This window comes from Phoxinus phoxinus, assembly GCF_949152265.1.
Source record: "Phoxinus phoxinus genome assembly, chromosome: 1".
NCBI lineage: Eukaryota > Metazoa > Chordata > Actinopteri > Cypriniformes > Leuciscidae > Phoxinus > Phoxinus phoxinus.
In genome coordinates this window covers 49,122,583-49,266,761 of record NC_136876.1, presented here as the reverse complement: position 1 = coordinate 49,266,761, position 144,179 = coordinate 49,122,583, and the positions used below count along the sequence as shown (strand labels likewise).

The 144,179-nt window shown below is 38.3% G+C and overlaps 5 protein-coding genes and 1 long non-coding RNA gene across 14 annotated transcripts in view; 1 reads left to right on the top strand and 5 right to left on the bottom strand.

Annotated features, from left to right (window-relative positions):
- LOC307003532 (NACHT, LRR and PYD domains-containing protein 3-like) overlaps positions 1–8,222 on the bottom strand; it is a 64,795-nt gene extending 56,573 nt beyond the window's left edge. For 2 of the 4 annotated variants that reach the window (XM_079622098.1, XM_079622101.1), the window contains exons 1-4: positions 8,132–8,222; positions 7,033–7,404; positions 4,362–4,451; positions 1–1,297 (exon numbers count right to left, since the gene is read on the bottom strand). The exon at positions 1–1,297 is cut by the window's left edge and continues 644 nt beyond it. In XM_079622098.1, coding sequence (XP_079478224.1) covers positions 1–1,297; positions 4,362–4,451; positions 7,033–7,301 — 1,656 coding nt within the window. In that variant the 5' untranslated portion in view covers positions 7,302–7,404; positions 8,132–8,222. The remainder of the gene's footprint in view (positions 1,298–4,361; positions 4,452–7,032; positions 7,405–8,131) is intronic. The other 2 variants (XM_079622099.1, XM_079622100.1) reach the window with 2 other exon arrangements.
- Positions 8,223–24,952: 16,730 nt separating this feature from the next.
- On the bottom strand, positions 24,953–31,796 carry LOC307003717 (uncharacterized protein). Of its 2 annotated transcripts, XM_079622457.1 has the most exons (21): positions 30,598–31,796; positions 30,377–30,517; positions 30,004–30,208; positions 29,807–29,908; positions 29,507–29,700; positions 29,284–29,425; positions 28,587–29,201; positions 28,373–28,506; positions 28,008–28,127; positions 27,876–27,923; positions 26,883–27,766; positions 26,684–26,734; positions 26,550–26,594; positions 26,417–26,476; positions 26,177–26,211; positions 26,017–26,082; positions 25,880–25,917; positions 25,754–25,801; positions 25,523–25,676; positions 25,327–25,437; positions 24,953–25,105 (listed from the first exon to the last, which is right to left on the bottom strand). In XM_079622457.1, the coding sequence occupies exons 2-7, from the start codon at positions 30,476–30,478 to the stop codon at positions 29,194–29,196; spliced, it is 753 nt and encodes a 250-aa protein (XP_079478583.1). In that variant the 5' UTR covers positions 30,479–30,517; positions 30,598–31,796; the 3' UTR covers positions 24,953–25,105; positions 25,327–25,437; positions 25,523–25,676; positions 25,754–25,801; positions 25,880–25,917; positions 26,017–26,082; positions 26,177–26,211; positions 26,417–26,476; positions 26,550–26,594; positions 26,684–26,734; positions 26,883–27,766; positions 27,876–27,923; positions 28,008–28,127; positions 28,373–28,506; positions 28,587–29,193. The 2 variants fall into 2 exon arrangements, with proteins under 2 accessions (XP_079478583.1, XP_079478582.1); XM_079622456.1 differs by lacking the exons at positions 24,953–25,105; positions 25,327–25,437; positions 25,523–25,676; ... (9 more) ...; positions 28,008–28,127; positions 28,373–28,506 and having other exon boundaries at positions 29,197–29,425.
- Positions 31,797–33,585: 1,789 nt separating this feature from the next.
- On the bottom strand, positions 33,586–40,019 carry LOC307003815. Its single transcript, XR_013798825.1, has 4 exons — positions 39,847–40,019; positions 34,352–34,378; positions 33,888–34,056; positions 33,586–33,774 (listed from the first exon to the last, which is right to left on the bottom strand). It is a non-coding gene; the product is annotated as an uncharacterized lncRNA (long non-coding RNA).
- A 7,382-nt stretch (positions 40,020–47,401) lies between these two features.
- LOC307003546 (uncharacterized protein) lies at positions 47,402–107,577 on the bottom strand. 3 transcript variants are annotated; one of them, XM_079622136.1, is made up of 10 exons: positions 107,483–107,561; positions 103,688–103,839; positions 102,952–103,383; positions 98,724–98,813; positions 95,504–97,441; positions 95,100–95,273; positions 79,567–79,740; positions 78,617–78,778; positions 48,568–48,623; positions 47,402–48,494 (listed from the first exon to the last, which is right to left on the bottom strand). In XM_079622136.1, the coding sequence occupies exons 2-10, from the start codon at positions 103,717–103,719 to the stop codon at positions 47,938–47,940; spliced, it is 3,615 nt and encodes a 1,204-aa protein (XP_079478262.1). In that variant the 5' UTR covers positions 103,720–103,839; positions 107,483–107,561; the 3' UTR covers positions 47,402–47,937. The 3 variants fall into 3 exon arrangements, with proteins under 3 accessions (XP_079478262.1, XP_079478264.1, XP_079478263.1); XM_079622138.1 differs by having other exon boundaries at positions 103,662–103,839; positions 107,483–107,539; XM_079622137.1 differs by lacking the exon at positions 103,688–103,839 and having other exon boundaries at positions 107,483–107,577.
- A 20,074-nt stretch (positions 107,578–127,651) lies between these two features.
- On the top strand, positions 127,652–136,876 carry LOC307010362 (uncharacterized protein; the record flags this gene model as incomplete). Its single annotated transcript, XM_079634977.1, has 10 exons — positions 127,652–127,943; positions 132,386–132,424; positions 132,570–132,660; positions 132,758–132,846; positions 133,260–133,385; positions 133,958–134,157; positions 134,239–134,381; positions 134,621–134,734; positions 135,371–135,415; positions 136,513–136,876. 7 exons carry the CDS (start codon positions 127,652–127,654, stop codon positions 134,317–134,319), a joined length of 918 nt encoding a protein of 305 aa, XP_079491103.1. The 3' UTR covers positions 134,320–134,381; positions 134,621–134,734; positions 135,371–135,415; positions 136,513–136,876.
- Positions 136,877–140,073: 3,197 nt separating this feature from the next.
- Positions 140,074–144,179, bottom strand: part of usp36 (ubiquitin specific peptidase 36) — a 33,955-nt gene continuing 29,849 nt past the window's right edge. For 2 of the 3 annotated variants that reach the window (XR_013798278.1, XM_079618359.1), the window contains exons 20-21: positions 142,511–142,645; positions 140,074–141,757 (exon numbers count right to left, since the gene is read on the bottom strand). Coding sequence is in view for 2 of the 3 variants with exons in the window: in XM_079618359.1 (XP_079474485.1) it covers positions 142,514–142,645 (132 nt within the window). In the remaining variant the exon portion in view is untranslated. Of the gene's footprint in view, positions 141,758–142,466; positions 142,646–144,179 lie in introns of all 3 variants that reach the window. The other variant, XM_079618360.1, reaches the window with a different exon arrangement.

Genomic DNA, 144,179 nt, shown 5'->3' with positions numbered 1-144,179 from the left:
GCAAATCCCAGAATACACTGAGGCGTCAGTGACGTCTATGCCGCTCTCAATCAGGTCCTCCTCATAGAACATCACATTGCCCTTCATCAGCTGATTGAAAGCCAGTTCCGCAAGTTTCACAATCACTTCTCTGTTGGACTGCAGGACTTTCTCTAGATCGCTCTCTTCATACTTCTTGTTTCTCATACTAGTTTGAATGAGGAGGAAGCGTATGTACATTTCAGTCAGAGTTTGAGGGATTTCTGCACTGAGGTCTTGTTTCAGGATGTTTTGAAGCACAGTGGAGGAGATCCAGCAGAAGACAGGTATGTGACACATGATGTGGAGGCTTCTTGCTTTTCTGATGTGTGAGATGATTCTGCTGGCTTGATCATCATCACTGATTCTCTTCCTGAAATATTCCTCCTTCTGAGGCTCATTGAATCCCTGAATTTGTGTCACACGGTTGATGTATTTGGAGGGGATCTGATTGGCTGCTGCTGGTCTGGTGGTGATCCAGATGAGAGCAGAGGGAAGCAGATCTCCTTTCATGAGGTTTGACATTAACACACCCACTGATGAAGTCTCAGTCACATCAGAAACTTTCTCACTGTCTGAAAACATCAGTTTAATTCTGCTTTCATCCAGACCATCAAATATTAACACAACTGTACACTCATCATAAATCTTTGAGTCCAGATCTAGAAGTTCAGGATGAAAGTCCAGAAGAAGTCTGTGAAGACTGTACTGGTGCTCTTTAATCAAGTTCAGCTCTCTAAATGGAAGCACAAATATGAAATCTACATCCTGATTGGCTTTTCCCTCGGCCCAGTCCAGAATGAACTTCTGCACAGAGACGGTTTTTCCGATTCCAGCGATGCCTTTAGTAAGAACAGTCTTTATTTTGCCCTTCTTCTCTCTTCTCTTCTCCTCATATCCAAGTTCTGCTGAAGGATCAAAGATGTCATTGCAGTTGATTGGAGTGTCTTGGAGGGTCTTGTAACTTTTCTCCATCTGTAGCACCTCATGTTCCTCATTCACTCCTTCACTCTCTCCCTCTATGATGTACAGCTGTGTGTAAATCCTGTTCAGGAGGGTCTGATTCTCTTGTAGTTTGATTCCCTCAAATAAGCTCTCATACTTGTTCTTCATGCTGGTTTTGTGCTGGTCTTTGACTCTCTGCAGATCATCATGCACTGGCTGCTGAGAATCGAGCTGCAGGGCTGCTTCTGTGTCATGATGACTGATGTGTTTCTGAAAGGAGGAGGATGTGCTGGTCTGACAGGACACATCTCTGATCTGGTCAGCTCTCACACCACTGAAAACACATTTGTGCAAATAAAGAAAATAATTAAATGTGTAGTGTTTGCTCTTCTATCTATTGTGTCCAAATTTAATTTAATCTATAAATTATTGTGTCTTTCTAAATTTCCATCTATTGTGGCCATCCTAATATCACACATGGAGTTTCTCAAGGTTTTGTTCTAGCAATGATATTTTCAACCCATCAGTGTTTCCCATTCATTAACTAGATTGTGGCGGCCCACCATAGTCTAATCCAGTGTTTCCCAACCCTGCTCCTGAAGGATTTTTTTTTAAAGTTATTCTATATATGCTTTCATTGTCTTGTTTGAGCAGTCATACATTTGTGTCATCAACATAAGATTGGCAAGTTTAGAGACAATCAGTCGATTCATAGTGTGACACTGTCACACATGACATGTTTTAACCACTCTATATATTATATTGATTTTATGTATATTAGAGTTTTAATAGGTTTACATGTTGTCTTAGTAATTTTATTCCTCTTATCTTTTGTATTTAATAAATGATTATTGGTCTGCCTGTCATGTGAGCAATCACATGACAGGAAAAAGGAAAAAGACAGTATAAAGCAGGCAGCATGTCAAACAATTGAGGTCGTTGCTCACCATACGACCACCAGCAAACTGGACTGTGGAGTGATCTTTGTGGACTTTCCTTTCCAGCACTTTGGATTATCACTTCAGTGGACTTCTTGTATATACACCGGTGGACATTACTCACATTCACTTTGGGACAAGCAATACAGCAGGATTCTTTGGACTGTTTTATGGTATGGTGCAACGGACTCCACGCTTTTAAAGGAGAACTCCGGTCAATTTTAACATTGAGCTCAATTTTTAGTAAATTTGGAGTGCTGTCAATACAGAGAACAACGACAAAAGTCGGTGTTGCCTACACCGTGTTATCCTATTTTTAAAATTTGCACCCTATTGACTTGAATGGGGTCTAATTTTAAACCTGCTTTTATTTCTCTTATCATCCTTGATGTGTCATACAAGTGCCCAGCCATGTTGAGTGATTCCTTCAGAGTGAACACGAGTGAATCTGACTGCAGTAGTCGATTGTCGAGTTCACGCGTATAGGTTTAGTTACCTATGATCACGCGCGTGAACTCGACAATCGACTACTTTGGACTTTGACCGAAAACAGGAACTAAATGCAGGTATGTGCGCTGGCTGATATAACATCATTTTTATTAATATCTTTCACATCTACTGTAGTCAGATTCACTCGTGTTCACTCTGAAGGAATCACTCAACATGGCTGGGCACTTGTATGACACATCAAGGATGATAAGAGAAATAAAAGCAGGTTTAAAATTAGACCCCTTCAAGTCAACAGGGTGCAAATTTTAAAAAGAGGATAACACGGTGTAGGCAACACCGATTTTTGTCGTTGTACTTTGTATTGACAGCACTCCAAATTTACTAAAAATTGAGCTCAATGTTAAAATTGACCGGAGTTCTCCTTTAACAGACTTAGTTTTCTTGTGTTTATTGTGTTGTTCCTTGTGAATATTGTTTAATACACTTTTATTCCGGTTATATCTGTTGTTGTCTCATCTTTTAAAACGCTTAAACTTTCAGAGTTAAATCTGACCACAATTTTAGTTAATGTAATTCAACCGAGAAGGCTGAACGTTACAATAGGAAGTTATTATTGGCTGATTTATGGCAGATCGATCAGAGTATCCTTACAAAACACTTACATTTATATATTTAAAATACTGGAATGAGCAAAGATTTTGTGTCTCCTCCAGCAATTTGTCATGACAACCAGATTGGGAACCACTTATTTATTCCTAACCAGAATTATCTTGTTTCAGTTTTTATCAAAATGAATTAGGGCTGCACGATATTGGGAAAATATGCGATATTGTTGTTGAATATTGCGATAACGATATTTCTTGCGATCTCCCGAGAGAAATGTTATTTTTATTAGCTATTTTTTTTAAAAAAACGTGTATATAGCCATATGTAATGATGATCATACTAAAATAATTGTGTGTCCAGCAACTGTTTGGTTACACATTCTTCAAAATCTCTTAGGAATAACAAGAAATAAATGAATACAGGCTTGAAACAACATTAGAGTAAATAATTACAGAATTTTCATTTTCTGGTGAACTATCCCTTTAAGGACAAGCGGCAGCATGTTTACTATTAGGCTACTGTCGCTTTAAGACCAGCATGCGACACATTTAATATACATGCATATAACACAAGCACTAGATTTTCTCTCAAATCTTTGCTTTCACTTTAGACATAACCAACTCTGTATATGTAAACCGTGTGTGTTTTTGACAGTATTAGCGCAATGACTATAAAGATAACATAGTCCAGTATTCAGGCGCTGTAGACTGTAGAGATTAGTTTTATGTCCCCTCGACGTGGACACATCTTCTCTCTTGAAGCCAAAATATTGCCATATTTCAGACGTACAGTTCTTTTAAGGCAAAAGTTCTTCGCTGTTGTCATTTTCCTTGCTTGTCTCTACTCCCACGATCAGTTTTTATTTTCCCCTCTCTGCTCTGAGCCTCTAGGTTTCCCTTTTGGGCCCGGTTTAGCCAATGGCATAATAGCACCTACTGGGGAGGCGGGTATAAAGATAGTAAGGCCACATGTGATTGGTCAAATTTGGATAAACAGCCTATGCATGCACACATGATTGGCACATAAAATAAATTTCATTTATCGCACCACTCTCGCTCTCTGCGATACAGATATCGCATATACTATTATCGCGATGGCGATAATTTTTCTATATATTGTGCAGCCCTAAAATTAATCATCTCAGTGCATCATTAATTTAAAGGATAATTGTCAATATAACACTGATGCAACACATGTAACAAAAATCATTCCTGTGTAAATGGATATCTAACAGAGAAATGTCAGAGAGAAGCATAAGAAAGCACCATTTAACAATTCCATTCTTTGCATCTTTACTTCCACTTGTAACTTGTTATATTTGTTTAAGAACTTTAGCCATAATAAATGTAAAATGTTCATGCATTCTGTGTTCATGTGTCTCTCACCCTACATAATGATACTCACACAGGGTCAAAGGTCACTGCTCCATCACTGAATTTTGTGGCCTTCATGGTCAAACAGTTGGATACGGGAGAAGATGCTCTCTTTCTTTTCCTGTTGTTGATAATGAGAAATAAACAGAAATATTTCAAATCATTTCTATGCAGATTATTTGCCTGCTCCATTAAATTAACCCAGTCAATACTTCTGTAATTTATAGAGTAGTATTTGTATAGCTTTGGAGAGAAAACATGTAGGGTACAACAGGGCAGGTAAAAGCAGCATTTGATTTTATTATCCTTTAAAGTTTAAAGTAACCTTTAAGCACAAAACCTTTCCTAAACATCCACGTTTCACATGGAAATTTGGCGTTATCACGGCCAGCACCGCAAAGTTGATTCTGTACTAAATGAATAGAATATTTAATGCTTTTAAAATGTTATTGATTTAATTGGCTGTTGAGAATCGCTAAAATAATTAAATATATTTTGAGATAAAGGTCTTAACGATTTGTGCTTTTGTTCAAAGTAATTTAAGCAACAGTTTTTCTGAATATTATGTGAAGTTTGGTAATTGGCCGTACTGTTGAGGCTACAGGCATAATAATTAACAAAACAATTAATAGCTGGCTGACTTTTCCATTTGTTCCCCCATATTTATAAGGAAACCATCATATTAATAATTTAATTTAATAAATGATACAAAATATTTTTTTATGGTATCTCAAGTGGTGAAGTGCAGTACTGGAGTCCCTCAAGGAAAGGTTTTAGCTCCTTTTTTTGTTTACTTTTTTTCTAACCCTAACTGATGGTTGTTTAAGAAATGAAAAGCTACACACTCCATGTCAGAAGACACATCATGGCCATATTCCTGGATGACAATGTCAAGATTTATCAGGCTCAGATTGTGAAAGAATGGTTTGGGAGGAGCATGAAGAATCATTTTCACACATGAACTGATGCTCCTGAGTCCAGATCTAAAATAAAAAAATGATGGAGCGTGTAGCTTTTCATTTCTTAAATAAATGTTGTGATGATATTTTCATCAAGAGGTGCATACATTTTTGGTAATTATAATAATTGATAAACTGTAAACTTATTAACAGTGAATCAGTTGATTCATTGTTATAAGTAGATTAATCAGTTGACTTTTAATGTTGATGCTTTAGACAGTTTATTTATGTCAACTTTTTTAAATTAGTCAAACTCACAGACCACTGGTGAAGTGAAGCAAAGAAGAGGAGCATAAAAAAAACAATATAGAAGAATCACAACTAATATTTGTGTCAGTCATTGATGTTCATTTAATATTTTGAGGAGCTACATTACAATATCTTAACTGGACGGACCACTAGTGGAATTTTTTTTATTTGATTTACATTTAGTGCAAGTTCAGTGTAGGACCTTTTCTTCACAAAAAACTATCTTAAATTAAGCTACTATATTTGTGTTTTTTTTACTTTTAATTGTTGCTTTCTTTCACTTCAGAAATAAAATCATATGTGTCTTCTATTAAAAGAGGCCAGTGGTCAAAAGCGTTCATGAGTTTTTAAATCACCAAATGGAGTTTGAATGTCACCTAGCGGCCATATTGACTACTGCGCCTAAAACTCCCAGAGCATTTTGATAGTTTGGGACGAATTTGAAAGTCAACTTGGTTGGATTAACCGCTTTTTCAGTTTTAGGGTGCCCAGGCACAGGCTTTATATTAATAGAATAAATAATTAAATAAAATGTAGTACATTAAGTGCAGCAACCATTTACGTTTAGATATGTGATTTTCCAGTCTATGCTTAAGAATAGGATTCCAAGACTATCATGTAGCACGGTTGGCCAACGTCAGTCCTGCAGAGTTTTGCTCCAACCCTGATAAAAAGTCACCAGTCTGTAGCTTTATAGTAACCTTAAGACCTTGATTAGCTTGTTCATGTGTGTTTGATTATGTTGGAGCAAAACGCTGCAGGACTGTGGCTCTCCAGGACCGACGTTGGCTACCCCTGTATATGTTCAATTTGGATACATATTTTATTTAGCCTTTTTACCCTTTATTTTTAATAACTATTTGTGCAACCATACGCACACATGTGTTTGTGTGTGCGCATGTTAATTAATTAATTAGTTAATTAATTAATTAATTAATTAAATTAATTACATTTATATAGCGCTTTATCTGAGACCTCAAAGTGCTTTACATAGAAGGGGGGGGGGAATCTCCTCAACCACCACCAATGTGCAGCATCCACTTGGATGATGCGACGGCAGCCATATTGCGCCAGAACGCCCACCACACACCAGCTTACTGGTGGAGAGGAGACAGTGATGAAGCCAATTAGTATATATAGGAGGATGATTAGGAGGCCATGATGGACAGAGGCCAAGGGGCACATTTGGCCAGGATGCCGGGGTTACACCCCTACTCTTTTTCGAAGGACATCCTGGGATTTTTAATGACCACAGAGAGTCAGGACCTCGGTTTAACGTCTCATCCGAAGGACGGTGCTCTTTGACAGTATAGTGTCCCCGTCACTACACTGGGGCATTAGGACCCACACAGACCACAGGGTGAGCGCCCCCTGCTGGCCTCACTAACACCTCTACCATTGCTAGTGTTGTAGTTCTGGGGGCGATGAAAAAAATAATATCTCGTCCAGGGCGCGAACAGAGTCCATACTGTCCCTGAACTTTATGATACTCACACAGGGTCAAAGGTCACAGCAGGTCCATCACTGAATTTAGGGGGATTCATTATGGAGTTGTTACTCTTCATGGACACACAGCTGGATACTGAAGATTGTCCATCGCTGAGTTTAGGGGGATTATGCATGGAGTTGTTACTCTTCATGGACACACAGCTGGATACTGGAGATGCTGCTCTCTGAGTGTGAACAGACGCCTCATCCTCTCTCTCCTCACACACACTCATTTTACAGGTTCGGTTATCCTCTCTCTCTTCACACACACTCATTTTACAGGTTCGGTTCTCCTCATCTCTTCACACACACTCATTTTACATACAGTTTGCTCCTTCTCTTCCTCCTTGATGAGAAACTTGATTTCAGACCTGTAGCCTATGTGGACACAGCAAACATGTACTAAACAACTCAATTTCGACACATTTGAATTAAATGGCATTTAAATTATTCACTTTAACGCAGCATTAACAGTTTTTCTCCAGTTAGGAGAAAAGGGTTTTTATTAAAATATTTATATTATTTTTTTAAATAAAAAACTTTATTTTCTCCAGTGTTTACAGCAACATGTCCGACATGTAGGCCAACCCGATCACACCAAATGCGTCTCTATAGCACGCAGTGTGTTTATAGTGCAATGTATACGCTAAAATTAGTTGTTTCTGCGTATCATATAAAAAACTCATTTTCGCATAAATTGCACGATAAACACAATGCGTGCTACAGAGACGCATTTTTATGAGATCAGGCACACTATCAAACACAGCAGCCTCATTTAAACTGGATCCATCTTCACTTTGATGACACTGCTGATGAACTCTTGCAGGTGTTTCACAATCCGTTTTTTCGTCTCGCATTAAAAATATGATGTTATTAATGTCTTGTTGATTATCCTGCGACTATACACTTCCTTTCATCAGTCGTAAGCGTCACTGAACAGCCTACTATTTTCAACCAATAAATGAGTGTTAGCGCTTCCGTGATTATCAGGAAAGCAACGATCAACTCGTGTTTGATCAAACTGTGGCCGTGTTTGAGTTCGACAAACATGTTTAGAGGTAATGAACCGTTTTAATACAGCTTTGAAACGTTTTAACGAACTTACCGTGAGATGTGAAGACATTTCTGTTTTTGAATCTTCTGAAATGGCGTCTATATAATGGCACACCTGATTACTGTGCTTTCGGTTTCGTCATGATTCTGGTCAGGTGAGTCCTGCTAAAAACAAGCTCCGCCCCAAACTCAACTGAACATGATGACGTGCGATACTGCAGAATGCAGGGACTGAGTGACACTTAAAAAATTACATTAAGGAAATATTTTTTCAATTTATCAATAGTAAAAATGTAAGTGAATATATATATTTTTTTTAAAGCTGACAGATTCATGTTATTATTACAATACTCAATCAGGAGTTTATGGTCCTGACGTGACTGAGGAAATCTCTCTCTTTCTGTTTAATGTGTGCTCTGCTGTTTTTCCATTTTGTTTATTGTTGCAATGTCTTATTGTGATTTTATTTTATTTTATAAATGTCAGTGTGGTTTCAGCCTAAAAAATCCTCTTATAGTCCAAATTTCGCAAACTCTGGAATCTAGTCATAATCACATAGCCTATATCTTTGATCATTATCATCATCGTCAGCTGGAGATTTTGTTTTGTTAATTTATTTTCTGAGACTTATTGTTAAAATATTCAGATTCTGATTTCTTATCAGGTTAATGATACTCAATTACTTTCTTTTTTTTCTTGATGATATTAGTTTATAGATTTGTCAAATGTACCAGCCGAATGTTTTCTAGAAACATGTTCAGAGCATAAATGATCTGGATCACACAGCTGGATCACACAAGGCCTGAATCTCAGGGCCCGAATTCTTAAAGATTATACGAATCCTCTCAGAAAACTCCTAATTTAGCTTAAAAACTTCTACGTAGAAGTCTTAGCTTTAGGCCGTGTGTCCACCAAAGCGTTTTTAGCCACCTGAAAACGCTAGGCGCTCTGCTGAAAACGCCTAGGTGCGGGCGCTTGAGAGCGTTTTGGCAGCGCAGTTTTTTTTCAGTTGAGACGCATCGTTGCTATGATACAGAATATCCGTTGGTCCGTGTGGTATTAGTCCCGCCCCTCCTCCACTGTGATTGGACGGTTGGCTAAAAAGTGACAGTGATGAGTGACAGTGATGACCCCGTTGACACAATCTTTTGAAGACTGTGATTGGTTGGTTGTCCAAGAAGGGGAAAAAAGAGACACACACACACACACACACACACACACATACACACACACAGACAGACACACACACACACACACACACAGACACACAGAGACACACACACAGACAGACAGACACACACACACACACACAGACAGACGGACAGACACACACACACACACACACACACAGACAGACACACACACAGACACACACACACACACACAGACAGACACACACACAGACACACACACACACACACACACAGACACACAGAGACACACACACACACAGAGACACACACACAGACAGACAGACACACACACACACACAGACAGACGGACAGAGACACACACACAGAGACACACACACACACACACACACACAGACAGACACACACACACACACACACACACAAACTCACAGGCACACACCCACACAGACGCACACACACACACACACACACAGACGCACACGCACACAATATGTATATAAATCCTTTTTTTTTTACCATGCTGTTAATTTCCTTTAAGGCATTTGATATGAAAAAAAAAGTCCACTCTTTCCAGTTACACGGATTGCTGTCTATTTCAGTGATGGTTTGAATGTTGGTTTTACAGTTTTTTTCGATTGCTAAACGACAGTGAGCACAACTGGAGCTACATGTGCAAAACTCTAACTACAGTCTGCACAGCAGCAGTTCATGTGGACCAAACTGTAGTTCGTTTTTCATTGCTTGAACACAGTTTTCAAAACTCTACACACTCACCCCATGACTTTAACCACAACCTGCACAACTCTGTGGATTTACAGCACTTTGTTCAAATGCTAACACACTGCTGTCAAAACTGTGAACCACACATTCAAAACAGAACAGATTTCAGCCTTGTGTCTTTCAAACACTGCTGATGGCAACTTCAGCTGAAACAGGTGAGATTTACATCCTTACAGTAAATGAGAACATTACAGGAATATATTTTGTATTGCAATTATATAATATTTACAGAGATATATATTACAGTAAGTTTGACTGTAAAATATATTTTTACAGTATTATATAATATACAACAGGACCCAAAGGCTGGCCCCAACAGGAGGAAGAGGAAAAATATTTTCAGATGCGCAGGAAAATGCTATTGTTGACATGGTTGTTGTCAACAATGCAATAAAAAAAAAAAAGATAGAGTGCTGGCTGATAATGATATATTTGAAATGTTTTATTCTGTCAGCACACACTCAAAAAAATAAATTGTTGAATGAACATGATTTAATCGTATCACCCATTATGCATCTAAGCAAGATTTGAATATTTTATTTGAACACAATATTGGTTTGTAAATTGAACATGATTGTAATATGTCAATGCAACTTCTTTGCAACTAATTGAATCAACATGTTTGTATTGTGTTAGACTAATCAAATGTATTCTCATTCACTCAAAGCACAGGAAAGCAGAATCACCAAAGGAGAAAATCAAATTTTAAGTCACCATTATGGAGATCAGTGTGTGTTTTAGTTGTGCTCTTCACCCTTAAATTATTAACTAAGTTTTGTCTGGCTGCTGTACATAAGATATAACAGCCAGATGAACAAATAGGAACGGTGATCTGATGTTGTTGGTTGTGTATTAACATTACCATTATTTCACAATCATGTAACCTGAATCACTGAACTCATATAGAGTCCAATTTATGAGTTAGGTTTAATTTATTAATTTTAGCTGCATAATAGGTTTAGCCTTTTCAATGAAATTAAAACGATCAAATCAATAAAAAAAAAAAATATATATATACACATTTATTTTTTAGGCACACACAGACATCAATAATCAGTGTATGAATATCAACAACGGTGACATTTATAAAGCATGTTGCAGTGCATTCTGTGTTGCACCAATCAAAACTCATTCATAGCTCCCATCATGCATTGCTGCATGTAATTCATTTGAATTACATCATTGATTGGATCGATTGCTCCTGTCTGCCTCGCTGTGACTGCTGCTGCTGTGAGTTTGTTTGCTGCGTCTAAGCCTCGTATTAGCTTCGTATTTCTTTCTGTTTTGAACCATCATTTATTATAAATTCTAGTTGTTTATACTACTAAATACAGCTTACTCAACATCTCAGATTAACCTGACATTGCTAGCTTCCGTTATTGTCAGCACAACACGCTAACTCGCTAGCCTTTTAACGCACCACCCGTGCGCTCAGTTATTTATTTTTCTCTCGCGCGCCCGCGCCTTTGAGTTCATAAAAGCCCAGGTGAGTAAGAATCAGTCAACAAACACGGTGAGTAATGTCTTCTCCTGTTATTGTCACCTGCACTTCATGTCACATGTTTACCATAGCCTTCTCTGTCGGCAATATAGGATTTATATGTGATAAATGCAAGGAGACAGTCAGGCTGACAGAGAAGATTTCAGAACTAGAGACACGCATCCAAACTTTAATCGAGAATAGTAAGAAGAGTGCTAGAGCTTTAGATACTATTTTGGATGCGCCTAGCCTAGTGAACTCTTTACATGAGTCGGTTCCGGCTGAAGTAGAGCCCGTGCAGCAGGGCAGATGGGTGACAGTGAGGGATCGCTCTAGTCGCGGATCAAAAAACCACTTTTCCGTTCCGATAACAAATCGATTTGCCCCGCTCAGTGAAACACCCACTGAGAATTATTCTGATTGTGCCCTAGTTATTGGCGATTCTATTACACGGAACGTGAAAATAGAGACACCAGCCACCATAGTCACATGTTTGCCGGGAGCCAGAGCGCCTGACATCAAAGCAAATTTGAAAGTGCTGGCTAATGCTAAACGTAAATTCTCTAAGATTATTATTCACGTCGGCACTAATGATGTTCGACTCCGCCAGTCGGAGATCACCAAAATTAATATTAACCCCCTGGGGTCGGCAATCACGCCGGCGTGATCTAGTCGCTTTTTTTCTTATCAGTGCAAAAGAGATTCAAAATACTTTGTTGGTTTTGATCTTACATTTAAGTGTTTTACATCATTCGATCCAGTTAAGTTTCTATTTTTTTTTGTGTATACTCACAATAAAAACAAAGTGTTGTGTCTTTCGCCAAATAAAGAAAAATAAACATGATGCGAGTTCTGCCTTCTCTCTGTCAGTGAAGTCCATTCTGAAACGCGTCCGAAAATGAACTGTATCTCAGCGAATACTTGTCACTCAGGAACGAGACATTTGTCTTTATGAAGCTAGAATTCTCTTCTTTTAAATTAAGTAATTTATATTAAAAAACACATATTCTTAGTTTATGTAATCCGTTTGAAACCAAGGGGAGGCGCAGTTTTTCGTTCTCTCTTCATTATTTTTAATGAGCTGATGCCGCCACGCCCCCCGGCGCTATTCACATGGTAATAGTTGAGGTGATCTATACGCATCGCACACGCCCTCCGATCAATGCCATGAAACACGCAGTTTCTTTTGTCAGATTCACAAGTTCATCGCGTTTTGAGGATGGCACGCTTCTCCGGTAAAGATCGTCCTCCAGATGATTATGGACAGCGAGGAAGAATTCACCTTTTCCTCAGAGAAACGGTTGCATCTCAGACGGAGAACGGCTGCATTTTCAAGAGCGAATTGATCCCACAGAGGATACAAGTTCGAGTAAGTTGTTTAGTGTTTATATAATTCTTTTCTGATTATATAGAACTCATGTGAATTTTCAGACAATATTTTGCTTAGTTTTGGTTAGCTTTTGACATCTTACAGGAAAGATTGCCTTACAATATTAACATTCGTATATGGTCGTGTTTCAATGTGATATTACTCTCTAAACATATTGTGTTTCAATCCGTTTTGATTAGCTTATGACACTGATTATCATGCTAAAAATACTGACTTTTGCGAATATCTGCTTAGGTGTAAATATGATTTCGTGCAAATATATTTCAGCCTCCGGTAAAATGTGATACTGTCTAAATACTAGACATTATATTTTTATATATAAATGTTCGGTTTTGGTTAGCCTATATGACACACGCTAAAATATTGCCACAGATGATTGTGAATGCAGGTGTAAATGTTTGAAATGCTGTAAATGCGTGCGCAGATAATGGCCATCAACAGCTCGCGGTGACGCATCTATGGCCCATAAATAGATATTTCTCCGTCCTATGGCCCATCAACAGATATATAGACTACATGCATTGTGCGTCCATACCCATTAATCGCCCATCTTTGGATAATGTATGCTAACACAGTTGTTTTTATTTTTTTAGGAATGTGTTTGCATCACACTCTCCTTCTCCAGCAGAGGGACACGCAGGTGTCGTTCAGTTCTCAATCGAGAATGATGGTAAGTGCACAGACGTAATATTTTACTGATGAAATGTAATTGTGTTTACAATATACATAATATACTCGTCATAATATACAAGTAGGGCCTACCTATTCTTGTGTGAAATTACTAAATCGGTTGTCTTTTTCTTAATCCATGGCCATAGTGATTGATAGCGATAATAATACAGTTTCTTTGATTGTGTTATCAACAGATGTGACAATGAACATGTCCAAGCACCGGTCCCGAAGAGAGCCAAGGCAAACAAGCAACAGGTCCAAGTCCACCCTGTCATGGAAAACCGAGACTGATGTTGACATGGTTGCACAGACTGCGTGATTCCTGCCCGGGAAACTGGACCGCAAGTGACCTCTGTTTACTCACATTCGCCCATGAGTCTGTTTGTAACAGTATACACTACCTTTCTTTCTTTTTTTAAAGGATGTGTTAAGTTATATTGTTAGGAAATATTTCTATTTTGAATAAATGCTTTTCTTTTTAATCAGTGAATCCTGAAAAAATATCACAGGTTATAAAAAAATATTAAGCAGCACAACGGTTTCCAACATTGATAATACCTGATTATCAGATCATGATATTAGAATGATTTCTGAAGGATCATGTGACACTGAAGACTGGAGTAAGGATGCTGAAAATTCAGCTTTGATCAAAGAAATAAATTATATTTTAAAGTATATTAAAATAGAAAATCATAATAATAATAATATTTCACAATATTACTGTTGTTTCTGTATTTTTTATCAAATAAATGCAGCCATCTTCCAAAAATATTAAAAATGGTAATGTGTCCAAACGTTTGACTGGTACTATATGTTTATATATGTACGGTAGCACTGTGGTCTTGTGAGGCACAACATTTAGTTCCTCCACATAGAGGAATTACAATAAAAACAGATTAAAAAACAAAACCTTTGAATGTCCTCTCATTCTCAGATTCTCCTCTCTGCCTCACAGCACCTTGATGGTGCTGTGCCATCAAGGTGCTGTGAGGCCATTGATGGGGGAGTGTCTATTGTCTCCCCTCATTCATATTCATGGCCATCAACACCCCTACGCATAAAGCAGTACTGGCACAAAAACTGACTTGCAAAGTTTAAATCATTATATTGTTGTTTTGTGAAAGAGTGATCAGAATGATTTTCACATCATTTTGTAGTAAACATTCTAGCCTACAAGAATAGTAACTCAAAAGTATTGTGCCAAACTATTCAGTATGAGTTATATGAGCTCATTGCAGTGACACATTTTTTCCCAAAACTTACTAACCACGCATAATATTTTTTTTCTATAAAATGCAAACATGTAACTTCCATTTTGCTCACATATTATTGTAGCAGAGTTTGTGCTGCAATACAGCATAATTATGAGTTGGCCAAAGGTATGTTGTAAGTAGCTGAAATAAGCACAAATGTCAGGGCATGTCAAAACCTCTCAAGGGCCCCAAAAACCCCTCAGACCCCAGGGGGTTAAAGAGGTGTGTGAACTTGCAAGTACGATGTCAAGCACTGTAATTTGCTCTGGCCCCCTTCCTGTTCGCCGGAGTGATGAGATAGTTAGTAGATTGTGTTCACTCAATGGCTGGCTGTCTGGGTGGTGTCCACGAAATAATATAGAATTCATAGACAATTGGAAAAGTTTTTGGGGCAAACCTGACCTGTTGAAAAGAGATGGTATTCATCCCTCCTGGGATGGTGCTGCTCTTCTCTCTAGTAATTTGGCTCATAGTCTTAGAGATAAAACATGACAATCTGGGCCTCAGGTCAGGAAGCAGACAGACTGGCTTAACCGACCGTCTGCTAGCGGCCTCACGTCACCAAGGTCAGATAAATCCCATCACATAGAGCCTCTTTCACCTAGATATCATCATATAGAGACTGTGTCTGTTCCCCGAACTTGGAAATCAAAAATACGTTCAAACCCATCTAAGGTTAAAAATGTAATTGATCTTCAACAAATAAAAAATAGATATAATACAAATGAGCAAATGATAAAGCTTGGGTTGCTGAATATTCGATCTCTTACCTCAAAAGCGCTAATAGTTAATGATATGATTACAGATTATAACCTAGATGTGATGTGTTTAACAGAAACCTGGCTAAAACCAAACGATTACATTGCTTTAAATGAGTCAACCCCACAAGATTACGGTTATAAACATGAACCTCGTCTGAAACGCAAAGGAGGAGGTGTTGCTGTAATTTATAGTAATATTTTCAAAACCACTAAGAAATCTAGTTGTAAATATAATTCTTTTGAAGTGTTGGTGCTTAATGTAAAAATATATAGTGTAAACGATAAATCACGTTTGAAAATTCTGCTGGCTACTGTATACAGGCCACCAGGGCACCATACAGACTTTATCAAAGAATTTGCGGACTTTCTATCAGAATTAGTATTGGCTGCAGATAAAGTACTAATTGTTGGTGACTTTAATATACACATAGATAATGAAAAAGATGCATTGGGATTGGCATTTAAAGACATTATAAACTCAATTGGAGTTAGACAACACGTGTCAGGACCGACTCATTGTCGTAATCATACTCTAGATCTAATACTATCACATGGAATAGATGTTGATGCCGTTGAAATACTGCAGCAGAGCGATGACATCTCAGATCACTATCTAGTCTCGTGTAAATTACATTTAGCCAAGGCTGCAAAGCCGACTCCGTGTTATAAATATGTTAGACCGATTACTTCTGCTACTAAAGATTGCTTTATCAATAATCTTCCTAATCAGTTTCATCATCTCAGCATCCCGGATAGCTTAGAAGAACTTGATATTGCAACAGAAACTTTTAACTCTCTCTTTTCCAGCACTTTAGACACAGTTGCTCCGCTGCACTTAAAGAAGATTAAAGAACATAGTCCAACGCCGTGGCACAACGAGCACACTCAGGCCCTTAAGAGAGCAGCCAGAAAAATGGAGCGCAACTGGAAGAAAACAAAACTAGAGGTGTTTCGGATTTCATGGAAGGAGAGCTCGATTGCTTACAGAGAGGCTTTAAAAGCTGCTAGATCTGCTTATTTTTCAACCCTATTAGAAGAAAATAAACATAATCCTAGGTATTTATTTGAAACAGTGGCTAAACTAACGAAAAAGAAAGCTTCAAGCCCAGAAGTTTCCAAGAAACACAGCACCCAGTCAACACTTTGATCTCACAGTGATCTCTCCATATGATCACAATGTGAGGTCACAGTGAGTTAAAAGTGTAACCGCACTGTGCACTCACTGTGTGCTCATATTATGGTCACAATATGAGCTCATCCCAGCTAAAAATGTTATTGGACGTGGACTCCAACATTATTCAGATGTCAAATTTTGGTTGAAAATTAAAATTGGGTTGACGTCTAAACATTTTTCTGATGTCAGGATCCAACTTTATTAAACAACTCCACAAATAGCATTACTAGCTTCACTTATTACAAAAAAAAGAAAAGAAAATTTGAGAAAATTTGAGAAAATCTCACATTGTAAGCCACCATTATGGAGATCAGTGTTTGCTTTAGTTGGGCTCTTGACCCTTATATTATTAACTTTAGATTTTGCTTGTCTGCTGTTACTGATTGATAACAGTCAGACGGACAAAGAGAAATTGTGATCTGATGGTGTCGGTTATGTTTTGGCATAATCATATTGTGATCTGAAATTATCAAAACATATTTAGATAGTATGGTTTAACTTGTTAATACAGCAGCTCTATGTTTCTAAATCATATGATATTCAGTATTTTTTATATAATCCAATTATAATTGTTCTGATCAAAAACACAGACATCAATAACCAGCCTGTGAATCTCAACAATGGTGGCAAGAATAAAGCATGTTGCAGTGGCTGCCACCAATCAACTCATTAATGGCTCCCATCATGCATTGCGGAATTAATAAATTATGATCTGATTTGTCGAAGTAATTTCCTTTTCCTAATTGAATATTTTGCTCATCACCATTGTTGAGATGCATAGACTGAATCTTCATGTCTGTGTGTGCCTAAAAGAAAGGTTCTTTTTTTTTTCAAAACAACTTTAAAATAAATGATTCCGTATTTATTTATCAAAAAATCTTGATATTTATGTAGAATCACAGTTATGCTGTAATGAACAACTTAAAACTAAATCAGACATAACGGTTCAGTGATCAAGTTCAAAATCGGATTGTCATAACATAACCAATAGATCACTTTTTTTCTTTGTTCATCTGTCTGTTATAATAACAACAAGGCACACAACATGTTAAGTAAATAATATAAGGGTCAAGAGCCCAACTAAAGCAAACACTGACCTCCATAATGGTGGCTTACAATTATAATAATGTTAGGGGATAATGTTCTATCAATGTAATCACTAAACATTTTTAAAATGTTTTTAGAGACTGTTATCCTACTTAACATTCTGGTAACAAAAATAAAATTAGCTACAGAAACCATAACATAATATAATGCTCTCAAAACATTCATAGAACAATAACAGTTCTAGCTGGGATGAGCTCATATTGTGGCCATGAGCACACAGTGAGTGCGCTGTGAGGTTACACTTTTAGCTCACTGTGAACTCACATTGCTCACGTTGTGACCACATGATGAGATCACTGTGAGATCACCGTGTTGACTGGGCAGTAATGACTTTATGAACTTCTTCACTTATAAGATCGATAATATCAGGGACAAAATTATAACTATGCAACCGTCTAATACAGTATCGCATCAGGAAGTGCATTGTAGTCTCCCTGAGGGAAAATTTGATTCATTCATTGCTATAGGAGAGGAAGAATTTTGCAAACTCGTCAAATCATCTAAATCCACAACGTGCATGTTAGACCCTATACCGACTAAGCTGCTGAAAGAGATGCTTCCAGATGTCATAGATCCTCTTCTTAATATCATTAATTCATCTTTGTCTCTAGGATACGTACCAAAAACCTTTAAGCTAGCTATGATTAAACCGCTTGTTAAAAAACAGCAACTTGATCCTACAAAACTAGTCAATTACAGGCCGATCTCTAATCTGCCATTTCTGTCAAAGATATTAGAAAAAGCAGTATCCTCACAACTGTGTTCCTTTCTTGAAAGAAATGATATCTGCGAAGATTTTCAGTCCGGATTTAGACCGTACCATAGTACCGAGACAGCTCTCGTTAGAGTCACAAATGATTTGCTCTTATCATCCGATCGTGGTTGTATCTCTCTATTAGTATTACTGGATCTTAGTGCTGCATTTGACACCATTGACCACAACATCCTTTTAAATAGACTCGAACATTATGTTGGCATTAGTGGAATTGCACTAGCATGGTTTAAATCATACTTATCTGAACGTTATCAGTTTGTAGCAGTAAATGAAGAGATGTCTTATCAATCACAAGTTCAGTATGGCGTACCACAAGGCTCAGTACTAGGACCGCTGCTGTTCACTCTGTATATGCTACCATTAGGAGATATCATTAGGAAACATGGAATTAGCTTTCACTGTTATGCCGACGATACTCAGCTGTATATTTCTTCAAAACCTAACGAAACCTACCAATTCACAAAATTAACGGAATGCATAGCTGATATAAAAAATTGGATGACTAGTAATTTCCTACTACTAAATTCAGAAAAAACAGAGATTCTAATTATTGGACAAAAAACTTCCACACGTAATAACCTAGAGTACTGTCTAACACTTGATGGCTGCTCTGTTAAGTCTTCGTCGTCGGTTAGGAACCTGGGTGTGCTCTTTGATACCAATCTTTCATTTGAAAGTCATGTGTCTAGTATCTGTAAAACCGCTTTCTTCCATCTTAAAAATATATCTAAATTACGTCATATGCTCTCAATGAATAATGCAGAACAATTAGTTCATGCGTTTATGACCTCAAGGCTAGATTATTGTAATGCTCTACTGGGTGGCTGCCCTGCACGCTTAATAAACAAACTACAGCTAGTTCAAAACGCAGCAGCTCGAGTTCTTACTAGAACCAGGAAGTATGACCATATTAGCCCCGTTCTGTCAACACTGCATTGGCTGCCTATTAAACATCGTATAAATTTTAAAATATTGCTGATCACTTACAAAGCACTAAATGGTTTAGCTCCGCAGTACTTGAGCGAGCTCTTAACTTATTATAGTCCTTCACGTCTACTGCGATCTCAAAATTCCGGCCAGTTAATAATACCTAGAATATCAAAATCGACTGCTGGCGGTAGATCCTTTTCCTACTTAGCACCAAAACTTTGGAACAGTCTTCCTACCATTGTCCGGGAAGCAGACACACTCTGTCAGTTCAAATCTAGACTAAAAACACATCTCTTCGGCCTAGCATACACATAACACATTATAGACTTCTATAATTAGGCTGCATAGTTTAGAACAGCCGGGACCGGGAACACTTCCCGTAAATCCTGATGTACTTGGTACATCATAATAAGGATGGCGTCTACGCTAATATTAGTCTCTCTGTCTATCCCGAGGTTTACTGCTGTCCACCGGAACCAGGCCGTATCCAGATCTGATGAAGGACCAGCGCCAGGACACGACGAGGACGCTGACCTGAAGTGTCAACCAGTCTCTCCTCCTCTCCACTCCGACTTCAACCAACCGGAACTGGACAAATACTCTGATTCATTCTGAACTTCATACACTGTTCACTCATTGGCCAGAGGAGAACTGGCCCCCGACTGAGCCTGGGTTCTCCCAAGGTTTTACCTAATCTTGATTCATCAGTTCTCTCAAATTTCAGACCAGTGTCCCATCTGCCTTTTCTCTCTAAAGTTCTGGAAAAGCTCGTCTTCATACAACTCCAATCATTCTTAGATCAAAACCACATTTTTGAAAAATTTCAATCCGGTTTCAGGGCACGCCACAGCACAGAATCTGCACTGTTAAAAGTACAGAACGACATCTTGCTATCCTTGGACGCCAAAAAACCTGTGCTGTTGGTAATGCTGGACCTTACTGCAGCATTTGATACGGTGGACCATTCTATCCTCCTGACCCGTCTGGCCCAGCAGGTGGGCCTTCAAGGACCAGTGCTGCAGTGGTTCAAGTCATACCTAGCAGATAGAACTTTTTCTGTGATGATCAATGATCTCTCTTCTTCTCCAGCCCCATTTTCCTCTGGTGTGCCACAGGGTTCCATCCTTGGCCCTGCTCTATTTTCCTTGTACATGCTCCCCTTAGGTTCTGTGATATCCCGGTATAATGTCTCTTTCCATCTGTATGCAGACGATGTACAAATCTATCTGCCAGTTGCCCAGAACTCCCCAGACATACTGTCCATCCAGACATGTCTGCATGACATTAAACATTGGCTGTCACAGAATTTGCTCTGTCTAAATGACTCAAAGACTGAATTTATCCTATTTGATACCTCTAGTTCAACAAAGGCAGCTCCCGATCTTGCACCTCTGACCACCCACCTCAGTTTTGTAGTCAGGAATCTTGGAGTGATTTTGGACAGTAGTCTGAAGCTCGATAAACAGGTAGACTCTGTGATCAGGGCAAGTTTCTTCCAGCTTCGTCGGTTGGCCAAAGTCAAACCATTCCTCAGCTGTAGTGACCTTGAGAAAACAATCCACGCTTTTATTAGTTCACGCTTGGACTACTGCAATGCCCTCTACATCGGGTTAAATCAGGCCTCTCTGCACCGTCTACAGCTTGTCCAGAATGCAGCGGCCCGGCTTCTTACCAACACCAGTAAACATGACCACATCACTCCTGTCCTGCACTCTCTCCACTGGCTCCCGGTCGAGTTCAGAATCCAGTTTAAGATCTTACTGTTCGTTTTCTGCTCCATCCATGGCCTTGCACCTCTTTATTTGTGTAACATCCTGACCCTCCACCAGCCCAGCAGAGCCCTGCGCTCCTCTGAACAACATCTGCTGGTGGTCCCACGGTCCAGGTGCAAAAAGTGGGGTGATCGTGCCTTTGCGGTAGCGGGGCCAAAACTCTGGAACGCTCTGCCCCTGGAATTACGCTCCATCATGGGCTTGCCCTTGTTCAAGACCAGGCTGAAGCACCATCTCTTTAAATTGGCCTTTGACACCTGATGGACGACTGATTAGCATAATGATTTTATAGATGTTCTGTATTTTATTTTATTGTATTTGTTTTTTCTTTTTTTTTTTGTCTGTACTTTTTGTCTCTGTCCAGCGCTTTGATCAACTTTGGTTGTTGTAAAGCGCTTTATAAATAAAAATTGATTGATTGAATTGATTGATAACGTTGCTTTTCACCGCTCTGCAGCTGTCACAGATTGGTTTGCAGCACATCGCAGATTTATGGTTTTGTACCTGCCTGCATATTCACCCTTCCTCAACCCAATAGAGGAGTTTTTCTCTGCCTAGAGGTGGAAAGTGTTTGGTCACCACCACCCACATGACCAAATGTCTCTTTTGGAAGCCATGCGTGCCGGGTGTGAGGACACGAGTCCAGAGGACTGCAGGGATGGATAAGGCACTCCAGAAGGTTCTTCCCCAGGTGCATGGCAAGAGAGAACATTAGATGCTGATGAAAACCTGTGGCCTGATGCTAGAGAGAGGCAGGATTAGCCCCGCAATTATTTGTTCGAATTACAGTAATTTCGTAAATTACGACAGACTATTGAAGCAAACTGCTCATTTTCATTTACCTTAAAGAATTATGTTCTAAAAATGTAAATAAATCATGTGAAAAAATGTCACTCTTTTCTTTAAAGAAAATATTACTTTGTATGAAGTCACTGAAATTGTTCAAACTGTAAAGATGAAAACTTTGTATTTTCTGTATTGGTGTTTGATGCTAGTGTTTTTACTCTCAGTGTGTTCTGAGTGACAGTGTGTGTTATCTCAGTGAGGGTTGTGCATAGTGTTTGGCTGCACTGAGCCTGTTTTGAGCCATATGTTAAGAGTTGTGTTGCTTGGAGTGAGTTTTGCAGGTGATGTGAACTGTTTAGCTCAGGTGACTGTTGGTAGTGCAGACTGTAGTTAGAGTTTTGCACATGTAGCTCCAGTTGTGCTCACTGTCGTTTAGCAATCGAAAAAAACTGTAATAGCAAACATGGAATAAAAAACAAGAAGGATGAGAAAGCCCAACTGGACAGAGGAACAGTGTTTACTGTTAGCCCAGTTAGTGGATGAACACAAGGCCGTCCTTAAAGGAAAATGCGGGCCGGGTGTCAAAGCACAGGCAAGAAGAAGACGTGGGAGTTTATAGCGGTTAATAATAAATGATTACCGGTTCATTCCCCTGATTGTGCGCACCAGGGAAACCTGCTATATTCATAAGTGCAGTTGTTTGAGTCTGCAAGCTGGGAATGTCCAGTGGAAAGGAAATGAACTGCGACACAATAGGAGGTTCTGGAAGTGTGTGTGTGTGTGATCACTCAGCGTACAGAAGGTTATGACAGACCCAGATCATCACTGCTGCATTGTTGCATTTTCCCAGTTGCCAAATATCTTAATGTAGTGATTACTTTCATTTCTGGCGCTTTGGCATTCTGCGCTGTGTCGGAGATGTTAGCGTGTCTCTAACAAGATCTGTCACAAACATGATCCCTGCACGATCTAATCTACAGCGTCTTATTAACTCACTGTCATCCATTTTCTGCAACACATTTCTTCTCCTCTTCGTCTTTCTGTAATTTCTCCTCTGCTAAAGAAGAAACTCTTAAGCCTCTTAAAAGTCCTCGTCCGTACTCCTAACCATTTTGAGCTTAAAGACCCACTCCGATGAAAATCATGTTTTTCTAGGTGTTAACATGTTCTTGTGACATTTTTCTGATGTTAGAGGACATATCTTGAGAAAAATTAGCTCAAAGTTGTATTTCTGAGTATTTCTACATTCAAATGGCTGTGAATCAGTAGCAGACGCTAAAATGCTGTTTAAAATAGACTGGAGTTGTGACGTAGTAACTCCACTGGGCGGGGCCACGAGCTCATACTCAAATTGGAACATACTGTAACAAATAAGTCACTTTTCGCCGTCTATCAATCGTCAAAACTAAAGTTTGGAGAACACAGACTGATCCCGTCAGTAATTACATCATTACATAATGAGAGAGGGCAGCCAGCCTCTTCCACCCAAGCAACAGGGGACATTCGTGCATGTGAAATTCCCTCTTATATACTGTCTATGGAAATTCCGCGCTCGTTCAAGTAACGTTAGACTTGCACACGCCGGGTGGCGACGAGTTTCGCCTGTCGCAGTCGTTTGTCGCCTCGTGTGTCAAGCCCATCACTCGTGAGAGAGTCATCATGACATTAGCATCATAATAATCCCGAAATTCCGAGCAATCCACTGATATTAAATATGTCCTGATTGATCACTGTGGGAGGGATGAAATATTGAGGCGAAGTCGAGCTGTTTTTTACCGCGACGTCTCGGAGTGAAATAATGATCGGTGATAACTTTGATTAACTTCGGATAATAATAATTAACGTGTATATATAATACTGTAATGCTCCTCCGTGCCAACGGCTCCGCCCACAACGCAGAGGCGAATTGCTAATGAGCTACTGCCGCTCTGCCGAAGCGAAGTCCCAGAAAACGGCACAGGTTTTGAGATTTTGGCTAAAAATGGCATAATCATAATTTAAAGACCACTGGGAATGTTTAAAAATAGCTCAAAATATGATCGGAGTGGGACTTTAAGACCTCTTTTAAGGGCTAAGATGCTTTCTGAATTATTTTTTATTTAGTTTTAAGAGTGAACGCCCGCATTTCTAATAATTTTCTTCACTAATTTTGTCACAGGAGCTACTCTTTGCATTAAGATTTTTTATGAATATGGGCCTTGATGTGTAAATGATCACATGTATGTATCGCTGCAGCCCGGAGACCCGCAGGTGGGAGGAGCTTACGCCGCAAGTGGGAGGAGCTTATGCCGCAAGTAGGAGGGATTTCACAAATGTGCAAGTAGGAGGAGTTTACGCCGCAAGTGGGAGGAGCTTATGCGGAAATCCCCAAGCTATCATTGCCGAGGACGGCGGTGAGTGAGTATGGCAGGAAGTAGCGACAGTAATGAAAATAAACGATCAAATATTACGTTCCTCATCATAGTCTGATTTCTTACAGCTTTGTTATTATTGTGTGCGTGTCCAATACCACTCACTGTCAATGATGAAGTCACGTCTTTACACCTTTTACCATACTTAAAGTGATGGTGTTTTAAATTCATCAGGCTGTAGGCCTTATTCAAGTATATTCCTGAATATTAGCTCCATATTCTACAATCCTACAGTATCAAGTAAATTAACATATTAAAATGTGATGCAATTGGTGAATAAGTGAATGTGTAAATACATGAAAAACATTTGGCTAATGTAAAAAAAAAACAAGTTACCATCCATCTTTACTGCATAATTTTTTTTAAATAAATTCTGAACGTGAATACAATCACATACAAGTCACTCAGAATTGATTGCAAAAGTGTTTATTTGATTTGATTCTTTTTTGTCTTCTTTTGTTATTTGTAAGGACACTATAGATTACAATTGATCTGCATGCAGTGAAAACTGCAAAATCCAGGGTAGAAGGTTTCAGAATAAATGCCCTGGAGCTCGCCTCGCTTTCCCTTCCCAGCATAACCTGGTGAATACACAAGAAGCACAACAAGAACTAGGGTTTATAGTTGACAATGAACATTTACAAACATTAAGAATAATTTCTCAGCTCTGTAGGTCCATGCCATGCAAGTGAATGGTGTCCAGAACTTTTAAACTCCAAGGGATGACATAAGTAAATTAGATTTTTAGTTTTCATTTAGACTAACAACTAGTTTATTCATCACCAATTTACACAAAACGTACCAGGTGTGCAGCACTTGTACTCAAACCCACACTCCAAACAAGTGGAGATTGAGTACATCCTCCAGAAGAGCTGTCTGTAGTGAGGTGACTTCTTTTTCCAGCATGCAACACCTGAGGTGAAAAAAAATTAACAAAACATTTAACATTATCAATGATACTCTTGTTATGCGTTTTATTTTTTCATGTCAATATTTACTTTCTAGCCATAAGAAGTGTGCCTGGTTCCTGAAATTGTCATCCCCAACTATGTCCCTGAACCTGGAGCAAGCCAATGACAGGGGCAGTTAGGCAGAATCTCTTTCTTGAAGAACAACTTCAAGAAGTATCTTCTTCAACAATGCTCCTGATAACTGAAAAGATAGCAACAGTTAGCACAGGCCGTTAAAAAAGATGTTAAAAAGCACATTATATAACATTATTCAACTACCTTGAAGATGAAGCATGATGGAGGGTCATCATGTTTTAGCAGCTCATCCTTAAAGAAAAATATAAGTGGATTAAAATTGTTCTATGATACACATTTTAAATCATCATTAAAATTAATTATGCATACCTTGCTAAAAACAGAAGGCACGACTGGGGTTTGGTCTGCTAAAATTAAGTAGTTTAAAATTAGCTGACCAATATTATAGTTACATAATTTGAAACCCAGCATTGTATATGTATTTTGTTTCATATCAAAGTCCTTACTTTCAAATGCAAGTTCAGTTTTTTTCTTCGCATAGAATTCAGGGGATGCAGAGCATTCTTCTTCTTCTGAAAGAGGATTAGAATAAAAACAGTGATAAAATTATCCATTATTTTTTAATTTGACAAAAAATATCAGCAAAATATAAAAAGCTGACAATACCAGCTACAAAAGCTCGTTTTCTCTTTCTCCCATGTCTTCCACAATTTGATTGTCATGCAACAAAAACAAATAAAGCAATAGAACAAGTACAATATCAAAATTAATTGAATGCAAGGGTGCATTTACATTGATCACAAATGACAGTAAAGACTTTTGTTAATACCAAAAAAAAATCTAATTAATGGTCCAATTTTAAATATTAAAAAAAAAACTTATTCACCAATTAATTTTTTCACTTACTCTAGAGAAATTATCAAGCAAGACGGCACACCACCATTTTCTTATGTTCTTCATGTTTAGCTGTGTACATAAAGTAATGAATTAGTATAATTTTCAATTATATTATATGCATATAGCTACAAAAAATACTTACTTCAGTGAAGTCAAACTTCTGTCCCAGAACAACATACAGTGCATACTATAATATGCAAAGAAACAAAAAAAGTTAAATAAGTAACAGCAATTGATTACACCTCGATGTTCTTCATTTACATATTCTGTACTTGCCATCAAGACAAACACTCCACAGTTATTTGACAGCCTTTGTCTTGCATTGTCCTAATGAAATCAAACACACCATAAATTATTAATTGATATGATAAACACACAACAACTTGTAAATTAAGAACTGTATACATTACAGCAGAAGCTGTGATCATAGTCATGTGGGACATCAAAAAAAAATAATAATAATAATAATTCCCACCGTAATGTCATTTAGGACAGTCTCCGACCATAGTCCTGGTGCAATTTTTTGGGCAAGCTCTCTATCAATAATAATAAAAAATAATAATAAAAAAAGACAGAGGTATATGAACAATGAATAAAGATGAGCAAAAATATTGTTCTTTAAGGAAATACCAGTGCTAGCAAGGAAGTGTGTGCGGGCTACCTGGCTGGATTAATGGAACTAAGAGGAATTTTGCAACAACGCTTACTTGCAAGCATGGAAATTATTTTTGAACAGTTGGGATGGAATAATTTGAATGAACGAATGAACAAACAGTAAGTTAAATAAGATAAAATAAAAATAAATAAAAAATGTATGGTCTAAAACTGAACTACCATACAATTTGACGTCAACATGAAATCCAAATTGACCCAGTTGTACTTTTCTTGCTGTGCGAGACCGATCAGTGCACATGTACAGAATGGATATTAACGGAATAGATATTATATTCACATAGATGTTATAGATATATACACACACAAGTTTAACTCGCATCAAAAAAGTACAATAAGTTGGAATTCAGTTTCATGTTCACCTTAGTAAAACATAGTAACAATAATTAATTCCTTAAGTTATAAGTGGAACAAAAACAAACGAGCAGTATGGTTTAAACAGAACTACCACACTGCTGTTGTGAACATTTGAAGGACCTGTATAATTGAATGTATCTGGCATCACTCAAACCAGAGCCACAGAGCGAGTCAAGAAAGAAAAGTTGTCTTTGCTTTGGCTTCATAATCTGAAAAATGTCCGAACACACTTTTACCTATTATTGTGCAACAAACTTTTCAATAAGACAACTATAAATGGATTGAAAAAATTGTTTGAATGTAACTGCTGGTCACCCAGATGTCAATGTTCTGTAACACAAAGTTGATTTTACAGTATTTACACAATGTTTTTGTTTGTTTTGTAATTTACATATTATACTGTTGATATGTAGTGCATTGGTAGTAAATACTACAATACCCTTATGGACCCAATTTGTGCAATAACCCTTAGACAGGAATTCAGAATCTGCATTAGAGGCACAAAAATAAAATCCATGATAATGCAAATTACACATCTAACACATGAGTGCATGTTACTCCATTGTCTTACCATGGCCTCTACATTATTCTGTAGTCCTAATATCAAGAAGTCCTCACGGGTAAGTGTTTCACCATAAACGCATACAATATGCTCCTTAGGATCCATGGTCTCATCCAGTACACGTGAAACCTAAAAATGAAAACGCATAAAAACAACATTCTTCAAATTAACTACAATTCTATCTTCTATAGGCCTTTCATTATTATTGTTAAATCTCAATTGGTTGATAATTTATATAATTATCATACTGTATATAATTGTATGTCTCAGCCATTAAACTGCTCAGTGTAAAATTATGAGACATAACGGTATGATTTTCATTAAAGCTGCTCTGAAATGTTGTACAATATTATAAAGCTGGCTTGACTTGATACCTTTTCCTGTAGTTCTGCGCTCAATGGATGTTGCCAACACCTGGAGCTAGCACTCACATTCTGCAGTTTAGTCATAGCCTCATCTTTTTGCAGAACCTTAATATTGTCAGCATTTGAGATATCTTGAGATAGACCTAAAGGGGGAAAAAAATAATAATAATCGTAGTACACATGCTCAATGAAAAAAAGTATGTTACAAACACAGACATGTTACCTATAATAAGTTGCCCATTCTTGTTCATGAAGGTTTGTCTGGTTCCCATTGACTTCTGTATTTTCTCCAGCCTCAAGCTGGGTGTTGTGATGGTGGACTATATTACGAATTAGAAAGATCTGAGAGCTGGGTGCCATCATGTTGAGAAGTAGTTGTTTTTCTCCATTTGAGCAAAGAATTGTTCTACTACTTGGGTATTAACCTTCCCAGCCAGTTCTGGCACCAGAGCAGTTCTTCTTAAAAAATCCTTGGGATCTTTCGCATTCGTTTCATGCAGTTTATCATATAGCACATAATGATGCCCATTGATATCGGGGGGATTTCGCGGCTCTGTTAACCAGGGAAGATTAACCTTGACCTTGCCCTCTTTGGCTAAATAAATGTTTTCTTCTGTAGGGCTAAGTAGTCTTCCCTCATGTGGAGCAAATGGCAACACCAACGGGTCCCTCAGATTCCCATGTGTTGCCAGACCTCTGGCAAAATCATAAATGGTAACATTTGGTAAATGTTTCCAGGACAGTAAAATATCAACATAGTCTCTTGGACTTTCCGCTCTCATGTTGAATTTCAGGCTGTATACAACTCCACATGGGCACATAACTGCAGACTAGCCTCCTAAAACCATCAATTATAAAAAATTATAAATTCTTTAAATTCAATTGAAAAACAAAACCATAATCAGAGTATGGTTCCTTACCTGATGCACCCCAGATTTTCTCAAAAATCTTATCATAAGTACTCCTACTCCTTATTTCATTATAAAGCCTGAAAATAAGGTCTGTTTTTGAACCACAGGGATCCACCCCACAAGCTTTGCACAGTTTCTTGACATCATCAACCTGTAAAGTTGAGAGAGAAAAAAAAAAGTAAAAATATGATACATATTTACACAGACAGCAAATATTACAAATAATCCTGACCTTCATTTTCATGACTTCCTCGAGGAGTCTGTCTTCAGTGATGTCTAGCTCTGCCTGCTCTTTTGTTTTTGTTGGGCGGTGTACTTTTTCCCACTCTGTGTTTAAAACCACATCAGATTTTTGAGTTTCTGGTCCAATCCACGGTGCCCAAAAACCAAAGGTCGGCTTGACAACAAATGGATTCTCCTCTCCAACTACATGAGAAAACATTTAAATATATGTTGTTTTAGTTTGTTAATCAATCATTCAATAGAGGCAGGTACAATTTACTTCAGTGACAAAGAAAAAAACATATCTTACCCTTCACAAACCCAAGGGAAATAATATTCAAGGACAGAGACTCCCAGAAGTCTCTCACATTAACTTGCCCAGTATACTCGGTTGGATCAGGTACCTCACTCACTGCAAAAGGAAACCAACATTCTTTGTTCCTCACAATACAAACAAAGCCTAAAACAAACATTGTCAGAATAGCTTTAATGTGCATGTTGTCATACCTGGCATACTGAAAACTCCCTTTTTATGAAGATCCATAATAACCACAGGGGGATGAGAGCCACAATTGATGCATGCATATTTGTAGTCATGTTGCACCAATGCTTCAAAATGTAGGTAACCATGAAACAGATGGTTATGTGAAGGAAGCTTTAAACCAGATGCAAGTTCCATAGCTTTGAAAACTCTGCCTGCTGCATTATGAGTCTACAGACAAATATAAAAGTGTTATACTTTGTGGCAGGTATTGTTACTTAGAAACAATAAGCAGTAATTAGGACTGTGGGAAGGTATAATGAACAATATATACAAAGAGAGAAAGAGAGCTTCAATTTTTAGGAATAAAGGCACATTTAGAATGTACAGGGACCATACCTGGAGTGATGCCCTTAAATACAAACACAAGTGGAAACCCATAAGAATATGATTGTTAAAGTTGTGGATTCCATGTTCCCAGTCTTGGTAACGGTACTCCATTTCCACATCTTAGACATTTCCTCAAGTATGTGCTTATTCCTGAAAGGAATAAGTTGATTATACACATAGATGTGAATATAACAGCATGCTGTAATATTTTATTTTTTTATAACACTTACCTTCATAGACACATGTCAGGGTCACAATCTTAGCTTTTGCTGTGATAAGGATGGGGTCACTTAGAGGCAAGTTATAACCACATTCAGTGCAGAACTTTTCTGATGGCACAATATGCTTTGGTGGGGGAGGATCAAACACTCCTCTGCAAAGATTTTCAGGAAAATGTGTTGGATACCGTTTTTTATCCATGATATACTTTAAAATTCTCCGCAAAAGTTCTTTCCCAAGTCCAAGCGGCTTTTCCATCGTTTCCTTGTCATCTTCTTGATGACCATCCAAGTTATCTTCTTCTGTTCCAGTTGATTTGACACATTTAAAAAGCTGTCTATTGGTTTGAAAAAGGAACCACTTTGCGACATACTTATGTGGACAAGACATCCGTGCATTAACACAGGGACAATGCCAGCTGTTTCTCCGGGCATCATACATAACCATCACCCTTCCCAATCGACTGTAGTATGATGGTTTGTTCTCCAAGACAGACACATAATGCTTTTTGGGTGGCCCAATTTCAACACCCACAGCAAGTGGAGCACTTTGGTCTGTTGCCTCCTTTAGTCGAGCAAGACACATCTCTTTCTTGTTGTCTGTAAACCATCTTTGCTTTACAAGCTCACTCAGTGTGTCCTCCTCAAGATGACAGGTGTTTGAGGGAGTTGAACAAAAGTCAAGTGACCTTAGGTGAGAACATCTAAATGCTTGATGCCCACTCCTACCTGCTACATCATAAAACAATGAACAGTCATCCATCTCGCATTCACTTGGACCTCTCAGCTTTTGTTTAACATGAACAGGAACAGGTGGCCCACAGAAATTTTTGGCAACTGCAAAAATACCATTTCTTGCATCAATACACTGGCTGGCAAGGTGGCGATCTGCACACATGTCAATTTTTTCAGTTCTATGCTTTCTTTGTATGTGTCGTTGTAAATTTTTCAAGTATAATGTCACATTACATTTAGGACAGGAAACTTTTTTTTGACTTGATTTATGACGTCTTAGCTCCTGCTCCACCGATGGTAGACCCCAGTGTTTCTGGTTTGTGGTAGAAGGCAGGTCAGTTGGTCCAGAAACTATTATGGGCTGCTGTTCCCTCCGCTCACTGGCCATTGCTGATGGCTGGTCAGTTGGTCCAGAAACTATTATGGGCTGCTGTTCCCTCCGCTCACTGGCCATTGCTGATGGCTGGTCAGTTGGTCCACAGACCATGGTGGGCTGCTGTTCCCTCCGCTCACTGGCCATTGCTGATGGCTGGTCAGTTGGTCCACAGACCATGGTGGGCTGCTGTTCCCTCCGCTCACTGGCCATTGCTGATGGCTAGTCAGTTGGTCCAGAAACTATTATGGGCTGCTGTTCCCTCCGCTCACTGGCCATTGCTGATGGCTGGTCAGTTGGTCCAGAAACTATTATGGGCTGCTGTTCCCTCCGCTCACTGGCCATTGCTGATGGCTGGTCAGTTGGTCCACAGACCATGGTGGGCTGCTGTTCCCTCCGCTCACTGGCCATTGCTGATGGCTGGTCAGTTGGTCCACAGACGATGGTGGGCTGCTGTTCCCTCCGCTCACTGGCCATTGCTGATGGCTGGTCAGTTGGTCCACAGACCATGGTGGGCTGCTGTTCCCTCCGCTCACTGGCCATTGCTGATGGCTGGTCAGTTGGTCCACAGACCATGGTGGGCTGCTGTTCCCTCCGCTCACTGGCCATTGCTGATGGCTAGTCAGTTGGTCCAGAAACTATTATGGGCTGCTGTTCCCTCCGCTCACTGGCCATTGCTGATGGCTGGTCAGTTGGTCCAGAAACTATTATGGGCTGCTGTTCCCTCCGCTCACTGGCCATTGCTGATGGCTGGTCAGTTGGTCCACAGACCATGGTGGGCTGCTGTTCCCTCCGCTCACTGGCCATTGCTGATGGCTAGTCAGTTGGTCCAGAAACTATTATGGGCTGCTGTTCCCTCCGCTCACTGGCCACTGCTGATGGCTGGTCAGTTGGTCCACAGACCATGGTGGGCTGCTGTTCCCTCCGCTCACTGGCCATTGCTGATGGCTGGTCAGTTGGTCCACAGACCATGGTGGGCTGCTGTTCCCTCCGCTCACTGGCCATTGCTGATGGCTGGTCAGTTGGTCCACAGACGATGGTGGGCTGCTGTTCCCTCCGCTCACTGGCCATTGCTGATGGCTGGTCAGTTGGTCCACAGACCATGGTGGGCTGCTGTTCCCTCCGCTCACTGGCCATTGCTGATGGCTGGTCAGTTGGTCCACAGACCATGGTGGGCTGCTGTTCCCTCCGCTCACTGGCCATTGCTGATGGCTAGTCAGTTGGTCCAGAAACTATTATGGGCTGCTGTTCCCTCCGCTCACTGGCCATTGCTGATGGCTGGTCAGTTGGTCCAGAAACTATTATGGGCTGCTGTTCCCTCCGCTCACTGGCCATTGCTGATGGCTGGTCAGTTGGTCCACAGACCATGGTGGGCTGCTGTTCCCTCCGCTCACTGGCCATTGCTGATGGCTAGTCAGTTGGTCCAGAAACTATTATGGGCTGCTGTTCCCTCCGCTCACTGGCCACTGCTGATGGCTGGTCAGTTGGTCCACAGACCATGGTGGGCTGCTGTTCCCTCCGCTCACTGGCCATTGCTGATGGCTGGTCAGTTGGTCCACAGACCATGGTGGGCTGCTGTTCCCTCCGCTCACTGGCCATTGCTGATGGCTGGTCAGTTGGTCCACAGACCATGGTGGGCTGCTGTTCCCTCCGCTCACTGGCCATTGCTGATGGCTGGTCAGTTGGTCCACAGACCATGGTGGGCTGCTGTTCCCTCCGCTCACTGGCCATTGCTGATGGCTAGTCAGTTGGTCCAGAAACTATTATGGGCTGCTGTTCCCTCCGCTCACTGGCCATTGCTGATGGCTGGTCAGTTGGTCCAGAATCTATTATGGGCTGCTGTTCCCTCCGCTCACTGGCCATTGCTGATGGCTGGTCAGTTGGTCCATGAACTAGAGTGAATGACTTTCCCCCCTGGTTAGCCACAGTCCTGGTGGCTTGTCCACCTGCACTCGTATCTGCTGCATGAATAAGCAGGTGTTTTGTGAAGTCAGTCCGACGTATTACTGTTTTGTCACAGTAACAACAGTGGTAGTGCGCGGTTTTGCGACACAAGAGGTGGCATTTATAGATTTTGAAACCTGAAATAAGTATTAATAAAAAAAGTTAACAAATTTCAACTTTTATCAAAAATGATTGGATATACGAACTCCTATTCATAGTGAATATAACAATAATATTTTGGTCAACTTACACCCATGTACTACCACCCAAGATAAATGGGACTGAAGGTGGCCTGTTGCCTGGAAGTTGTCATCATATTTGATTTTGTCCTTAGGACAAAGCGGACAGTGACATTTTGTGCACTTGAGGCACTGGTATGCCTCAAGAGTGTCCTGCACATCTTTCACTGATAAGTGAACCTAAAACACAATAACATGCGTTTCACATTTATTTCACTGATTGTTATGAGTAATACATTTTATAAAATAATTATGATATTAAAACAAATGTTTCAATTACATTACATTACATTTGTGGATTACGCAGAAAAAAAGCATAACTACAATGAAAACAAGTTTTAAAAGAATAGCATGCATTGTACAATTAAATTAGGAGTTGTATTCTAAAATCAAATCCATTTACAAAACGTTTAAGACATTTACAATTTGAAAATCAATGCAGTCCTAAAACGTACAAAAATTACACTGCCACTACCTTATTATGGTCTTCAGAATCCATAATCTGGAGAGCAAATTGTAGAAATGGAATGCAGAACAGATCTTGTCATGCACGTTACAGATTTTGTCATTTGTGTGCTACTAAAAAAACTACAGAAATGTATTTGGATACACTTTAGCCTTATTCTTTTTTAATACATCAAGACTAAAAACAGTGTACAAACATAGGGCTGGGCGATATATCGCATGACATTGTTAGGCGCATCTCGTAGGTAAAGCCGGTTCCTTGATTAGTAGTAAATCACCATCACCTGCTTTCAGATGTAGTGGCATTTACTACAAAGAGCCGTAGTTAACTGACAAGCTGAGCCATATCGCATTAAATATCGCAGACGTATCGCCTGCGATAATTAATGCGATATGGCTCAGCTTGTCAGTTAACTACGGCTCTGTGTTGTACAGGGGTCCTCAACTCTGGAGCGGGAGATCCACTTTCCTGCTGAGTTTAGATCCAACCCTAATCAATGGAGATCAGTGTGTGTTTTAGTTGGGCTCTTGACCCTTAAATTAATAACTTTAAGTTTTTGTTTGGCTGCTGTACGTGAGTTATAACAGCCAGATGAACAAACGGTGATCTGATGGTGTTTGGTTGTGTTTTAACATAATCATTATTTCACAATCATTTGACCTGAATCACTGAACTCATATAGAGTCCAATTTGTGATTTAAGTTAACTTTATTAACTATAGAAGTACTGGCCTTGTACACCATAATATTTTTAACTTTTACAATGTAATTCAAATAATTTCTAAAAAGTTTATCTTATTCAAAAAACAAACAAACAGACATCATGAATCAGCCTGTGAATCTCAACAATGGTGACATTTATAAAGCATGTTGCAGTGCATTCTGGGTTGCACCAATCAAAACTCATTCATGGCTCCCATCATGTATTGCTGCATGAATAAATAATGAGCTTATGATCAGAGGTTGTCACCATTGCTGAGATTCATACGCTAAATCTTGATGTCTGTGTGTGCCAAAAAAAAAAAACACATATATTTTTTATTATTATTGATTTGATCATTTGGATTTCATTGAAAAGGCTAATGATATTATGCAGCTAGAATTCATAAAATAAATCTAACCCGTAAATTGGACTCTACATGAGTTCAGTGATTCAAGTCAAATGATTGTGAAATTATGAAACACAACCAACACCATCAGATCAACGTTTCTATTTGTTCATCTGGCTGTTATAACTCATGTACAGCAGTCAATCAAAACTTAAAGTTATTAATTTAACGGTGAAGAGCCCAACTAAAACACACGCTGATCTCCATAATGGTGACTTTAATTATGGTTTTCTCCTTCAGTGATTCTGCTTGTTAACATCAGGTGTCTTCAATGTTGGCTAAAATAACAGATATTTTGTAAATTTTACTCATTTTAAATGGTTAACATTTAAGGAATTAATTTGATTAATTATTACTCAATTCTAATTTGTTAAATTTAATTAATAATATTGCTTGTAATCTGTTGCCTCATTTTTATTAATTAAATATAAATAAAATCTATGTTTTATTTTTTACAGTGAACAAGCTAATCAAGCTCTTCATGATTACTACAACGTTACAGGTACACAACAAAATCCCCAGTGTTAAATCAACTTTGCTTAAGTACATATTGTCCCATTCTACAGAGTGTTATTAAATGTTGATGTTTTATTGGTAAAAATATAATGCCACCATTATAGAGATCAGTGTTTGCTTTAGTTGGGCTGTTGACCCGTCACTCTCCATATTAGATTATATTCTGCAACAATATAATGATTATTTAAAAGCAGGAAAATCAGAATATTTTAGCATATCATTGGAACCTGAACTTGTTAAACGTAAAATCATTAATCTGTGTTTTGTCATTAATACATTTGAGGGGTTTGCCTTGTCTACCCTGTGAAACTAGAGTATGTGTAACAGGGTTAAAAAGAACATTTGATTTAAAGAGTATTATATGTGAATTTCATAAAATAAGGCATTTGGCTGTATACATTGGTGTTAGAAGGCTCCCCTCCTGTGGCTAATAATGGTACTGCAGATATTGTATTTTGTCGCTCTTCTCTTGCCGTACCGCAGCAGATTCAAGTGTCGATGCTGTGGGTATGTATGGCTTTTCATGCTCTGACGCATTAACAAATTAATTGTGAAAATGATACGTTTCAAGTGAATCTTTTCGACGCAATATATTTCATACATGTATGTGAACAGATAGATAATGGATTTAGCACTTTAACACGGTTGTTGTGAGTGTTATAATATGTATTGAATTTCCATGTGCGTCACACGTGCGAGCACGGATTCATTTCTCGTGACGATTGCATCTGTCTTAACTATCTGACGATTATTTGTATTATGAGTTGAGTAATGTGTCATTTCTATCTTTCTCCATATGAATGTCTGCAGTCTGTCGTCAGCCAATGTAAATTGTCTTTCTTCTTCTTGTTTCCATAAAAAAAAGGTATGTTGCTTTGTGTTTATTCTGTTATAATTGTCGACAAATGTTATTTATATTACTGATGTCGTCTGCAATTATTCTGTACATTTACATTGGTGTACTTATATTATAAGTATTATGTTAAGTTAATCGCATTATATATCATTACTATGTGTTTAATGTGAATAATACGAATTAGTAGTGGCAGCAGATTCAAGTGTCGATGCTGTGGTCTGTCGTCAGCCAATGTAAATTGTCTTTCTTCTTCTTGTTTCCATAAAAAAAAGATAAATTGAAGCTGAACCCCGTTTGTGAGTGTGTCCTTCCACATCCGTTACATATGGGAATTAAGGTTGGCATCCATCATTTATCGTGTGGATTTTAAAACTGTTAAGTGCATGCAAGATATTATTCTGCAGTTTTTACCGAACTCACAAACAGCAAAAATCAGCATACGAATCTCAACAATGGTGATAATAAACAAAAAGTTTCATGCTGCAATGCATGCTGGGTATCACAATTTGAAAAAAGTCCCAGCATGCACTGCAGTATGGATAATTATTGTCACCACTGTTGAGGATTGTATGCTAAGTGTTGATGTCTAAGTGTATATTTTTAGAAGATATAGTTGTGCATTTTTAGCACTGACAATTATTTATTATACATTTTTTCTTACACATTTACTATACCTGAACATCAGTCAATAACCAAAATAAAATAATAATTTTGAGACAAATGACCTTTAACAAATATCTCTTTAGGAGTTTCATTATAAAGTCTTTCAAGCATATTTGTATTTTGAACTTTTTGGTCAGCAAAGCTCAAGTGTTTATCATGAAACACTATTGCAAATGCTTAAAGAAGCTTGCTGTGGATATTAAATGAGTCACGAGACCAACTAAAGCAAACATTGACCACCATAATGGTAGCACACTTTTTTGATCACTTAAACATCATCAACTCTCAACAATCAATTCTGTAGACTTGTGACAAAAATAAAGTCAGTCTGGTTAGTAATAAGTGAAGCTGGTAATGCTGTTTGTGGAGTTGTTTAATCCTCCTCTGCTGAGATCTTCACAGATTTAATGTTTTCTTCATTTGATTTCAACTAAGGCTGTGGCTGAAGTCAGTTGTAGTTCTTGTGTTTCTCTTTTCTTCAGTGATTCTGCTTGTTAACAGCAGGTGTACATCAATAATGCTCAAACATCACTAAATGAATCATATAATTATCTCATTAACTTTAACACTCTATAGATTGGGAAAATATGTACTCTGAGCAATGTTGATTTAACACTGGGGATTTTGTTGTGTACCTGTAACGTTGTATTAATCATTAAGAGCTTGATTAGCTTGTTCTGGTGTGTTTGATTAGGGTTGGAGCTAAACTCTACAGGAAAGTGGATCTCGCGCTCCAGAGTTGAGGACTCCTGGGGTCTCATTTATAAAACTGTGCGTAGGATCCTTACTAAAAGTGTACGTGCGCCCAAAAGCCAAAAATGGCGTGCGCAAAAAAACATTGAGACTTATAAAACCGTGCGTACGCGAGAACCTGCGCAGGATTCACTTTATAAATCCCACTCAGCGGAAGATTGTGCGCACATGCATCTCCTCCCCGAAATAACCATATATGGAGCTTACAACGCCTAGTTTTACTATGCATATCCTCATCTGCATATCATTTGCATATGATTATTCATCCACGTGAAGTGATAACATGTTTAACGGTACAAGACATTAGGAAAATATGAAATACGGATGTGCCGTCACATTACATTAATAAAAATAATTTAGTATCCTTGCCTTGTTTTTGAATAAATAAATCAAATAGTGTAAAATACATTTCAGATAAAGTTTTTCTCAATCTTTTCCACTGACCAAATAGTCTTTTTAATTGATTTATATTTTTAATGGAAACAGAAAGACCTTGTTGTGCATTATATTTGCACAATCTGCTATTATCATAAGAAGCAATTATCTAGTTAAAACATTGAAACACAGCATGCCAAAGGAAAAGTGTTCAAAAGCATTGCATCCACAACCAATATTTATAGGCTATTTATTGAATATATATATATATATATATATATATATATATATATATATATATATATATATATAATTATTATTTTTGTACTTTTTTTTTTTTTTACTATTCAGTAGGCCTAAATGTCATGTAGTTTAAGTGTTTAACTCCGTTAATGAGAATGGCATATTTAATCTAAATGTTTATATCAGAAATAAAACATAGTTTAAATCATTGTTTTAGCCTAAACTGTAGCCTATTTATGATTAAGACTCATATCAAACGTCTTTTTATTAAAGCATATCATTTAACATACAATACACTTGTACATTTTGAGATTTTTTTATATATATATATATATATAAAATAAATAAATCATATATTCTTTTTTTTTTTAAATGATTAGGAATCATAATGAAGATTTACAGTTTTACTTCATCTGCCGTTATAGATATGCGTCAGTTTCACTAACGGCCCAACGCGCTCGCTGGCGCGGACATTTAAGGTCTGGATATTTGCTTCAAGTGATAGGCTTGGTGAGTGAAATTATATTTGTATTATCTTCCTTTATATGTATCGTTTTATTTCGATTTTCTGTCTAAAAGTGACCAAAAAGATATTTAACTCCAGCTCACCATCGGTGTCGCCAAACTGCTCCGTCTCCAAAACGTTCGTACGCATAGGTCAGAGTTTGCGTGCAGGTGCGCACATTTTCCCGTCAAGTTTATTTTTATAAATCACAACTTATGCGTCGGAAGTGGCGTACGCCTCTTTCAGGGTCTGTTTTGCGCGTACGCAACGGTTATAAATGAGGCCCCTGGTGTAGTAAATGCCACTACATCTGAAAGCAGGTGATGGCGATTTACTACTAATCAAGGAACCGGCTTTACTGACGAGATGCGCCTAACAATGTCATGCGATATATCGCCCAGCCCTAACAAACAACATTATTAAATGGTCTTTTTCAGAACATATAATGCTTTTTTACAAAACTAAAAACTGTACAACAAGCTTACCACTTCATCTCAACGAGTCAACGGCACGCTGACATGTGAAAGCCTACTGTCTATGGTGAAAGCGCCAGCGGTTTTCTTCTTTCTTTTCTGATGGATCGCAACAAAACCTACACATTACTGCCACCCACTGTGGAGCATAAACCAATAGCTACTACAACACAGGTGATACTAAATAAACCAATCAAAATCCTCTGGAAGTTTGTACAGCCCACCTGCGGCTAAAGCTCCACCTACTTGCTGCTAACCCACCCACTTGCAGCTGGCTCCGACCTCCGTTTATACTCTACTCAATGATCATGAGCAATTATTGTTCCTATGACAATGGGTGGAAAACACTAAGTAAAAATCTAAATAATATATCGGAAAGTGAAAAGGGGAGATGTAATGGGTGTATGCCTTTAAGAGAACGTGACTGTGATTGCACAGTGTTGCTGGCTGTAATTTAAGTTCTGTTGCTTTTATATGAAAATAAATATAATGAACAAGACTCCCAAAGTAGGCTATTATTTAATCTCATTCCAAATACGTGTTTACAATACGGGTGCACTAATATGCATTAATTCATGCGTAACTAATGCACAGATAATCATGTGTTAATGTGTGACTCACGAAGAACTAAACCGTTAATTAATTATTACTGCATCAGCAACTAATAAAGATTCTAAATGATTAATAGATTAAGTAATATATGAATTGTTATTAGTTAAATGTGTCATCTTAATGTATTCATTCCTTAATAACATATTATATTAACTAATAGTGTAAATTAATGCGTTAATTACCACAATGGGTTGAAGTCATGTGCTTCAACTTCGAATTGTCTGCTTTAATCATTAGCTAATGATTTGAAAACGTATCATTATGTTATGACTTTACATGTTGAGGCATGTGATATTAACTATTTGTTAAGTAATATGTCATTTTGGTTTTGAAATCCACACTAAGTGTAACGCGGTACGGCTGAAGCAAAGATGAGGCAGGATCCAAGTGCAGCACACGCTTTATTTAACAGACTACAAACTCGAAACTAGACTGGATAACAGGACTCGGGACTCAGGAACAACCAACATCAACGTTAACAATCTAACATTAAACAAGAACTTACAAAGACAGGGCAGAAAATAATCAGAGACAAACGAGCTAAACAGGATAACAAGGGGGCGTGGGAAATGAGAAACACCTGGGATAACTAATAGACAAGACAGGGAACCACTAAACACGCCGCCTCCATGAAGTAAAAAATACTTGGGGAAATCTACGGGAGGAACCTCCGGGCTGTAAACGGGTTCAAGAGAAGCCTCCCGGAGCTTGAAGGGCGCAGGCAAGGTGAGGCGCCGAGGCGGGGCCGGCAGGGCGAGGAGTCTGGGTACACTCACCGGTATGGCGTTCCGATCGGTTCTTTAATATGACTTTGCAGCACGCACTCGTCTCAATGAACGTCTCACTCAACGTCTTAATTTTTTTTTTATTCTGCTATTTATTCCATTCATTTTAAGACGCAGACGTCACGCTGACGTCACGTAAATCACGCGTAGCAGTGAAGTGTCAAGTCAGACGTTACACGTCATTCACGTGTGGCAGTGAAGTCATTTATTATAATTTTCTCTAACACGCACTGCACACGCTACTCAGTGCGCCAGCGATTGCGATCGGTTCTTTAATATGACTTTGCAACATGCACTCGTCTCACTTGCGTCTGCATTATAACGTGACGTCTGCGTCTGTGATTTATAGGATATTTATATATAGGATATTGTTGTGTGTGTGTGTGTGTGTGTGTTCTTGTTTAACCCACATTTTGAGGGCCAAATGCCCCTACAAAGATAGAAATATGAAGAAACACAATTGATATAGGCTATTTCATTTTTATAGCTTATTGGGGTTGTTATTGTGTTTTAATTTTTTTTTATAGTTTTAAAAGGCCTAGGCTACAGCACTAAACTAGAAAACAGACAACTCGATCGCACAACCACTGTTTCTGTAGATCCTTTAAATAGAAGAATAGAATTGAAAAATACTATTTTTATTTTTTATATAATCCGTTTATAAACCGTTCTCACGAATTCTCAAACTGTTCCCTCGGTTTAACAAATCGTGCCCACGGATTAATAACCCGTATTAAACATTTAAAATATTCACAAATTAATATGGATTTTTTTATTTTTTTTATTTTACTGGTTTTCTAATGCCACATTTATTTCCCCCGCAGTGCTGAATGAGAATAGCCATCTCTGGAACCATACAGAGAGGTGATTTATATGTGGTTTATAGGCTAATGATAGGCTACTAAATGTGTCTGAAAAAATAACGAGGCATTTAAATTGTTTTTTATTAATAAACAAGTAGACTAGGCCTATTTTGTAAATCAGTGTCGGCTGCAAACATATCTCCATCTCCGCAGTAAAGCAGATGCGCCTTTATAGAAATGCACCGTTTACGGATTACATAATCAGACAGTAGGCTATTTGCTTTCGATTCGAATTTGTTCGTTTAAAAGTGGACATTTCAAGCTTTATTTTGTTTCAGTTCATTTTTGAGACGCGCTCATGTTCACGGAGATCATGAAAGCGCGCCTGATTGTTTTATTTTATTTTCTGTATGACCATAAATTATGAGTATTTTAAGTTGTTTACTTTCCACTGTTAATAGGAAAATACAAGTGTTCGCGCCCGCGCCTCCGTGCCATGCAGTGCGCGCTCCACTCCGCACAAACCCTTGGATATGCGTCAAAATCTCGTGTTTGTTTGTGATAATCAAATAAAACCCTGTATTATTATTGTCTAACCTTTATTAAGACTGACATTTGACCAATTACTTTGTTCCTTTTTTGGATAAAAGCGTCTTCTAAATATTTTTTGTTCTTTATTTATTTGTATTTTTTGTCATTCTTATAAATAACAACGAAATAACATCAGATAATCCTACAATACAAGCGCAATAAAAAGTCGATAAAGTGCAATCCGTTATATCACCAGTCGACAGGGACATAACAATTAATGTCCGTATAAACAATATGTGAGATGTAGTAAATAGTAGGCTACAGCAATGCATTCCCAACTATTAAAGTTGTGTATAGAGAGTATTATGGTGTGTGTGGCGGGCTAAATAGGAGGAATGCTCGTTCAACAGTCTCACTGCAACTGGGATAAAAGCTGTGGGCCAATCTAGCTAAATATGTACCCTTGGGCTGATAATATTAATGATGACTAATTATTATTATTATTAGTATAAGCAAAGACATTTAGGCTAAATAATAATAATGAACTGTGCTCGCATTTCTCCTGAGGTGCAGACCTATCTGTTTTTAAGTATAATTTTGATGATAACTGTCAGACCGCCTGTCAATCAAACTTCGGCGAAAATCTAAAACTAAATATTACAACTCTAAAATTAAACATTACAAATATTATATATGTTAGTTAAATCCAGAGGTGTCAAGTAACGAAGTACAAATACTTCGTTACATTACTTAAGTAGAAAATTTGGGTATCTATACTTTACTGAGTAATTATTTTTCAGCCGACTTTTTACTTCTACTCCTTACATTTTCACGCAATTATCTGTACTTTCTACTCCTTACATTTTAAAAATAGCCTCGTTACTCCTATTTCATTTCTGCTTGTTTTAGATCTGAGTCCCGCCTCCTGAACACACATCGCTAAACTGATTGGCTTTGTGTTTTCTTTCTAACTTGTGAGAGGCTGTCCGCGCGGCGCGCTGTAGTTACATTTGGTTGTGCAAAGCGGCAAAACTCCTCCGAAGGAAACCTACTGTAAATGCGGTAAGCGAGGGAGAAATGATGAATCAACAGTTTTGTGCTCAAGAATACGGGGCAAATCGCGTCAAATATTGCTTTGGGGACAGCCGTTTTTACAATATTGCCTACTGTATGACAATCGCGGGATAAGTGGCAAACATAATCGTTAGTGTGTGTGTGCGTGCGCGCGTGTGTGTGTGAGAAAGAGGAGAGAGAGTGTGTGTGTGTGTGTGTGTGTGTGAGAGAGAGAGAGAGTGTGTGTGTGTGTGTGTGAGAGAGAGGAGAGAGAAAGTGTGGAGAGAGAGAAGAGAGAGAGAGAGTGTGTGTGTGTGTGTGTGTGTGGGAGAGAGTGAGAGAGTGCGCGTGTGTGTGTGTGTGTGTGAGAGAGAGAGAGAGAGGAGAGAGAGAGTGTGTGTGTGTGTGTGTGTGTGTGTGTGTGTGTGTGTGTGTGTGTGTGTGTGTGAGAGAGAGAGAGAGAGAGAGAGAGAGAGAGAGAGAGAGAGAGAGAGAGAGAGAGAGAGAGAGAGAGAGAGAGAGAGAGAGAGAGAGAGAGTGTGTGTGTGTGTGTGTGTGTGTGTGTGTGTGTGTGTGTGTGTGTGCGCGCAACCATTATAGTGTCAAAATATCCCCACAAAGATGGCAATATCCGAAATCCTTATATGCGGCTGAAACAGGTAGCCTAGTGCCTCACAAGTTTTTCAACATTTACATTTTAATATATATAACATTATAGTCATTATGGCCTTAGAATATTTTTTTTTGGGATGCACTATAGGCCCCTTTGGCGCGATCTAAGTTTTTGTCCTTAATGGCATTTTTTGCCTTGCATTACTTTTACTTTTATACTTTAAGTAGTTTTAAAATCCAGTACTTTTACACTTTTACTTGAGTAAAAAGCTTGAGTTGATACTTCAACTTTTACAAAAGTCATTTTAAACCCTAGTATCTGTACTTCTACTTGAGTAATGAATGTGAATACTTTTGACACCTCTGGTTAAATCAGCCCAAATGTTTACAACTACGTTCTTTTGTATTGGTCAAGAGACTCCTAGTGGTGAATAGTAGGCTACATACATGCTTTTTTATGATTTATTCATAAGTAGGCTATCTGTGGATATGTTGACAAGAAACAATGGCAAACAAATTTTAACATGATCATTTGGGTAAATTAATATTTACTATTTGGAATAAAAAGCTATACATAAGCAAGGTAAAAATCACTTAATTGCTAATAAAATACAATTGAAGATAAGTGGGGAAAAATAATAAAGAACGAATAAGTGTGTAGAATGTGCTGGAAACCAGCAGTCGCAGACGAGACGAACGAGTGATGTGGCAAACGCAGACGAGACGTTCGGAAGACGCAGACGAGACGTTCGGCAGACGAACGAGTGATGTGGCAGACGCAGACGAGACGTTCTGCAGACGCAGACGTCACGTTCAGCAGACGCAGACGTCACGTTCATTGAGACGAGTGCGTGCTGCAAAGTCATATTAAAGAACCGATCGGAACGCCATACACCGGAGCCTGGCGAGCCGAACGAGTCCTCCTTCTCCTCCTCCTGCGACGGCGCGTCACTGGGCTTGATTCACTCACTTGGCTTGATTCACTCGGCTCGGCACTTGACTCACTAGACTCGTGGAGCGCGGTCTCAGCTGGGCTGACGTGAAGCGCGGGTTCGGCTGGGCTGACGTGAAGCGCGGGTTCGGCTGGGCTGACGTGAAGCGCGGGTTCGGCTGGGCAGACGTGAAGCGCGGTCTCGGCTGGGCAGACGTGAAGCGCGGGCTCGGCTGGGCAGACGTGAAGCGCGGGTTCGGCTGGGCAGACGTAAAGCGCGGACTCTCACAGCTTCTTCTCCTCCACGCCCACAGTAAACGAAGAGCCGCTCCACAACAGGGCAAGGTCAATATACCACTCTAAAGACCCGTGCGGATCAGGTTCGGGCATCTGAGACCGGAGTGGTTCTGATAATCCCCTGCGGAAGAAGATCTTCAAGCACTGGGTGCTCATTTGTGCGAAATGCGCCAGTTCAATGAAGTCCGCGACGTACTCTTCTATGGAGCGATTCTCTTGACGGAGAAGGAGAATCTGGACGGGACTCAGGAACAAGAACAACCAACATCAACGTTAACAATCTAACATTAAACAAGAACTCACAAAGACAGGGCAAAAAATCTGAAATAATCAGAGACAAACGAGTTAAACAGGATAACAAGGGGGCGTGGGAAATGAGAAACACCTGGGATAATTAATAGACAAGACAGGGAACCACTAAACATGACACTAAGCCATATGGATTTCAATTTCCAACCATCTGCAAGATTTGAGTCCGATGAACTGCCGCATAACTTGTTGTTCATGCACAGGAGTGTCAGGTTAAGCTTGAGGTCGTGGGACACTGAGAACATGCGGTTGAGCTGCTATTTCATAACACTGTGTCTAGACTGGACAAAGACAATAGATGTCCATTATAGTCACATGACTAAACCCAGACAGTAAACTGATGCCACTCTCTATTCCTGACGTACTCCGAGCTCTTAGTTCTGTTAGGAAACACAAATGGACTTGCAATGGTCTGTCATGTCCAGTGTAGACTGCTGGTCTCGTCCAGTTTAAACAGTCTCGTCCAGTTGTGACTAGCGGTCAGGAGTTCAGATTCTGCTGCTGATATTTGTGTGCAGCCCCTTATCATTCTCTGACATTATTCACTGTATGTGCAACTGTCAAAACCCATAAATGGCATATTACATAAAGGGATAGTTCACTTTGAAATAAAATTTTGGTGTGTTTTAGCTTACCTGAAGTGCATCCAAGATGTAGGTGTCTTTGTCTCAGCAGTAGTTTAAATTTTGATATTTTTAGGTCAAACCGTTCTTGTCTGTCAGTCATATAATGCAGGTATATAGGCACTGTCTCCAAAAGCATCTCAAAAGAGCCAACCACCATCTCTATACGATGTTCTGATGCATAGTTCTTGCAAAACGGTTGCTAGGGTACTCTATTTGGTTGCTAGGGAGTGGCTTAGCAGCCGCCAATGATGAAACTCCAAAGGCTTCTTTGTCAGTATGAATGATATAAACCAACTGCCACGACTCGGTGACATTCAGAATGGAAGATATCCCTGTATGGATTTTGGTTGCCAAGGTGCTCGCCAATGGTTGCTAGGGAGGGGCTAGGAAGTGTTGAGCTGATTCGCGATTGGCTGTTTGATGCCCAGAGTCAGACGAGACCACACTCATGTTTCTATGACAATTCAGTCCGGAGATATCCCTTTGATCTCTTTCAATGGAAGTAAATGGAACTTGTTGCTATGATGCTCTAAATGGTTGCTAGGGCGTGGCTTGATAGCTTCACAATGATCCTGAAAGACTGATTGGTCGTGATCCAGAGTTATGTTCAATACAAAATCCCTATGCAATTTACCATAGTAGGAGAAACGCATGCGTTTCATGGGCCGTCCGACACCATAGTGTGTCTATGGGGCAACTTTGGGCAGCTCCTGCACCCCAGGGGTGCAACTTTTACCCCATTGTGAGGCATGTTCTTACAGAGCCTGTCAGCCTCTTCAGATCTGGAGACCCACACGCTTCTGCGAAATCCTCGCTCTGAGCTACGAGTGGTCAAAGTTGGTCGCAATGCAATGTCTATGGGATTGAACCCTAACCCTATATTTAAATTTAAGTTTTTAAACTTTGTAGTAAATAATTAAAACGTTTTTTAAAAAAAAAAACATATGAAACAAACATTAATACGGCGACCATTTCTAAAAACTTCATTCATGTTTTTCTTTTTGGTAACTTTATACATTGCTGCATGTATTTACTATAGTAATAACTGGACATTAACCCGAAGCCTATAGTGATAACAAGATTCATAAAGTGACTCAGTCAAAACTGGACATTAAGAAGCAAACGTGTAAAAACAGTGAAACTCAGGGCGACAAACGTTTATCATGAATGAAAATAACAGTCAAAGATCAACAACTGAAGAAACATGTTCAGACGGACACAGAACAAGCGATTATTGACCATAAACTACAATAACATGATTAAACTGTAATAAAACATGTGAATTAACAGTGAAATACTGGAGGAGACAGAAGACTCATGTTCATCTACAGTTATCTCTATGATTATACACATCATGTGTTATTCATCTCTCATTATTGATTATAATAATCCTTCGAGATCCAGCAGTGTTTTAATCAGATCATCTGAAGGATTTAATAACACATTGTGCACAAATAAAGTGTGTGTGTGTGTGTGTGTGTCTAATAAAGTGTATGAACATCAATAATGGTGATAATATAACGGTGTGTGTGTGTGTGTGTCAGTCAGAGTGTGTGTGTGTGTTGTGTAATGTGACACAGAGACACTGAAGAGTTTGAATAAGGAAGTCTAAATCCAGCACAGAGGGGTTCAGTGAATGTGTGTGTGAATGTGTGTAAGCGTGTGAGTGTGTGTGTGTCAGAGACGCTGTAGAAGGACAGAGTGCCGGCCGACACGTCCACAAACACTCCTGCTCTCTTACAGGATCCTGGAGCAGCAGAAACAGCAGTGGAGTTATAATTGTGACGGACAGAGAGTGTGTGATCAGAGCAGAACAGACTCCAGGACTTCTCATTACATCCAAACTCACAGTCATCACTCCGTCCTTTCCTCTGGATTCCTTTATACGACACTGAGATATAAACACTTCCACTCCATTCACACTCCCAGTAACAGCGTCCAGTCAGACTCTCTCCACACAGAACCTGAGGATGATGATCAAATCTCTCTGGATGATCAGGATACGACTGACTCTCTAACACACTCGTCACCTTTCTGTTCTCCTCAGACAGAGCGAGGAGAGTGTGTGCTGTGTTTGGATCCAGTGTGAGATCAACGGCATCTGAACACAAGAACACACATTACAACAGCAACATTTACAACAACACACACTACAACTGTGTTTGAGGACTTACATCTGTGTAGTCTTGATGTCATCATGAACTCTTTAACTTCTGAACCGTGATCCACACTAGAACACACACACACACACACACACACACACACACACACACACACACACACACACACACACACACACAGTTGACATTGGCTTGCATCGAGGGACAAATGAATTCCTACAATATATCAATATTTTGACAAATATAGAATAACTTTAAATAATGTATAATTATTATAAACGCACAAACAACACCTGCAGTTGCCATGATAACGAACAACACCTGCGGTTGCCATGGTAACGAACAGCAGCTGCTTGTAGAGTGAATGATCATGTCCTGTATCTGAGACTAAATCAGTAAATATTGAGAAACAGAATATTGTGTTCTAGCGCCGGCGTCTCAGTCTCCACTGGACTTCAGGAGAATAATGATGCGCTTATAAGTGTGAATCATTTACACTACATTATTACATAACAGCAGCTGCTCTTCTTCTCTTCTCTTCTTCTCTCTCTTCTCCTTCTCTCTTCTTCTCTTCTCTCTCTTTTCTTCACTTCTCTTCTCTCCTCTCTTTTTTATTCTCTCCTTCTCTCTTCTTCTCTATTCTCTTCTTCACTTCTCTCTCTCAAATTCAAATTCAAATGAGCTTTACTTGTACAGTATTGCCAAAGCATTGGCCATTACATTGAACAGATCAATAAAATGAATTAGTAAACAAATGCATGAATACAAAAAATATAAAAAAAATAAAAAAACACTTTCGTACATTTGTTCCAACATTCAGACTTTTAGTTGTGTCCACTGGCTGACTCTCGTACTTTGCTGCTGTTGTGATTGAGCTAGAGTTTTCTCCCAAAATATGATTTAATTTATCTGAATTTGGCGCGCGCACACACACACACACCTGTGAGCGCATTACATCAGTGTTACACACACACACACACACCTCTCTCTACAGCCAGACCGTGGTCTCACACACACACACCTCTCTCTACAGCCAGACCGTGGTCTCACACACACACACACACACACACACACACCCCTCTCTCCACAGCCAGACCGTGGTCTCACACACACACCTCTCTCCACAGCCAGACCGTGGTCTCACACACACACCTCTCTCTACAGCCAGACCGTGGTCTCACACTCACACACACACACACACACACACACACACCTGTGACAACATTACACTAGTGTTACACACACACACACCTGTGACCGCATTACATTAGTGTAACACAAACACACACCTGTGACCGCATTACATCAGTGTTACACACACACACACCTGTGACCGCATTACATTAGTGTAACACAAACACACACCTGTGACCGCATTACATCAGTGTTACACACACACACACCTGTGACCGCATTACACTAGTGTTACACACACACACACCTGTGACCGCATTACATTAGTGTAACACAAACACACACCAGTGACCGCATTACACTAGTGTTACACAAACACACTCCTGTGACCGCATTACATCAGTGTTACACAAACACACACCTGTGACCGCATTACATCAGTGTTACACAAACACACTCCTGTGACCGCATTACATCAGTGTTACACAAACACACTCCTGTGACCGCATTACACTAGTGTTACACACACACACATACACACACAAACACACACACACACACACACACACACACACACAACTGTGACCGCATTACATCAGTGTTACACAAACACACACAAACCTGTGACCGCATTACATTAGTGTTATACAAACAAACACACACACACCTGTGACCGCATTACATCAGTGTTACACAAACACACACAAACCTGTGACCGCATTACATTAGTGTTATACAAACAAACACACACACACCTGTGACCACATTACATTAGTGTTATACAAACAAACACACACACACCTGTGACCGCATTACATTAGTGTTACACACACACACACACACACACCTGTGAGCGCATTACATTAATGTTACACAAACACACACACACACACACACACACAAACACACACCTATGACCACATTACATCAGTTACACAAACACACACACACACACACACACCTGTGAGCGCATTACATTAGTGTTACACAAACACACACCTGTGACTGCATTACATTAGTGTTACACAAAACACACACACACACACACACCTGTGAGCGCATTACATCAGTGTTACACACACACACACAACTGTGACCGCATTACATCAGTGTTATACAAACACACACACACACACCTGTGACCGCATTACATCAGTGTTACACACACACACACACACACACACACACACACACACACACACCTGTGAGCGCATTACATTAGTGTTACACAAACACACACAAACACACACCTATGACCGCATTACATCAGTTACACAAACACACACACACCTGTGAGCGCATTACATTAGTGTTACACAAACACACACCTGTGACCGCATTACATTAGTGTTACACAAACACACACCTGTGACCGTATTACATCAAGGCAAGGCAAGTTTATTCATAGTTTATTCCAAGTTTATTCATATAGCACATTTCATACACAATGGTAATTCAAAGTGCTTTACATAGAAATTAAAATAATCAAAAGAAATAAGAATAATTAAAACAGTTTAGAGTAAAAAATAAAAATAAAATAATAAAATACAGTGCAAACAGTCGGACGCACAGTGGCACAATGCTCATTCAGTAAATGCAATGTTAAACAGAAGTGTTTTGAGTCTAGATTTGAATGTGGCTACAGTAGGAGCACACCTGATCTCTTCTGGAAGCTGGTTCCAGCTGTGGCTGGCATAATAGCTAAAAGCGGACTCTCCTTGCTTTGAGTGAACCCTTGGTATTTCTAGTTGATGTGATCCTAATGATCTGAGTGATCTGTTGGTTTATATTCAGTGAGCATATCTGCAATGTATTGAGGTCCTAGGCCATTAAATGGTTTATATACCAGTAATAATACTTTAAAATCAATCCTAAATGTGACTGGGAGCCAGTGTAAAGACCTGAGGACTGGTGTGATGTGTTCATATTTTCTGGTTCTGCTCAGGATCCTGGCGGCAGCGTTCTGTACGACCTGCAACTGTCTTATGGTATTTTTGGGAAGGCCAGTAAGGAGTCCATTACAATAATCCACCCTGCTGGTGATGAAAGCATGCACAAGTTTTTCTAAGTCTTGACTGGAAACAAAGCATCTAATTCTTGCAATATTTTTCAGATGATAGTATGCTGATTTAGTTATTGCTTTGACATGACTACTGAAGCTAAGGTCTGACTCTAGAGACACACCAAGATTCCTGACTTGATTTTTAGTTGTTTGACCTCTAGAGTGGAGGTATGCATTCACCTTGAGAACTTCATCTTTGTTTCCAAACGCAATGACTTCAGTTTTGTCTTTGTTTAACTGAAGAAAGTTTTGGCACATCCAACTGTTGACTTCATCAATGCATTGGAACAGGGAGTCAATGGGGCTGTAATCGTTAGGCGATAGGGCTAAGTAGATCTGTGTGTCGTCTGCATAGCTGTGGTGAGAGATTTGGTTCTTTCTCATTATTTGGCTCATTGGAAGCATGTACAGGTTGAATAGGAGTGGCGCAAGAATTGAGCCTTGAGGAACTCCGCATGTCATGGATGTCCACTCAGACTTATGGTCTCCTATACTCGCATAATAACCTCTCGCTTCTAAGTATGACCTGAACCATTTTAGGACTATCCCAGAAAGACCCACCCAGTTTTCCAGCCTGTCAAGAAGTATGTTGTGATCTACAGTGTGAAATGCAGCACTGAGGTCGAGTAGTACCAGTACTGATAATTTGCCTGTATCAGAATTTAAGCAAATATCGTTAATTATCTTTATGAGCGCTGTCTCTGTGCTGTGATGCGATCGGAAACCAGATTGAAAATTGTCAAAGTATTCATTCGAGCTTAAGAATTTGTTCAGCTGATTGAAAACAACTTTTTCAATGATCTTGCCAATGAAAGGAAGATTTGAGATCGTTCTAGTTGCTTAATATAGTCTTATCCAGATTGCTTTTTTTCAGGAGGGGTTTGACAACTGCAGTTTTCAGGGAGTTTGGAAAACTTCCAGAGAGAAGTGAGGCATTTACCACTTCTAGCAGATCTGCTTCTAAGCTGTTTAACACACTTTTGAAGAAAGATGTGGGAAGAGCGTCAAGGGTGCAGGTTGATGTTTTAAGGTGCTGTACGGTTTCTTCTAAAATGTTGCCATCAATTTCTTTGAAATCAGACATAGTAACTACTTTCTCAGGTTGTGGTCTGATCTGTGTGACCCCAGTGCAACTCAAGCATGTGCTGATCACCTTTCTGATATTATTGATTTTCTCAGAGAAGAAAGAAGCGAACTCACTGCACTTGCTGTCTGAGAGCATTTCACTGGGAAGTGAAATGCATCAGTGTTACACAAACACACACCTGTGACCGCATTACACTAGTGTTACACAAACACACACCTGTGACCGCACTACATTAGTGTTACACAAACACACACCTGTGACCGCACTACATTAGTGTTACACAAACACACAGCTGTGAGCGCATTACATTAGTGTTACACAAACACACACCTGTGAGCGCATTACAACAGTGTTACACAAACCCACATCTGTGACCGCATTACATCAGTGTTACACAAACACACACCTGTGACCGCATTACACCAGTGTTACACAAACACACACCTGTGACAACATTACACTAGTGTTACACAAACACACACCTGTGACAACATTACACTAGTGTTGCACAAACACACATCTGTGACCGCATTACACCAGTGTTACACAAACACACACCTGTGACAACATTACACCAGTGTTACACAAACACACACCTGTGACCGCATTACACCAGTGTTACACAAACACACACCTGTGACAACATTACACTAGTGTTGCACAAACACACATCTGTGACCGCATTACACTAGTGTTACACAAACACACACCTGTGACCGCATTACATTTATGTTACACAAACACACACCTGTGACAACATTACACTAGTTTTACACATACACACACCAGTGACCGCATTACATTAGTGTTACACAAACACACACCTGTGACCGCATTACATTAATGTTACACAAACACACACCTGTGACAACATTACACTAGTGTTACACAAACACACATCTGTGACCGCATTACATCAGTGTTACACAAACACACACCTGTGACCGCATTACATTAATGTTACACAAACACACACCTGTGACAACATTACACTAGTGTTACACAAACACACACCTGTGACCGCATTACATCAGTGTTACACAAACACACACCTGTGACAACATAACACTAGTGTTACACAAACACACATCTGTGACCGCATTACATCAGTGTTACACAAACACACACCTGTGACATCATTACACTAGTGTTACACAAACACACACCTGTGACCGCATTACATCAGTGTTACACAAACACACACCTGTGACCGCATTACACTAGTGTTACACAAACACACACCTGTGACCGCATTACATCAGTGTTACACAAACACACACCTGTGACCGCATTACATCAGTGTTACACAAACACACACCTGTGACCGCACTACATTAGTGTTACACAAACACACAGCTGTGAGCGCATTACATCAGTGTTACACAAACACACACCTGTGAGCGCATTACAACAGTGTTACACAAACCCACATCTGTGACCGCATTACATCAGTGTTACAAAAACACACACCTGTGACAACATTACACCAGTGTTACACAAACACACACCTGTGACCGTATTACACCAGTGTTACACAAACACACACCTGTGACAACATTACACTAGTGTTGCACAAACACACATCTGTGACCGCATTACACTAGTGTTACACAAACACACACCTGTGACAACATTACACTAGTTTTACACAAACACACACCAGTGACCGCATTACATTAGTGTTACACAAACACACACCTGTGACCGCATTACATTAATGTTACACAAACACACACCTGTGACAACATTACACTAGTGTTACACAAACACACATCTGTGACCGCATTACATCAGTGTTACACAAACACACACCTGTGACCGCATTACATTAATGTTACACAAACACACACCTGTGACCGCATTACACAAGTGTTACACAAACACACACCTGTGACCGCATTACATCAGTGTTACACAAACACACACCTGTGACAACATAACACTAGTGTTACACAAACACACATCTGTGACCGCATTACATCAGTGTTACACAAACACACACCTGTGACATCATTACACTAGTGTTACACAAACACACACCTGTGACCGCATTACATCAGTGTTACACAAACACACACCTGTGACCGCATTACACTAGTGTTACACAAACACACACCTGTGACCGCATTACATCAGTGTTACACAAACACACACCTGTGACCGCACTACATTAGTGTTACACAAACACACACCTGTGACCGCACTAAATTAGTGTTACACAAACACACAGCTGTGAGCGCATTACATTAGTGTTACACAAACACACACCTGTGAGCGCATTACATCAGTGTTACACAAACACACACCTGTGACAACATTACACCAGTGTTACACAAACACACACCTGTGACCGCATTACACCAGTGTTACACAAACACACACCTGTGACAACATTACACTAGTGTTGCACAAACACACATCTGTGACCGCATTACACTAGTGTTACACAAACACACACCTGTGACCGCATTACATTTATGTTACACAAACACACACCTGTGACAACATTACACTAGTTTTACACAAACACACACCAGTGACCGCATTACATTAGTGTTACACAAACACACACCTGTGACAACATTACACTAGTGTTACACAAACACACACCTGTGACCGCATTACATTAATGTTACACAAACACACACCTGTGACCGCATTACATTAATGTTACACAAACACACACCTGTGACAACATTACACTAGTGTTACACAAACACACATCTGTGACCGCATTACATCAGTGTTACACAAACACACACCTGTGACCGCATTACATTAATGTTACACAAACACACACCTGTGACATTACACTAGTGTTACACAAACACACACCTGTGACCGCATTACATCAGTGTTACACAAACACACACCTGTGACAACATAACACTAGTGTTACACAAACACACATCTGTGACCGCATTACATCAGTGTTACACAAACACACACCTGTGACATCATTACACTAGTGTTACACAAACACACACCTGTGACCGCATTACATCAGTGTTACACAAACACACACCTGTGACCGCATTACACTAGTGTTACACAAACACACACCTGTGACCGCATTACATCAGTGTTACACAAACACACATCTGTGACCGCATTACATCAGTGTTACACAAACACACACCTGTGACCGCATTACATCAGTGTTACACAAACACACACCTGTGACCGCATTACACTGATGTAATGCGCTCACAGGTTACATCAGTGTTACACAAACACACATCTGTGACCGCATTACACTAGTGTTACACAAACACACACCTGTGACCGCATTACATCAGTGTTACACAAACACACACCTGTGACAACATAACACTAGTGTTACACAAACACACACCTGTGACCGCATTACATCAGTGTTACACAAACACACACCTGTGACAACATAACACTAGTGTTACACAAACACACACCTGTGACAACATTACACTAGTGTTACACAAACACACACCTGTGACCGCATTACATCAGTGTTACACAAACACACACCTGTGACCGCATTACACTAGTGTTACACAAACACACACCTGTGACCGCATTACATTAGTGTTACACAAACACACACCTGTGACCGCATTACATTAGTGTTACACAAACACACACCTGTGACCGCATTACATTAGTGTTACACAAACACACACCTGTGACCGCATTACATTAGTGTTACACAAACACACACCTGTGACCGCATTACACTAGTGTTACACAAACACACACCTGTGACCGCATTACATTAGTGTTACACAAACACACACCTGTGACCGCATTACATTAGTGTTACACAAACACACATCTGTGACCGCATTACATCAGTGTTACACAAACACACACCTGTGACCGCATTACATCAGTGTTACACAAACACACATCTGTGACCGCATTACATCAGTGTTACACAAACACACACCTGTGACCGCATTACATCAGTGTTACACAAACACACACCTGTGACCGCATTACACTAGTGTTACACAAACACACATCTGTGACCGCATTACATCAGTGTTACACAAACACACACCTGTGACCGCATTACATCAGTGTTACACAAACACACATCTGTGACCGCATTACATCAGTGTTACACAAACACACTTCTGTGACCGCATTACACTAGTGTTACACAAACACACACCTGTGATCTGTGGATGTAGGCTAGATATAGTCCACATTTAAGAAGTTAAAAAGACCTGAGGAAAGACATATTGATGCGTAGTGTATAATATAGTATCTAAATACTATCTATCTATGCAATAGTTTACTCAGTCTTTTCTTTTAACAGTTTTAAATTTCAGTTACTGTGCGCGTGAATCAATCATAGTGCTCTGACTCTACTCCAGTGTTGTGAGAGACACCCGGTAGAAAGTAACATGATTAAGGTACAGCAATACAGTCCAGCAAGATAAAGTAATTTTATGCGAAACCATAGACCTTTATCTACAGATCAAGTATAATATTAACATTGAATCATCTTGGAGAGAGTTTTTCATCGTGTTGACTGACAGCCGCAGCGGAGGGAAGAGTTTACGTGAACTTGAATTTAACGACTTAAATATTAATTTCTACCTCATATTAGACTATAGAATGGCTTCTCAACACTTATATTATAATCCACGAAAACTTTGTAATGCTTTATAATGTATTTGGTTAAATAATGTATAAGGTTAAAGGTGCTGAATGGAGTTTTTCTACTAAAATGAATCCATTTTTTATTGCCTGTGTGTGAAGGGGTTGTAATCTCACAATAAAATGATCCACTTGGCTGGTTTTGCTATTACCTCTGAAAGCAAGTATTCCTATTTTTATGTGAAGTCTCCGGGTCGGATTTGCCGCGAAATCCAGTGCCGTGACTGAGACCTGCATGCGCTCGCGAGCCTCTCGCCTCGTCTACTGACTTTGCACTCAACAGCGACGACACTGAAACTTTATGACATGGAGTCTGCTAATACTAGGAAACGACCAGCACAACACAGACTCCAACACAAACTCCACATAATAATAAAAAAACTAAAGAAAGCACGAGCACTCGCTTGTAAGCGTATTGGTTGCAATCTGAAACATCACCGCTAGATGCTGCTGAAAACTCCATACAGCACCTTTAAATATTAATTTCTACCTCATATTAGACTATAAAATGGCTTCTCAACACTTATAATATAATCCACGAAAACTTTGTAATGCTTTATAATGTATTTGTGCTTTTTGTGGGGCTTAATGACAGAATAGTATACACACAATATTGGATTTGGATCAGCCTCGTCTGATCGATACCCAATCCGGCCAAAAGCAGTATCTTTTTTAAATCCATCTTTTTGGCGGTTAGTGCAGTTTACAGCACAACAGCTCTGTGTCATCTCTGTTTCTGCTAGATATGCCGTAATGAGTGCTGCTTTCTGCCCCCTAGTTGCGTGTGCATCTCTGTGATGACATTGCACAGAAACCCGTCTATGAGAACATTCATAAGCCACGTTAAAGGGATACTCTACCGTTTTTTCATATTAAACTATGTTATTCCCTTAACTAAGACGAGTTGATGCATACCTCTCTCGTCTCAGTGCGTGCACTTAATCGCTCTGGCGCGCCGCGACACTTTGATAGCCCAGTTCATTCAATAGGGGCCAAGCAGAGAAGCTACCAAACATCTCCACGTTTTCCCTATTTAAATACAGTTACTCGAGTAGTGTAACTCGACCTAGGACTGTGACACAAAACAAAACGTTGCGCTTTTCTAAGCGTGTAAAATGGATAACTATATTGTATGGCGGAATACCATAGCAAGTGCTTGGGAGCACTTCGACTTGGCGCAGTAATATCTTCTGTGAGAGTGAGCAGGGGCCGGTGAGAGGATTTTTCACTCTACTGTATTTCACTCTACTGAGTAACTGTATTTAAATAGGGAAAACGTGGAGATGTTTGGTAGCTTCTCTGCTTGGCCCCTATTGAATGAACTGTGCTATCAAAGTGTCGCGGCGCGCCTGAGCGATTAAGTGCACGCACTGAGACGAGAGAGGTATGCATCAACTCGTCTTAGTTAAGGGAATAACATAGTTTAATATGAAAAAACGGTAGAGTATCCCTTTAACACAAAACATGACAGTACACAGCCAGTGTAAAACAAAAGCTGCATGCTACACAGCACAAGAAAAAAAAAGACATGAAAGCACGCGGCTGATGTAAAACACGAACCGCGTGCTACACCGAACACAACAACACGGACAGAAGAGTGTACGGTCCGAGCGAACTCGAAACACATGACAAGACAGAGTGCACGAGAATGAGCGAAAGCAACAGAATACAAACACGTAGGGATGGCTCGATAGATACCACAATTTTGTCTTCGGTATGATACCAGAACCTAATACCTCGGTATCGATACTAAATCGATACCAAAGGCGAAAAACAAAAGTCTCAATTTAAGTGAATTGAAACAATTTTATTAAAAAACACTGCTTGAAACTCTCCACTACCAAATGTGCAAAGAAAAAGTATCAAAATGTTAAAAAAAACACACACAAAAAACACTGAAATTATACAATTAAAATAGGTTAATATCAATATTAGATTAACATATAATAATAATAGAATAATGAAATGACATGTAAACTATTAGCTGGCATGCATCAACAGAGAATTATCAACATTTATAGCATTTATTCATCTTGGTTTGGTTACTGTTTGGTTTGTGTTTGGGTTCATATTAATTTAATGCATTGTATAAAGTAATGTTATCTCTCTGTCAGGGAAGTCCATTCTCAAACGCGTCCGAAAATGAACTGTAACTCAGCGAATACTTGTCACTCAGGAACGAGAGATTTGTCTTTATGAAGCTAGAATTCTCTTCTTTTAAATGAAGTCATTTATATAAAAAAACAAATATTCTCAGTTTATGTAATCCGTTTGAAACCAAGGAGAGGCGCAGTTTTTCGTTCTCCCTTCATTATTTTTAATGAGCTGATGCCGCCACGCCCCCCGGCGCTATTCACATGCTAATAGTTTATGTGATTTATATGCCTCGCGCACGCCCCCGATCAATGCCATGAAAACACGCAGTTTCTTCGTCAGGTTCACTGATAGTTCATCACGTTTTGAGGATGGCACGCTTCTCCGGTAAAGTCGTCCTCCAAATGATCATGGACAGCGAGGAAGAATTCACCTTTTCCTCAGAGAAAGATCGCATCTCAGAAGACGAACGGCTCCATTTTCAAGAGCGAATTGATCCAGCCGAAGATACAAGTTCGAGTAAGTTGTTTAGTGTTATATAGCCTAATTCTTTTTCTGATTATATAGAACTCATATGAATTTTCAGACTATATTTTGCTTAGTTTTGGTTAGCTTTTGACATCTTACAGGAAAGATTGCCTTACAATATCCCTAACATTCGTATAGCTATATGGTCGTGTAAACTGTTTCAATGTGATGTTAGCCTACTCTCTAAACATATTTGTATTATATTTCACTCCGTTTTGATTAGCTTATAACACTGATTATCATGCTAAAAATACTGACTTTTGCGTAATGTAGCTTATTTGCGAATATCTGCTTAGGTGTAAATATGATTTCGTGCAAATATATTTCAGCCTCCGGTAAAATGTGATACTGTCTAAATACTAGACATTATATATAAATGTTCGATTTTGGTTATAGCCTATGACACTTATCTTGCTAAAATATTGCCACAGATGATTGTGAATGCAGGTGTAAATGTTTGAAATGCTGTAGGTGCGTGCGGTCTATATGGCCATCAACAGATACTCGCGGTGACGCGGTCTATGGCCCATAAATAGATATTTCTCCGTCCTATGGCCCATTAACAGATATATAGGCCATTAATTGCCCATCTTTGGATAATGTATGCTAACAGTTGTTTTTAGTATTTTAGGAATGTGTCTGCATCACGCTCTCCTTCTCCATCACAGCAGAGGGGCACGCACGTGTCGTTCAGTTCTCAATCGAGAATGATAGTAAGTGCACAGACGTAATATTTTACTGATGAAATGTAATTGTGTTTACATCGTCATAATATACAAGTAGGGCCTACCTATTCTTGTGTGAAATTACAAAAACTGTTGTCTTTTTCTTAATCCATGGTCATTAGTTATTGATAATGATAATAATACAGTTTCTTTGATTGTGTTATCAACAGATGTGACAATGAACATGTCCAAGCACCGGTCCCGAAGAGAGCCATGGCAAACAAGCAACAGGTCCAAGTCCACCCTGTCATGGAAAACCGAGACTGATGTTGACATGGTTGCACAGACTGCGCGATTCCTGCCCGCACGGGAAACTGGACCGTAACTGAGCTCTGTTGTCTCACATTCCCCCATGAGTCTGTTTGTAACAGTATACACTACCTTTCTTTCTTTTTTTGAAAGGATGTGTTAAGTTATATTGTTAGGAAAGATTTCTATTTTGAATAAATGCTTTTCTTTTTAATCAGTGAATCCAAAAAAAAGTATCACAGGTTATAAAAAAATATTAAGCAGTTTCCAACATTGATAATACCTGATTATCAAATCATGATATTATAATGATTTCTGAAGGATCATGTGACACTGAATTTTCAGCATCCTTACTCCAGTCAAGAAATAAATTATATTTTAAAGTATATTAAAATAGAAAATCATTATTTTAAATTGTAATAATATTTCACAATATTACTGTTGTTTCTGTATTTTTGATCAAATAAATGCAGCCTTCTATCAAAAATATTAAAAATGGTAATGTGTCCAAACCTTTGACTGGTACTATATGTTTATATAGCCTTCACGAGATAAAGAGAGATGGCAATGGCAGGTCAAGCTGGAGCGCACGCAAACAACATTGACAAATTTACAAAAAAAAAACGGATTGTGTTCTAAATATACACACAAAAACAGTAAACTAGCCGACATAGTTATTTGTGTTGAACAATGTGTTTGCACTATTGCTACTATCTGTGCGAAGTTGCCATTCAGGCCAACAACGGCAACAACAATCTGGCTGTGAACGCGACGCTCGTCATTGCTTCAAACTCAACCCATGGAGCCAACTTGTAGTCTATGCCAAATTTTTTAACAATGGCCGTGCTACCCGAGGAGCTGAGAACTTGAAACAACCGCACAGAAAGATCATCTACCTGATGGCAATCCTCCTGCTAGCTGGTGATATCCAACTAAACCCGGGGCCTCGTCTGGCCTCCGCTGACCTGCTGCCTTCTTTGGGTGCCCTGGATTTCCCCCCTGCTTTGGCGATGCCTCCGTCAGCGAGTGGAGGTGTACGCGAGGGGTGCCTGTTGCGCCGGGTGGACAGCGGCGGCGAATGGAGTGGCCTGGTTACTTCGTCCTGGCTGGGAAGCGGCGCTCCCGTTGTGGCACTTTTCTCTGGTGCCGATGCACGGTGTGCTGTCCCTGCTTTGGATGTTCTAGCCGCAGTTGGCGGGGACCTGCCTCGGATGCTGTGTGGAGAGCGCTCCTGTCCACGAATGCCAGGTAGCGGTGAGTTTCAAACTTTGACTGCTCCACCCTCACAAGAAAACAAGTCCAACCAAACCGCAAATCCAGTTAGACAGCCCTTTCTCAACCGGCAACACTGGGGACTAAACCCGGCGATTCGGAAAAATCGAAGAATGAACTTTTTAAAAACTCTTAATCATGCAAAACTGATCTGGGATCCGCAATCCAAACCCAAGGGATTACTCGGCGGACATTTAAATATACGAAGCATTGTCTCTAAAAGCAATCAGCTAGAACACTTATTGTCTCACTCTAATTTGGACTTCCTTGGTCTGTCTGAAACATGGCTTAACAAGCACTCGCCTGAGGCTGCCTTTGACATTTCTGGGTATAATGTGTTTAGGAGGGATAGAAATAAGAGTAAGGGTGGGGGATTGCTAGTATATGTTAAAAACACAATAACACGTAACCTCATTGAATGGTCACAGGAAATAGACATGGAGTATATTGGGTTGAATATGACACTATCTCCTCAAATGTCTTTCATTGTCATTTGCCTATATCGACCACCATCAACCAATAACATATTTTATGAGCATCTCCATAATATTCTTAAGCAATGTGATGGTAAAAAGGAGTTAATACTAATGGGCGACTTTAATATAAACTGGGACAAAAAAACTGAGAGAAAAAAACTTAGAGATAACAAATAAATTCAATCTTTCCCAACTGATACAAGGTCCAACAAGAATAACTAACTCCTCCCAGACAAAAAAAGATCTAATATTTACAAATAGACCTGAGAGAGTAATTACATCACATAATCTGCTGAATGGTCTGTCCGATCATAATATTACACTGCTGGTAAGGAAACTAACCAGAAAAAAAAATAGTAAAATCGACCTCATGTAATCAATTCTATGAAAAAATTCTGAAAAATGAAACCATCAACTTGGAAAAAGCTATAAACCAAATTGACTGGTCTGACCTTCTAACTAGTAGAGATACTGAAATTAGCTGAATTTTTTTTCTACTGTTACAGAGATAAGAGCAGCCTTCACAAGAAAGGTGAAATGTAAACATGGGCAAAAGACCACCTTACCATGGCTAAATGACACTCTCTGGCAATAAATGATAGAAAGAGACGCTGCTTTAAAGAGGGCTCTAAAATCAGGACATAGTAGCGACCGGCTCACTTTTACAACTCTCCGGAATAAGGTTTTAAGGAATTTAAGAAAGTCTAAGGCAGAGTTTTTTATTAGAATTATTAATGAAGCTCAAGGAAATGGGAAACTTATTCGGATAAATTTAAATAAATTAACTGGTAGGAATAAAGAACAAAGGATAACTTTACCTGAACTCAAAGTGAATGGAATCCTGACCCAAGATACTGATATGATAGCAAGTACATTTAATGATTTCTTTATAAATTCAGTCAGGGAACTGGCTCAATGTATCCCAACTGAAACTATACCATCTATCCCTATTGATAAAACTAAACCTATTTTCAAAATAAATGAAATATCTGAATCAGAGGTTATAAAAATTATAACCTCGCTAAAGAATTCAAAAGCAAGGGATTCACATGGTTTGGATACCTCATTTTTAAAATTACACAGGGACGCACTTGCTTGCCCTATTGCACATCTGATCAACCTGTCAGTTAGGCAAAATACTTTTCCATGCTCCTGGAAAGCAGCAGTAGTATCCCCGATCTACAAATCTGGTGATAAAAAAATGGTGTCAAATTATAGACCCATTAGTATTCTACACTGTAAAAAATTGCTGTAAAAAAACGGCCAAATTTTACAGTAACATGCTGTTTTTCATTAAAACAGTAATATACCGTAAAAAAATGCCTTCTGGGTGATATTTGTCGTTTTTGAGAAACTAGCCTACAGGAATATACTGTGAATTAACAGCGCTCAAAGTCGACACTCAGAGGCTGTGTTCCAAATCACACCCTATACCCTCATTCACTATTGCCTAGTTCACTAATATAGTCTACTTGACTGAGTGAATAATTTCATAGTTAATTCAGTTAATTTTCGAAGTTAATTGAGACACTGAGGAACACCTGCTGTTAACTATCAGAATCACTCCTCTATCAGAACAAGAGGAACAGAAAAAAGATGAAATCAAGAAAAAATAAATGAAATCTTAGCAAAAGATCTTAGCAGAGGAGGATTAAACAACTCCACAAAAAGCATTACCAGATTCACTTATTACTAACCTGACTTTATTTACATCTACAGAAGGACTTATTGAAAGGTGGCAGAGGTTTAATGTAATTTTATTTTCATTTGATGTTACCATGATGGTGATCAGTGTTTGCTTTAGTTGGGCTCTTGACCTTTGAACATTAGTTTTTCTTTGGCTGCGGTAGCTGTGTCTTAAAAATACATTTGCCATGGCAAAAAAAGCTGAAAGAATACAGTATCATATGACTATGGCTGTTTGATAATGGTCTCAATCATCATATAGTGGCCCAATTCACTGATCTCATTTGTTGTCTAATGTTATTATTGATGTTTTATATTTTTGATTTTGGTGTTATTGTAATTTTACGGAATGATATTTTTCTGAAATTTGGCATTTAGAAAATATGACGGATTTTAAAAAGTTTATACTAAGAACATTTTGAATTTTCAGATCAGCTAGACACACACACAGACATCAAGAATCAGAGTATGAATCTCAACAATGGTGACAATCATAAGTTTTATGCTGCAATGCATGTTGGGTACCAGCATAGTACAAAAAAAAAATCAGCCACCACTCCCAGCATGCATTGCAGCATGAATAAATTATGCAGCTGAATTGTCTGGTTATTTTCTTTAATTTGTACTTTTTGCTTTTATTTTTGCTGTTGGTTTTGTATTGACTTTTAGTAGCGTATTCTGTGATGTTCAGATTTTATGTTATCTTTTTTGTTGATTGTCACCATTGTTGAGATTCATTGGCTGATTCTTGATGTCTGTGTTTGTCTAACTGAAACCATAGTTCAATTTTTTTTATGAATTATGAGTTTAAAAATCCTTCACAACCGATTGCATAGCACTGCTTGGTCTTTTGCGTTAGTTTCACAGTGTAGTAATATTAAATTAAACTGTGTTAAAAAAAACAATTTTTGATAAGTGATAAGAAACTGATTGAGATCAGAGAGACAAACATTATGTGATGACATAATATTCAAAACATAACCAGCAACACCTGATCTCAGTGTTGTTGGCTTTGCTTCTGCCACAACAAATGTGACAGTTAAAGCAGCCAAATAAAAACTAATGTCAAAGTCAAGGAAAATCCCATTCTCAATAGGAATTTCAATAGACGAAAAAAAGTAAATCTGGTTAATAATAAGTGAAGCTGGTAATGCTATTTTTTAGAGTTGTTTAATCCTTCTCTGCTGAGATCTTCAGAGATTTCATGTCTTCTGTGGCTGAAGTAAGTTGTAGTTCTTGTGTTTCACTTTTTTATCTTCTTGTTGTTTCTCTGTCCTTGTCATGTGTTCATCACTAATGCTCAATCATCAGTTAATTAATCACCGAATTATATAATTAACTTCAACACTGCTTCAGTGTTACTCCAACACCCTGTAGTGTGGACACACAAGTGTTCATTTAAAACTGAAGATTTTGCAGTGGGGTTTAAAGGGTTAAATGTGTCAAATAAAAAAAAAACAGAGTGAAGTGTCATTTAACGATAATCAACTGTAAATTAATTTACGGCATAAAACTGTAGAAAAACAACATTTTACTGGCAACCACAGCTGCCAGTAGATTACCGTAAAATCAAGGAAAAACAGCAATATTCTGTAAAATTTAACAGTCAGGTTTACTAAACAAAATAAGTTAATTTCACTTAAATGTTAGTAAAAGTTCATAGAAAAAAGTTTTGCGAAGTCAATAACTGATAAAGAGAGTAAATATTAAACTGAAGTGTTTTATGTGTTTTGCACAAGATGATACAGGAGAGATCTTTTAGTTTAATTAATGAGTTTTGTGGGTCACCATTGTGCTGGAGAGTAGAGCCTGTGCTTCAGTCAAAGATGAGCAGAGTAACACTGATTTTATGCTGCCCGTTGCTTTATTTAAATGCAGGAACTGTGTAGTTGCTGATGCAGTGACAATCTCGTTGCTAAATACCAGAGGTGGGAGTAAAGGCGGGCGTACACGGTGCGATTTTTTGCTGTTTTACGAGCTCGCAGATTATTTTTTCACTCAGGAGAAATCGAGTGCAAATCGGTGATGCTCGCATGGTCGCGGCTCGCAGCGTGTGAGAGGAATTACGAGCCGAGCCGAGCACGTTATGAGCACCTCCCCGACCTCCCGATCATTTTTAAACATGTTTAAAAAATTCGGGGAGTCGGCCCGATTTTCACCAGCGTATAGGCTGTCCCCTATTGCCAAATCATACGCAACCGCCTCACAGGCTAGATCGATGGGGCTATACCTCAGTGGCAGCAACCACACAGCGTGCGCATACACTGTCACACACACACACACACACACACACACACACTCTCTCTCTCTCTCTCATGTTTTTATGTTGAACGGAATGGCTACTGTTACAGTATCTGCATTTGCACACACATTTCTGTCATTTTTCTATCTGAAGCTATTGCCTGAAACATTGAAAGCTCTCACAGAGACTGTGTTTAACCGCCAGCTCGGGATAAAATTCGTGCAGGAGGACAGTCGTGCCGTGTACCAGCTGCTTTGACGCGATTATCAGTTTAACTGACTCGTAACGTGTGCAATATCTCACGACCTCCCGAGTGTCCGAACTCGCACCGTGTACGCCCGCCTTAAGTCACTAAATGCAAGTCTCAAGTCAAGTCCAAGTCTTAACATTGCAAGTCAAAGTCAAGTCATTCTGTTGTAAGGGTCAAGTCAAGTCATACTCTTTGTCAAGTCGCAACAAGTCATACCAAGTCGCACACAGGCTCGTTTGTCACATTTTTTAACTCAGGGACTTTTGTTACTTATTTACACTCAAAAAAAATTTTGTCAAAACATAAGATTTATGTATTTGAATTGCATAACAAATTTCCATCCATTTGGATTACATAGTTTTAACAGAAACCAATTAATAATCTGAATGTGATTCATATTTTTAAGTCATATATAAATGAAACAGATAAGATTTATGTAATTGTATTAATAAACTGAATGTGATTCATATTTGTCAGTCATATGTAAATGAAATGGATAAGATTTATGTAATCGTATACAGAAAAACACCCATGTTAAATTAGCACTGCTCAGTGTTCATATGTGTGCACACTACAGAGTTAAAGTACCATTGAATCAGTGTTGAAGTAAATGAGATAATTAAGTGGTGATTGAGCATCAAATATGAACACCTGCTGTTAACAAGCAGAATCACTGAAGAACAGAGAAACACAAGAACTACAACTGACTTCAGACACAGCCTTAGATGAAATCAACTAAAAATAAAAGAAGACATTAAATATGTGAAGATCTCAGCAGAGGAGGAGTACACAACTCCACAAACAGCATTACCAGCTTCACTTATTACTAACCAGATTTACTTTATTTAATATCCGATTTAATTAAATCATATTTTGTATTTTAAAGTCACCATAATGGTGGATAGCATTTGCTTTAGTTGGGCTCTTGACCCTTGACTCTTTAATATAAATATTCTTTGGCTGTTATAATTTTTAATTATAATTTTAATTGTTTGTAAACCACATTTGATGTAGCAAAAAAGCCATGAGAAAGTGAGATCAGGTGATGTTGGCTTTTAATTGGTGATGATATCATCATGCAATTGTCTGGCTCACTGATCTTATTCTCCGCCTAATGCTTTGATTATATTGGACTTGTGTTTTTAATATTGTTTTATTCATAATAATTTAATTCTACAGCATATCTAGCAGCATTGTTTGTAAAATAATATCCATGTTTTTTTAAAATATTTATTTAGTGAACAAAAACTTTAATCTATGGCATTACTATGGCACAGTGTATGAATCTCAACAATGGTGACAATCAAACAAAATATCCAGATAATCAGTGCATGCTGGGAGATATGGGTGAGTTTTGATTGGTGGTACCCAGCATGCACTGCAGCATGTAGCATTTCATTGATTGTCACCATTGTTGAGAATCATACACTGATTCTTGATGTCTAAGTAACATCTTAACAGAAGAAGATTACTGTATTAAATGTTTTTAAAATCATTTATATTATTTAATAATTAGCATCGCTCTGATGTTGTAAAATCAAATGACTTTTACTCTAAAAAAATATTTAAAATAAAAATCTATGATCAAAGTATTAGACACCAGTGATGCGCGGGTTGATCCAAAATGAGCGGGTGCCTGCGGTCACCCGCGGTTACGAGTCATCCAAAAATATTTTTAATGATATTCGGGTCGCGGTCGGTCGGGTCGTTTGAAATAAAGATGCCAATTAAACCTTTGTAATTTATATAGTAGCTACTAGACACAATGTTCTATGAAATACATAGGTCTACACTTTATTGGCTGAATAACTGCGCGAGGATGACGCACGAGCTCAGTCTGCAGCAGAGATGACAGCGGGAAATCCTTATTTACCTGAATGTTGAGCGCGTTATTAACTTTTGAATAAAAGCTGACGCGGGACAAAATGCCCGATTTCCCAACACGTTGAACTGAGCAATGCCATTGTGCCATTTTAATAGGCTACTTTTAAACGCATATAGCTCAGTAATGTCAGTTTTATGTATTTGCTGAGAGGGGGCGGGGTTTTTGTTGGGAAAGTCCGGGGAGAGACGCACACTTCGATTAGACTGGATAAACACATGCAGCATCTTAATTGTTAAGAAAATGAAACGAAATAAATGAATAAATCAAGCCTTTATTACAAAACACTAGGCTATATCATACAGCATTCAGAAAAATGCGCACCCCTAGTTCCTCCGTCTATGGCCCATGACGCGATGAGCATTTACTATAGCTACTTTAAAAAAACGCAGGTCAGGAAGCGGATCGGGTACAATATTTTCTTTCTTTTTTTTTGCGGTCTGAGTTGCGGGCGGGTTAGTTGAAAACGTCGGTCGGGTGCGGGTTGTTTATACATTGACCCGCGCATCACTGTTAGACACTGATTAAGTTCAGGGATTCAGGCAATTACGTGACGATGACTTTATATTACACCAGTAAACAGCCAACATCACCTGATCTCACTTTCTCATGGCTTTTTTTCCTACAACAAATGTGCTTTACAAACACACAATTATAACAGCCAAAATAATATTTTAGATTTAAGTGTTAAGGGTCAAGAGCCCAACTAAAGCAAATGCTATCCACCATTATGGTGACTTTAAAATATGATTAAATTTTTTGAGTGTAAATAAGTAACAAAAGTCCCTGAGTTAAAAAATGTGTCAAACGAGCCTGTGTGCGACTTGGTATGACTTGATGACTAAGTTGCGACTTGACTTGACAAAGAGTATGACTTGACTTGACTTGACTTGACCCTTACAAAGTAATGACTTGACTTGACTTTGACTTGCAATGTTAAAGGTGGGGTATGTAACTCTTTTTTGGCCATTTTTTCAAAATCACTTTCCTAACCCACTTACAGCCACTGAGTTAGAAGCACTGAAATACAAATTAAGCAATTTAATCATCTGTGGAACGGGCAGGACTCGAAAACTCCAGCCAATCATTTCCAAGACCACCTAGAATCATTGGACAGTAAGTGCGTCAATCAATCGGTCGTACCATCCCCCTCTCCCCCCATCCATGTCCATGTTCTTTGAATGGGTGGAGTCAAAAGAAAGAAGGTAGGACCATTTGAGTTGTGTATTTTCAAAATCTGCCAGCCGTTTTGCAAATCACATACCCCACCTTTAAGACTTGGACTTGACTTGAGACTTGCATTTAGTGACTTACTCCCACCTCTGCTAAATACTTTAGCACATACGTGTGTGCTACTGTTCGCTAAATGCTAACTGCAAAGATTTTAGTTAATGTCATGTTTTTAATTCATTCACGATTACACATTAGATGTTTGCAGTATTATATTAAGAGATATTCATTTTCAGTGGACTCAAATGAAGTTCACAATACTCAGTATAAATACTCGTTTTTAAACTTGAACTGTTTGAAGCAATCGGTTTCCCAAATGATATGAGTTACCTTCCATTGTATTTTTACAGTAACATGCTGTAAAAAAGGAGAGCTGTATAATAACGGTAGAGGCCTGTAAATTAACAGTACTTTGCTGGCAACCACAGCTGCCAGTAGATTACTGTTATTTTACAGCGCAATTTTTTACAGTGTATCAGTGATATCCAAGGTGACAGAAAAATGGGTAGCAGAACAGCTGAAAAACCATCTAAACTTGGGCCACACCCCTTTGCACCCAATGCAATTTGGATTTCGCACAAATCACTCTACAGAGACAGCAAATTGTTTCCTCCTTGAAAATATCAAGTCAAAATTAGATGGGGGTGGTATAGTAGGTGCAGTGTTTCTCATTAAAAAGGCTTTTGACACTGTGAATCACCAGACACTATTATCAAAATTATCTTTTTTTAATTTCTCAGAAGAGGCCATGAAATGGATGGAGTCATATTTAACTAATAGGAAACAGAGCGTACGTATTGGTAATTCTCATTCTTCATACCTCGACTGTAATATTGGTGTACCCCAGGGGTCAGTATTGGGCCCTATCCTGTTTAGCATGTACATTAATGACTTGCATTCAGTCTGTCAATCTGTTAATATACAAATGTATGCTGATGATACAGTTCTTTATTTGCATGCCAAGAACAAACAACAGGCTGCAACTAAATTAACTGAAGCACTGGTGCATGTTTCTGCATGGCTAAAAATGTCAGATCTGCATCTTAACATTAACAAAACAGTCTGTATGTTCTTTTCCAAGAGGTCCTCAATTGTACAACAGGCTGATGTTTTTATTGAAGGAGAAAAACTCATGGTTGTGTCCGATTTTAAATACCTTGATATCATTTTAGATTCTAATTTAACTTTTAAAAAGCATGTTAAAAAGGTGGCTAATACCCTCAAATATAATCTGGCTAACTTTAGACAAATAAGGTCATATTTAACCACAGAGGCAGCCAAACTTTTTATGCATGCCATGATTTTTTCCCACATATCATATTGTTTTACAAGCTGGTCCCAAGCAAATGTGACAACTCTTAAACAAATAGAAACTCTTTATAAGCAAACTTTAAAAAATTTAGATAAAAAACCTATCAGCTATCACCACTGCAATATTATTACTAATTATAATTTATTTAATTTTGACAGTTTCTTACATTATCTAGATGCCCGTCTTATTTTCAAAATTTTACATGGGCTTGCACCTCCACCACTGGGTGAATTTATACAACAGAAGAATAGCAGTGGCAGGGCAACTAGGGCAGCTACCAGGGGAGACTGTGTTGTACCGTATAGACATAGTAAGTTTGGCCAAACAGTCTTCTCAGTACGGGCTTCAAATTATTGGAACTGTCTCCCTACTAAACTCAGAGAGAGCACCAGCTATTTATCATTTAAATGTACACTTAAGAAATGGATTAAAAACACTCAAAACTGCAATCATCAATAGTTAGGTTTACCTTGGGTACTGCCCCTCTTTGTATTGTACTTATTATTATCTATTTATTTTCTTCATTTGTTTTCTGTTTTTTTATGTATTCTTTTTGTACTATGATGTTGTGTTGATCTACCAAGGGACTACAGATGAAAATTAGCTCTCTGGCTAACTCTGGCGCATTTATATTTTGAGTGTAAACAAAAAATGTTGATTGATGTGCATTGTCCCTTTTAAATAAACAATAAAAAAAAAAAAATATATATATATATATATATATATATATATATATATATATATATATATATATATACACTCAAAACTGCAATCATCAATAGTTAGGTTTACCTTAGGTACTGCCCCTCTTTGTATTGTACTTATTATTATCTATTTATTTTCTTCATTTGTTTTCTGTTTTTTTTATGTATTCTTTTTGTACTATGATGCTGTGTTGATCTGCCAAGGGACTACAGATGAAAATTAGCTCTCTGGCTAACTCTGGCGCATTTACATTTTGAGTGTAAACAAAAAATGTTGATTGATGTGCATTGTCCCTTTTAAATAAACAATAAAAAAAAAAAAAAATATATATATATATATATATATATGTACGGTAACACTGTGGTATTGTGAGGCACAACATTTAGTTCCTCCACATAGAGGAATTACAATAAAAACAGATTGAAAAACAAAACCTTTGAATCTCCTCTCATTCTCAGATTCTCCTCTCTGACTCACAGCACCGTGATGGGGGCATTAGCCATGGATGGGGGAGTGTCTATTGTCTCCCCTCATTCATATTCATGGCCATCAACACCCCTACGCATACAGCAGAGCTGGCACAAAAACTGACTTGCAAAGTTTAAATCGTTATATTGTTGTTTTGTGAAAGAGTGATCAGAATGATTTTCACATCATTTTGTAGTAAACATTCTAGCCTACAAGAATGGTAACTCAAAAGTCTTGTGCCAAACTATTCAGTATGAGTAATATGGGCTTATTGCAGTGACAATTTTTTCCCCAAAACTTACTTACCACGCATAATATATTTTTCCTATAAAATGCAAACATGTAACTTCCATTTTGCTCACATATTATTGTAGCAGAGTTTGTGCTGAATACAGCAGAATTATGAGTTGGCCAAAGGTATGTTGTAAGTAGCTGAAATAAGCACAAATGTCAGGGCATGTCAAAACATCTCAAGGGCCCCAAAAAACCCTCAGAACCCAGAGGGTTAATATTATTCAAATTTTTATTATTTATTCATTCAAATTAAATTAATATATGTTGGTTTGAAAGTGCAAAAATGATGAGACCTAAACTTCATTGGTTCTAGCGTGTCATGCAAGCAGATTTGGGCTTTTGTGTTTACTGTGTCATATTCAATTGATAAGCTCTTATGTATGTGCGCTGTTCAGTGTTCAATAAAAGTCTAAATTAAATCAGTTGAATAATGGACTCACCTGTCGATCTCTGAACAAGTCAGGATGAGCAACTGACAAGTGCTCAGATTTGATGTGTTGCTTCCCATTGCAACACATTATTTAAAGCGTTACTTTTCTCATTACTTTTGTAGGCAAAGTAATGCCTTATTTTACTCATACTGCTCTCTCGATTTATTAATTTCGGGCGTGTAGAAATTCGAATGAGCTTCGTTTGATCCAACGTGTTCCTCCGTTGTCACCGTTTGCCGGTTTCGCGTGACCCGCGTTAGTTTAGGTAGCGCACTGCCGCCTAGCGGTGAACTTCGAAACAGCAGCGCATCAAATACCGAATTGAACAAAATTATGATATTGTACCGTTTGAAATACAAATGCAGTACCGGTATACTGCGCATCCCTACAAACACGCGGAGCATGAGTGTCCGAATCCCGACACAGAACCCAAGCCAAACTAGACTGAAGTGCCGGGATCCAAGCCACGAACGTGAAACAAGGCACACAGACAAGTGTTCACGGCTCGAGCACGCTCGAATCCCCACGCTCAGACACAGACACACTTTTGTTTTGTCTGTGTCTGTCACAAAACCAAGAAATAAACTAGACAGAAGTGACAGAACCCTGACACCTGGATGGTGCGATTGACCAATCAGAATCAAGTATTCCACAGAGCCGTGTAATGATCTTAATGTTAATCTCAACATTTACGAACTAACATGAATATTTTTTTAACTAACATCAAAAAAGATTAATAAATGCTGTAAAAATATATTGCTCATTGTTAGTTCATGTTAATTAATGCATTAATTAATGTTAACAAATGTAAACATACATAATTCAATATCAAACCTGTAACCCACACTTTTGACTATCATGTTTTAATCACTTATTGTTTATGATATTTTATATATTGAATTGTTTATAGGAAGTATGTGATGTTTGGCATGTTGTTATGTCTGAATGTTAATTAATTTCCCAAATGTTGATATTAATCTTATCTTGGTTTATATTAGAATTCAACTATACACTGCAAGAGCGGTAAAATCAGGAACCAAATGACTGATTTTAGGAAATTAATTGATACTTTATTCAGGTCAGGTCTAAGAAATTCCATATATTGATAGAAATTTGGGATTTCATTCGTTCACTCTCTTAAAACGCATTATTTCTACACCTTCTTTCAGGACTTCTCCAGACTAACTTTTCCACTGGTTGCACTGGTGCTACCAACTTTCTCAGTTGGTCGCACCAGCACATAATTTGGTCGCAATCTTTTTTTTTTTTTTGCTACCACGAGAGGTGTCAAAAGTATAGATACTAGGGTTTAAAAATACTTCTGTAGAAGTTGAAGTATCAACTCAAGTTTTCACTCAAGTAAAAGTACTGGTTTCAAAATTACTTAAAGTATAAAAGGAAAAGTAATGCAAGGAAAAAAATTTCATTAAGGACAAAAGTTTAAGCCGCGCCACAGGAGCCTATCGTGCACTACTCCACCTCCTCAAAAAAACATTTTTCTAAAGGCCTTAATGACTATAATAGAACTAGTCTGTGAATGCCGATGAATGGTTGTCTTAATCTACATAACCTAGTTTTGCACTGATGTAAAAAGACTGACAGTGACAAGAAACCTCTTGTTGGAATTTTTTTAAATCTTTTAACTACCAAAAGAAAACCATTAAAAAAAATCCTAATTTACGCATTTCATCATCAGTGCGCCATGCGCGTGCACATGACTGATAATAGGGACTTTAAGCAGCAGCTGCTGATACAACGGCGTTCTGTTACGAGCATGCTAATTTCGACCGTTTCACAACTACATAATTACTAAAGCTGCAGACGCACGCAAGTATTCACACTGGAAGCGTTTATACAGCGTCACAGCAGCGGCTCCAACGCTATATACAAGTGAGCATTTTTACTATACAGTATTTGTTTTTATAAACTTGATAGTCTTGAAAGTTTATTAACACTAAGAGGTGTAACATTCGCATGTAAATGGTGAACAACAAACACAACCAAGAAAACTGCTCAGATCATGCCGTTTCAGTCATACTTCGATCTGTTTACAAGACAGTAAACTCTGTGGATTAAAAAAGAATGCACACTCGGGTTTGATTTGGGTAGTGCTAAAGCCTATATAGGCTACCTGTCTGTGTATTACATAACTAAAAGAAAGATTATGCTATCATATTTTTTGGTTGATTTACTTTAGTTTTTTATAATACACCATACTTTCACCCAAACTGACAAATTAAAAACAAGTTTAAATGAGTAAATCTTCTATAAATATTTTTAATTCTTCATTTTCTTTTCTGACATACTCCAGTTCTTGTTAAAACACACTAGACAAGCTTATTTTGTGCATTTTGAGCACTTTTTGTGGGAAATCATATTGTAGCGCACAGACTCTTTATAATTGTTGTGAAATTGGCGTTTTATTTTGCACTGGCAGTTATAGGGTTAATGCGGTGACTTCGGATAAGGCCGGGTAGAGAGAAAGTTGTGTTCCGATTAAAAGTTCAGGAATGGAGCCTCCCTTGTCTGTCGTTCTTCAGACGTTACAATACGTATTTTGTCCATCAAAAGTGTGCTTTCACTTTAATTGAGCGTGAGCAGCGCAGCAAAAATAGCCTCTGCGCTTCACTGGACCCGATTCACTGCTGCTGGCGCGGCGTTCCTGCTACCGGTGTGAATGCATTGATTGGATAATTGGTTAATCATTGGTAGTTTACTATACTTAGGTTATTAATATCCAGAGCAATTCATACCCAGTTATGGCCCATTAAAATGATCACTGGTCGATTAATCTGATCAGCTGTAAAACAGTGATTCAATTGCCTACAAAAACCTCAGTGTGGCGAGCAGGCACGAGGCCGACGGCCGTGAGAGAATGGTGCGAGGCCGGTGGCGTGATTACTAATGAGCGACACCTGCACGACGCACCGGTCTCGTATCTCTCACGGAGGAACGGAAGCATAAAAGGAACAACGACAGTGGAGATCGAGAGAGGCCAGGCCTGGATTTTATTTGATGTTTTGTTTTATTATGGGTGGCGGCAGTCGACCGTGAGGGACTGCCGTCTTTACTTTCGTTTTTAGGATGTTAACCTTGTCGCTCCGCTCAATATTACACTCTGCCAGTACGCTCGCTCAATCACTCACGGCCCAAGTGAACGATCCACTCATGTACTCACTCCGTTAAAACTACCTTCGCTGAAATCCCACTCCGACATGAAATTTATCTGTATTATACGTCTTTGTTTGTAATGAATTTCTTGAATAAATGTCTCAATTACAGACGGCCTATAGATAAAAGTTAGGATATTTGTTTGTTTCAAACCAAATTTTTTATAAAGTGCTGTATAAACAGGAACTATGCTATTTTCTATCCCAGTTTCTCCACACTCACTTTCAATTTATTCTCCATCTTCGTTCTAAACTTAGATGTCTACAGTGTCTTTATGTAAAAGGTGCGCAACTTCATTAAAACAATATTTTAATTCTATAACCAGGGCTCGACATAAGCAATGGCCCGATGGCCCGGGGCCAGTAAAAGAGTATGTCGGGCTAGTTGATTGGCCAGTCACTGGCCCGTGCGGGCCAGTGACTGCCATCAGCAAAACAAACAGCAATTCGTCACACACAGTGGCGCGATTCGCGCGAAGAGTGTCAGTGTTAATTCAGGTTATTTAATATTCCGGCTGTGAATTATAAGCTCTGCCTCCGATTGAGCTAAAATCAGCCAATCGTCGAGGTAGTTCAGTATTCGCATACTCCGTTGTTGGGGAGCGAGCGCGCGCGCGCCGTGTCCATGCACTTCGTGAACGTGTCTATGGATGAAAAGCTGGAAGAAAAGAAGCAAGTTTAATATCACACGATAGCCTAATAGTAGCCTATGCCATGAGGATTCATGTTAATGGAAAATGTTAATGTCTTGATAGTTTTATATTAATATTGTTGTGTGTCTTAATGTTCTTCTGTTTGTTTCCCTTTGTTTTACAAATATTATCTAATATATGTTGTGTTATTTAAAATAAATGTTTAAATAGCATTTATTTTTGTATTGTGTAATATTTTTATGCAATAAGTAGTGTTAAAAATTATTCTGCACATTAATGAGCCAATGTGTTATGATGTGGGATGTGGTGGGCTGCTGTGGGTCAGAAAGTCCAGGGCCACTTTTTGGTCTCAGTCCGCCCCTGAGCGGCAGTCTGCGAGCGAACTGCAGCGAGTAACCTCGTTTTATTATGTTCAGCACCCATTCTGATATGCTAGTTAGTTAAACTTTATTGTCCAGTCTGTTTTCACAGAGCGGAAATTTATCTTTGACACTGCGACATACATTCACATTAGCTTACTACTTAAAAACACATCACACATCAACAGCACAAATACAGAATTAAACACTGAAAGTAAAGAAAAAGAGATAATAATAATAATATTGCCAGCCGTTCTAGGCTATTGTTTAGCTTAAAACACTATACGATTTAAGATAATCACTGCCATTGGGAGAAAAGATTTTTTATAGACGTTTTTTTCTAGCCAAGGGAATTTTTAGTCTACGCCCAGATGGGAGCAATTCAAAAGTAGAGTGAAGAGGGTGTGTATTATCTTTAAATATCACAATTGCCGTTTTTTCCATAAAATTATCAAACAAGCCCTGAAGTGGCTGTTGTTTGTGTCCAATAATCTTATTTGCTTGATTAATTATTTGTGAGAGTTTGTTCCATGCCAGAAATGGTTTCCCATGCTTGTCCTTATATTTCTTTCAGGGCCAGTAAAAATATAGAAGGGGCCAGCAAAACTCTGATCTACTGGCCCCGGGGGCCAGTGGGGATTTTTTTTTATGTTGAGCCCTGCTATAACCTTAGATCTATTGCTTATTTCACATATTCTTGAACCTCAGTTGTTCTTGCAGAAGTTCAAAAGTGCTGCGTAACACACAAGAATGAACCTCATTGGTTCTTGCTGAAGTTCAATGTGCTGCGTAACACACAAGAATGAACCTCACTGTTCAGATAAACAGATATATCTGTTAATCATATAAAGCGATCATGTCTCTTCAGAAAATTTGGTTTAAACTAAATTCAAATACATTAGTTTCACAATCTCTTAATTAACTTTTTAAAGCGTTGAAGTGGTAGCACTGACAATGGAGGGACAGAAATAGCTCAGATTTTATAAATAAATTTGTAATTTCTGTTCTGAAAATGAATGAAAGTCGTAAAGGGTTTGAAACGATATGAGGGTGAGTAAGTGACAGAATTTTCATTTTTTGTTAAACTAACCCTTTAAAAAAACAAAACCAATCACACTAGACAGGATTATTGTTATATTACTTAACATACTTGAGTTTGTCCAGATGGTGGAGAGTATCAGAGAGCAGCTTCAGTCCTGATTCTCCTGGGTGATTGTAGCTCAGATCCAGCTCTCTCAGGTGTGAAGGGTTTGAACTCAGAGTTGATGCCAGAGCAGCACAACCTTCCTCTGTCACCAAACAGCCAGATAATCTACAACAACAGAAAGTGTGCTTCATCTACTGGTGGCCTCTGATTGATTTCAATAAAATCACAGTGTCGTAAAATGTGCAAATTATCAGCTACAAATGATCTTAAGGATATAATTATAAGTTATAATTTCAAAATAAAAAAAAAGCTTTTTTAACCAATAAAATCTAAAATAATTAACCCTCTGAGGTCGACAGACATACCGGCGCCTTTTGGTGGATTTTTCCACATAGCAGCAAACGACTTAAACTAATTTATGGTAATACGGTTATACAGCAATACATCATTCGAAACTGTAAAAAGTTTACTTTCATTTGTCTCCATTTGCAATCAAAATCAAACAAAACAAACAGGATGTTTTCTGCCATCTCTGTGAACTTTTTTTCTGCAGTGCGTCACAAAAATGAAACAAAACTCAGTGAATATTTGTCACATAAACATGAGCAATATATCTATAGATACATAGGATACATTATCCTATTCAAAACTAAACAAATATTCTGTTTATATAATCTGTACAAGAGAGAGAGATGTACCCGTCTCTCGTGTCAGCTTCCTGCTAATGTGAACATGCCTACAGACAGCGCACGCTATTCATATGGTAATGATCTGAGGCAATTTATGCAAACATAGTGAACACCCACATCAACTCAAATGCATCAAGTTTCATCAGAATGATCAGATTAATTTATTTTAATGCGGTGAGAAATAATCCTTGAAAAAGAATAATTTCAGAATAAGTTTGCCACGATATGTCCTTATGTGGTTATTTTTCCCAGACCCTCAAGTACCTCAGTATGTTGAGTTGACAGTTGACACTCTTCAGTCCAGCACACAGCAGCTTCACTCCTGAATCCTGCAGGCCAGTATTACTCAGGTCCAGCTCTCTCAAGGAGGAGTTTGATGATTGTAGAACTGAAGACATCATTTCACAGCACTGATCGGTGAGCTTACAGTGTGCCAACCTAAACAGGGGAGAAATGAGAAACAAATCATTACAAAAACAATATTATTACGGACTAGTGTTTTAGGGCACTGTATGCATTGTTTCTTGTTTTTGAGAAAGGGTCTGCAAAGAATATGAATGTAAATGTACCAATATACTTCAAGGGAAATCAGTCCCCCCAAAAAAACAATTTAAATAAATAATTAAATAACTTGTTTTAAATCAAATCGTTCGGGTACCAGACAGGAGTAGGCCTGTCAAAATAAACCCAGGATAGCACAAGTAAACCACCTGTTACATACAACAAAACCAGAAATGTTCACAAAGTCTGACTTTTTGTTTCTTTCAACATAAAAGGGTTTAAACACCCCTCAAATGACACAGTCAAAAGTTAACTTGATCAGTACCAATAAAAATAAAAAAACAATCAAAGAAATAAAAAATGATCAAATTAAGAAATAATCGTTGAAACACAATTTCAATCCCTGATACTTTCAGTCACCACTACTTTTTTTTTTTCTTGGTTCTCTTTCACATACATGAGCCGCGTTTCCACCGCGGGAACTTTCCCCAGGAACTAGGAACTTTGGGGTGGTACTCGGTGCGTTTACACCGCAGAAACCAGGGTCTAAATGAAGTTCCGGGTAAATATTTCCCCCTCCGAAAGTCTCTGCTGGCGAGGTGGTACTTTTTCAAAGTTCAGGAACTTTCGGGGGTGGGACTTGTGCGCTGAAGATGCTGATTGGTTGTGTTCATGCCGCATTTTGACTGGAGGACTCCACGCAGAATTCTATTTTAACTGGCATTTTTTTTTAAATCTATTGCGGTTCGTGGCTTCATGCATTAAGAGTTGTCTGTCTGAAAATATGGAATTTATTTAAAAAAACACAGCTGGACCGACGACGAGGTTCAGGCTTTATTACGCGTATTTGTGTAACAGGAAATTTTCTGCGCGTTCGTCCCAGCCATCTCACATTCAATGTCCGCAATACATCACAAACACAACTACAGCACAGTTTGAATCTCCTCCATACTTATTATAAATGTGGCCCTCAAAACTGATTACTGTCCACCGCAGACTGGGAGGAGCAGTTGCGCGCAGTTTATAATCTTCCCGGTACTTTAGACCGCGGTGTAAAAGCAGAAAGCAACCGGTCTAGGGCAAAAAAAGTTCCTGGGAAAAAAGTTCCTGGGACAAATTGTTCCGGGTAATTTCGGTGGAAACGCGGCTATATAAATACATAAGCGGTGAACCCGTGCAAATACGTCAGTTGGTAGTAACAGGGTTTCAGCAACAGTAGATTCACATGTCCACATTAGAAAATTTGGGATGCGTTGAGAAATAATTTTAAGAATTGAGAAATTGAGAAAAGAATTTACCTCAGAAAAAAGGCAAACCTGTGGTTTCGGTTTTATTTTGAGGGACTTGATACATCCGAGGATATAATTTATGATGAGCAAGTTATTTATTTTTACATTAGAAAACATGCAATTTTTTTACATAAACATGCACTATAAAAAAGTGAATGTGCAGTTGTTGCTTTAAGGAGGTATAACTGTTTCTACCTATTTTTTCCTGAAGTGTTGACAACTTAGTGTTAAAGGGCACCTATTATGGAATTTTGAAATTGACCTTTCATGTAGTGTGTAACATAGATCTAAGTGAACAAAAACATCCTGCAAAGTTTGAAATATGAAAGTGCACCGTATATAAAGTTATTGTCTTTCAAAAGTAAGAGTCGACTCGGAGTCATTTTTATGAATCGTTAGAAGACCGAAGCTTTTTCTCTGACTAGATGACGTCAACTTGTCAAGCTATTTGAATACGATACGCCCATTTATTGCGCTCCAAGGCCAGGGAAAACATCATGGCGACGAGACGCTGTGTTCTGAAGTGGGACTCAAAAGCCAACTTTTTTTCATCTGCCCAAGGAGGAGCATTTGAAGACTAAGTGGCTACAATTCATATATACAACTATACCACAGAAGTATAGTCCGAGCCTTGTGCTTTGTTCGCGCCATTTTGAAGACGATTGCTTTACCAACTTAAATGCAATCAAACTGGGATTCGCGAGCCGGCTGATATTGAAGGAAGGTTCAGTTCCAAGTGTATTTGCATCAGCTTCCTCCTCCGTATCACAACCTGTAAGTGTTATTAATAATTGTTGCTTTTATGTTTTATGTAGCATGCTTAATAATTATTTTGTTTGTTGTGTAAGCACCGTTTAGCTTCTAGGTCTTCAATGACAATTGTATTGAGATATGTGAAGTGTTTGTCGTTGTTTTCGGAGTTGTCTTAAAGAATAGAGTAATACCGGCTCGTAGTAACGTAACTGCATTTTTTTTTTTTTTTTTTTTTAAACGTTATGTTTATTTATCGGGCTAACGCAAACAAAGACTGATTGTGCTTTTACAATATGAACTCTGGGCTATGCTCGTTATGGGTCGTTTCCGACAATCTCTGCACAGAGTATACCAATCACAACACTGACTGGGTCATCTGACCAATCAACGCAGATTAGCGTCGCGCAAAGGAGGGGTTTGGAAAAATGAGTCATTGAACGAATCATTTGGGAGTCGGTGAGCAAATCAGGTAAAAATAAATGCATATTATACGACAACAAAAGTGTTTTTTGTCATTGCATGCATGTAAAACTGTTGTTGGGGACTCCCAAAACAACATTAGGAAAATTTTAAATGTCATAATAGGTGCCCTTTAAAAATAGTGTTAATAATTGTTGCAAACTGGTACTTCCAACAAAATATTAGTGCATTCCTGGAAATGGGCATTGTTACACTACATCCTTATGCATCGCTTTCTGCCAGGATTTTTACAGGCTTTTCCCATTGGAAAAGATTTGGATTTGGTACATTAGAGTTTTTAAGTATTGGTGATTGCTTACAGTGTGCCACCCTAAACAGGGGAGAAATGAGAAACATATCATTACAAAAACAATATTATTAATACAGATGGGTGTTTTTAGGGCACAGTATGCATTGTCATGTTTTTGAGACTGGTCTGCAAAGAACATGAATGTAAATGTCCCGATATACTTCAAGGGAACTCGGTCCCCCCAAAAAACGATTTAAATCAATAATTAAATAACTTGTTTTAAATCAAATCGTTAGGGTGCCAGACAAGAGTAGGCCTGTCAAAATAAACTCAGGACAGCATAACTAACCCACCTGTTACATTCAACAAAACAAAAAATGTTACAGAGTCTGACTTTTTCTTAGAGTCTTCCAACATAAAAGCGTTTAAACAACACCCTTCAAATAACAGTCAAAAGTTAACTTGATCAATAGCAATAAAAAACAACAACAACCAATCAAATAAATAAATTATCTTTAACAAATTAAACAACATGGCGCAGGACGTGAAAATGATAACTGCGTCAGGCTGAAACTTGCAAAAAACACTTGCATTGCGCCGGGTGTATGATAGGGCCCTAAATGTGTATAGGATGTTCTAAGAATGTTGTTCTACGAACGTTTTCTCCCAACATTATGAGGGCATTTATAAAACCTCCAAACTACCTTTTGAGTTAGCACAACCGTTTGAGAGAACCTTGCCAGAATGTTAGCCAAAGTTATTAGAACATTCCCTGTTAGCGGGGTATGCATTGTCTCATGTTTTTGAGAAGGTTTATGTTAACTTGTATAAAAGGAAATGACAAGAGTAAGTAATTACAGGTGAAGGAAAATTTATTTATCTGATGGAAAAAAAACATACATGTGAAGTAATCTACTTGTTATAATTATAAAAGTAGAATATGCACTGTATAAATCACATTATTAGTAACATATTACAGTTTTTTCGAATTGTGTACACACGTTTGCTAAGTCTTATTTTTCAAACATCTAAACAAAAAACAAAACGCATGCAAAACGTAAGATAAGAAATTAGTTCACCTCATCTTCATCACAAACTCACGTCATCCCAGATCATAACATACCTAGCTGCTCTGGTCCACCCCTCAGCTCGAAATTCAAAATGTCCAAAGACCCTCACAAAAGCCGTAATAATGTTGTGATTTTATCTAAGACAACTGTCCCACTTTCCATCCCACTCTTTATTTATCTAAGACAACTGTATTTCCTTGTCCTCATCCTCCTCTCACCCTCTTTCCTTCACCTCTAGCCTAGGAAAGCTTATCTATTTTGAAAAAGGAAAGCTTATCTATGTTAAAAGTGTTAAAAGTTAAGTGTAATTGATGATATTGCTCCTGTGAAAGTCAGGAAGAGTGGTAGACAAAAGGCACCTTGGAGAAACTCAACAGCAGTGCAAAATATGAAAAGACAATGCAGAAAAGCAGAGCGCATGTGAAGGAAGACAAAACTTGTAGTCCATTATAACATCTACAAAGACATCATCCATGCTTTCAATATGGAACTAGGCAAAGCTAGACAGACTTTCTTCTCAAATATTATAAACAGCAACTTAAACACACGCACTCTTTTTGCTACTGTAGAGACTGACAAACCCCCCCGAGCCAGATTCCCAGTGAAATGCTCTCAGACAGCAAGTGCAGTGAGTTCGCTTCTTTCTTCTCTGAGAAAATCAATAATATCAGAAAGGTGATCAGCACATGCTTGAGTTGCACTGGGGTCACACAGATCAGACCACAACCTGAGAAAGTAGTTACTATGTCTGATTTCAAAGAAATTGATGGCAACATTTTAGAAGAAACCGTACAGCAACTTAAAACATCAACCTGCACCCTTGACGCTCTTCCCACATCTTTCTTCAAAAGTGTGTTAAACAGCTTAGAAGCAGATCTCCTAGAAGTGGTAAATGCCTCACTTCTCTCTGGAAGTTTTCCAAACTCCCTGAAAACTGCAGTTGTCAAACCCCTCCTGAAAAAAAGCAATCTGGATAAGACTATATTAAGCAACTAGAACGATCTCAAATCTTCCTTTCATTGGCAAGATCATTGAAAAAGTTGTTTTCAATCAGCTGAACAAATTCTTAAGCTCGAATAAATACTTTGACAATTTTCAATCTGGTTTCCGATCGCATCACAGCACAGAGACAGCGCTCATAAAGATAATTAACGATATTCGCTTAAATTCTGATACAGGCAAATTATCAGTACTGGTACTTAGTGGTGTCAACAATAATCGATTCGGCGATGCATCGCAATGCGGGATATGCACGATTCAGCATCGATGCGGCAAAGTGCCATAATCGATTATGTCACTGTTTATTTTCTGGCCTTGAGTTGGACAATAAAGTTGTGAAGTTTATTACTTCCGTGGGCATAACAACAACAACAATCAAGACGGCTGAGGCGGAGGGAGATGACCGCGATAGACGGGTAATTAAAAACGCACCCAAAGCTTGGAAAAGCGGACATCTGGGCACATTTCGATTCTACGAAGTTAATGGGAAACTTAACAAGACGAGGCTGAACACAGGAGCGCAGCTTCGCGGCTGAGACACGAATAGACTATTATTAACTTAAATCTTTACTCTTAAACACAAAAGGCACGTCTATTTTAATAAAAAAAAATGATATTTATTAAACAAACCAGATCAAGAGCAAAAACGAAATAAAGTGCATAACTGAAAAATAAAGCATAGGCTCAAAACTAATACAAACAGCGGCACTGCGCGAGTGCGCGCATTGGGCTCCAATAATATGTTCCCGTCTTCTAAAAAAAAATGCTGCCGATGTCTTTGTTGACATGGTAGAGGAGGACTGACTATGAATTAAACGGGCTCTCAATTAAATAAATAATATTCAGCAAACCTTAGTAGCCTATACTTTCTTCAATCTGACTGTCTCTCTTCTCCAGTGGGTTGGGATAATCCAAAAGAAGTGAAAACAAGGGGGGTGTTCTGAAGACAGACTGTTACCTGTGAAACAGGGGTGCTCTGAAAACACCCCCATAAGCAATTAGTGCTTTCCACCTGATGAAATGAACGCGCAAAATGAATGAAATGAACGCGGCAAAACTGATGAAATGAACGCGCAAAACGAATGAAATGAACGCGGCAAAACTGATGAAATGAACGCGGCAAAAAATCGACCAATCAGAATTTTGGTCAAGCCAGAACGTATCGACCAACAATCGACTAATCGACTGGGAGATTACAGCACTAGAAAGCAGTGATTTATGTTTTCTTTTTCAGGTTTGAAAATGCCATATACAATATACCCTGTACCATTTAATTTTATTTTGTTTAATGACATTTAACGTTATGTCAAAGATACAGCAGTGATAATGGTAGTGATAATACACACATAGCAGCCAATAAAATCTGTTGTTCAATATATGACTGCTTGTATTGCCTCATGACTGATGAAAAATTTGCCTTGTTGTGTGCAGTAGAATTTTGATGCATCGCAATGCATCGTAGAATCGAATTGAATCGAATCGTTACCTGGTGAATCGTAATCGAATCGAATTGTGAGGGCAGTGCCAATGCACACCCCTACTGGTACTACTCGACCTCAGTGCTGCATTTGACACTGTCGATCACAACATACTTCTTGACAGGCTGGAAAACTGGGTGGGGCTTTCTGGGATAGTCCTAAAATGGTTCAGGTCATACTTAGAAGCGAGAGGTTATTATGCGAGTATAGGAGACCATAAGTCTGAGTGGACATCCATGACATGCGGAGTTCCTCAAGGCTCAATTCTTGCGCCACTCCTATTCAACCTGTACATGCTTCCAATGAGCCAAATAATGAGAAAGAACCAAATCTCTCACCACAGCTATGCAGACGACACACAGATCTACTTAGCCCTATCGCCTAACGATTACAGCCCCATTGACTCCCTGTTCCAATGCATTGATGAAGTCAACAGTTGGATGTGCCAAAACTTTCTTCAGTTAAACAAAGACAAAACTGAAGTCATTGCGTTTGGAAACAAAGATGAAGTTCTCAAAGTGAACGCATACCTTCACTCTAGAGATCAAACAACTAAACATCAAGTCAGGAATCTTGGTGTGTCTCTAGAGTCAGACCTTAGCTTCAGTAGTCATGTCAAAGCAATAACTAAATCAGCATACTATCATCTGAAAAATATTGCAAGAATTAGATGCTTTGTTTCCAGTCAAGACTTAGAAAAACTTGTGCATGCTTTCATCACCAGCAGGGTGGATTATTGTAATGGACTCCTTACTGGCCTTCCCAAAAATACCATAAGACAGTTGCAGGTCGTACAGAACGCTGCCGCCAGGATCCTGAGCAGAACCAGAAAATATGAACACATCACACCAGTCCTCAGGTCTTTACACTGGCTCCCAGTCACATTTAGGATTGATTTTAAAGTATTATTACTGGTATATAAACCATTTAATGGCCTAGGACCTCAATACATTGCAGATATGCTCACTGAATATAAACCAACAGATCACTCAGATCATTAGGATCACATCAACTAGAAATACCAAGGGTTCACTCAAAGCAAGGAGAGTCCGCTTTTAGCTATTATGCCAGCCACAGCTGGAACCAGCTTCCAGAAGAGATCAGGTGTGCTCCTACTGTAGCCACATTCAAATCTAGACTCAAAACACATCTCTTTAGCTTTGCATTTACTGAATGAGCACTGTGTCACTGTGCGTCCGACTGTTTGCACTGTATTTTATTATTTTATTTTCCAAACTGTGATTCAGGAAGATTTTAAGGGGAACGGGAGAACTTCACTCCGACGAGGCGAGTGAAGATTAGCTATACTATGGAGAGTATAGAGGTTCGCTGTTTGTTTAAAACAGCAAAAGTGAAACGTGCTCTGTGGGGGCCCCGCTGGGCAATACTGGTGTAAGACACCACCCCAGCAGAGGACGTCCCTGGATTGTAGGTCCAGTGGCACCGCAAACCTGCTCAATCCCTTCCATCTCAGATAGGGTTTTAATTATTCTTATATCTTTTGATTATTTTAATTTCTTCTATGTAAAGCACTTTAAATTTCCACTGTTTAACTTTGCATTTACTGAATAAGCACTGTGCCACTGTTCGTCCAACTGTTTGCACTGTATTTTATTTTCTAAACTGTTTTAATTATTCTTATTTATTTGATTATTTATGTAATTATTTTAATTTCTTCTATGTAAAGCACTTTGAATTACCACTGTGTATGAAATGTGCTATATATATAAACTTGCCTTGCCTTGCCTTGCCTATGTCCTTTTATAGTTCTAAAGCTCTGATTTCTAAGTAGGGATGTCAACGATTAATCGACGATCGATTAATTGTCGATAATACATTTAATCGATACAACTTCTCGATCATCGATTAAGCTGGTTCATGCGCGTGCGTGCTGCTCAACCGCGAAACAAAGCGAGCGAGTTTTGTTTGGGACCATTTTACACCTTCATTATGACTATAAGTTTGTGTGTTCATTCGCAGCCTTTTGTTTTGTGCAAATGTAAGTTGTAATGTTGTGTTCATTTTGTGTATGCCTATCTATATCTGATTTATCTTATATTGGATGCATCCCTTGAATGAACGCTGTAGTGCTTCAGCGCGCGCGGCTCAAACGGCACTGCACGACTAATAATGACTATTGGCAGGACTGTCATATTACATAACATTATAAAGAGAACAATATTGTAATAAAACATTGTGAATTATTTGAGTTTAGTTGCCGTGTCGCGTTGCTCCAGGAAGAGCGCGTCCTCAACATGATCATTCTGAATGAATGGCACGTAAATTAGTTCAAGTTCACTTGTGCATTCACGTCATTTTCTGCAGAAATAATTTGTAATCTTATGTTTATTTTGAATATATCTGATTAATCTCATATAGGATGCGTTTCTTTGAGTTAAATAACGCGCTAGCAAACTAAGTGCTCCAGTTTAACAGTGGCCTTCATTCAGCGCGCGCAGCTCAAGCAGAAATGCAGGACTAATAATAACGATGAATAATTTGGGACTGACATATTACACAACATGAGAACACTATTGTATTAAATGGTTGTGAATGCATTGGGTTTAGTTGCCGTCTTCAGTGCGGTGTTCAGGGAGAGCACGTCCACAGTCACACATGATTCATGACACACTCTGCATCTGAGGCGGCGCTGGTGACTCGTTGTATAGTAGTCATTATATTTGATAATTAAATAATCAATGACATCGAAACATTCATCCATCGATCATGGGAATTTGTAAAAATTGAAATCCCTAAACAACTGTTACAATAAAACATCAATTGAGCAATATAACATGCATTTTTATTCAGTATATAAGCAATATTTAGCTTTTTATGTTAAAGACACTATTGATACCGTGAGAAATTTACATTCTCAGGAAAATAGCCGTTTATCAGTTAATCGTTAATCGATCGATAAGGTCAATCAACTAATGATTAATGAATTAATCGATAATTTGCATCCCTATTTCTAAGTGAACAATTCACTATTCACTATTGTGTACACCAGTGGGGAGTTGGTGTTTCCAATTTGCACACACAAAAAAGCTTTGCATTTAGTAACTTTTCATTTAGGCCCCATTTACATTTACGATTTTTTCCTCTCATGTGGCACAGATCGGATATGACCGGCGAACGTGTAAGCAGGAAAAAAACACATGGATTCCGATATTCTCAGATCGGTTTCAGGCCTCACTCATATGTGGAAATAAATCAGATATGAATCGGCAGATATTGCGTCTGGCATGTAAGCAGACAAATCTAGTAGTCCCCAGTAAATGTGAGTCGTACGTCATTAAAAAAGGATGTCAACTCAGGTGGACACCGTGATTGACACTGTGATTACATGACTTATTAATGGCGCGATGGAGGACGAAGGCTCCACATAGTGGAGTAATTTTTTCTCAGCCGTACGAGAGCAATGTTTTGCTGACCTATGAAAATAGTACGGAAAGCAAAACACTGGATAATTAGAGATGCGCTAATGACGTCACCTGAATCCACAGCCAAAAACAAATCATCCACCTGCACCAATAATTTTCTCTGATTTAAGTATCCGCACCCGATTGTCAAATTACTATTATTCGTATGTGTTATTACGCGGGAGGATAAATGGATGATCATCACCTTCAACAGCGGACTTGGCGACGGTTGATGCGCGCATCCAAGTAATGGTAACCATGGTAACATAGGCCCAATACACTGATGAATACGCTGCTTTTAAATTAGTATTTCTTTAAAGCTAAATTTATTTGAAAGAATTTCATTTTCTTAATGGCATAAACAGGCTTTTACTCCCTTGAAACATAAATTGGAATGGAACACGGCACGCTCATATTTTAGAGTAGCCTAGTTAATATTTTCGTTAATAAATGATTTATCCTATCCACCCGCGACCCACCCGAAATTAATCAATGTTATTTTTATTACTTCACCCGCCCGATCCGCGGATTATCCGCAGATCCCTCGTGGATATAACCACGACCTGCGCATCACTATAATAATTTTGTCTGCATCCATTGCATATCAAGCTGTTTTACTTCATTTTCCAGGTCAGAAAGTCTACATTGGGTTGTTTCGGCAGTGTACAGTGTAAATGCAAATATCGGATACGGGTCACTTTTATAAGATGATGTAAGTGGGTCGTCAAAAAAAATTGGATATAGTCAGCAAATCGGAATTGGGCATCAAGGTGCAGCCTTAGAAATGTCACGATTAGATCCTAGAAAGAAGAAGATGATTTAAAGGTAACAAGTTTAACCCTCTGGGGTCGGCAAACGCACCAGCTTGTTTTTTTTTTTACATAGCAGCAAAATAGACTTAAAAAACATTGTGCTTTTATAAAAGAAAGAAAATAAACAGCGTGTGCTTTCTGCCTCTCCGTGAACTTTTTTTCTGTTGCACGTCTCTAAACTTAAACAAAACTCAGCGAATACTATTCACCCAGATATTAGCAACTTTATAATCATTTAAGTGTGTACTTGTAAATTATCTAATTCAAAACTAAAACAAATATTCTCTGTTTATGTAATCTATATAAAAAGAGCGAGTTCTCATTTCAGCTCATTATAGGTCATTATGTTTTAATGTGACCACGCCCACGGAGAGCGCGCGCTATTCAAACGCAAATGATCTGAGGCAATACATGCAAACATGCAAACCGGCCACATCAGCTCGATAAAACACAAGTTTAATCAGATGAATGTACTATGCCGTCTTGTGAGGCTGTGAGGAATAATCCTGTGAAATTTACCTCAGAAGTGCTGGTTTCACTTCGAGGAGCAATGATCCATTCCAGTTGAGGATTAGTGGTAAGTTTTTTATTCTTATATGTTTTGTTCTAATCGCGATATGGAAAAGTATCTGTAAACCGCAAAAAGACTGTTTAAAGGGCACCTATTATGACATTTAAAATGTTCCTAATGTTGTTTAGGGAGTCCCCAACAACAGTTTTACATGCATGCAATGACAAAAAACACTTTTGTTTTCGTATAATATGCATTTATTTTTACCTGATTTGCTCACCGACTCCCAAATGATTCGTTCAACGACTCGTTTTTCCAAACCCCTCCTTTGCGCGATGCTAATCTGCGTTGATTGGTCAGATGACCCAGCAGTGTTTACAGAGATAATACTTATTGTTTAACACGGAGTACAATGATGCTTTTATCAATTAAATTGTGTTATAATAATGATTATAGTCCACTGCTTTGTAGTTTGTAGTAAAAAACTAAAAATAAGATAAAGAATTTAATGTTATGTTAGCGAGCATAGCCCAGAGTTCATATTGTAAAAGTACAATCAGTCTTTGTTTGCGTTAGCTCGATGCATAAACATAACGTTTAAAAAATAAAATTAAAATGCAGTTACGTTACTACGAGGTATTACGAGACAACTCCGAAAACAACGACAAACACTTCACATATCTCAATACAATTGTCATTGAAGACCTAGAAGCTAAACGGTGCTTACACAACAAACAAAATAATTATTAAGCATGCTACATAAAACATAAAAGCAACAATTATTAATAACACTTACAGGTTGTGATACGGAGGAGGAAGCTGATGCAAATACACTTGGAACTGAACCTTCCTTCAATATCAGCGGCTTGCGAATCCAAGTTTGATTGCATTTAAAAAGCAATCGTCTTCAAAATGGCGCGAACAAAGCACAAGGCTCGGACTACACTTCTGTGGTATAGTTGTATATATGAATTGTAGCCACTTAGTCTTCAAATGCTCCTCCTTGGGCAGATGAAACAAGTTGGCTTTTGAGTCGCACTTCAGAACACAGCGTCTCGTCGCCATGATGTTTTCAAGTTTTCCTTGGAGCGCAATAAGTGGGTGTATCGTATTCAAACAACTTGACAAGTTGACGTCATCTAGTCAGAGAAAAAGCTTCGGTCTTCTAACGATTCATAAAAATGACTCAGAGTCGACTCTTACTTTTGAAAGACAATAACTTTATATACGGTGCACTTTCATATTTCAAACGTTGCAGGATGTTTTTGTTCACTTAGATCTATGTTACACACTACATGAAAGGTAAATTTCAAAATTCCATAATAGGTGCCCTTTAAATATGAATCGCGTTTCTGTGTGTGAATGAATGAACGGCACATATGCGCGCTGTTACTAGTTGTGACTAGTTTTGGATAGATTATAAAGTTTTTATATAAAAAAAAAAAATAAAAAAAAAATAAAATAAAAAAATTATATATATATATATATATATATATATATATATATATATATATATATATATATATATATATATACACACACACACACATCCTAACATTGGGTCTCATTCATGAAACATTCGTAAATATACGAGTAAATATGTGAGTGATCTGCGCGTAAAGAGACCTTCCCGAAAACTCTTCTCCTGATTCACAAATATTTCGTAAACGTCAGATGTGATAGTGAAATGTGTGTGTTAATGAATTCCAATCAGTCGTAAATGGGACGCGCGTGCACGCTCATTCTCAAACCCCGCCCATTAAATCCGACTGACAACTATATATGGGCATTATATTATGACACCAAACTAAGGATTTCAACATGTCTTCTCAAAAGCGAATGAAAAAGAAAAATTTCTCATTATCAGATAATATTTTATTATCAGAAGTTCAAAACGTCACATTTTATTTTCAAGCGTACATAGTGGCGTATCAGGTCCTAAAAAAAGGAAGCTTGGCAGATATTACAAATGCAGTTACTGGAGTTTCATCTGTTAATCGAACAGTCCCAGTAGTGAAAAGAAAATGGTTCGACATGAAGCTCGACTGCAAAAAACGAATGAGTTCACTTTGAAAAAATATAGCCCAGCCCTATTGAAGCAATTAATTATTTGATTAAAGTGTTCCGTTTGCAGATGCTATCACTGGCTCTCATAATAAAAGTAAAAAGAAAAACCGTATGTAATTACTATATATCATATTTTTTCAAAATGCTGTGTAAATATGAACCCGATTAAGGTGAATTAAACTGCAGCCTTATTAATGAGCAAAACGTTCGGATGTTAAACGCATATTTACGCGTGGCTGGGAGCAGGTGTAGATTTCTTTCGTACCAACTAACATTTGGAAAATACTTGAATATTTGAATGAATCCGAAAATTTACGCCAGAACCACTTTACACACGATTTACACAAACATTCGTTCTGCTCGTGTTTCATGAATGAGACCCATTCTTTCTTGTGTGACACACCTGAATGAAAGGCTCATTATGCAGCTCATTATGCGGGGTCATTATGCGGGTCATTGTCTTCTCAGGTGTGAACCACTCATTATTAATGATGGTGTTGGATCATTCACGCCCCATGCGCATATTTCCTTTCCAAACAAAAAGTGTTTTACAAAATTTAAATCAATGTATTGTTTTATGTGAATGATTAGGCAGGATGATTTTCAAATCATTTTGAAGGAAAAACTCTAGGCGACAACATCCATTAGTCAAAAGTATTGTGGACACATATTTAGTATGCGTTTTGTGGCCTTATGTCAGACACTTTAATTTTTTGTTTTGTTTTGTTTTGTTTTGTATGAATAACCACGCATAAACATTATTCTCTCAAAAATGCAAACATGTACATGCATGTTGCTCACATATTACGGTAGCCCTGTTTGTGATAAATAGAGTGTAATTACACCTTTTCCATTAATATGTTTATAAGCAACTGAAAAAAGCACAAATGTCAGAGCATGTCAGAACATCTCAAGGACCACAAAAACACCTTAGTCCTCAGAGGGTTAATAAATAACTCAGAGGCATAGCCAGCAGGCGAGACGGCGTGCAACGCACAAACAATACTGGCCACTAGACAAAACACAGGCAGGAACTTAAATACACAGTGGTGATGAATGTGATTAGTGTCCATGCTGACCAGTGTTTGGAATAACGGCGTTTAAAATAACGGCGTTAGGTAACGACGTTATTTTTTCAGTAACGGGGTAATCTAACTAATTACTTTTCCCGTCGTTACAATGCCGTTAACGTTACTAGATGTTAAATGCGGTGCGTTATATGCATTGATTGAATAAACTGTAATCCGATTCCGAACGCACCCCTGGCTCACAGCTAGTGAGCAGGTGGGTTAATAACGAGGTAAGCGATTATGATTGGCTAAGGCAGAGTCATGTTTCATGGTAGCCAATCAGAGCCAATGTTTTTACACACATGCCAGCACACGCGCCAGGCGCCACACACACACACACACACACACAACCGCTAAACAGATTTGACGGAGCAGCAGAGATGGCGAGTCAGGAGCAATCCGATGAAAAGTTGGTGGAGATATAAGCACTAGGCTACTTCAAATTCATTGTGGTCAAAGGCAAGAACGTGCATGTGTGTACATTATGTCCAGGAGCGAAGACTTTGTCGACATCCGTTGTAAGCAACTCTAATTTAATGAAGCATCTCACATTGACACACGCATCTACAAAGCTAGTGGCAAAAAACACCGATACCTCCACCACAGATGCTAGTTCGCCAGGTTGTTTTCTTGACCAGTTGTCTCTGGTTGAGAGAGTTTGATTTAATTTGCTAGTTATGCACTTTATATGGTGTAACTGTTTACTTTCCTTACAAAGATAATACTTGAAGTGCAGGATAAACCTCTTGCTGTCTGTCGACGTGCAATAAATATCGAAAGTTATGTACAAACACCCATCTGTTCTACTCATTTCAACTGAAAACTGCTCACAAAAATCCAAATTCTTTGGATTATAGCAAAAAAAAAATATTAACAGTAACGCAAATAGTTACTTTCCCTGGTAACGAGTTACTTTTATTATAGAGTAATTCAGTTACTAACTCAGTTACTTTTTGGAACAAGTAGTGAGTAACTATAACTAATTACTTTTTTAAAGTAACGTTCCCAACACTGATGCTGACTGATCGGTGGCGAGAAACACAGACAAGGAAATACATGTGAGGAATGAAAGCAAACACAATGAAACACAATGTAATGAATAAATGTGAAACAAACCTTAGTACGCCAAGTTGACAGTTAGGACTCTTCATTGCATCTGAAAGCAGCTTCATTTCTGAATCCTGCATCTGATTGCTACTCAGGTCCAGCTCTCTCAGGGGGGAGTTTGATGTTTGCAGAGCCGAAGCCACAATTTCACAGTTCAGATATGTGAGATTACAATCTGCCAAACTGGAAAAAATAAATATGTGACATAAAATCATATTTTATGAACAATGTGCTTCACTAATCTCATTTCTTCTGCATGAATTAAGCTGGATACTGTCAATTTGGTTGAAAATGAAAACACACAACTGCTCTTATTTGTGGTTTTATGGTTGTGAATATATTATTCACCAAAACTCCCTCAAAATGTAAATTAAATGTAAATGTAATTGTTATTATTAGATCTTCACACTTACCAAGCTTTTCTGCAGTTCTTCACAGCAGGTACCAGCCTCCTTCGACCCTCCTTTGATTTAATGTTGTACTTTTTAAGGTCTAACTCATCCATCACCTCCTCTGACATCAGGATCATGTTTGCCAAAGTTGAGCATTGTGCAAGAGAAAGGTTTTTACGTTTTATTTTAGATTTTAAAAATACCTGCATTTCTTCAACAACAGAATTATCCTTCATCTCAATCAAGCAGTGTGACAGATTCATCCATCTTTCAGGACTGACATTGTTTTTTTGACCTCGTTTGAGGTTTTGGATTATTTTCTTGATGCTCTCTGGGTTGTTCTCTGTGTGAATCAGCACATCCTGTAAGAGTCTCTGATTGGACTCCAGTGAGACGCCATGAAGGAATCGAAGGAAAAGATCCAGGTATCCATTTTTACTGTTCAAAGCTTCATTCACTGCTCCCTTCAGAAACACATCCAGAGAAACAATCTCACACTGAGTTCTGGACTGTCCTGTCAGGAACATTTTCAGAACTTCACTGTTCTTGTGTAAATAACAGAAAAACACATACAGTGCTGCAAAAAACTCCTGAAAGCTCAGATGTACAAAGCTGTAAACCTTTCTGTGATAAATCACAGATTCCTCCCTAAAGATCTCAGTGCAAATCCCAGAATACACTGAGGCGTCCGTGACGTCTATGCCGCTCTCAATCAGGTCCTCCTCATAGAACATCACATTGCCCTTCATCAGCTGATTGAAAGCCAGTTCAGCAAGTTTCACAATCACTTCTCTGTTGGACTGCAGGACTTTCTCTGGATCTCTCTCTTCATACTTCTGGTTCCTCATATGAGTTTGAATGAGGAGGAAGTGGATGTACATTTCAGTCAGAGTTTGAGGGATTTCTGCACTGAGATCTTGTTTCAGGATGTTTTGAAGCACAGTGGAGGAGATCCAGCAGAAGACGGGTATGTGACACATGATGTGGAGGCTTCTTGCTTTTGTGATGTGTGAGATGATTCTGCTGGCTTGATGCTCATCACTGATTCTCTTCCTGAAATATTCCTCCTTCTGAGGGTCATTGAATCCCTGAATTTCTGTCACACGGTTGATGTAGTTTGAGGGGATCTGATTGGCTGCTGCTGGTCTGGTGGTGATCCAGATGAGAGCAGAGGGAAGCAGATCTCCTTTCATGAGGTTTGACATCAACACACCCACTGGTGAAGACTCAGTCACATCAGAAACTTTCTCACTGTCTGAAAACATCAGTGTAATTCTGCTTTCATCCAGACCATCAAAGATGAACACAACTGTACATTCATCATAAATCTTTGAGTCCAGATCTAGAAGTTCAGGATGAAAGTCCAGCAGAAGTCTGTGAAGACTGTACTGATGATCTTTAATCAAGTTCAGCTCTCTAAATGGAAGCACAAATATGAAATCTACATCCTGATTGGCTTTTCCCTCGGCCCAGTCCAGAATGAACTTCTGCACAGAGACGGTTTTTCCGATTCCAGCGATGCCTTTAGTAAGAACAGTCTTGATTTTCTCTTTCTTCTCTCTTCTCTTCTCCTCATTTCCTAGCTCAGGTGAAGGATCAAAGATGTCATTGCAGTTTATTGGAGTGTCTTGGAGGGTCTTGTAACTTTTCTCCATCTGTAGCACCTCATGTTCTTCATTCACTCCTTCACTCTCTCCCTCTATGATGTACAGCTGTGTGTAAATCCTGTTCAGGAGGGTCTGATTCTTTTGTAGTTTGATTCCCTCAAATAAGCTCTCGTATCTGTTCTTCATGCTGGTTTTGTGCTGGTCTTTGACTCTCTGCAGATCATCATGCACTGGCTGCTGAGAATCGAGCTGCAGGGCTGCTTCTGTGTCATGATGACTGATGTGTTTCTGACAGGAGGAGGATGTGCTGGTCTGACAGGACACATCTCTGATCTGGTCAGCTCTCACACCACTGAAAACACATTAAGAAGAAAGACACAAAAACAAACAGAAAACATTTGTGAAAATAAAGTAAAATAAATAAAAATCTTACAGACAAATGTCTATCTATTGTGGTCAACTGACATCCTAATAATCACACATGGAGTTTATCAAGGATTTGTTCTAGCAATGATATTTTAAACCCATCAGTGTTTCCCATTCATTAACTATATTGTGGCGGCCAACCATAGTCTAATCTGTCCCGCCACAGTTTCATAATAAACCAAAAATATAACTAAACTTCCCCTTTAAAGTTCAGGTAGAATTGACCAAAGTTTTTCTTTGTGAAATTTGCACACTGAACATGGGTTGGAGCTCGTTTTAAATCAGGCATGTGGGGGCAGATAACTACCTCCATATTTAAAGAAGGGAGACATCAAGTTTTCATTAGTCAAAATGTTCAAAAAAAGAAGAAAAGAAGAAAGAAGGCTAACATTTTTGGCAGAAAGTTTAAACCAGAAACCATTATTTTAAAATATCACAGAAGCACCGACATGGAGAAAAAGCAGTGTTCATCTAAAATGGTTACATGTAATTAATTTACATGTAAATGATGACTGACGACAGATGATTTATTATAAAAGAGACTGCAAACTCAGCTTTTTTCTGCATTTCCTAGCACATAAAAGTCCCCTTTGCCACAAGGGAAGCATTTGAAAAGTCAGAAAAGATTTTTAGTCTAAATAACCTGCCACCTTTTCTTTTAGAAATAGAAAAATCTTGATCAGCTGATTGTGAATCCTGATGTTTTTTAAGTTCTTTTATATATGCTTTCATTGTCTGGTTTGATCAGTCATCAACATACAATTGGCAAATTTAGAGACAATAAGTCGATTCATAGGAAGTTATTATTGGCTGATTTATGGCAGATCGATCAGAGTATCCTTACAAAACACTTACATTTATTTTGATTTATTTTGATTTTGTGGCACCTCCAGCAATTTGTTATGAATTTTCTTGTTTCCGTTTTTATCAAAATAGATAATTTCAGTGCATCCCTAATTTAAAGGATAATTGTCAATATAACACTGATGGAACACATGTAACACAAATCATTGCTGTGTAAATGGAGATCTAACAGAGAAATGGCAGAGAGAAGCATAAGAAAGTACTATTTAACAATTCATTTCTTTGCATCTTTACTTCCACTTGTTATATTTGTTAAAGAACTTTAGCCATTTGAAATGTAAAATTTTCTGAACCTTTGTGCATTCTGTGTTCGTGTGTCTCTCACCCTACATGATGATACTCACACAGGGTCAAAGGTCACTGCTCCATCACTGAATTTTGTGGCCTTCATGGTCAAACAGTTGGATACTGGAGAAGCTGCTCTCTTTCTCTTCCTGTTGTTGATAATGAGAAATAAACAGAAATATTTCAAAAATGTCTATGCAGATTATTTGCCTGCTGCATTAAATTAACCCAGTCAATACTTCTGTAATTTATAGAGCAGTATTTGTATTAGTTTTGTAGGGTAGTAAAACATGTAGGATCATTTTATTATCCTTTAAACCACTAGATGGCACAAGGATTTGCTGCAGCACTTTCCTAAACATCTACAATTCACATGGAAATTTGGCGGATTCTTGATGATATCACGGACAGCAGCGCAAAGTTGATTCTGTGCTAAATTAATCTAATATTTCATGGTTTTAAAATGTTATTGATTTAATTCGCCATTGAGAATCGCTAAAATGATGTAATATATTTTGAGATAAAGGTCTTGTAAATGATATTCGCTTTTGTTCAAGGTAATTTAAGCAACAGTTTTTCTGATTATTATGTAAAGTTTGGTAATTGGCCGTACTGTTGAGGCTACAGGCACAATAATTAACAAAACAATTAATAGCTGGCTGACTTTTCAATTTGTTCCCCCATATTTATAAGGAAACCGTCATATTAATCATTTCATTTAATAAATTATCAAAAATATTGTTACTACAGTAAAATATTTTTTTATGGGATCTCCTTCAAAGCTTGCAGAATCTTTCATTTTTTTTATTTTTTATGAATAGGCTATATTTTAATGACAAAATTGCATTTAATTTATTTATCAAAATAAACAGAAAATAGTACAAACTATTATTTTAAGCCCGGGACACACCAAACTGACGCCAAAGAACTAGCGCTGATGAAAGCTGACCCGTGTCGGGGGGAAAGCTGCACTTGAACACACAGAGAGAACTACAGCCAGGGTTTCTGCAGGGTTTAGTCAGTCAAATTTAAGACTTTTTAAGACCTTTTTGTGACCATTATGATTTAAATTTATGACCTATTACACAAATTACTTTTATATTAGTCGATATAGATAATTATCACGATAAATGTCAAATGTTTATTTCTTTCAAGTTTAAAGGCATATTTTTCCTCCTAAGTGAAAGTTGTAGAGCGTAAATTGTGGTTTTAGACTACCGATACTCTTTATTGTCAGAACATATCATGACAAACACTTGCCAAACAGCTGAACATTCACAAATCTGAGGTAGAACATTCAAACATTTGACATTAGGTACTTAACAAAATAAATAGCTTTATTGGAAAACTAATTTCTTAGTTTCTGCATGTGCTAATGGGGGTCAAGTCTTGAAATCTTCATGAAATGTATAAAAAACAGTAGCCTAAATACATTATTAAATACTGTAATTATATTCCATTAGTCCTTTAATACATTGTCTACAATAATAATATAATACAATTCAATATGTATATCCCACATGGTGCAGTTAATATTAATAGGCTAACGTGATAGTAAATCAATGGTAAATAATGGGAATTTGTAGAAAAGCTTCAGACTGTATCGCTGCGCTCAGTGTGTCTCCTGTTCGTCAGCGCCGCTTCATCTGCCTTTAAACTGGTTTAAATCACTGAGACATTTGTGTTCTTCGCTGAATTCAAGTGCTTCTCACTGGATCTCGTGACTGAGACCGATCAGAGTAAACGCGTCTGCTCTAGTGAGCTCGCGCTGCCCGTTTGGACTTTGAGCTGAGCGGATATATGGTCCGTGTGGTGCGCGGTTCAAATGAGTTTTTTCGTTCCGCTTTTGGCGCATTTAACATTATGCCGCCAGCGCATTTTCGGGGGGAAAATGCAATGCTAGAACCAATGAATGAACGAGCATATGAATTTAAGACGTGGCTAAATGTAATTTATTACCTTGTACGGAAAATCCGGACGTTTTTATGACTTTTTATGGCCTAAAATTCGTATAAAATTTATGACATTTTATGACTTTTTATGACTTTATGACCTGGCTGGTTAGAAAATATATGAAATAAGTAGAGCTGCCCGTGCACGATTAAAGTTTTGTTTCTAGTCGACTAGTAGTAGTTCATTAAAGCCATTAGTCTAATCGCATATTTATATTAATTTAATTGCTTAAATATATGGGAGAGAATATAAGCGTTATCGTAAAATATTGTGTATTCTGAATCTCTAGCGCATGCATAAAGCTTGCCACAAAGAACTTGAAAAAGTGATGATTATGCAGCATGATACATTATAATTGTTTATTAATAAACTTATTTGGCTTTTTTTTGGCTGCAAAGATAAAGTTGGCTGACTCGCCATCTTCGCAGTAGGGAAAGTGCCTTTAGAGAGAAATGCACACTTCGGATTAGCCTATACATAAGCAGAGAGTAGCCCGTTTCTTTGCGATTTGAATTGTGGTTTTTATTTAAATTTTTCTATAAGCCTACATATATTTCTTACGTCTGTGAGGCAAAGCTCGCGCCGGCGCCTCCACGTCCTGATTATATTGTCTGCTATATTTGCTTCTTTATTAAATCCAGGCAATTGGTTGATGAAACATTGGTTTAAATTAAGATACAATTTATACAAAACGAAATTCACTTTATAGAATGGCTTTCTACAAAGCAGAACTTAATTAAGTGTTCAAAATCATGTGTGACCCACTCCAAATGTCTCCTGATTGGGCATCTTATGATCTTATACCCATCTGATGTGCTTTCCTTTTCATATAACAGATTAAATAATAAAAAAAAAACATATTATTTAAACTTAAATATGAAACGTATATTAAAGTTTGTTATATTTAAGCATCACATCGCTCCACTTTTCTCACGTGTGTATACATGCATGCGTGTGTGCATATGGGGGAGGGGAGCCATTTTAGAACAATAATGGAATAATACCCAGCCATCTTCAAATATAATTTTTGCTCAAATGGCGCAAATTGACACGCGAATAAGGTGAATTGAAAGTCTGGCGCGATACGCGCGGGTGGTGCTTTGTGCTTTCATGCGTTTGACCCGAATTTGCGTCTGACGCCCGAGTTGAAATTTTTTTACTTTGGCGTCAATTCGTGCCGCGTTAAACTTCCAGGAGCCCGCTTGCTGCTGTCACGTGGTGAAGTGACGTGATAAACGGGGGCAGGCCCGCTTTTCAGTTTATAATATCATTTTAAATGTTTGGCCTCAATAACTTATTTTATATGTTTGGCCTCAATAAATTATTTTATATGTTTGGCCTCAATAAATTATTTTATATGTTTGGCCTCAATAAATTATTTTGTAATATGACTAAATGCCTGCGTGAAAGAAGGAATGACATTGTTCAGCTGTATGTTAACTATGAATGTAACACTGAACCCTTGCAGTCGAAGAAAAACTCAAAATTAAAGAAGTCGTTTGACCTACGTTATAACGAGTCAATAATATATTTTAACTTATGTTTCATATAATATAACCGAAGCTATAGATTGTGAATTTAAACATTTCTCGTTGACCAGCAGCAAACGTCAGGAGGACTAGCCGAGGTAAGGCTGCTCCAGCGGGTTACATGAGCGCTGAGCACCCGGTGATCGCCTCGATCTCACAACTCCGAAACGTCAGATAAAAATTTTTAAATAGGCGTTATCTTTATAAATAAACCACAGATTTGCGCTTTAAACAACTACATTCTCGACTGAACACCTCTTAAAACTACATTTCGTGACACAATAACATTCGTATTTTTACATTTTGTGGCCTTTCTTGCAAACAGACACCGCCTAGCACTTGCCCCTCCCAGAAGAAGGGGATTTCGCCTCAGACGCGCGTCAATTTCGCTTCAAACGCTTGCTTTTTACACGCGTCCATTTCGCTTTGGACGCGCAAATGCATTCAAAATGTTCAAGCGTCAAACTAGATGTGGTAGACGCGAATTTGACGCTCGTTTGGTGTGAATGCAGCATTATAGAAACCTTAAGACCTTGATTAGCTTGTTCATGTGTGTGTGATTATGGTTGGAGCAAAACGCTACAGGACTATGGCTCTCCAGGACGACGTTGGCTACCCCTGATCTATAGATATGTTCAATTTGGATACATATTTTATTTAGACTTTTCACCCTTTATTTTTAATAACTATTTGTGCAACCATACGCACACGTGTTTGTGTGTATGTGTGTGTTATTGCCAGTGTTGTAGTTTTGGGGGCGATGAAAAAAATTATATCTACCGGCCCTGAACTTTATGATACTCACACAGGGTCAAAGGTCACAGCAGATCCCTCACTGAATTTAGGGGGCTCACGCATGGAGTGGTTACTCTTCATAGACACACAGCTGGATACTGGAGATGGTCCATTACTGAATTTAGGGGGCTCACGCATGGAGTGGTTACTCTTCATAGACACACAGCTGGATACTGGAGATGGTCCATCACTGAATTTAGGGGGCTCACGCATGGAGTGGTTACTCTTCATGGACACACAGCTGGATACTGGAGATGGTCCATCACTGAATTTAGGGGGCTCACGCATGGAGTGGTTACTCTTCATGGACACACAGCTGGATACTGGAGATGCTGCTCTCTGAGTGTGAACAGACGCCTCCTCCTCTCTCTCCTCACACACACTCATTTTATAAACAGTTTGCTGCTCCTCTTCCTCCATGATGAGAGACTTGATTTCAGACCTGTATGTGGACACAGAAAGCATGCACAAAACACAACTGAATTTCGACACATTTGAGTTAAATTGCATTTATTTCACTTTAACGATAACAGTTTTTCTCCACTTAATATGGTTTGTTTGTAGAGCAACATGTCCGACATGTCGGCCACACTTTCAAACACAGCAGCCTTGTTTAAACACTGAATTCACTTTCACTTTAATGACACTTATGAACTCCTGCAGGTGTTTTTTACAATCCGTTTTTTCGTCTCTCATTAAGCAAATATGATGCTATTTAACCTCTTTCTCTCTCTCTGCGTGCTTACTGGTCTCTAGCACCGCCGCTGCTCCTCTGCATTGTGTTGTGTATGTTCGTGGCTGGTGGTAGACAGCGGGGACTCAGACACAGAGGGGTTCGGGATCGTGGATTGAGCGTTTATTCCACAGCACGGCATCTATAGAGTTGATGTATCTCGTGCTGCTTATACATAGCTTAGCATTAGCCACCATGCATTAATCACATTTAAAAGGAAAAACAAAACATTTTACCTCACTACAGTACTCTGCATTTAGGTCACAAAATATCTCAATAAACTGAATTTTAGTGCTATAACAAATATATTTTACATCGCTTTGTTTTTTCCACTTACATGGCTTACCATGGACTGAAGAAAAGATGACGCACTATACTCACGTATCAACACTACGGTACATCAAGAGGTTCAACCAGCTAAAGGCACTTTAATCTGTCCTAATACAACAGAGTTATAGCAATTATAGGGACATCTTGTGGACAATACAATATACTGCCGATTATGATTTAGGCCCCAGGCAGTTTTACGCCCCTGTTGATCCTGATATGTCCAGTAGGAGATATACTGCGAAATAACATCATTAGACGCTCGAAACTTACACATTAACCGTCCCGTCCATAGACTTTGACCATTTTCGTATAATAAATAAAGTTACATGTCTATGCGTAAAACTGCCTGGGCCGTAAACAGTTGTTGTGCCGAATTTTGACCCCCGCCAAATTATTACCCCCCTAGCATTGGTAGGTTTAGGATTGGTTGTGGGGGAGGGGTTGGGATTAGGGGTGGGGTTAGGATTAGGCAATCAGGTACTGACTTCAACGAGGGGGGTAATAATTTGGCAGGGGGTCGAAATTCGGCACAACACCGGCTCCAGGTGTGCAGCCTCCCCAGGATTATCCTGCGACAACACGTCCGAATTCCCCAGTCTTACTGCGTCACTGAACATTACAATAGGCTATAGATTATTTAAATAATTAAATTGTTTCAAGTCAACCAACTATTTCAACATTAAACTAAAATTCTCCAGTTAAAAAGGAAAAAAATAAGTGTAAGTTTAACCATTTTCGGTCATTTAATGTGTATACAGTTGCCTTCGCATAAGCCCCCTTTGCATCCACCCCCTTTGCATAAGCTTGGCCACCCCTTGCATAAGCTTGGTCCGCCCCCTTTGCATAAGCCCCCTTTGCATCCACCCCCTTTGCATAAGCTTGGCCACCCCTTGCATAAGCTTGGTCCGCCCCCTTTGCATAAGCCCCCTTTGCATCCACCCCCTTTGCATAAGCTTGGCCACCCCTTGCATAAGCTTGGTCCGCCCCCTTTGCATAAGCCCCCTTTGCATCCACCCCCTTTGCATAAGCTTGGCCACCCCTTGCATAAGCTTGGTCCGCCCCCTTTGCATAAGCCCCCTTTGCATCCACCCCCTTTGCATAAGCTTGGCCACCCCTTGCATAAGCTTGGTCCGCCCCCTTTGCATAAGCCCCCTTTGCATCCACCCCCTTTGCATAAGCTTGGCCACCCCTTTGGCCACCCCTCTCACAACTGCTGTTTCTGTCTCTTTTTTATTGTCAAGAATTACGTTTTTTTAACGCAGAACCTCTCTTTAACCCTTTAGAACCGAATGTGTCGTCGCCGACACAGATCAGCGAGCTGTATTCATTGTACCGTAACTCTTCAACCGTTTGCACTATCAAAACCATTCAAATTGCCCCCAACAGTAGACAACATGCGCTTTTCGGCAATATACGGCTTATTACGGTAATTCCATGTTTTCCGTCAGCAAATGACAGCGGGCTTTCAGGTAGCCTATTATAGAACTGTTGCAATTATTTATTTTGACAACTAATATAGAAAAGTTAAACATGCAGTGTTTACTTTTTCAGTTGCAACTTTTTTTTGACAAACTCAGAATTGGTTGAAGAATTCAATGATTATATAAAATTCACTGAAGGTTGATTAATCTTTGAGCTGCAATAGTTATCTGCATGTCTCATTCATGAAGGTTCAACAATGTGGAACAAGCTATTGGGGGTTTTGAGAACCAGAAGCAAGCTAACTGAGCAAGTTGAACTTTAGGTATAGTGTGTGCCCCTTTATTACAGTTTTTCTCGATTGCTTAAACACATTTCTTGAAACTATGCCTCATATTCTCAAAACAGTAAACACAAATCCATAACGTCTCACCCAAATCCCCAAACATCCTATTTTCAGGTCAAAATGAAGCTCTACACTCAAAACCATTCACTCTTGCTGAAAAACCAAACTTTGTCCTCAGACTGGACACACAAGCCATCAAAATCAAACACACTACAACATAGTCTTACACACTGGTGCAATAAATTAAAAACAACATTTCCATAACTGGTAAGTTATGTTGCTCGTGGTTCCCCTCCACACAAACTTTTCACATGATGAACACAAAAGACACAACCAATGGATACATTGGCATATTTTTATTCATTCATGTACTCTTGTAAAAGTACTTTTTTTTTTTTTTTACTCCTCTAATTTTTTTTATTTTATATTTACTTACGTAAGATATGTGTGTGACCATCATATGACAGTAATAGAGCACACACAAACCTTGTTCTAATATGGAATTGTACTGGAATGGTAAAGAGTGTTGGTCGTGACAGGAGGGCCTCCACTAAAGGATAAAATATGATGAACAAGTCTAAGAATGTTCCACGTATGGTTGAAAAACCATCATTGGCCTAGAAAGATAACAGTCTGGGAGTCAAGACTATAAAGGAGGAAGGATGCTCTCCCTTCACTGTCACACTCTGCAGACACTCTGTGTGACTGTACGACTGCTGGCCTTTTCTTGCTAGAAAATAAACCTCATCAAAGACAATGGGAAATGTTTGCCTGTTATTCAGTGACAGAATGTTGTTTGCCAGCACACCTCCCTGAAGCTTCTGATGATGGAGGTGACGGTGAAGTGTCTCAAATTTTGCCTTATCATAGCCCAGCCTCCCTCATAGTCATACCATGGACAAGGACATGGTCAACTAGAGTGGCTTGAATTTCATCCGAGACCACTTGTCTTCTTGCCCTTCCCTTTGCCCCTCCTCTCCCTCCCTGACTTCTTTCTTCATGTCTTTCTGGATCTATTGTTCCAAAACTCAATAAACTGATTCGGGCCCTTTTATCTATCTATTGAAGGATCTGATTGATTTGTGTTAAATTTTGACTCTTAGTGTTTTCACCTGGGCAATTGTGTGCTAACTGAGCTAAAGCTGTGCTGACTTGAGTGAACAATACTGAATACTAGTGCTTTCTAAATGACCACATGGTGTAGGCAATGAGAAATGAAGGGATTTGTGTTTATAGTTTAGTGAAATGGGTGTGCTTTTTGATAAATGGCATTATGGTTTTGAAATTTTAGTTCAAAAGCCTGGTTATAGTGCAATCGAGAAAAACTGTAATATGCCTGGAGGTGGTGAATAATAATAATAAAAAAGATAAAAATTCACTCAGTATTCCATGATTCCTAATTCACTACTATCTCAATTACAATTAAGTATAAATTAACTGTATTCAGTTGTGTAGGCACTAAAACAGTCCAATACTTATAGTCAAACTCATTTTTAAATTAAAATAATAAAAATTTCTATGCCACCCCAGACTGGTTGCTGGCCCTTGCCTGGCCACCCCCATGAAAAAATCCTGGCTCCGCCACTGTTGACGTGAAGTATCACGAAAGTAAAGTTCAACTTTATCGTGCATTTGAGTTTGAGTTCGTCATTCGTCTGTTTAGACGCAAATACTCCATCGATATTACAGCTATGAAAAGCTTAACGAACTTACTGTCACTTGTGAAGCGATCGCTGATTTTCTATCTTCCGAAATGGCGTCTTCACAGTCTTCGATTGCTTTCGGTTTCAGTAACAGGAAGTGGGCGTAACTTGAAGTGGGCGTAACTTGAAGTTGTCCAAATCACACAGAACCACGCGATATGTCAAACTCAAAACGAGATGTTGTCGGCAATATGCCAGCTCGTATAGAGTCAACGGGCGGTAATAATATTTTCCAGAGATAACCGTGTAAATCGAAGTGTATAAGTAATATTGCAGCATTTTACATTGCAGCAAGGGCAGAGCAAAGCGTCTGGACCTTTGAGCTTGTCAATCTGTCTCGCTGAGTGTCACACAGATGCAGGTCATTCTACAGAAACGTCCACTTCTATGGCAAGATGTCTTAAAATGTATATATTTTTCTAATGTTTAAACTTAGACCACATTATTAGATCACCATTTTACTTTATGAATACACATAAATGACAGCTTAATGATTTTTTCTATTTTTTGTGTATTTATTTAAAGACCGCAGGCTACACCATTTTTTTGTCACTGGTGTTACCTTACTTATTTGGCAATATTAAAGTTTTTATTTTATTTTATTTTTTAGTGATTTTAAAAAGTGAATCAAGTTTTAAAAAATTCAATTTCATTTATAAATGCTTTTTGAACTTTCTTATTCACAAAATATAAAGCAGAACAACTGTTAATATTAAAATAGACCACAGCCATTTTAAATCCTAATCATGTTTTACAATATAATGTTTTTTTATTATTATCATTATTATTATTACTGTAGCCTAATTATGAAATGCAGCCTTTGAGATCCACTAAAAAAAATGCGTGGGATTTCCCCCTTTCTGGTCAATGTATCCCTGCCTCTGCTTAATTATTTTTATCCCCGGTGGTTTGATTAAAGTCAATTTTATTTTAAAATGATTACTCACTCACTCTTGAGCGTCTGGCGCGAGTGATTTCAATGTTAAGTCAATGTAAAGACGCGTTTATGCGCGTCTAGAGGTCCTGCGGCGCGGTGTTTAGCGCGTGAATTGCTGTCACAGATAATGTCTTTTCTATAATTTCACTGTAGCTCAGCATCGCGATGTAAAGTTAACGTTATTGCATGATCACAGTTTATATGTGTGGGGAAAGATAAGCTATTAGAGTAAAGATATTGCGTTAGGCTACTTCATGAGTTAATAAGAAAAAAGATTTTACAATTCCTGCAAATGCAGTGATGAAGTTCATGTTCTCATGATTTATTTTTATGAATAAAAATGTTTCAAAACATCCCCCCCTCTGTTTTTTTCTTCACAAATCGCACCCTGATTATAATGTAAATGCATGGGTAAGATGTCACATAATAGATGTCCATGCATAGAGGTCACCTCATTTATTGTTTTCTATACCAGTTTACGACTGTTTCCTCTTTATTTTTTGTGCAGCTGCAGTGCTTTTGAGGTGACAATTCTTCATTTGTCCTTTAACCCTCATTGTGTTGCCTTGCCTTTCAATTAAAATATTTTGTTAAGGGTGTGCAGTGTGCTTGTTGTTCATTTGTCTCAAAAGTATCATAAGATTTGTTTGTCAGTGTCAGTGCATTTGGCTGTTCATGATATCAGTCAACATTTTTAATCATCAGCAAATCATCAGCAAAATGTAATCATCATTTTAATCATCAGCAAAAAAAGGAATACAATAAGACATCAAAAGATGTTTAAAATTATTTATTAAAAAAAATAAAAGGAAAAAATAAAAAAATAAAGCCCAATTCCAAAACGATATAGCTATTAGTGCTTGCTCCACACTTTAGTTGAGGTGGGAAGAATAATTGATAGAACCATTGCAATATGGTTTTCTTGCAATACATATCAGTATCTGGCACTAATGCAGATTGCAGCTTGCTTTACTGTATACCAAAACAAGCATTTCGGTTCTTGAACAGCTAAGAGTCAGTTTAATCAACTCTAGTATGTTCTGTTAAACTCGTGCGAGAGCGATTCAAAATCATACGGAACTGTCTTTTCTCTAATCGCTCTCGCGGTATACTTTGATATCCGACCGGTCTGTGCAGCGCTTTAAGTCGAAAAAACAGTGAGCAACTTGAAATGGACGTAACTTAAATGGACGTAACTTGTATGGACGTAACTTGAAGTGGGCGTAACTTGAAGAGGCGTAACTTGAAAGGGGGCGTAACTTGAAAGGGCGTAACTTGAAGTGGGCGTAACTTGAAAGGGCGTAACTTGAAGTGGGCGTAACTTGAAAGGGCGTAACTTGAAAGGGGGCGTAACTTGAAAGGGCGTAACTTGAAGTGGGCGTAACTTGAAAGGGCGTAACTTGAAGTGGGCGTAACTTGAAAGGGCGTAACTTGAAAGGGGGCGTAACTTGAAGTGGGCATAACTTGAAAGGGCGTAACTTGAAGTGGGCGTAACTTGAAGGGGGGCGTAACTTGAAAGGGCGTAACTTGAAGGGGGGCGTAACTTGAAAGGGCGTAACTTGAAAGGGCGTAACTTGAAGTGGGGCGTAACTTGAAGTGGGCGTAACTTAAAAGGGCGTAACTTGAAGTGGGCGTAACTTGAAGTGGGCGTAACTTGAAAGGGCGTAACTTGAAAGGGCGTAACTTGAAGTGGGGCGTAACTTGAAGTGGGCGTAACTTAAAAGGGCGTAACTTGAAGTGGGCGTAACTTGAAAGGGCGTAACTTGAAGGGGGCGTAACTTGAAAGGGCGTAACTTGAAGGGGTGTAACTTGAAAGGGCGTAACTTGAAGGGGTGTAACTTGAAAGGGCGTAACTTGAAGGGGTGTAACTTGAAAGGGCGTAACTTGAAGGGGGCGTAACTTGAAAGGGCGTAACTTGAAGGGGGCGTAACTTGAAAGGGCGTAACTTGAAGGGGGCGTAACTTGAAAGGGCGTAACTTGAAGGGGGGCGTAACTTGAAGGGGGGCGTAACTTGAAGTCTTGCAGGATGCAGACAGATACTATCATAGACATGTATAAAGGCTAGATGGCTTACCGGCGCTGAGAGCCAATGGGACCCGACGACGTCACACGGCGGCCATCTTTAGGACAGGACCGCTCGTCCAGTTATAACATTAAAGTCTATTGTGCATGTAGTGCTGAAATAACTATATTTTGCTCAATTTTCAACCGATTTTCAAACGGCTTGGTGTGTCATAAACGTCAGGGATGCCATGAAACACACAGCTACGCTGCAATGTTAAGCGTTTCTCAAAACGTGAAGCTACAATTTAAACATCGGCATCAGCACAAATCATAGCCACGTTAATAAGGTTTGTAATAAACCAAACCGTTTGTAAATCCGTCAAGAATTCAGCAAGTTACGAGCATTTGTCACTCACCTTCCATCCACAACAGCAGGGAGCAGCTGCGCAGTCCCCTGACCTAAGATGGCCGCCAAAGTGGCGACACAGCTGACTCCGCCTTGAGCCATCTAGCCTTTATACATGTCTATGGATACTATTGTCAGAGTGATGCCCTGTCCCAAATGGCGCACTTGATGTGGACTTTCGGTCTCGTGGACTTAAATTGCGCGTGCTCGCTGAGTCTACGAGTCCGTAGGCCGTCCCATTCATCACTTTAACGCTCTGAAGTGTGCTCAGCAGCGCCCCCTTTGTACCCTTGAAGCGGTCTTCCGCGAAGCCCGCATAGATGCAGGCTTCACGCACTTTAACTACCCAGGAATCCTTGCGAATTTGCGAAAGGCCAATCAGACAACGAATGGGAGGAGCTTTCGCTCACGTTAACATGGATGAGAAGAAAATATTTAAGTGTAAATATCATTATGGTTTTTATGACCAATGTGTAAATTTTACCAGTTATTACCTACAGTTTATACAAACATTATGGTCATCAACCAGTGGTTGATATCTCAAACATAAATATAAATATATATTTATATTTTATAAACATAAATAGCTTGCTGAATAATAGGCTACGATCGCATTACGATTCATTAAGTAAATATAACCGAATGTCAGGGCTTTACTGAGTCATATATAAATGTAGAAATATAATATTTAAACAACAACCGGACCGTCTTCCTATTTCCGGCGTGACGATCGAGTCTGTCCCAAAAATACCTCTCAATGCGCCCTCGTGGACTCGCGCCAAGGGCCCCATAGGTCTGCACTACATGACGTCAGCAAAGTGTGGACTGAGGAAGTCCACAAGTCCGGAGTGTGCCATTTGGGACAGGGCCTGAGAGACAGCTTCAGCTTCTTCTTCTTCTTCTTCTTCTTCTTCTTCTTCTTCTTCTTCTTCTTCTCCTATAGCGGTTGGCAACCAGCTTTTTGGTGGATTACCGCCACCATCTGGACTGGAGTGTGGATCAAGCGGTCAACATTTCCTTCAATTATCTTTAAAAAAAGAAAACAAAAAAATGAAAACAAATTTCACCTAATCCTCTTTGTAGTATATCATGTACATTTAATGTCATCTGGTTCTCACCAAGTAGTGAAATCAATCTTTGTATGGCTTGATGGTATTTAGGACAATACATTTACACACAGCAAAATCCCCAGTGTTAAATTAACACACCTCAGAGTTTATATGAGTCCACACTCAGAGAGTGTTAAATGAACACTGAATCAGTGTTAAAGTTAATGAGATAATTAAAGTGATTAATTGAGTTATGATGATTGAGCATTATTGAAGACACCTGATGATAACAAGCAGAATCACTGAAGGAGAAAATTAATATAAAATGGATACCATTATGGATATCAGTGTTTAGTTTAGTTGGGCTCTTGACCCTTACTTTATTAACTTTAGACTTTGTTTGGCTGCTGTAATTCAGTTACAACAGCCAGATGAACAAAGAGAAAAGATGATCTGATGGTGTTGGTTGTGTATTAACATAATCAATAGTTGGCCTGATGCACTGAACTCAATGGCCCTCATTTATGAAAAGTGCGTACACCAAATTTCCAGCGTACACCTGGCGCACACCCAAAACCACGGTGACTTTGCGATTTATCAATATGGACGTTGGCGTACGGCACGCTCAAATCCTACGCCAGCTCAGGAGGTGGTGTACATGTACTGTACGCACGTTTTGAGTTAGTGCTGAAATGCGCAGAAAAACAATTCCTAACACCACAAAACGCACTGACAAACTAAAGATATGATATATTATGACCCACTGGCCACTGTAAAAAAACAACAACATAGAAATTATAAACTTCAGTGTTTATTTTTGTGAGTTAAGCCCGGCATGTGCGCACGGACTGGGTAATGCATTTCCATTACCCTTCAAATTGCGCAAATTGAAATTGCGAATTGAAAATAGGCTACGCCCAATGGAAACACGTCAATTTCGCAAAAACTCGCGTTTATCGCAAAAAAGTTTTTACGCTCGCATGAGGTGGTTTTTCAGGCAATTCGAAAAAGGAATATTTCGCAAAACTGCAATGGAAACAGTTTTTGCGCATAATCATTTACAGTCACCTGAAGACGCGGTGTGTTTGGGGTCCGTGTACACAAATAATAATTATCATCATTATTACTAGGCTGTATTTAGAAGACGCTTTTATCCAAAAAAGGAACAAAGCAATTCGTCAAATTACATTCATAATACGGGTTAGACAATAATAATACAGGACTAAGATTATCACAAATAAACACAAGATTTTGACGCATATCCAAGGGTTTGTGGAGCGGAGTGTGGAACACGCACTGGATGGCACGGAGGCGCGCGCGCGAACACTTTTTCCTATCAACAGTGAAACAATTTAAAAAACTCTATCATTTCTGGTCATACAGAAAATAATAATACATTATTTGTAACTACTTTTATTTGTTTAAACAATAACAAGAAAACGTTGTGGTTTTGTAAAATAAAATAAAACAATCAGGCGCGTTTCATGATCTCCGTGAACTGGAGCGCGAGAACTGAAACTAGCTTGAAATGTCCACTTTAAAACGATCAAATTCGAATCGAAAGCTAATACATTTTGTTCTGATTAAGTAATCCGTATGAAAGGAGCATTTCTCTCTAAAAGCGCATCTGCTTAACAGCGAAGATGGAGATCTTAGCCGACTTAGAAAACAATAGTTTAATATTGGCTCTTCTCATTCAGCACTGCGGGAAAATATCAATTCCAGATTCAAATTTGGACTTAGAAAACCAGTAAAATCGACATGTTTTCCATATTAATTTGTGTATATTTTACATGTTTAATAAAGGGGCAAAAAGTCATTAAACAAAAATCTGAAAATTCGTCGATATTTACTTTTTTTGCGCAGCAGTTGGTGTTGCCAGTTCAAATTAAACTTTTGGTGTTCAACTTTGCGTTTTAAAAAGACAACCGTTAATTTTTCGTTTTTCAATTACGGGTTTAAAAAGGAAAAACGAATGGACACAAAAGTAGCCTACATGGATCGTTTGGAATAGGAGACAGAGTTCTTTATTAAATTCATAAAATAAACAATAATTAGCCTATAGGAATACTGGATTCTAAACCTCAAAGAAATGTCACAATCAAAACCTCAGAGCAGAAATGAGGGTGAAACACCCAGAAACTCCATCGTTAGGAGTAGCCTATAAGGGTCTTTCCCTGCCATTAAAGGAGAACTCCGGTCAATTTTAACATTGAGCTCAATTTTTAGTAAATTTGGAGTGCTGTCAATACAGAGAACAACGACAAAAATCGGTGTTGCCTACACTGTGTTATCCTATTTTTAAAATTTGCACCCTATTGACTTGAATGGGGCAAGTTTTAAACCTGCTTTTATCCTCTTAACATATTTGATGTGTCATTACAAGTGCCCAGCCATGTTGAGTGATTCCTTAAGAGTGAACACGAGTGAATCTGACTGCAGTAGATGTGAAAAATATGAATAAAAATGATGTTATATCAGCCAGCGCACATACCTGTATTTAGTTCCTGTTTTCGGTGGAAGTCCAAAGTAGTCGATTGTCGAGTTCACGCGCGTGATCATAGTAACTAAACCTATGCGCGTGAACTCGACAATCGACTACTTTGGACTTCCACCGAAAACAGGAACTAAATACAGGTATGTGCGCTGGCTGATATAACATCATTTTTATTCATATTTTTCACATCTACTGCAGTCAGATTCACTCGTGTTCACTCTTAAGGAATCACTCAACATGGCTGGGCACTTGTAATGACACATCAAATATGTTAAGAGGATAAAAGCAGGTTTAAAACTTGCCCCATTCAAGTCAATAGGGTGCAAATTTTAAAAATAGGATAACACAGTGTAGGCAACACCGATTTTTGTCGTTGTTCTCTGTATTGACAACACTCCAAATTTACTAAAAATTGAGCTCAATGTTAAAATTGACCGGAGTTCTCCTTTAATGCTTGGATAACACATACGTCTCCTTCCATTAATAATAATAATGTCTAATGCGGTGGCTGTGATATTATATAAACCAAAGTCCGTTGCCGTGATTTTTGGAATGACTTATCGCAAGAGAAAAAAGGAAGTTTTAGTTGCATAACATCGGTTAATGGAAACGGCGTCATTTCGCAATAGTTTTTTTATCGATATTTAGATAATAGCGCAAAACATTTGCGCAAATCTGTAATGGAAACGGCCAAAAAATAATTCAGAGTGACAAAATAATTAAAATGACATTCTTCTTCTTTTAAATAATAATAATAATACAAATAATAATAATAACAAAGACATTCTTCTTCTAAATAACAATAAGCGTCATTAATAATCAAAATCATAATACTAATAAGAAAAATATTACAAATTGTCATGCAATTATTCACATCATCATCACTATTGTACACCCCATTACATGTGACGTCATGCGAAATTCAACGCTAATAGTTTCAAAACACGTGCTGTAAAATAATGCATTGTGATAGGTAATTTGCTCAACCAACCAGCGATTTAAACTGGATTTCCACCGGAGAAGTTTCTCCTCTTTGCCGTTTTCCGTGTGTCCATGGCGTAAAATGAGGGCGTGGGGGAGGCGGAGACGTGAATATATAGGGGCGTGTTAATCTAATGACGATCGTTTTCAGCCGCGGCATTTATCAAGGGCAGGTATTGCGTACAATTTCAAAGGTACGCACAGCTTCATAAATCAGGCGGTGAGAGAAGTGTAAGCATAATCTTACGCCAACGTATACGCCCCTTTCGACGCAAGATTGATAAATGAGGGCCAGTGAGAGCATAATTTCTGAGTTGAATTTATCTTATGGATTATTGCAGCACTGTCCTTGTAGAGTATGCCTTTTCAGTTAAATCCAAATAATCAAAACAATTACAAAAGAAAACCTTTTTTTTTATTTAGAGTATAAAATGAAAAATATTTCAGGTAGGCACACACAGAGATCAATAATTAGCGTATGACTCTCAACAATGGTGACAAACAGATCACATCTGAACATAAGCTCATTATTTATTCATGCAGCAATGCTTGATGGGAGCCATGAATGAGATTTGATTGGTGGCACCCAGAATGCACTGCAAAATGCTTTATAATTGTCACCATTGTTGAGATTCACAGGCTGATTCTTGATGTCTGTGTTTTAAAAAAAACAAATGATTGTGCATGTGATTAAGTTTTAAGAAATTATTTGGATTACATAGTAAAAGTTAAAAATATTTGATTTTCAAGGACAGTGCTGCTATAATCAATAAAGTAACTCAGTAATTGGGATCTTTATGAGTTCAGTGACTCAGGTTGAATGATTGTGAAATAATGATTATGTTAAAACACAAATATATCACCTTTTCTCTTTGTTCATCTGGCTGTTGTAACTCACATACAGCAGCCAAACAAAAATCTAAAGTAAATGATTGAAGGGTCAAGACCACAACTAAAGCAAACACTGATCTCCATAATGGTAACACACCAATTACGATTCTCTCCTTCAGTGATTCTGCTTGTTATCATCAAGTGTCTTCAATAATGCTCAATCATAACTCAATTAATCACTTAATTATCTCATTAACTTTAACACTGCTTCAGTGTTCATTTAACACTCTCTGAGTGTGGACTCATATAAACACTGAGCAGTGTTAATTTAACACTGGGGATTTTGCTGTGCATGCTCTATTGTCTCTTGACTATTGCAATATTCACATATTCCATCAACATGCTTTTTCATTATAAATAAAGATATATTTAATTCTGTATGTCCTAGCCTCATTCTGGACCGCATATCTTCTTCTCGCTTACTTCTGTATGTATTCCTGTTCTTTCCCACTTTTCCTTGAATACTTTACAGGTGTCTCCCAGACTGTTCATTATCCAATAAAAACTGCAATTTTTTCATTAATCTTAGCTTTAATTATACTTTTGACTTCAGCTTCGCTGTATTTAATATCCACCTCTATAATATCAGGCTTCTCTGCTGCTTTCTTCGCACATTTGTCTGCATAAATTCCTGCACCTATGAGCTGGTATATAAATGTAGAACTAATACCAGACTTAAGCAGATTGTTTGTTGGTAGCATTATTTCAAACACTAGGTCCTGTCTAGACTCAGAGTGAAGATCACTGTAAAAAACGCAACTTGAAAAAAGTTGCAATTACTGATTTTGTTGTGTTGGTTCAGCAAAAATCCACATTGTAAAAATCTCGTAAAAAAAAAAAAATCTTAGTACTATTTCCCCTAGCGTTTTCTTGTTGACTCAACTTTGTAAATAACAGTTATACGAACTGAAAATACGTTTGTCTGTGACACAAAACAATGTTTAGTTGAGTCAACTTGACTTTATTTGTTTTCTGGAGAGATGCAACTATTCTGTAACAAATCTTTTGTAGTTGAGCCAATTCAAAAAAATGTGTCTATTGTAAACTGAAGTCCTTATTAAGAATAAGGTGTAGATTTTTTATTGAAAATGTTTGGTCACCATTTTGGTGATGAGCGTTTCCTTGAGTTGGGCAGTTTGACTCTTGGCTGTTTATTCAATTCAATTCAATTTAAATTTATTTGTATAGCGCTTTTCACAATACACATTGTTTCAAAGCAGCTTTACAGAAAATGCATTTCTAAAATGTACAAATAAAAATACAGTTAATTAATCATAAATTTAGGGCATAACATATTGCCGGCATCGAGTCGTCTCATCACAGGCGTTGGGGCATCTGAAGTCTCCATGAGAGGCTGGATACATAACTGGAGCTGACGAACTCTATTTGACAAAAAAAGCAGATGGGAAATAATTAGCGTAGCTGCTGTTCATAATATGAATGCATTTGATCTGATTTAACTGTAGTATAAAAGGTATGAGATGCATTATGTGAATGCTTGGCTAAAGAGATGCGTCTTTAATCTAGTTTTAAACTGGGAGAGCGAGTCTGAGCCTCGGACAATATCAGGAAGGCTATTCCAGAGTTTAGGAGCTTGATGTGAAAACGCCCTCCCTCCTTTAGTGGACTTAGTTATCCTCGGTACGACCAGAAGCCTTGAATTTAGCGATCTTAAAGAGCGCGATGGATTATATGGCGATAGAAGATCTCTTAAATACACAGGAGCTAAACCATTTAGGGCTTTATAGGTCAGTAACAATACTTTGTAGTTGATACGGAACTTAATAGGTAACCAGTGTAGAGATGATAAAATTGGTGTTATATGTTCATATTTTCTTGATCTAGTAAGAACTCTAGCGGCTGCATTTTGGACTAACTGTAGCTTGTTTACGGAGGATGCAGGACAACCAGCTAATAAAGCATTACAGTAATCTAGTCTCGAGGTCATGAATGCATGAACTAACTTTTCTGCATCAGAAACTGATAGCATGTTACGTAGCTTAGCAATGTTTCTAAGGTGGAAAAAGGCTGTTCTTGTGACATTTGAAATATGCTTTTCGAAAGACAAGTTGCGGTCTAGTATAACACCCAGGTCTTTTACTGTAGAGGATAAAGTAACAGGACATCCTTCTAGATTAAGGTTGTACTGTAAGAGGTTTTGTGGGCAGTTTTTTGGACCAATCAGTAATACCTCCGTTTTATCTGAATTTAATATAAGAAAATTACACGTCATCCAATATTTTATATCTTTAACACACTCTGTCATTTTAGATAATTTAGTGTTATCATCTGGTCGTGATGAAATATATAATTGAGTGTCATCAGCATGTGGAACAGTGGAAACGTATTCCATGTTTTCTTATAATATTACCAAGTGGCAGCATATAAATTGAGAATAGCAGAGGGCCTAATACAGATCCTTGCGGCAATCCATAATTTACTGACGTTATCTTTGATTTTTCCCCATTTAAATGGACAAAATGGTAACGGTCTGATAGGTACGATCTAAACCAGCTTAATGCCTGTCCCTGAACACCAGTGTAATTTTGAAGTCGATCTAAGAGTATTTTATGATCTATAGTGTCGAACGCAACACTAAGATCGAGTAAAACTAGTATTGAGATACTAGTTTATGTGAGTTTGTGGTCTTTGCAACAGTGTTTAACAAAACACATTATTTGTTGTAAAGAAAGCCATGAACAAAAAGATCAGCTGATCTTGAGAACAGCATCATAAAGGGGAATAATTACTATTATTCTTGTAAAGTGATTTTATTTAGAAACCGACATCAAGAATCAGCAATGCATCTCAACAATGGTGACATGCTTCATATTGTAATGCATGCTGGGAGCCATGATTTTAATACTATGGTGGCTCCCAGCATGCATTGCGGCATGAAGGATGTCACCATTGTTGAGATGCATATGCTGATTATTGATGTCTGTGTGTGTGTACAATTTCCCTTTATAACATATTTTAAAATCAGAATTCAGAATGTCTGATCTGCTGCAAGACAGTTTTGCTGGTAAAATGGGTTGCAAAATGTTCACAAAAAAATAATAAATTTTGGTCAAAAATAAGATTAGTGTCAAACTCAAACTCAGTCAAACTGCCCAACCAAAATTGTGATGACCAAATGATTTCCAATAGACAAAAAATGTTGAATTGGCTCAACTACAAAAGATTTGTTACAGAATAGTTGCATCTCTCGAGAAAACAAATTATGTCAAGTTGACTCATTTTGTGTGTCACAGACAACTTATTTTCAGTTCGTATAACTGTTATTTACAAAAGTTGAGTCAACAAGAAAAAGCTAGGAGAAATTAGTACTAAGATTTTTTTGGTTGTTCAAGCTTAATTTTTTTTTTTACAGTGATGCTTAAGTCTTATCAACGCTGAGCTGGAGTCTGAAGCAATCACAGCTTGCTAAGGTCTATTGCTCTCAACCAACATCAATGCCATGCTATAATTTCTGCTGTGTATACAGCTAAATCACCATTCATTATTTTAGCAAATGCAATGTTTACTTGAGGGATAACATTAGCAATTCGCATTTTCTTATCAGTCTGCTTAGATGCATCAGTATATGACATAATTCCTTCTTTATATTTCCTTATGTAATTCTGAACCCTGTAATGATCCACTTCATTAACTTCATTTTCCTCCAATAAAGCCAAGTCGACTGACAATAGGAGGTACAACTGGATATACCATATATGTAGGGCTTATTTTCAGAGCACTGATTCCCATTGTTACCTTCTGCCTTATTGTCCAACCAAACCTTTTAATTAGCTCATTCTCTCTCTCTTCACATTGCCAGGCATAGGCTATAACTGACTGACTCGTATGTTTTTCAGTATGACCCCTCAGATGAGATAGCTGGTCTCTTCTAAGATGGAGAGGCATCTCCCCCATCTCTACCTGACCGTTCGCAAATTAAAGTGGCAGCGCATGTTTCGTGGTCAAAATGAACACAAATTGACATGAAAATGTAGTAATTTGATCATAAATGCAATTAATTAAATTAAATGTAGTAATCTCACCATAAATGCGTTTAATTAAATACTACTATTTTTCAAATAAATTCTTGTATATTTCAACAAGGTCATAATGAACGACGATCGTCTCATGGTGGAAAAGCAAGTTGTGACATGCAAGATTTATTGTATAAGGATTTAAATTATGCAAAAGAGTCTGCCGTTTTTGTCAATTTTAAGTTTTAATTTAAAATGTCTGCTATTTTAATATACAAGTAAGGTTAAATATGTTACCACTTGCTTAAGCAACTTATTATATAATCTATATAGAAGTAATGCATTGAATAATAGCTACGTTGTTTAAATTTTGTTTAAAAGTGAATACATCTCCCAGTCAACACGGTGATCTCACAGTGATCTCATCATGTGGTCACAACGTGAGCAATGTGAGTTCACAGTGAGCTAAAAGTGTAACCTCACAGCGCACTCACTGTGTGCTCATGGCCGCAATATGAGCTCATCCCAGCTAGAAATGTTATTGTTCTATGAATGTTTTGAGAGCATTATATTATGTTATGGTTTCTGTAGCTAATTTTATTTTTGTCACCAGAATGTTCTCCTAAAAAGTAGGATAACAGTCTCTAAAAAAATGTTTTAAATGTTTAGTGATTACATTGATAGAACATTATCCCCTAACATTATTATAAGGGTTTAGCGGGAAGTTTCCCAGCAGACACAGGACTGATCCTCTTAAAAGAGGTTTAGATGTCGAAGTTGGTTTGAAAGTAGTTGTTTGGTTTGGTCACCATTATGGAGGTCAGTGTTTGCTTTAGTTGGGCTCTTTGGCCTTGACTATTTGATGTTAGTTTTTCTCTGGCTGTTGTGTTTGCTATAGAAAGAGAAAATGTGAAGTATATACACAGCAATAACTCCGGTGTTCACCGCAGACACTCCAGTGTTAAATTAACACTCCTGGGAGTTTATATGAGTCCACTCACAAGACCGTGACATTTTGGACGGAAACTTTAGCCTGGTGTTCGGAAGCCCCGAGTCCTGGCTGCTAAACAACAAATGGCTTTGATTTCCTTGTGTACTTTTGTAGGAACATGGTTGTTCTGTCAGTTTTACATGTTGTAAATGTTTAAAAATTGTGTTTTAATAAACTATAAATGTCAAATAAAACTGTGCAAACTCCTTTTTATAAATAAGAAATAAGACGTTATAAGAAAAAGTGCCGTTTATTTTACACCTGCACACAGAGTAAGATTATTGATTGCTAATTATAATCGATAAAGTAAGATTATATACAGGGACACTTAGTGTATAGACATTGTTTAAATATTTACTCTTTGTACATAAATAATTAAACATGTACATCAACATTCAAAGTTACAAAATATGCAAGGAAGTAGTTAAAGTGCTACAGCTCTCCAGTCTTTCAGCCGGGCACGCATCCATTGCCATAAGTCCTTAAAGTTGACCTTGGACAGAATGTTTCTGTTGAAGTTAGGGAATGAAGTGAAATGTCTTCCCGGTTGGTGTTTGAAAACTTCGTTCTTGTTTCCGGCCAGTTCCGTCGCATGCCATACGTCACGTCACGACCACACGCTAGCGATTGGTTGTGACAGATCCAGAGTGACTCAGGGCAGATCCAATAGTTTTGAACTTCAAAAGAGTACCCGCCTACCAGGAAGTTAACGTTTCTCTCTTGAGAGAGGCCAGACTAAGTACTGAAGAGAAATGAAATCGAGCGGAAGTACGTAGGAGGGCGGTGCCAGGCTAGGCAATTGCAGCTGACCATACCAACGTTGGCCCAACGTTGTATTTCTGTCAGACAGGTTGGGCCAACGTAACCAACCAATATTGACGTTGGCCCAACGTCTGTTTGCTACCTGGGTTCCACATTGATTCGATGTCAGTTTGCTATCTGGGAAGTTATCAGCAACTTTTATTTAACAAAAAACAGTTGTCAGCATTGCGATTATCTTTGTACACATATACACTCTTTAATAGCCCAGTCAACACTTTGATCTCACAGTGATCTCTCCATATGATCACAATGTGAGGTCACAGTGAGTTAAAAGTGTAACCGCACTGTGCACTCACTGTGTGCTCATATTATGGTCACAATATGAGCTCATCCCAGCTAAAAATGTTATTGGACGTGGACTCCAACGTCACTCAGATGTCAAATTTTGGTTGAAAATTAAAATTGGGTTGACGTCTAAACATTTTTCTGGTAAGAAGATTGAAAGTCGTAAGAAGATTGAACGAGAATAGAAAGTTGATAGATGGTAAGAAGATTGAAAGAGAAAAGAAAGTTGATGCATGTAAGTAAGAAGATCCTTTTAAAAGAAAGATCTATAATAGCTACCGGTCGATATAAAATACGTCCGACTGTTTGCACTGTATTTTATTTTTTATTTATTTATTTTTTTTCCAAACTGTGATTCAGGAAGATTTTATTAATTTTTAGGGCTGTCTGATTGGAAGAGATTTTGAAGGGGAACGGGAGAGCTTCACTCCGACGAGGCGAGTGAAGATTAGCTATACTATGGAGAGTATAGAGGTTCGCTGTTTGTTTAAAACAGCAAAAGTGAAACGTGCTCTGTGGGGGCCCAGTGGGGCAATACTGGTGTGGTACACCACCCCAGCAGAGGACGTCCCTGGATTAGGTCCAGTGGCACCGCAAACCTGCTCAATCGCTTCCATCTCAGATAGGGGTGATTATTAATTATCAGGGCTGTCTGATTGGAAGAGATTTTGAAGGGGAACGGGAGAGCTTCACTCCGACGAGGCGAGTGAAGATTATCTATACTACGGAGAGTATAGAGGTTCGCTGTTAGTTTAAAACAGCAAAAGTGAAACGTGCTCTGTGGGGGCCCAGTGGGGCAATACTGGTGTGGTACACCACCCCAGCAGAGGACGTCCCTGGATTGTAGGTCCAGTGGCACCGCGAACCTGCTCAATCACTTCCATCTCAGACACGGTTTTAATTATTCTTATTTCTTTTGATTATTTTAATTTCTTCTATGTAAAGCACTTTGAATTACCACTGCTTAGCCTTGCATTTACTGAATGAGCACTGTGCCACTGTTCGTCCGACTGTTTGCACCGTATTTTATTTTCTAAACTGTTTTAATTATTCTTATTTCCTTTATTATCTATGTAATTATTTTTATTTCTTCTATGTAAAGCACTTTGAATTACCACTGTGTATGAAATGTGCTATATAAATAAACTTGCCTTGCCTTGCCTTGCCTTGCCTTGATGTCAGGATCCAACTTTATTAAACAACTCCACAAATAGCATTACTAGCTTCACTTATTACAAAAAAAAAGAAGAGAAAATTTGAGAAAATCTCAAATTGTAAGCCACCATTATGGAGATCAGTGTTTGCTTTAGTTGGGCTCTTGACCCTTATATTATTAACTTAAGATTTTACTTGTCTGTCGTTACTGATTAATAACAGTCAGACGGACAAAGAGAAATTGTGATGTGATGGTGTCGGTTATGTTTTGGCATAATCATATTGTGATCTGAAATGATCAAAACATATTTAGATAGTTTGGGTTAACTTGTTTATACAGTAGCTCTATGTTTCTAAATCATATGATTTTCAGTATTTTTAATATAATCCAATTATAGTTGTTCTAATCAAAAACACAGACATCAATAATCAGCCTGTGAATCTCAACAATGGTGACAAGAATAAAGCATGTTGCAGTGGCTGCCACCAATCAACTCATTAATGGCTCCCATCATGCATTGCGGAATTAATAAATTATGATCTGATTTGTCGAAGTAATTTCCTTTTCCTAATTGAATATTTTGCTCATCACCATTGTTGAGATGCATAGACTGAATCTTCATGTCTGTGTGTGCCTAACAGAAAGGTTTTTTTTTTTTCAAAACAACTTTAAAATAAATTATTCCGTATTTATTTATCAAAAATTCTGGATATTTATGTAGAATCACAGTTATGCTGTAATAAACAACTTCAAACTAAATCTGAAATAAGGGTTCAGTGATCAATTTCAAATTATGATTGTCATAACATAACCAATAGATCACTTTTTTTCTTTGTTCATCTGTCTGTTATAATAACAGCACACAAAATCTAAAGATAATAATATAAGGGTCAAGAGCCCAACTAAAGCAAACACCGATCTCCATAATGGTGGCTTACAATTTGTGATTTTCTCCTTCTGTGATTCTGTTTTGTTAACATCAGGTGTTCATCACTAATACTCAATCATCACTCAATTAATAACTTAATTATCTCATTAACTTTAACACTCTTGGGTGTTCATTTAACACTCATATTTTAACACTTTACACTCTTGAGTTTGGACTCATATAAACTCCCAGGAGTGTTAATTTAACACTGGAATGTTTGCTGTGAAGACAGTTTTTGCTGTGTATATACTTCACATTTTCTCTTTCTGTAACAAACACAACAGCCAGAGAAAAACTAACATCAAATAGTCAAGGCCAAAGAGCCCAACTAAAGCAAACACTGACCTCCATAATGGTGACCAAACCAAACAACTACTTTCAAACCAACTTCGACATCTAAACCTCTTTTAAGAGGATCAGTCCTGTGTCTGCTGGGAAACTTCCCGCTAAACCCTTATAATAATGTTAGGGGATAATGTTATATCAATGTAATCACTAAACATTTTTCAAATGTTTTTAGAGACTGTTATCCTACTTTTTAGGAGAACATTCTGGTAACAAAAATAAAATTAGCTACAGAAACCATAACATAATATAATGCTCTCAAAACATTCATAGAACAATAACATTTCTAGCTGGGATGAGCTCATATTGCGGCCATGAGCACACAGTGAGTGCGCTGTGAGGTTACACTTTTAGCTCACTGTGAACTCACATTGCTCACGTTGTGACCACATGATGAGATCACTGTGAGATCACCGTGTTGACTGGGGTCCGTAACCGAGAACTGTCACGTATGTAACATCGTTTTTTCCTCATAAATGCGAACACGAAAAATAAAATAAAATGAATATGTTATGTTCTGTGGAGCTCGTTTTATTTTTTCTCATGTTTATATTAATTTCTGCTTAAATACTGAGTGTAGGCCTAAAGCAGATAATAGATATCACGACACGGAGGCGCCGGCGCATGAACTGGTGCTCGTCTCATAAATGAACCGAAACTCAGCACAGCCCATGCCTCACAGACCTGAGAAATATATAGGCCTATATTATCTACAGAACGCTTTAAATCATACTTTTAAACAGAACAATTCAAAACGAAAGAAAATGATGTAATCCGTATGAAATGTGCATTTCTCTCTGCTATATTTGACATAATACGATTACTTTTGCCAGTTCTTTGTGACAGCTTTTAGGTGCTTTATTGGCAGCGCCACTCTTATATGTTACATGAACGGGTCATCACCGCATCAGCACCGAATTATTATTATTATTTTTAAATCCCCAAAAAAATCGTGATACGCAAATAATCGTGGGTCAAACATTGTGATACGAATCGAATCGTGGGTTTGGTGTCACTTACAGCCCTACTAGCAACCCTAAAAAGTGGTGGGTACAAAATGAATCATGACGAAATCTGGTGGGTACGCGTCCTCGCCGTCCCCACCGAAATCGACGCCTATGGTGTTGACAAACAGTCACCTACACCGACACTTACTTTTAGCTTAATACGTGTTTCATACAATACATTTCCGAAAACATTTACTTGTTAATCATTGTTTTAGTAGTCTAACGACATTTATAAACAAAGCTCCCCCAGCAGGGCTAGGAGCAGGTGCTTCAGCACCCCCCAAGAAGGACCAAAAGCACCCCGATAGCACCCCCAAAAATATTGTCTGGACTGGAATCAATTATATTCAGGCTGTATTGAAGCCCTGAACCGCATGGTGAAAAGAAAAGAAAAGAAAACTGATCTTGTTATTTCGAGATATTAAGTCGTTATTTCAATGTAATATCTCGTTATTTCGACATAACAGGTGTCCTGTAGGCTATTGAATTTTTTTTGGCGGCCGTCAAAGCAAATTTTTGTACCGCCAAAAGCCTTTTTTGATCGGTGAGTGATGTATAATAGAATGACTGCTGCGCTAGTGCGCTTGACAGTGCGCTTACGAGCAGAGAGCGCCCCGGCCGCGCGCGTGCGCGCGCATGATTTAGAATTACCGCTATTTTCCGTTATCTTCTAACCGTTAGCCTTCTTTTAGACTTCACTTCAGCCGTTAACCCAGCCAGTCCAAGGTAATCTGCTCGATTCAGTATATTGTTTTAATCAATCTGTTATCTAGTAAGGCATTGTTATGGCTTCACGTTATCAATCTGATGTAAATGCAGCCTTATAATTTAGCCAGCATATTTGACATTCAATGTAACGACAGCTCTACCGTCAGCCTGCTAGATTCTAACAGTTAACGTTAGTTAGCTAGCATTGTAGCTTTCTTAGTCTAGATTAAACAGAATTGAAATCAACTGTAACTTAGTAACTGTAATTAACGTTATTTGTTTGGCAGCATAGGCTACTAACTATGTCTGCAAACAACATTTATTCAGACAGAACACTTAAACGTTCAGGCAAAGCGGCCCACTAAGCAAAATGATGTCCAAAACACGTCTTTTCAACGTCTTTGTCACAAAAGTCGGACGTTGATAAGACGTCCACTGAGGAGCCAGAATGAAAGTTTTTATGACGTCTTTTTTTGACATGTTCTGCACGTCCGATATAGACGTTCACCGAACCTTCGTACAAGGTTAAAAACTAGTTCAAATGTGGCCATTGTGGACATATTTTCAACATCATTTATGGTCTCATTTAGACAGAATCACTTTGACTATTGCTGAGAGATGATCTTAGTGAGAATTAACAGAGGTTTAGATGTTGATATTTGTTTAGTTTGAAGTGTCACCATTGTGGTGATCAGTGTTTGCTTTAGTTGGGCTCTTGTTCCCTTTCCTTTTACTTTAGCTTTTCTTTGACTGCTTTAATTGTGTTTGTATAACACAATTGTAGTGGCAGAGAAAGCAAACAATGAGGAGATAAGGTGTTTTCAGCTTATTGATGATGGTGAAATCATCACAGAACAAGCATGTAATGTTGTCAGATGCTGTGGCATTCATATCCACCATCTTTGTGGAACTGCAATATTGGTACCCAAAGCATTAAAATAATGAAGAACACGTCAAAAAAAGACGTCATAAAAACTTTCATTCTGGCTCCTCAGTGGACGTCTTATCAACGTCCGACTTTTGTGACAAAGACGTTGAAAAGACGTGTTTTGGACATCATTTTGCTTAGTGGGGGAGGGCTTACAATATCCTCAGTGAGGTTAATATCGATGCTGAATCTGACGCAGCCGTAAACATATGCCTGGAAAAAAACACCCCTGCTGATGATGTGTGGTCAGATGCTGCATCTGATTGGCCCATGTCCTATGAATCAGACGAGTTAGAGACTGAGTTTAATGTTGACGATAACGTGATTGATGGATTTTGGTCAGATGCTCTGACAGAAACTGACTCAAGTGATGACGAATTTGTTGAGTCTGCGGAGTGTCTTGAGGAGGAGCTCAGAGATTGGGCAATAGACAGCCAAATACCACAATGCCATCTAAATGGGCTGTTGGGCATTCTGAGAGAATATCATCCATATCTCCCAAAGGACGCCCGCACTCTTTTAGGCACTCCAACTAATTATGAGGTCCAGCAGATTGCTGGTGGTACCATGCATTATTTTGGAGTTGAGAAAGGCATTAGGCATGTGTTAAACCAGATAGACCCTCTCCCAAAGGCCATTCATTTACAAGTGAATATTGATGGACTACCTTTGTTCAAAAGCAGCAATAAGCAGTTCTGGCCCATTCTAGGCTTGGTAGAGGAAGACAAAACAAAGCAACCATTTGTCATTGCTTTATCTTGGATCTAAAAAACCAAAGAAAGTCAATCTGTTCCTAGAATCATTTGTGAATGAATATGGAAAGCTTAAATTAGAGGGTGTGGATGTAATTGGTAAATGTGTAGATATTAAAATTTCAAATTTTGTTTGCGATGCAAGTGCGAGGGCTTTCGTAAAAAACATTAAAGCCCACAATGCATACCACGGCTGTGAAAAATGCACACAGGAGGGAACATGGGCGGAAAATCGCATGACTTTTCCTGAAGTCAATTCACCTTTACGGACAGATACGTCTTTTATTAATAAAGATGATGAGTTTCACCATAAAGGGACCAGTGTGTTGACAAGGGTTGGAATTGGTATGGTCTCCCAATTTCCATTAGATGTTATGCACCTGGTTTTTCTTGAGGTTGTGAGAAAGTTGATAGGGTTTTGGATGAGGGGACCACTTCCAACTCGCTTAGGTGCTCATCAGATAGGCCTACACTGTAAAAAAATTCTGTAAAAAAACGGCCAAATTTTACATTAACATACTGTTTTTCATTAAAACATTAATATACCGTAAAAAAATGCCTTCTGGGTGATATTTGTCGTTTTCGAGAAACTAGCCTACAGGAATATACTGTGAATTAACAGCGCTCAAAGTCGACACTAAGAGGCTGTGTTCCAAAATCACACCCTATACCCTCATTCACTATCGCCTAGTTCACTAATACAGTCTACTTGACTGAGTGAATAATTTCATAGTTAATTCAGTTAATTTTCTAAGTTAATTGAGACACTGAGGAACACCTGCTGTTAACTATCAGAATCACTCCTCTATCAGAACAAGAGGAACAGAAAAATCTTAGCAAAAGATCTTAGCAGAGGAGGATTAAACAACTCCACAAAAAGCATTACCAGATTCACTTATTACTAACCTGACTTTATTTACATCTACAGAAGGACTTATTGAAAGGTGGCAGAGGTTTAATGTCATTTTATTTTCATTTGATGTTCCCATGATGGTGATCAGTGTTTGCTTTAGTTGGGCTCTTGACCTTTGAACAATAGTTTTTCTTTGGCTGCGGTAGCTGTGTCTTAAAAATACATTTGCTATGGCGAAAAAGCTGAAAGAATACAGTATCATATGACTATGGCTGTTTGATAATGGTCTCAATCATCATATAGTGGCCCAATTCACTGATCTCATTTGTTGTCTAATAATATTATTGATGTTTTATATTTTTGATTTTGGTGTTATTGTGATTTTACAGAATGATGTTTTTCTGAAATTTGGCATTTAGAAAATATGATGGATTTTAAAAGTTTATACTAAGAACATTTTTAATTTTCAGATCAGCCAGACACACACACAGACATCAAGAATCGGAGTATGAATCTCAACAATGGTGACAATCAGAAGTTTTATGCTGCAATGCATGTTGGGTACCAGCATAGTACAAAAAAATCAGCCACCACTCCCAGCATGCATTGCAGCATGAATAAATTATGCAGCTGAATTGTCTGGTTATTTTCTTTAATTTGTACTTTTTGCTTTTATTTTTGCTGTTGGTTTTGTATTGACTTTTAGTAGCGTATTCTGTGATGTTCAGATTTTATGTTATCTTTTTTGTTCATTGTCACCATTGTTGAGATTCATTGGCTGATTCTTGATGTCTGTGTTTGTCTAACTGAAACCATAGTTCAACATTTTTTTATGAATTATGAGTTTAAAAATCCTTCACAACCGATTGCATAGCACTGCTTCGTCTTCTGTTAGTTTCACAGTGTAGTAATATTAAATTAAATTGTGTTAAAAAACACATTTTTGTAAGTAATTAGAAACTGATTGAGATCAGAGAGACAAACATTATGTGATGACGTAATATTCAAAACATAACCAGCAACACCTGATCTCAGTTTTGTTGGCTTTGCTTCTGCCACAACAAATGTGTCTTATACATACACAGTTAAAGCAGCCAAATGAAAACTAATGTTAAAGTCAAGGGTCAGGAGCCCAACTAAAGCATACACTGATCCCCATAATGGTAATGTCAAATGAAACAAAACAACATCTAAACCTCTGTTAATTCTCAATAAGAATTTCAGTAGACGTATGAACAAATGAATTAAGTCAATCTGGTTAATAATAAGTGAAGCTGGTAATACTATTTTTTAGAGTTGTTTAATCCTTCTCTGCTGAGATCTTCAGAGATTTCATGTCTTCTGTGGCTGAAGTCAGTTGTAGTTCTTGTGTTTCACTTTTTTATCTTCTTGTTGTTCCTCTGTCCTTGTCAGGTGTTCATCACTAATGCTCAATCATCAGTTAATTAATCACTGAATTATATAATTAACTTCAACACTGCTTCAGTGTTACTCCAACACCCTGTAGTGTGGACACACAAGTGTTCATTTAAAACTGAAGATTTTGCAGTGGGTTTAAAGGGTTAAATGTGTCAAATAAAAAAAAAAACAGAGTGAAGTGTAATTTAACGGTAATCAACTGTAAATTAATTTACGGCATAAAACTGTAGAAAAACAGCATTTTACTGGCAACCACAGCTGCCAGTAGATTACCGTAAAATCAAGGAAAAACAGCAATATTCTGTAAAATTTAACAGTCAGGTTTACTAAACAAAATAAGTTAATTTCACTGAAATATTAGGAAAAGTTCATAGAAAAAAGTTTTGCGAAGTCAATAACTGATAAAGAGAGTAAATATTAAACTGAAGTGTTTTATGTGTTTTGCACAAGATGATACAGGAGAGATCTTTTAGTTTAATTCATTAGTTTTGTGGGTCACCATTGTGCTGGAGAGTAGAGCCTGTGCTTCAGTCAAAGATGAGCAGAGTAATACTAATGTTATGCTGCCCGTTGCTTTATTTAAACGCAGGAACTGTGTAGTTGCTGATGCAGTGACAATCTCGTTGCTAAAAACTTCAGCACATACATGTGTGCTACTGTTCGCTAAATGCTAACTGCAAAGATTTTAGTTAATGTCATGTTTTTAAATCATTCACGATTACATATTAGATGTTTGCAGTATTATATTAAGAGATATTCATTTTCAGTGGACTCAAATGAAGTTCACAATACTATCAGTTTAAATACTCGTTTTTAAACTTGAACTGTTTGAAGCAATCGGTTTACCAAATGATACAAGTTACCTTCCATTGTATTTTTACAGTAACATGCTGTAAAAAAGGAGAGCTGTATAATAACGGTAGAGGCCTGTAAATTAACAGTACTTTGCTGGCAACCACAGCTGCCAGTAGATTACTGTTATTTTACAGCGCAATTTTTTACAGTGTAATTTCTGCAGTGCTTATGTCCTTTGCCATGAGACTCCCCAGAGAGTTTGCACAGAAAGGGAGATCCCTTGTTGAGGTAGATAGGTGGAAAGCAACTGAGTTCAGAACTTTTCTCCTGTACATTGGTCCAGTAGCACTGAAAGACCATCTGCCGAATGTTCTATACCACAATTTTATGCTTCTGCATGTAGCCATTCGGATATTATGCTGCCCCTCACTGTGTCTCCAGTACTGTGATTTTGCTGAAAAGTTACTGATCACATTTGTTGAGCATTTTCAATCTGTTTATGGCAATTACGTTGTGTATAACATACACGGGCTGACACATCTTGCCAATGATGCAAGGCAGTTTGGTGTGCTGCATAATTTCGCAGCTTTCCCATTTGAGAACTTCCTCTACACATTAAAAAAATTGATAAGGACCCCTACCCAGCCCCTTCAACAGATCATCAGGAGATTGTCAGAAAAAGCAAGCGTCAGAACTAAAATAAGGGTGTGCAACGATGGTTTTTACCAGGAACATAAGAATGGGCCTTTTCCATACAATGTGACATCTCAGCAGTTTACACAGTATAAGAAATATGTAAATGGTGGAACTTCAATTAGTTTATCAGAAGGAGACAACTATATTCTGTTCAATGGAGATATTTATATAGTGAAAAACATTTTAAAAGACAAGGAAGCATCGCATCTAGTCTGTCTTAAATTCCAAAACAAGTCATCTTTTTTCACCTATCCAATTGATTCATCAAGTCTTCATATATTCTTTGTGAAACAACCCGGGCAGTCATTGACTATTGTTCCTACACAGACTGTTTCAAAAGTCCTTCTTTTACAGTATAAGGATGGGTTTGTGGCTTATCCTTTACTGCATACTGCTTGATTCCCACAAGCCCCCAGCCCCCCCCCCCCCCCCCCCCCCCCCCAGCCCCTTTTTTCAAAGCGGTTGAAAAAAATGAAACTCCTGATGAAGAATGGGACGAATATTTAACTGAATGGGTGGCTGAGTATGGTAAGTCTTTGAGGAATTAATTATAAATTATTATAGAGAAATAACTATTAAAAAATTAAAAGATGCTCCTTGTGAGTTATGCCAAGCAGTTCTTTTCAAATGTTCAGATAATAGGCTTAGTGATGTTGTTTGTTTCTATGTTTAGATTCCTATGAAAAAGCCAGAAGAAAGCTGGTGAAGTTTTGTAAAGGCAACAGTTTGGAGTCTACAGATGAGGAAAGTGTACGGAAAAGAGTGTATGTTTCCTCTAATCTCTTGTCTCCTTTTATAGCCTACTACCGCTTACTTGCATTGCACTTTTAAAACATTGATTACCTTTAATGTGTCCAACAGACCATCATCAAAATATGTCAATGGATTTACATCTGATACAGCCTCAGGAAGACCTCCAGTGCAGGCCTCAACAAGCTGGCTCCACACAGGTACAGACGAAAACATACAATATAATATAGTCCCCTTAGAATTAATTAAAGTAATTTTGTGTGTATAAGCCACAGGAGAGTGTTTTATGCAAGTTAAAAAAAAACATTAATACCATATTAACTGCTCTTGTGTATTAACCTGAAGAAATTTAGCAAAATAAATGTATAAACTGCGACTAATAGTTGGGAAATTACAGTACAAGGTTATATCTGACATTTCTGTCAAAATTGAGTTGTAGTAAACTATATTTAATTCCAAGGGGACGATATGTTGAAAGGAACTTTTGAACATTGGTAACTTTAGGTAACTTTGGTAAAGATCGCAGCGAAACTCTGGATGGGAGTAAATGTTGTGATGTTTGGCAATGTATTGTACATTATACTGATTCTGTTTCTTACTGTTCCATATGCAGAGACAATGGAAAGACCAAAAAAAAAAAAAATCTGCAGTAATGGAGCCAAAAGCCTGAACTTGCCAGCCATACCACCATTTGCACCATCAGCACCTGCTGTGACAGTCCCTGAACCAAGACAAGATGGTACGTAGAATTATTCCAAACCTTTTACAATAGTTTTTTTCACAGGAGTTTTTAGTAATTACCTTTTTAGTCTCTAACATGGATTAGAAACTGTTCAAGGAACAAAATAAAATGTATGTAATGTAAGCAAATAGGAGAATAAAACCAACTTCGCCTTAAGTTGTACTATTTTCAAATTATAAACCTTTTAAGCCCTGCTTTTAACAATTACCCTTAATATCAATGTGCTTTGATTTACAACCACAATTTAAAAGAAAATTGGGGACCTTATGTAAAATGCAAAATAAAAACAAAATTTCAAATCTTGTAAAATCATATTTAGCTGAAAAAAGGACATAGACAACATATCGAAAATGTCAAATTTAACTATTTTATGGGAAATGTAAGCACATTTTGAATTTAATGCCAGCAACACGTCTCAAAAAAAAAAGCTGGGATGGATTCAACAAAAGGCTGGAAAAGTTATGATAAAGAGTTATGATAAAGACAACAAAAGAAGAGATGCAGTCTCTCTCTCTATACGTTCAATTCTGTGCAGTTATAATGTTGTATCGTATGTTTGTCTGATTCAGACAGAGAACTCCGGCTCTACCAGATGCTGGAAGAGATAAAGGGTCAAGTCAGGCAGAATACGCTCCTCCTTCAGGCCATTATGCGAAGAGAGAATGCAACTGAAGTTGTAAACGAGGAGTTTCAGTTTCCATTAAGGAGCATGACGGGCATAAAAGATCTGGAGGATAAGCTGTCAAACAGAGACACACAACGTTCCCTGGTAAATTCTAATGATGTTCTGTTACTTCACTTAAAAGAATACTAACATGAAGAGATCTAGACCTGATTTACTGTTGCTTAGCTTGGGTGGAACATCTGCCAAAGACATTGTCCACAGAATCATGAGGGAAATAATAACCAACGAGTTGGCCAACAATTTTAATTGGCAAGGGAGAGGACAGAAGAGCCCATTTTCTACACTCTTGCTAGCAAAAGTTGTCATAGGTGATATGTTTTAAAAAACATTCAAACTTTCAAAACTTAGACATAACTTTGAAATAGCAAAAGAGGAAACAACCCCTTACAGTCTCACATAATGGGTCATTAAATGAAATACAATGCAAGTCAATGAAAGAATGCCAATTATTTCACTAATCTCTACAAAACTCTACAAAATACACCTCAGATATTATCTGTCTGCTAACCCTTTCTCTGTTTAATTTTCTTTAATTTCATGCTGACAGATGCAGCCAAAAAACAAGGAGCAAAAGTGGTGGAAGCCGAGGAAAAAATAAAAACCTGGCTGAAGTATAGTGGAGACCGAAATGGAGGAAGAAAAAAAAGAGCAACAGAAAAAGGTACACAAGCCCTTTTTAAGGCTGATCAAATATGTTATTAATTATTATATGCAAGCAATAAGGTACGAGAGGCTGTGCTGTATCGTGAATAAGTCACGGCTGAAGGGCGTTGTTAGGCTCGATGTGAAGCGGAGTAACTCCTTCAGCCGTGTCTTATTCACCATACAGCACTTGCCTCGACTACCTTATTGCTTTTATAAAACGGTTACCACACTACCAACTATTAAAGCCGAAAAATATGTATCTATGCAACTTTCATGAAGTAAAATCACTAAAAGCCTTCCTTCCGCTGGAAAAAATAGTCCCTGACCGTGAACAGCAACAGAAGTTACATACATTATTTCGCCAATAGATGACGGCAAAGACTGTCTTTATGAGTGAGTCAGTCGGTAGAGAAGACTTTTACACTGAAAGGACTCAAACTTGTGATCACGGAGAAGGAAGACGCAACTGACAGATGACTATAGACGTTTATATACTGTCTATGCTATAGACGGGCTCTGGTTTTATCGTGAATAAAGCACAGCTATTGACCAATCAGAATCAAGGATTGGAACTAACCGTTTTATAAATATTAATATATAAGTTTTAAGTCATGTACATTTTGATAATTACTATATTGTTTCTTTAACACAGAAAAGCAAATGCCTCAAGCGGATTCCAGCAGCTGTGAAAGTGAATGTAAGTGTCCAATGATTGTTTTTTCTTCCTCTGTCTAACCCCACCACTAAACATATGGAAGTAAATAATGTCAAATGTTTTTTTAAATAAAAAGCCTGTTGAATTGCACTTGCTTGCATTTTAATGGGCTGAAATTCAACATGGTTGTATATTTAAGCTGTGAATATTTCAATTCAAAACATTTCAAACACTTTTTTATATTGATAAAAATTCAATAATCCATATTCACCTTTCATATTTCACTTCCAAAATGTTCAAACTGTTTAAAAATCCAACCTTTAATATTCAGCAGGCAATTTTTGGTCCATTTTATTTCTCTTTACAAATTCGCTTCCACAAATTCAGTGGTTCAAATTCGACAGTAAATTCAACATTGACATCCAGGAACTGCAGGAAAAGCAGTAGATTACCGAGCATACTCTCCATCTGCTGTTAATCGATCTCACCAGCAGGGGGCGCAAGCGTGTGTTGTTGACGAAGGCCAGAGCAACAGTTAGAGCAAGCCATTCATTCATTCATTCATTCATTCATTCATTCATAAAAACTGATTTATAGAAATGTAAGTGTATTTGTGATTATTGTGAGGGCTTTTTTATGTTTAAATCAGTGTCTTCACTGTGTAGGCTACATGCATCTTTCTCTACCGTGAACGAGATTATAATGTTATTCCTCCAATGCTGATGAACAGAACAAATATTACATTTGAGGTAGACATATATTTCTCTTGGTTGTTTAGTTGCCTTAACTTTATATCGGCCGCGATAAGGCAACAACACGCGCTTGCGCTCCCTGCTGGTGAGGTCGACTAACAGCAGATGGAGATTATGCTGATTATGCTGAGATTATCATGGTTAATGCACTGCATATTGTTTTCCAGTGCAATTCAACAGGCTTTTTATTTCAAACACATTTGAAATTATTTTACTTCCATATAAACAGAGGTGCATTTCATCTTTACACTACATTAAGATAAAACATTTGCTACCCCAACATGGTGAATTTCTTGCAGAAAACTTTTTTGGGTTGTGTAATTAAAATAGAACGACACATCTTAAATGTTCTAAAAAGTTGTTTGTATGTTTGTGTGTTTTTTACAGGATGCTGCTACTTCTCCTCCTCCGCTCCGTCTTCATCATCAGAGGGAATTCGCTTCAAATCTGCAAAAAACTCTGCAGAATACGGAAGAGAATCTGCACATGTTTTTTTTTTTGTTTTTTTGGCCTTCTTCCGCATTTTCTTTGCCGCCTTTTTTTTATCACTTTTTGGTTCCTTGTCGATTTCTTTGACTTTGTTTTACTTTTCCTTGCATTTTTTCCGCTGCCTTTGTCTAGTTTTTTTCTACTTTTTTGTCGATCGACTCATCGTTGAATGAAAATCTGTCTATATAATTGACTGTGGAGATGTTTTAACAGTTATTTATCTATTATCTGCTGTAGTTTTTCCAACAACAGCACCACAACATTAAACTGCAATAAGTTAATTTTGTTACCAATAAATAGGTTCATTTTTATAACCAATTCAGTTTGTCTGTTGTTCTGTCTTAATGCAATTCAACAATGAATAGGCCATATCACAATCTTAAAATTTGAGTGAAAGGTAAAGCCTATTTATTTATAAGATTTACTATTTATGAAGTTGGCAGATGGTTAAAATAGGCTATATTTTTTTATTTGCTAGAAGGTCTGCTGGCTGTCCAATGACATGGTTGGCCCAACGTTGTTTTAGTGGTTTTTAAGTTGGCAGAAGGTTGGTAAGGTATTTTTAGGTTGGCAGAAGGTCTGCTGGCCGTCCAATAACATGGTTGGCCCAACGTTGGCCCAACGGACAAAATTACGTTGGGCCAACGTCAGCACCCAACGTTGGCCCAACACAACAACAAACGTTGGGCCAACGTCTGTTTGCTACCTGGGAAACAACGTTTCTCGTGACATTGAAACAACATCGTTTTGCTCATCGAATTAACGTTGAATCAACGTCAGACACTCCATTCAACCGCATTTCAATGTTGAATCGATGTATTATTTTCGGTGTAATAACGTTCTGAAGTTGATTCAACGTTGAAATTTGATTGATGATTGATACTAACCTTTACAACTAAAAATCAAAGTTGAATCGACATCGGTCTGCTATCTGGGTTTGAAGTACAATTTGAAATATGAAATACAAATAGTGTGAGTAAATGTGTTTGTGGTAGCCTACAGCCGCGGATCAGTTGCGCACTGCAAACGCACGCAGCATATGTGAAAGCGCTATAGCGCGTGCTGCTCCTGTACTGCATACGCACCGCAACACGCACCGCATACGCACTGCACACGGAGTATGTGTGAAACGGGCGTAACTCTCCTGACTGCTTTGTCGGACAAAATGGCGGACGGCGAAGCGTGATTGGTCAGATCACCTGTCAATCAAGCTCCCTGCGAAGCGTCAGTTGCCCCACAGTATAAACTCAAACCTTGGTTCTGAATTACATTGTTTCTTTAACGATGTTTTAGCAGCAGATACCGATCTCATCAGCCCTGTATAAATGGCTTTCAAAGCAGGTACTTGCTCACCATTCTCCACGCAAACATCTCATCACATTCAACACTTTCTTGCATTTATCAATAATTCTTTGGATATGAATTGTCGAAGTTTTGTCAAACCAAATTCCCAAATATTTAAAGAATTCCACTCGTTCTAATTCTGTCGCAGATCATTTGATTTTTACATTCAAACTTATTTTCTTCATAGAGAAGAATAAAGTCTTTGTTTTGTCTATTGAGATCCACCACAAAAAAATCTTTATTTCTTCCCTTTTTCCACATTGCTCCATCGTCTGCAAACAATGCTACCCCGACTGGATTTTGTATATCCTTAAAAACATCATCAATCATTATTGTAAATAATAGTGGACTGATAATGCTCCCTTGTGGGACACCATTTTCCACACTGTAGCTCTCGCTTAATTCACCATTTATTTTAATGAATTGTCAAATAAAAAAAACCTTTTATCCACTGGAACATCCTTACCTTAATTCCCAATAGTTTTAGCTTAATCAGCATACCTTCTTTCCACGATATACCGTATGCCTTTTCAATATCAAAAAATACTACAGCTACAGATTATTATGTTCACCTGAGCCTTCCTTAAAGGTCCCATGACATGAAATTTTCACTTTTTGAGGTTTTTTAACATTAATATGAGTTCCCCTAGCCTGTATATGGTCCCCAAGTTTCTAGAAATTTCAATCGGTGTAAATCGAGCTTTTGTTATCTTTCTCTGCCTTTGAGAAAGTGGAAGCTCAATCGGGCTGATCTTGAATCTCCTCCGTATGACGTCATACGGAGGAAATGTTACCTCCCCTTTCTCTGCTTTGCCCGCCCAGAGAATATTTCCAGCATGAGAAAATGAGCTAGGAAGTAGGAACGCGTGCGCGCGATTTTAGTTTGTCCACGAGAGATATCATGGCTTTTGAGCGAGCGAAGCATAATAATTGCTCAATAATTGGATGTACAAATGAACACCGAAGCCTTTTTTTAGTTCCTTCATCCAAGCCCCAGAAGAACCAGTGGATTCATTTCATTTTCTCTGGAAATGCGCCGACACATCTCCCCAAAGTTTTGCATGTCTGCGGCATACATTTCACCGACGACTGTTTCCTCAACTTGGGCCAATAATACAGAGCTGGCCTCGACGAACGTCTGAAAATAAATCGATCGAGCTAACGTTACCAAGCAACACTTTCTGATGTGTAATTGTTCAAGTTCAGACAGGTAATCTTTCTCTCAAATCGTTCAATACAGCTGTTTATGCCTCAGTAAGTCAAGCCAGTGACTAAAATATCAACTTCACATCGTTTATTTTAGTAGGATGAAAATAATCGTATTTAAATTGTGAATAAATTATATACAGAAAGCGATCAAAGAACAATCTTTGTAGGAATCGCGCGCACGCGTTCCTACTTCCTAGCTCATTTTTTCATGGACACAGCGCGAGATAAGTTCGAGATAAATCTAACACTAGATTTCGCATTAAAGACATTCATTCCAATGAACTGCCGTAGCCAAGGCGGCATCTAGTGTATATATGTCTATGCACCAGTCTGCGCACACGTCACACACCAGGATGCGCTCGCGCCCTCAGATCACTTGGACATGGCTGTGTTACAAGAGGTAAAAACGATATAAATACCGTTCGTTTTCTCACACAAACCGCTCGTTTCGTGTCTTAGGCCATCAATGTGTACTTACGATGGGGAATTGTTTTAATTTGGACTCTGTGCATGTTCTTTGAGACAGTGACCATAGACCTGCATGATATGACTGGCAGACAAGAACGGTTTGACCTAAAAATATCAAAATTGAAACTACTGCGGAAAAAAAGACACCTACATCTTGGATGCCCTTGAGGTAAGCTAAATCATACCAAAATTTTATTTCAAAGTGAATTATCCCTTTAACACATGGTATATTCATAAACCATTTCAGTGTATCAGTATCTGCACATTTAAATTGTCAAAACGAGGACGTTTAAAAAACATAATAAAAGTGCTTCATGCAAAGTGTGCATTATATCCGAAGTCTTCTGAAGCCATTCGGTAGCTTTGTATATATATAAAAAAACTGATCCCAAGTCATGTTTATTTAAGCATTAAAGAAAAAACAACCCAAAAAGCAGCTTTTCACAAAAGTCACAACTTTATTGCACCAGGTATATCTATATTTATGTATTTGCAATACTGAATGACTTCTCCTTTTCAGAAAAGGCATTAGATACAGAACCATCAATTCAAATATGACACAGACACTGTTCTTCAGCGTCCAACCTCTTTGAAAACAACCTCTCAAGTGAATTTCTAAGAGAATACAGACATCCTACAGAACGCATAGGGAAGTCTTTGTCCGGCTCCTGAACAAGTCTTTCAAACACGTATCTATTGTTTTAATAGAACTTCCCATTTACAATTCCACAGACCTTAAATACATTAGGCTTCCGTTTAGCAATGTGCATTTTAACATGTTTCAATAAGTATAATTCGCAATATGTTCTATTCATTTTTAAAAATTAAACCAAGGCAACTTTTCTAAAACCCAAGGACTGGTGAAAGGGATGGTGTTGAACGACAAGAACGACTGGAGGGTCACAGAGAGCACAAGGTAAGACTGTACAATGGTCTAGATAGGAAAGCGTCAGCATTGGTTTACTCCTATGGCAGCTCTTCAGTGGATAAGCATGTACATCATCATTTTGACCCGATGCACCGTTAACAGACGTGGAACATGACGGGGTGTTTACAGCTCACAGAGATGATGTTCGGACCAGCTTTTGGAGAGTCTTTCCCTGGACTAGAGCATCCATGGGATTGCTGTTGTTGCATAGAGAGTAGAAAAGAGGATGGGACACGCTAAATCAAAGACAACGGGATACTCCACTTATTCAGGAATTCACCCCACCTGGCAAAACACAGTGGTTTGTGTTAAGGCCCATGTTGTTTTTTTAGCTCACATGGATGAAATGTATTGCATTGTTGTATGCAGCACTGTGCATAAAAAAGACCACGTCGTCTGACTTGGAAATGGTGACGTTTCGGGAAATCTGAAGAGATGCTTTTTAGAGACGGCCCACAAGAGACTCGTTTCACTTCAAAAATGTTATTGAATAGAGTTCTGTTTGATGAAGAAGATAAAAAAAGAAAGAAAAAAAAACACTGCAAAAGTTGTGGAGGATGGGCTAGTATTCAAGCAGGCAAGACATGAAAGTATACAATCACAAGCAATAAATGTATTGCAATGTAAGACACCAGGGCCGTGTGCCTGTGGCAAACTAAAAGGCAACACAGGCAAATAACTGCCTAATAGTAACCGGCTCGAATATGAAAAAAGCAAAATCAAGTGAGCAAAAGTTCCCCGATGGGAACAATGGTGTTAATTGTTGAGTCAGGACAAATTCTGCTTAAAAACATTGGAGTGAGGGGCTTAATTTTCCTGTTTCTCCTCCCAACAGAAGCCCTCGGATCACACATCGTTGGCCATCGCAGCCCGAATGCTCGCCTCGGTGAAACTGGCCCTGGTGAACATCTGTTCTTATTACAATAAGAATAACTGAGATCATCGAAGGTTAACAGGGTGCCGACTCCTCAGTGTGCCACACTTGCTATGATTCGAAGATCATAATGGCACCTTTAGTGGCGTATATTTTGGATTTCAGACGGTGACTAAAGCCTCAGCCTCATCGCTTTATTTCACAGTACTGCTGCATTCTGGGTGGACTTCAGAGGAATCCGAGACAGATCCGACTGCTTCTGATCCAATAAGGCAAATGGTCTGGTCAGGGGAAACACACATGGGATCCGCATTTCAAAACTGCAAAAAAGAGTGAAGTGACTCGTTATAAACCGATAAAGAACATTCTGTTAATCTCCAAGTTCCCACTAATGGCTGTGATCAATTTATATATATATACACAAGTCTGCCTATTAGAAAGAGTTTGCTTTAAAATGGAATGGTTTAAAATCGCAAGACTTAAAAAGACATGACAAACTCATTCATGTGACCATGCAATATTTTATTTTTACATTTAATTATTGCATTTCTGTACCAATTTTAATGTAAAAAAAAAAAAAAAAACACGATTGTACCAGAAAAACTTGGGTTTAATTCATAATTATATTTTAATTAATATAATTCATACTTTTGTCCTATTGTTTGTAATTAGCTGCTTTTTTCTTATTTTTAATTACAGAAATTGGATAAAAAAAAACACAAAATATCTATATATATTGTAATCGTGAAATAAAATCTCATATCGGGAAATAACATTGAAGACATGGTCAAGTAGAGGTGTCTTGACCTCTACGACCACAATGTCATTTATGTGATTGGCCAAGTTGAGAGACCACAGTTTGAGCCATTTTTATTTTTTTCATCAAATAGATTGAAAATGTTTAACAGAAGTAAAACGGTAATTCTTTTTTTCTTCGATACATTTTTTAATGTAAATTGAAGTCAAATCAAACATTAAAATGTGACAAATTTCCAAGTATGATAAAAAGAATGGATAATAGTTTAATACTTTTGTAACATGGCATAGGAACAGGTGAAAAAGCGTCCAAGCACCTTTCAGTGGCGATAGCCCAGACTGCTCCGCCTGCCTCCCGGCGTGACCGACCACATGCTACGACGCTCTTGGATCTTCTGGAAGACGTTTCCATTCCTCCTCTTCTCCTTTTTGTATTTTTTCATTTTCTTCACCTAATCGAGAGGGAAATTAAATGACTCAGTTTATTGTGTTATACTAGGTAATGAATAAAATACTGTGCACAGTATACATACATTTTGGTTAAAAAAAAGCAAAAAAGAAGTAAAATATTCCACCGACTAGTACCGTATTTTCCGGACTATAAGTCACACTTTTTTTTCATAGTTTTGCTGATCCCGCGACTTATAGTCAGGTGCGACTTATACATCAAAATTAATTCATACTGACTGAGATGAACCAAGAGAAAGCATTACCGTCTACAGCCGCGAGAGGGCGCTCTAGTTAGCGGAGTTGTTCAGAAGCGACACCGAGGAAGAACTCAAAGGATTCAGTGTTGTGTGATGAGATCGGGAGCTTGGTGAACTTGCTGACCGGTAACTTGTTGGATCCGCTGGCTAATGTTAGTTTAGCCTATTCAGCCTCACAGGTATATGTTCTGTGTGCTATTATGGAGCTGTATAACTGTTAATGTGTTACGCTAACACACCAGACACCTTCAGCCTGTTGTTCTGTGTGTTATTGTGGAGCTGAATAACTTGACTTTCCAGATTAAATGTCTTTTCTTGGTCTTGGATTTTGTGAAATTAATTTCAGGCATGTGATTGGCTAAGGACAAAAAAGCAGGAAAATATACTGATACTTGAATTCATATCTTGCTACTCAGTCAGAATCTCATTAACCTGGAATCCCAGTCTCTGTCACAATAATCATATAACGTTAGGCTATGTGATGTTTTAGGCCTATTTTGCAGACATCCATTTAAAATGTAGGCAATGGCTTATAAAGAACCTTTCTTCCATATCCACTTAGGTTTCTCAGCTTGGACTCAAGCATTTGTGTGGTCCAGGTAACGTTAGCTTTGCATAAAAAAAATTGTTAAATCATTCGCATGGCTACTTTTACTTTTATACTTTAAGTAAATTTCCAAGCCTGTACTTTGGTACTTTAACTTGAGTAAAGAAGTTAAATCAGTACTTCTACTTTTACCAGAGTATTTTTTAACACAAGTATCTACTTCTACTTGAGTACGAGAAGTGAGACGGACTATTTTCTTTAGCGGAAGCAATATAAATCGTTTTTAAATAAATAAACTCCTTTTAAAATCAATATTTTGAGTCAAATTATTGATTTATTTAGTATGTAGCCATGTAATAAGCGGGATAATGTAGAGTTTGTCTTACATGTCCTTCACGAGGCACGCGCGCGCTACGCGGTTTGAAGCACAGTCTCTGTCTCGCGGACGCGCTCACTCGCTCGCTCTAGATTCCGGGAGAAACTATTTGCGGCCATCAGTGAGCTATATATTTAATATAATTATTAAAATATAATTATTGATTTTTCATTAGACTATTTGTTGGTGCCCCCTCAGCACTCGGCACCCTACGCACAGTGCGTTATGCGCGTGGTGGGAGCGGCAGCGCTGAATGAACCTTATTGAAAAGTGTTACCATTTTATCAGTTAACGGTTAATAATCGGATAATGTGAGGTAGCCATATAAGCGGGATAATGTAGAAACAGTTTGTCTT

What these genes read in the sequence shown, in the direction of transcription:
- LOC307003717 (XM_079622456.1), bottom strand. Translation starts at nt 30,478, where the DNA reads ATGGAGTACCGTTACCAAGACTGGGAACATGGAATCCACAACTTTAAC. An exon ending in GGGAGTTTTCAGTATGCCAG is followed by an intron (nt 29,909 to 30,003) that starts GTATGACAACAT and finishes TTCCTTTTGCAG; the next exon opens with TGAGTGAGGTACCTGATCCA. An exon ending in TTCCCTTGGGTTTGTGAAGG is followed by an intron (nt 29,701 to 29,806) that starts GTAAGATATGTT and finishes TTTCTCATGTAG; the next exon opens with TTGGAGAGGAGAATCCATTT.
- LOC307003546 (XM_079622136.1), bottom strand. Translation starts at nt 103,719, where the DNA reads ATGCAGAGGAGCAGCGGCGGTGCTAGAGACCA. An exon ending in GCTGTGACCTTTGACCCTGT is followed by an intron (nt 98,814 to 102,951) that starts GTGAGTATCATA and finishes TATCAACAACAG; the next exon opens with GAAGAGAAAGAGAGCAGCTT. An exon ending in GCAGTGACCTTTGACCCTGT is followed by an intron (nt 97,442 to 98,723) that starts GTGAGTATCATC and finishes ATGTGTTTTCAG; the next exon opens with TGGTGTGAGAGCTGACCAGA.